The sequence below is a fragment of the Cupressus sempervirens genome, chromosome 4 (genome assembly GCF_028749045.1).
Source record: "Cupressus sempervirens isolate cs-2001-9-10 chromosome 4, ASM2874904v1, whole genome shotgun sequence".
NCBI classification, from domain to species: Eukaryota; Viridiplantae; Streptophyta; class Pinopsida; order Cupressales; family Cupressaceae; genus Cupressus; species Cupressus sempervirens.
In genome coordinates, this window is record NC_143121.1 from 794,604,165 (window position 1) to 794,748,343 (window position 144,179).

Consider the following 144,179-nt stretch of genomic DNA (forward strand, 5'->3'; position numbering starts at 1 on the left):
GAGAGAAAGTAGGGGATAGGAGAGGGGAGAGAGTATAGGATGGGAGAGAGAAAGTGAGAAGTAGGGGTAGCAAAGAGAGTATAGGATGAGAGAGAGAAAGAGAGAGAGAGAGAGAGAGAGTAGGGTTGGCAAAGAGAGGAAGTGTGAGAGAGAGTAGGGGTGGAAAAGAGAGAGTGTAGGATGGGGGAAAGAGATTTAAAGTAGGGGATGGGAGAGAGAGGAAGTGTGAGAGAGAGTAGGGGTGGAAAAGAGAGAGTGCGAGATGGGGGAAAGAGATTTAAAGTAGGGGATGGGAGAGAGAGGAAGTGTGAGAGAGAGTATAGGTTGGGAGAGAGAGATTAAGAGTAGGGGATGGGGGAGAGAGAGAGAGTAGGCGATGGGAGACAGAGTGGGAGAGGAAGAACTCGAGAGAGAGGAGGATGGGAGTGCATGTGTGTGAAAGAGAGAGAGTATGGAATGGGAGAGGGGGAAGACAAAGTATCTCAAGAGAAAGTAGGGGATGGAAGAGAGAGTAGGCGATGGGAGAGGGAGTAGGAGAGGGGGAGACAAGGGGAATAGAAATGTGTGTAAGAGAGAGAGAGAGAGAGAGAGAGAGAGAGAGAGAGAGAGAGAGGATATGAGAGAGTGTGAAAATTTAAGAGAGACTAGAGGGTAGCAGAGAGAGAGAGAGTGGAGAGGGAGAGAGTGAGAGTGAGAGTGAGAGAGAGTAGGCAGTGCGAGAGGGAGTGGGAGAGGGAGAGAAAGTGAGAGAAAAAGTAGGGGATGGAAGAGGAGAGAGGGGGGATTGGTGTGTGTGTGTGTGAAAGAGAGAGAGTCAAGAATGAGAGAGGGGAGAGAGAGATAGAGAGAGTAGGAAATGGTAGAGGGATGGGAGAGAGAGGGAGAGAGTGTGAGAGAGAGAGAGAGATAGTAGGTAGTGGGAGAGGGAGTGGGAGGGAGAGAGAGGTAGAATGGAAGCATTTAAGAGAGATAGAGTAGGGGATGGGAGAGAGTAGGTAGTGGGACAAGGATTGCGAGAGAGAGAGAGGGGGGGGGAATGGGAATGTGTATTTATTTATAAGAGAGATAGAGTAAAGGATGGGAGAGAGTGTGAGAGTTTGAGAGAAAGTAGTAGGGGATGGGAGAGAGGGTGAGAGTAAGGGATCAAAGAGAGAGAGAGAGAGAGAGAGAGAGAGAGAGAGAGAGAGAGAGAGAGAGAGTAGAGAGTAGAGAGGAAGAAAGAGAATTTGAGAGAGATAGAAAGTAGGCAGTAGGAGAGGGAGTGGGAGAGGGAGAGGGAGAGGGAGAGAAATAGGGGGGATGGGAGTGTGTGTGATAGATGTAGAGAGTAGGGGATGGGAGAGAAGAAGAAGAGTGGGGGGATAAGAGTGTGTGTATCTATGAAAGTGAGAGAGTAGGGGATGGGAGAGAGTGTGAAAGTGTGAAAGTAGGGGGTGCAAAGAGAGAGTACGATGATGGGGGAGAGAAAGTAGGTAGTGGGAGAGGAAAAGAGAGAGGGGGGATGGGAGTGTGTGTAAGAGATATAGAGAAGGGGATGGGAGAGAGTGTGAGAGTAGGGGGTGGATGAGAGAGAGAGTATGATGATGGGGGAGAGAAAGTAGGAGGTGGGAGAGGGAAAGAGAGAGGGGGGATGGGGGTGTATGTGTAAGAGAGATAGAGTAGGGGATGGGAGAGAGTGAGAGTGTGAGAGAGTAGGGGATGAGAGATGAGAGAGAGATTAGGGGATGGGGGAGAGTGTGAGAGTGTGAGAGAGTAGGGGATGGGAGATTAGAGAGAGAGCAAGGGATGGGGGAGAGAAAGTAGGTGGTGGGAGAGAGAGTGGGAGAGGCAGAGAGAGCTTGTACAAGATGGGGGAAAGAGAGAGTATTATGATGGGGGAGAGAAAGTAGGCACTGGGAGAGGGAGAGAGAGGGGGAATGGGAATGTGTGTAAGAGAGAAAAAGTAGGGGATGGAAGAGAAGAGAGAAAGTAGGGGATGGGGGAGAGAAATTAGGTGGTAGGAGAGGGAGAGAGATAGGGGGGATAAGAGTTTGTGTGAGAGATCTAAAGAGTTGAGGATGGGAGAGGAGAGGGGGTGAGAGAGGTAAAGAGAGTAGGTAGTTGGAGAGGGAGAGTGAGAGAGAGAGTAAAGGATGGGAGAGAGTAGGAAGAGAGAGAGAGAGGGAGGGGATGAGAGAGAGAGTAGGGAAGATAGAGAGTAGGGAGGATGGGGAGTGATGTGTTTTGAGAAAGTAGGGGGTGGCAGAGAGAGAGTACGATGATGGGGGAGAGAAAGTAGGCAGTGGGAGAGGAAAAGAGAGAGGGGGGATGGGAGTGTGTGTGTAAGAGAGACAGAGAAATGGATGGGATAGAGTGTGAGAGTGTGAGAGTAGGGGTGGCAGAGAGAGTACGATGATGGAGGAGAGAAAGTAGGTGGTGGGAGAGGGAAATAGAGAGGGGGGATGGGGGTGTATGTCTAAGAGAGATAGAGTAGGGGAAGGGAGAGAGTGAGAGTGTGAGAGAGTAGGGGATGGGAAAGGAGAGAGAGAGTAGGGGATGGGAGATGAGAGAGAGATTAGGGGATGGGGGAGAGAAAGTAGGCGATGGGAGAGAGAGTGGTAGAGGTAGAGAGCTTGTACAAGATGGGGGAGAGAGAGAACTTGAGAGAGAGAGATAGTAGGTAGTAGTAGTGTGAGTGTGAGAGAGAGTAGGGGGTGGTAGAGAGAGAGTACGATGATGGGGGAGAGAAAGTAGGTGGTGAAAGAGGGAGAGAGAGGGGGAATGGGAATGTGTGTAAGAGAGACAAAGTAGGGGATGGGAGAGAAGAGAGAGAGTAGGGGATGGGGGAGAGAAATTAGGCAGTAGGAGAGGGAGAGGGAGAGAGATAGGGGGGATAAGAGTGTGTGAGAGAGATCTAAAGAGCCGGGGATGGGAGAGGAGAGGGGGTGAGGGAGGTAGAAAGAGTAGGTGGTGGGAGAGGGAGAGTGAGAGAGAGTAAAGGATGGGAGAGAGTAGGAAGAGAGAGAGGGAGGGGATGGGAGAGAGAGTAGGGAGGATAGAGAGTAAGGAGGATGGGGACTGATGTGTTTTGAGATAGTGCCTACGCACTATCTCAAATCACCAAAAAATGGTCAAAAACCAACCTTGGGGCCCATTTCATCCATTTTTAACTTTTGGTCTGTTATGCTCTCTGTTATTTCGACAGAAAACATGGGTTTCAACATCTACCAAACACTATTTCAATACTTTTGGAAGCTAGAAAATACCAAATTCAATCATTGGGTACATGATTTGAAGAATTTTTCAATATTCCTTTAATAGAAAAGGTTAGTGCAATCCATTTTAAATATTATTTGTCAATATATAGATACAAATTTGATTATAATTTGATATGTTATGTAATATATAGTGAATTCATTAAAAATTGTATGTTTGAATGAAATGTTATTTTGAAATGGTTAGAAATTTGACAAGTCGTTTGATATATATTGTGTATTCATTCAAATAATTATAATTTTTATATGTAATTGAATAATTTGCAATTTACACATTTTAAGTAATTCGGATGTTTGAATAATTTGACATGTAGAAATCATCATCATGCCAAGGAAGAAACCAAAGATTCAAACAAATGTAGATAGGGAGAGAGATTTGATAATTAAAAGAGATAAAATGAAATTACTACGTGAACAAAGAAAATTGCAAAGCAATGATGAAGAATTAACTTTCCAAGAGGATCAAGAACCACTAGTACAAAGAAACAAGGAGGAAGAATTAGAAAGACAAAGAGAACGAATGAGATTGTTACACTCAAGAAGACAATTGAATTGTGAAGCTACACCATCCTCCAATGTTGGAGTCATATTTTCCACTACACCATCTTTGAATGTTGGAGTCATATCATCCACTATACCATCTTCCAATGTTGAAGTCATATCATCCTCTCATGTTAAAGAGACACTAATTTATAGATCCGATGATATACACACTCCATCATGTCATGTTGAAAGTACAACATCAACACATCAAGTAGGTGATATTCCATCTTTTACATCTTATTGCCAAGGCACATCATCTTTGGTTCAAGGTACACAATACACTCAACCTTATATTGATGTTCAAAATGTTGAGAAAATTGAAGAGATTAGAACACCTTCTAGAATTCATTTTAGAAAACCAAAATATTTGATCTTGATATTGATACTAACATTTTGAAATCAATGTCTGACAAGATTAGCAAGTGTACTTGTCAAAGAAAAGTTAATCATATGTGGAGATTATTTTTTGAAGAATTAAGTATTATAGGTCAATGTCATTTATTTTTTGAAATGATGAGGAATTTGAAATTTAGGCCTATCATGAAGATTCTTGGGCTAAGAACAATGGATGATTCAAATGAAAGAAATATTGTAAAGAATCTAATGAGTGCTTATGACAAAGTGGGTTCTAAATCATGCACCAAAGATAGTAATATCACAAGACGAGTACTCACATCGACAATACTAAGTAGCCAAATGAAGGAACCTTGAATCATGAGAAAGATAAGCAAAACATTAAAAATTGGTAGAGGTACCTTAAGGAGAGCCATGCTAAGGTGTGAGAGATTAGAAGATCCAACAAAAAATGAGTTATGGACATTTAGCAGTAGACTACCGCAAAAGGATAAATAAATTAGTGAAGCCATGAAATCATTGATCGAAGATTTTTGAAAAAAAACACACATGTTTCTCCTAATCAAAGAGATGTTGTAAGAAGGAGGATTGGTAGCCAAAATCGTGAGCCACATGTGAAACATTTTTTGGACTCAACTCAGACACAATTTTTTGCAAAATTTATTGGTATGTATCCTCAAATTTGAATAAGTCAAAGATTTTTTGAGATGGGTAAACCTTTTTATGTGAAAATAAATCACACATGCACAACTTGTTGTTGTAGGATACATATTGAATTTTCTAACCATTTTGATGTTTTTTAGGCACATATGCGTAGTTTTGCATTCTCAGTTTGTTTTGTAGGATTTTGACATAAAAGAGCCACCAAGATCTTCAAGTGAATTCATATCCAATATTTTATGTGAAATAGGGGATGGCCAACAATTTTATAAGACATCATGCTTGGATGGTACATGCTTATTTTGTGGTTCTTTGTAACTTTTATCAACTTGTCAACATATGGATAGTACACATGCAATTGGAAATGAAATAGTAGATTACAAAAAATTCAAGATAGTGACATATGCTCTAAAATATGGGAAACATGGTAAAAGATGTGATCTAGTTATTGAAAAGATTCTAGTGTATGAGTTCATGAAGATTTTTCGTGAAAATATTATGTACGAGTATGCAAGGCATACCCATAGAGCTCAATGGTTGGATTTGCAATTCAAGTTGTGCAAGGATACTTTTCCATTGGATACCATTGTTTCAGTTGTAGATTTTACAGAGAACTACACACTACAACCAAAAAATGAGGTGCAAGAAAAATATTATACATCTCAACAGGTTTCCATATTTTTTCACATAACATTCATGCATTCACCTACAAGTACAGAGAATGACAGGAAGATTTTGAGGGAGTACCATTTTTACATCAGCGATGATCAATGATAGGATCAAACTTTCTACTCCATTAACTCTAAGTGGTCGAGTAAACCCTATCCCCAACCTCATCTTGTCCCATTCAATGCTCAAACATTCTTAGGCACGCTGAATTGGAATGTCCCTAAGGGTCACTAAATTCCACAAGGCTGCAATCTTTGACGGGGTATATCTCGAAGCTCATGCAAGATATGGATGAGATTCTAGTTCTTACAAAACCATGTTTTCAAGACCTACAATAACCTCTCTCACTTTTTGGAGATCACATTCTATTTTCATTCTACAATGCCATCTCAGGTGATGTTGAACCTTGCAGTGTTGGCAAGTACAAAGTTGTCAACTGCCAAATCTCTCTCATCTTTCATCGTGGGATTAAAATATCTACTCCATTAGCTCTAGGTGGCTGGGTAAACCCTATCCCCAACCTCATCTTGTCCCCTTTAGTGCTCAAACATTCTCAGGCATGCTGAACCAGAATGTCCCTAAGGGTCACTAAATGCCACAGGGCTGCAATCTTTGACGGGGTATATCTCGAAGCTCGTGTGAGATATGGATGAGATTCTAATTCCTACAAGACCATGTTTTAGAGACCTACAATAACATCTCTCACTTTTTGGAGATCACATTTCATTTTCATTCTACAATGCCATCTTGGGTGATGCTGAAACTTGCAGTGTTGGCGAGTACAAAGTTGCCAACTGCCAAATCTCTCTCATCTTTCATCGTGGAATCAAACTATCTGATCCATTAGCTTTGAGTGGCTAGGTAAACCCTATCCCCAACCTTTTTTTTTCCCCTTTAGTGCTTGTACATTCTCAAGCACGCTGAACTAGAATGTCCCTAAGGGTCACTAAATGCCATAGGGCTGCAATCTTTGACGGGGCATATCTCGGAGCTCGTACAAGATATGGATGAGATTCTAGTTCCTACAGGACCATGTTTCAGAGACCTATAATAACCTTTCTCACTTTTTGGAGATCACATTCCATTTTCATTCTATAACACCATCTCAAGTGATGTTGAAACTTGCAATGTTGGCCAATACAAAGTTTCCAACTACCAAATCTCTCTCATCTTTCTTTGTGGGATCAAACTGTCTACTCCATAAGCTCTAGGTGGCCAGGTAAACCCTATCCCCAACCTCATCTTGTCCCCTTTAGTGCTCAAACATTCTCAGGAATGCTGAACCAAAATGTCCCTAAGGGTCACTAAATGCCACAGGGCTGCAATCTTTGATGGGGCATATCTCAGAGCTCGTGCGAGATATGGATGAGATTCTAGTTCCTATAGGACCAAGTTGCAGAGACCTACAATAAACTCTCTCTCTCTTTGGAGATCACATTCTGTTTTCATTCTACAACACCATCTCGGATGAAGCTGAAACTTACAATGTATGATGGAAGGATCTTAATTATATTGTTGGAAAGCATATCTAGCATGTCATTTTTGGAAAGAATAATCATGGAACTTGGTAAATGTTTCATACATTAATGAAATATATTACTACCAGATTATGTAAACTTAGGATTATATGATCTCCAAGAGTTTGGTTATGTTCTTTAGCGCACCTTGGACGCAAGGTAGTGTGTAGCTTCTACTCCCTCTTTGTGAGTAATGTTAGTCACTTTGCATATGTAAATTTGTTTTCAATTGGGTATGTTATTTTCAACCTTAATGGTGATGAAGGATTAGCTTGAATCAGCTTGTAACTATCTAGCCACCATATTTTTTGTGATTAAATCAAATGTGGGTTTTCTTCGTATTTATTTATTTATTTTTATTTGTTGTGCTCTTGACCTTTGAGGCTTTGAATTTAAACTTGTGCACTTTGGTTTTTGAAATTTTATGTTCTTGAGGTGGCTAGGAGGTATGTTCTATGTTGCTAGTTATGTGTTGTGATGTTCTCTATCAAGTTCATGGAACATTGAATGAATGTATAAGGGAGTAGATTGCAAAGAACATACTATTCTCCTTTTTGTAATACACTATTTATTATGTTTTAATTAAAATCACTTCTAAATCCTATCTTCCACTTGGACCCATTCCTCTTTTGGCAATCCCTGAGATTGCCAATTCTTATTAATTCAAGTAGAGACAAGATGAACCAGATTAATACAGTGACCTATAGATCAAAGGAGGATGGTTAAGAAATGGTCTACCAGATATCAACCAAGGATAAGGATAGCATAGTAAGAAAATGATTATTTATCTGGTGGATATAAGTCTTTTATATAACAAACCATTTATATTCATAGTAAAAGAACTGAATATAGATTTGAGACATATTGATCACCTACAGTCTAATCATCTTCACAAGTATGCACATTTTGTTTCATTGTTTCATGTGGGTTTATTGAGCTTTCTTTATGAGGTCATTTATAGATGGGATGTTCAAAGGTTGAGTTCCTATGGGCTATCAATACTTTGACTGTACTTTAAGTCAACGATTATCATTATGGGAAAAAATGGAACTTGTTGTATTTTGAAGTACTGAGAAGATGGCCTTGCCCTTCCGCAGGAGTTTTAGAAATGGGAGACATTAGGTAAGAGAGTGAAAATGTTACTATTGCTTCAACACATATGACAAAATTGGAAATGCAAATTTTGATAGTAATAATTTTGTGATAAGGGAGAGACTAGGGATGATCATTGTTACTATCTCTTTAGTAGTGGATTTTTGTTTTCTCTTGAATTTGGTGGTGGGGGATCAGTGGTAATTCTCCTTGGATATTCCTTCTTATGATGTTAGTGACAAGTGTTGCTCTTTGAAAACACTTTTGCAATCTTTTTTAAATTATTAGATAAAAACAAAGAATTGTAAGTATTAAACATGATTAGCCTTTAGTTCGTAGAAGATCTTTATTTCCCCATCAATGCATTTAGAAAGTTAAGTTTTAAGAAGATCATAAATAGAAAAAATTAGAGAAGTGATTTAAACATTTATATTGATTGGAAACATGTGAGTCTTGAGTTTCCTCTGCCTTTTAAAGAACATTCCTTAGCTAGCATACCTAATTCCATATTCCATAAGAGTTTCATTTCACTAAAGATTTAGGAAACCAACTACTCTAAGATAAAGCTTCCCGATCAATAATAATCTAGCCTATTGAGACACATAATACTTCTCAATTAAAATTGTGTTAATTCAGTATTAATTTTGTAATTAACTACAATTTCAGTATATGTGTATAGGGGGTGACTGAGAAAACTATTTGAGGTCCAATTTGAAAATATATTTGTAAGGATCTTGACCAAGGTTCACAATTTCAATGATTAATACATTCATTCAGGCTAGAACTTCACTACAAAAAAATAATATATAAAAAAGGTAGTGAATAACATCATGTCTAGACCCAAATCAACCAATGAAAGTCAAATCAGCATAATTTGGAACAACAATATATGCATTGAGTGGGTTGTCATAGAAAAGCTTCAGAATAAAATTCATGTCTAGAATTAAAAGACCTTAAAGAACATTTATGCTTGTAACACAAATGGCCATTCAAAATTGAATATGATTACAATATGTGAAATAGCATTACAAGAACTTGTAATGCTCTTGTGAACATCGTGTTAATTCTTGTTAGAATTCCTAAGATACTTGTTATACTCAAAATTTTGTTGAAATTGAATTAATTTTTATCCTGTCGGTTAATTGGCTTAGGGTGATATATGCTTCTTGGATGGAATAATGAGTTTGTGATTAACTCTGTATTAAGATTCATAGCATCTTCTAGTTATTTGCAAAGGAAATTTATAAATTAAGCTAATGTCATATGGCTTGGTTGAGAAAGATGTCTATGTTCTTATTGATGGGTACTAATGACTGTCCACATTTAGTTCTTCAGTATCCTATTTTACAAGCTTTCCATAGACATTTCTTTGCCATACTAAGTATTTTTGAAAACATATTTGAGTAGAAGCACTATAGTAGATACTACATGATGTTTTAACAAATAAAGTAATGGGTTAAAGACTATTATTTCCAAGGTATTATATCATAGTATTTTAATTGTAATGATCTTAGACTAATGATATTCTTGAAGGTAACTTTGACATGCAGCAAGAAAGACAACCTACAAAAAAGGCTATATTGTGCCTACAACCAAAGCCATAAATGCTCATAGCCAAAGCCACTAGTGCACATAGCCAAAGCCATGGATGCTTATAGCCAAAGTTATGAGTGTTTACAGCCAAAGCCACGAGTACATGAAGTCAATGATCATAATTGTTTACAACTATTCACCAAAAATAGCTTCTTTGTAGTTTTTGAGAAATACTAATAAAGCAAAAAAGAACATCTACTAGATGGTAGACATAATGGAAACTCTCTAGCAATTGAATTGAATTTCATACATGCACATATCTAATTTAATGTCATACACGAACATATCTAATTTAACGTCATACATGAACAAACATATAATATAAAATGATAACCAATAATGTCATATACATTAACAAACACATAATATATTATGATAACCAATAATGTCATATATGAACAAACATATCATATATTAACCAATAATGTCATACATCAAATAAATGTCATACATCAAATATAGAATGTCATATATACATCAAATGTATGTCGAATATGTCTCTCTGATGCCTATATATATACATGGGGAAGGAAACAAGTCTCTCTATATATATATATGTATCAAATATCTCAACTACATCTTTTCCTTCCCACGAGGGGAAGAAAACAATTCTCTTGATGTCCTCTGCCGTCGTGTGGAGGGAGACAGTGGAGATGATGGGGCCCTCCTGACACACTCACTTGAACTCTTGTTGAGGCTCTTCTCCAAGTCCAACTGATACAAAGAAAGTAGATATGAATCAATATTTATTATACGTTGAAATCAAATATATGTACACACACAATCAATTATTTTCTTACCACCAACAAATGGTCACTCTATAAGTCCACCTCAAATGCTTGTGGACAATCAGGCATGACAAAACCCTACAACAATTCAATAAATATAATAACTTATAAATAACATTAGAAATTTTGAGATTAACTATTATAAACAACAACTAAAAAGAAGAAAATTCTTTCATACCTCCATTAGTGGCTATGAGCTAGCCATAGCTGCAGCCACTCCACTATCAACAGACTATCGCAGATGAGGAGGTGTGTCTGATATCATGAGTTGCATGTCATACAATACATGTTATATCTAACATGAAACATGGAATAAATATAATCAAATGAATTAAATTAACATGAAACAATTGTACCCGTGTGAAGCTTGTATGATGTCTCTGCTCTGTGTCTATGGTAAAGGTTGAGGGTCCTGTGGAGAACTGATGCACATGCATAATTTTTTTGTCAATCCTTAATATGATTACATAATAAATATATGTATTAATTAAAATGATTAAATTGATACATACCTCAAGACTCGTCGAAGGGACAAAAAATGGGCTTGGAGGATCAGTGCTAGGCCCAGCAACACTTTGACCCTAAATTTTGAACAATGTTAATAAATGCTAATTAATTAATCATTCAATATACATATGAAATGTGATCAAATTAGTAATTTATCTGTGTGTCAATGCCAAATGTCTCATTCAAAAACTAATTGGTGACAAGCCCATCATTCGCACCGTCTCCGACATGAGTGCCAAATGTGCATAGGGATCTGCATCAAGTGCACATGTGACCACGATGCATAGAAGGCTCCCCCTCAACTAATGGGCTCATGAAATGGATGAGGGTTTGAGTCAAAGCATTAATGGTCCCTAGAGTGCTGGCCTCTACATGTTCCTTCACAATTGAAGGAATAATCACATGTTCATGTTGTGGATGGACCACAGGTGCCCTAACTACATTAGGGTCATGACGTGCTCCTAGCCTCTCAAATGATGACCCCCCACCTCTACCCTAGGAGTCTAACATATCAAAATAATTGGGAATCTCCCCAAGGACAAACTCACAATATAATTTCTTCAAAAAATACATGGGGACCTTGTGATTGTTGCAAGGAGGGGCATTAAAAACAATCCACCATCTATCCCAAAAATTATTTCTAATAGCATCGTATATACACCAATGGATGGGGAATCATTTAGTACCCTCTCTAATAGTATTTGGCTCACCGGATTTTCTAAATAATGCACATATACTACCTTTTGGTATTTCTTTTTTTTAACATCTTCATATGACAATTTATTTGTATAAAATATTTTTTGTTCATCCCTCTTAGCCCACCAAATATCTAACTGACCACTAACTGAGGCTATCTGAGTGTTAATGGATTCAAGGGATGATGCCAATTGAGCCCTCATTGGATTGGTTTGTCTGGATTCTTTCAACCGAGAAATGAGTCTTTCTAATTCAGTTTTGTCTCTCTTTATTTCATTTCTTATATTTTCTTGTGTGCCTGGCGAAAGTCTTGCAATTGGTTCGGGTTGTGGAATTTGTTGTTCTTCTTGAGGAGGGTTTTGATTTTGAGGTTCTTGAGGGTTTTGTGGATTTTCTGGTTGATTATGGACATTTCCTAATAAAAAATAAATTGAAATCCAACTAAATAAACAAATCTAAATGAAATTTGTAAAAACCTTACAAAAGAATATCAAAAACCAATAAAACAATATGGAAAACATATTAAACAATGTAAAGTTAAGTTTATATCACTTACCTTCTCATCGTGGGTGTGCTCATTGTCTTGGATTTCATCAGTGAGGAGGCATTTTGGCAAATGGTGGTGAAATTTCACTGTCAAACCTGCATACGCACTGTTGGAGAGCCAAAAAACAAGATGAAAATGATGGGCTACAGGTCTGCAGCCCATCATATAAATTTTTGGTCATCAGAATAGTGCATACGCACTATAGCACATATGCACTATGGCTTTACCCAAGCCATAGCACACGTACGTGCTATTGAAAATTAGAAAAAAAAAAAAAAAAAAAAACTTGTCATCTTTTTGGCACCAAACTTGGTGCATATGCCCCTCAATTGAATCATCACTCTTGGATAGCTTATGTCCAATCACCATAAGTGTATTGATAGGATTTGAATCTTCTAATCCAAAAGTTTTCAATATTTCCTTCATATACTTAGAATAAGTAATGTAAATGCCATATTGCATTTGATAAACTTGCAAGCCAACAAAGAATTTAAGTTCTCCAAACATGGAAATTTAAAATTCTTGTTTTATTTGATCAACAAATGGCTTTCAAAGTGCATTTTTTCCTCCAAATATGATATCATCAACAAAAATATCAGCTAGTAAAATACCTTTACTACCTTCAGTCTTCAAGTATAAATTGTTATTGTCATTAATTCTCTTAAAACCAATTTTCACTAGATAAATATGAAGTCTTTCATACAATGTTCTAGGTGTTTTCTTTAATCCATATAAAGCTTTGTGTAATCTACATATCATGTTCTTGTTGTTAGCATGAATAGATCCTTTAGGTTATTTAATATGCACTTCTTCTTCTAATATATAAATTAGAAATTCAAACTTTATATCCATTTGGTAAAACTTGAAACCTTTGTATGCAAAATAAGATAGCAAAGTTTTTACTCCTTCTAGTCTTGCAACACGGGAAAATGTTTCTCCATAATCTATTCCTTCTTCTTGAGAATACCCTTTTCAAACTAATCTTGGCTTGTTTCTTGTGACTTCACCATTTTCATCTAACTTATTTCTGAACACCCACTTTGTACCAATAACATTCTTATTTTTTAGTCTAGGCAGAAGTGACCAATTTTTGTTCTGCTCTATTTTCTCAATCTCTTCTTTCATGGATTTAATCTAATCACCATTCTCTAGTGCATCCCTAACTATCTTAGGTTCATTCATGCTCAACAGACATGTGTCATTTCTCAACCTATCTCTTGTCATTGGTCTAGCCTCTTTATCCCCAATAATCATGTAGTAGGATGTCTTTTTACATATTTTGACAATCTTGGTTCTTCTCTATTTTTCTCAATAGGTCTTTCAACTGTAGAATCACTATGTGTTTCACTATTATGTATTTTAGCATCTCTTTCACATGTATTGATCTCATTGTCAAAATGTAGCTCAAGTTCATTTTGCAACTCATCTCCTAATTATAAATTGGTTCCTAAATGCAACTTGACATTCATTGTTTATGACCCAACGGTCATTGAGACTTGTTGTTGTTGGTTTGCAACCTAGTTTATAGCAACATCCTCAATCATGTCATCATAGAAGTAAACAAAAGATTTGTAATATGTAGATCCTTTTATAGGTTCTACTTCTTGTACTTCTATGTATTCATCAAATTTTACATTTTCACTTTCCACAGCTTTGTTAGTGTTAAAATTTAAAAACTTATAAGCTTTTCTCCTTGTGGAATATCTAAGGAATATACCTTCTTCACTTTTAGCATCAAGTTTTCCATTCCTATTATCCTTAAGAATATAAAATTTACTTCCAAATACCTTAAAATATTCTACATTGGGTGAGCATCCATACCATAATTCAAAAGGTGTTGAATCGGTACCTTTATTGACTTGCACAAGGTTCAAGGTATAGACAACTATACTTATAGCCTCTCTCAAGTATTTCAAAGAAACATTTTTCTCCACCATCAAATTTCTAGCACAATCCATCATAGATCTATTTCTCCTTTCAACAAATCAATTTTGTGGAGGGGTTCTTGGTGCATAAGTCTTTGATTCCTCTATCATTACAAAAATTTTCAAACTCATCTAATGTAAATTCTTCACCTCTATCAAATCTTAGACATTTCAAGCTTTTGCCAAAAAAAATTCCACTCTAGCCAAGTACCACTTAAACATTTGAAATGCATCAGACTTGTGCTTCAAAAACATAATTGTCATCATCCTAGAATAATAATCAATAAATAGGATAATGCACTTATCACCTTTATAACTTTGCACATTGATTGTTCCAAATAAATTAGTATGAACTAACTCAAGTAAAAATTTTGATGTATAAGTTTTACTCTTAAAACTTGACTTAGTCATCTTACCTAACTGACATTGCTTACATATAGCATTTTCAAGTTTCTTCAATTTTGGAAAACATCTTTCTTTCTTCATCTTACTAATATTGACCAAATTATCAGAGTTAACATGACATAGTCTTTTATGAAATAGCCATGCATCATCAAACTTTACCACTAGAAAATTAGCATCATTCATATCAAGATAGATAAGATTACCTCTACTTTGATCACCATTGCCAGTTAGTTCTTCATTAGCATCATAAATCTTGGCTTTTATTTTTCCAAATTCAACCTTATAACCAATACTATTCAATTGTGAAACACTTAGCAAATTGTAATTCAATCCTTCCACATAATAATAATTATCACAAATGATCTTATCTATCACCTTATTAATCCTATTCCTTTGATAAGACATGGAGCATCATTCCACAATCTAACACTATTTCTATTATAATGCACAAGGGAATTGAATTTACTTTTATCTCCTGTCACGTGATTGTCACATCCACTATCAATGATCCATTTGTCACTCTTATTCACATAAGATATAAGTGCAATTGCTGCATCTTCATTAGCTTCATCTTTTATTGTTACATAAACAACTTCATTCTCATGATCATTAGATTCTTCTTTAGCAATGTAGTAGGACTTCTTTCCTTTGTCTTTATAATCTTTGGTTTTCTCATCTCTTTTGATTCTATAACTATCTTTAGTTTTTTTGTTCTTCGTCTCTGGACATCTGGCAGCAATATGACCAACTTCACTATAGTTAAAACATTTGATAGACATCTTACCTTTATATTTTCCTTTGCCTCTATAAGATTTCCTATCCAACAGTGCCTCAAGCTGGTCAAGATCTTCCTCCTCTATATCACTATCACTAAAAAAAACTTTTACCATTTTCTTCTTCTTTATACCAGATGCTTTCAGTGATACTTTAGCTTTGAAATCATATCCTACATTCTTACTTTTGAAATTATCAAAGTTAGAGAGTTCAAAAGTAGTAAGCCTACCTACCAAACCTTCAAGAGTTATATCATTACTAGGCACACATCTTAGTTCTTATATAGGAGAAAATCTAATAGCATAGATGGGTAGCAATGTCCTCAATACTTTACTCAATACAATATCATCATCAATCTTACTAGTATATCCTCTTATGGCATTCACAACTTATTTTGTTCTAAAACAATACTAAGCAATATTATCACCTTCCTCTATTCTCATATCATTGAACTTACCTCTAAGATGGTGTTAAGAGCATCCCAAATCTTCTTTGCAAAGTCACAACCTTTTTTGTCATCATACTCTAAGTAATTTAGGGTAGATTTAATTTACAACATTTTCTGATTGTGTTCATTCTTCTTTTTTAAATCTTCAGCTGTAAGGGCTCCAACAGGGTCAACATGTTCAACAAAAATGGTATTTTGTGCATGATCTCCAAGTCCTCCTAAGTGTAGCTTCATAAAAATTTTCCATGAAGGAAAGTTCTCTTTGTTAAGCTTGGGTACCTCTCTCTTAGGCATCTTGATCTTTGACTTATAGTACCTTGAAACTATCTCTCACAAGAAACCAATGCTCTAATACCAATTGTTGAAGTAGTTTAGAATAACTAAGAGTGGGGGTGAATCAATTATCCAAGGTCCAAAAAAACTCCCAATGAAACTTATCAATTCTTAACAACACTCATGCATATAACTTCTTCTTATAAACCTTTCATGCATCCATTAGATCATTCAAATTATAAAATTGTAGATTACCATCCTAGATCAAAACCATTTTGCAAAAATGTAAACATGAAGCACAAAATAATCATTCATGCATACGACACTAGGATTTTATGTGAAAACCCAATTTGGGAAAAACCACCAGTAACATGCTACTAATTCTCACTCTTCTGAAGTGATGCCCTATAAAAGGTTAACCCTATTAAAGGTTACAATACACACTATTAAATATGACCTCGTTAAAGGATTTCAATGACCCTATTAGGAGTGATCCTTGTTAGTGGACTTTAGGTGATTCCATTAGAATTCCACCTGGTTAAAGGATTTAGAAATGACTATTAGTTCAACCTTAATCCAAAGGATTTTACCTAAACTAATACAATTATTAGAGAGTAATAGTAAGGCTTGATCTAATAACAAAATACAACTCACTTTACAAATTATAGATCTCTAGTCAATCCTCCATTCTTCTTGGCTACATTCACTTCATCTCTAATAGCTTGTTCACCCTTCAAGCATTCATCCTCTTAAGTCTTTCTACTTTTCATACCAATTGTAGACTCTTTGCTTAGTCCACCATATGAAATATCACCCTAGACTCCATGTTTTCCTTGGGTTCTTGCATATGCCAACAATTTCATCTAGCCTTGCATTCCCTTGTAAAGAGAATTTAGATATTTTTCCACTAAAACACAATCATCCATTCTAGAGTTAGGTAGGATTCATTGAACCTAACCTTCTTTCTTTTTTAAGCTTCCTCTAGAAACTTCCTTCACAATCCTCCTTGAATTCAACTCAAAATAGTCTATGTGTAATTTTGTGCCACCAACTCATCATGCTTATCTTCCACATAGTTCACATAATCTAAGAAACCAAACTCGTTGGCTCATATTGATAAAATTCATGATCAAACTCATAATACTATCACTTGACATTAACTTTCTTTTAATGCTTGGCACAAATTACATTACTCAATATCCTCTATCAAATCACTTGGCATGAACTAAAGTTTATGGATGCTTGGCATCACCTAAACTTCACTCGATATCTAGTAAGATTCACTTATCTCAGTATAGCCTATAATTCTTTTGTCATACACTAAAAATCAACTTTACTCAGCTCCAACTAGTTTTCTACTTGGCTTAAACTAACATTATTCAGGACCTACTATGTAATTTGTTAATTTCAGCAACTCAACTCATTTCACTTGTTCTTTTGAACTTAATCAGTCTATCCATTCATTGAAACCTTAAGTACATGATTAATACATTATGTCATCACTTTCTCAACTAATCTTTATACTTATTTTTCATATCATAACTCATCCTTTCCTTTAGATGCTTTTGTTACCTTATTTGATAAAATCATCTTCATCAATCAAATAGATGATATTACTTAGATCAACTAAGAAATTATCTCTCTAGCTAGTAGTAGGTTTGGCATAAGTGACAAAACAATGACTAAAACACATTCTCATTCTTGTATCAATCTTTGATCAACAACGTCAATTTTCTTGAATGGAATACTAGAAGAAGAAGTCTACTTCGAGCAACTTGAAGCTTTCATATATCCTAACTAAAGGAATATGGTTTTCATATTAAACAAAGTTTTACATGGTCTCAAACAAACCACTAGATCCTAGTATGAAATATTTTATAGCTATTTGGTAAAAAATGATTTTCAAAGAATAAATGACAACAATAGTCTATACACCAAGGAAGGACTAGAAAAGAAGATATTGCTGGCAAAATTTTTTGTAGATGATGTATTATTCACTAGACATGATGACTTGTTCAAATATTGTTCTAAAGAAATGAGTAAAGAATTTTAAATGTCAATGTTAGGAGAGATTAAATTCTTTGTTGGCATGAAAATTCAACAAAAGAAGGATGACATGTACATTACTCAATCAAAGTATTTCAAGGAGATATTAAAGAAATTTGGAATGGAGGATCCTAGACTAGTTGGAACACCTATGTCTACTCCATATAAGCTTTCCAAAAATGATGATTCCAAAGAGGTAGATTAGAATATATATAGATCAATGATTGGAAAATCTCATTATGTAGTACACACAAGACTTGATATTGCATTAGCAGTTGGTATAGTGGCACAATTTTCTGCTAATACAAAGGGAAATCATATGATGGAAATAAAAATAATTATGAGATATCTAAAAGGTACTAATGATTATGGTTTGTGGTATAAGAAGAGAGTGTTGGAAGAATGAATGTTTTTGATATTATGGGGGAGTATTGTAGAAACATGATTAGATCATTATCATGATGATATGTTACATTCATGATTGTGTTTGTCATTAATGTAAACATAGCAATTTTCTATGGTATTTGACAAAAGAACAAGCGAAAAGATCAAGTTGGTATGGATAGATAGTTGAACATTATCACTAAGAAAGGTTAAAGGGAGATTATACTAAGTGTCTAATATATTTTTCTAACCTTGAAAGAATAAGATATTAAGTATGGAAGAAGTTATGCAAGTTTTGGTAAAAACTATTCTAAGATAGAGTTTACAAAGGCATGTTTTGGTAAAATTATTATATCTCTCAAAAAAAAAATTTATTCTAACAAGCTGAAGTTAAACATGTGAAAAGGACATGTTAGTGATGATGTAGCTAAGTTTTCTCATCATAATGTTATGTGTGTGGAAATATATTAAAGTTTTAAGGTAGAAGATTAATGTTATTGCTAAGTGTAGCATGTTCTTAAAGTGGTCCTATAATAATTAATTGAGAAGGTGTAGCAGCCAACTCAAAAAATTGTTTTATGGATTTGGTATAAAGGAAGGACATTTTCCTTTATCATACAGAGGAATATGTGAGATGTATGAATGATTGTAAGAAACTTACAAAGGAAAGAATGCAAAGTTGAGTAGAGAAGAGAGAAGGTGAAGGAATCTTCATTTCCAAGGTTTTATTGTGTGATCTAAAGTTGGATACTTGGCTTCAAGGTTTGTGACTTGGTCTACAAGGTTTGATAGTGATTGGTCTAGTTGATAGGACAGAGAAAAGAAGTTAAAGTACATTACATACAATTATTCTACAATGAATAGTTGAGAGATTAGTTGGATAGTGAGTCCAGTGATCTTGCCCCAGAAGCTATTTTGATAGTGGGTCCTTCTATCTTCTACAACTCCTAATAGGGTTAGCACAACTACTAATAGGGTTGGAATATTCTAACAAGGATTTAAAGTCTCCTAATAGGGACTCATATGTACTAAATATTTTAATAGACTCCTAATAGGTTCCATCCTTTAGCAAGGAATATTTATGTTAGTACATCATCTTGTGGGCATCATTCCTATTGGGGTTTTCACTTTGATCAAGAGTTTCCCTAGTTAACATATCTGGTGTAATTGTCTATGTGCATCTTATCATGGTTGTTTTTTACTTTGGTTTAATGGTTAATTTTATTTAAGGTGGATAAATATTTTAATTATTGCATAACTGATTCATCTTCCCTCCTTACTTATCTTGGTGGACTATTGTTTCTAACAATTGGTATCAGAGCATTAGGTCCTTGAAGATAAATTTTAACAACTTTGGGAGATCCATGGAAAACATATTTAAGAAAGATAGTTTTAACTTTGATGGAAAAAATTATGATAGTTGTAAGACAATGATGAAGATAATCGTTGTTGAGAAATATTTAGAAACTTGTACCAAGGAAGAAAGGAAACTCTTCATGTGCGACATGAGAGCTAGAGAAGCACTATTGTTTGCACTTCCTAAAATTGAGTACAACTAGGTAAAGTCACTTTTTACTCCTCATATGATTTGGAAAGATTTGAAAAATATTTTTGAAGGTTATGAAAATTCTAAGAAATTAAGGTTACAAAGTTGGATTTGTGCATTTCAAGATGCTAAGATGATGGAAGATGAATCTATAAGAACATTTATGCTAAGATGATGGAAGATGAGTCTATAAGAACATTTGTAGGCAGAATATCAAAAATCACTATAGGTATTAGATCTCAAGGAGAAACCAAAGAAGATGATGAGGTGATATGGAAGATCTTGAAGATCTCAATGCCACCATTTGAGCAAGCAGTTCAAATGATATAATTGTTGATCTATTGTACCAAAGATTTCACAAAGGATAAATTTCTTGGAAGACTTGAAGTAGTTGAGAATGAGCTTAGACAATCTAGAGAATTAACCAAAATAGAAACAACTTTCAATGTCTTTGATATTCAACCTAGTTTATCAAGGAGCACAAGTGCTAGAGGAGACTTTTCTAGTAGCAATAGAACTGATGAGGATAGAAAGATTGAAGAAGGAGTAGCCCTTTTGGTAAGAAGAGTAAAAGATGGTAAGAAAAAATTTAAATGTTGGACTTGTAATGAATATGGTCATTATGCATCTCAGTATCCTAAAAGAGAGAAAAAGTATAGAGGTAATTTCAAACCTAGAAGAGATAGAGAATGTTTGTATGCAAATGAAGAAGAAGATTTTGATGAACAAGTAGTAAGTGCTAGTGATGATGAAATTGGATTTGTATCTATTAAAGAAGAAAGTCCAAAGAAAATGGCTTTGGTATCATAGGTTGAAAAGAAATTTGATTGGATAATTGACAATGATTGTTCATATCATATGACTGGTGATATGAACAAATTTTTTAACTTCAAAAGTCATGATGGAGGCATTTTCAAAGTTGGAAATAATGCAACATGCCAAGTTAAAGGTGTTGAATCTATAAATCTTGAAGGTAAGACTAATATTGAGGATGTATATTTTGTTGATGGTTTGAAGAAAAATCTTTTGAGTGTTGAAAAACTAGTGGACAAAGTTTGTCAGTTGTAGTTCATAGAAAAGACATGCATGATCAGAGACAAAGATGGAAAGGCAATTAGAATAGGAACCAAATCTAGAGGTAATGTATTTTAGTTGAATCCTTCTAAAATGACATGTTTGGTTGCTAAGGTTGATGATAGTTGGTTATGGCATAAGAGATTTTTTCATATAAACTTTGACAACATTGTGAAGACTAGTAGTATATTTGTAGTTAGAGATTTGCCTCAAATTGTAAAACTTATTAACACAATTTGCAAGGAGTGTGTATTTGAAAAACATAACAGAACTTATTTCCCCAACAAGAAGTTTACTATTATAGCAAAATTGAAGAGTTTACACATAGATCTCAGTGGTCCTATGAAGACTAAAGGATTCTATGGTGAAAGGTATTTCATGATTTTAGTTGATGTTTTTCTAGAATGATGTGGGTTGCATTTCTTAAAGAAAAATTTGTGGCATTTGATAAGTTCAAGATATTCAAGAATAGAGTTGAGAATGAATCAAGCATGAAGATTAAATGTTTAAGATCAAATATAGGAGGAGAATTTACTTCAAATAAGTTTAACATCTTTTGTGAAGCTAATGGAATCAAAAGATAGTTATTAGCTCTAAGAACCCCTAAATAGAATGGTTTAGTAGAGAGAAGAAATAGATCAGTAAAAGAAGCAAAAAAAGATTTTTTAGCTAAGAGTGATGTATCCAAGATTTTTTGGAGAGAAGGTGTGAATACAATAGTCTACACAATGAATAGAGTGCAAGTCAGGAAAGACACAAATAAGACCCCTTATGAACTATGGTTTGGTCACTCACCTATAGTTAAGTATTCTAGATTTTTTGGCAATAAGTGTTACATAAAAAGAGATGATGATATTGGTAAGTTTGATGATAGAAGTGATGAAGTTATTTTTCTTGGTTATTCATTAAAAAGAAAGGCTTATAGATGTTATAGTCTAAGTACTAAGAAAATTATGGAAAGTGCAAATGTAAGAGTTGATGATAAATTTGGGATACAAGAAAGAATAGTTGATTAAAATTCAAATGATGAGAATGTTCTTACTAAACCAAGGAATGATGAAGTATTCTTTGAAACTAACAATGATATGCATAATGAAGGAGAGCCAAGGCAGGAACAAAGCTTAGAACCTTCAAGAGAGCTAAGAGTTGAGATAGAAACTCCTAATTCAAGTAAAAATATGATAAAGAATCATCCACCCGAGAAAATCATCAAAAGTAAAGATAAAGGTCTAATGAAAAGAAGCATAATCAATGGAGAAATATGTTTGATATCTCAAGTTGAACCTAAGAATATAGATGAAGCATCTAAGGATGACTATTGGAAACAAGTTATGAAAGAGAAATTGCATCAAATAGTAAAGAATGACACATGGGAATTAGTTCCCAAACTAGCAAACAAGAATATGATAGGAACTAAATGGATATTCAGAAACAAGAAGATCAAACAATGTAAAGTTGTAAGAAACAAAGTAAAACTGGTATGTAAAGTTTACTCATAGCAAGAAGGAATAGACTATGATGAGACCTATGATCCTATGGAAAGAATAGAAGTAGTAAGGTTATTTTTAGCATATATAGCATATAATAAATTCAAAGTATATTAGATGGCTATCAAGTCAACATTTTTGAATGGAGAATTTTAAAAAGAGGTATACATAGAATAACCTAAAGGTTGTCCTTTGAAAGATGACAAGGATATACAAGGATATAGTATGTAGACTAAAGAAATCATTGTATGGCTTGAAGAAAGCACTGAGGACCTGGTATGCAAGGTTTTACAAGTATTTGACAAAGCTTGGATATAAAAAAGGTATGATAGATAATAATCTCTATTGGAAAGAAATTGACGATGGATTGATGATCTTGATAATATTGGTTAATGATATCATATTTGGAGGAAATGATAATGAAAGTGACAATTTTGTAGAAGAAATGAAGAAAGAATTTGAAATGAGCATGATAGGAGAGATGAAATATTTTCTAGTATTACAAATTGTGCAAGACAAAGAAGGAATCTTTATTTCTCAGACTAAGTATTTGAAAGATTTATTGAAAAGGCTTGGATTGGAAACATGTAAACTCATTAGAACACCTATGGTAACTAGACACAAGCTATCTACAAAAGATGAGACACCTACTATTGAGAAGAAAAAGTACAAATCTATGATTCGAGGTTTGCAATATATGACTCATATAAGGCCAGATATAGCAAATGTAGTTGGAATTTTTGAAAGATTTTAAGCTAATCCTAGAGAAGTACATCATGCAAATATCAAAAGGATATTTAGATATCTAAAAGGAACACCAGAGTTTATATTGTGGTATGAAAAATCTAATGATTTCACTCAATATTATTATATTGATGTTGATTGGACAGGTAGTATGGATGATAGAAAGAGCACCAATGGTAGTGTAGTGCATCTTGCATTTGACTTTTTTAAGTCATATAGATGGATACAACCTTTTTGATATTTCATTATGATGGATTTTGATTGGGACCATGAGTGGTGTACACCCTTGAGGTGATTGGATTTATGTGATTGTATTAGTTGCTTTGATTATGCTTTGACAAATTTATGGTTCACTAAGGTTTGTGCTAGTGGTTACCAAGATTGATGTGGTATTATGAGTTTGTTCCATGATTACCCTAAGATGTGTGCAAAGATTGCACTATGTACTATTATCATGCTATATTAGACTAGGTTCCTGTAGTAGTGGTCAGTCATGTTTATGACTATGTTCACTTATGTGTTTTAAGTGCCTTTTTAATATTGTGTAAACAACCATTATTAAATGCTTAAGTAATTAGAAATGGATTTTCCATGTTGGATTCATTGGTTATGTGTTGTAGATATTTACCTTTTTATATTTTGATCCAAGAGATATCTTGTTACTCTTGTTATGTTTTACATTTGAGATGACCTGAGGGTCAGATATTATACTTTGATTTTAGTATCATAGATGTTAGAATACTATGTTGTTCAGTGGATCATATTTCATGATGATGCCATTTTGAGATGACAACGTGTTTTATGATGATATCTGTTATCCAGTATTTCAACATATGTGTGATTATGTTATGTGATGGATTTAATGCTATAGTTATTTACTTCATTATTGATTTATTATGCTATATGTGAATGTGAGTGATGTAAATGGACTATTTTGATATAATTAAATAAATGGTTAAATTAGTCATTTAATACATTTGTTGCTTTGGCTATGTTATTAAAATATGCAATTGCACTTGATCATGTTTTTTAGTGTGCAGGATTTATATCCCTGGTAGTGGCATATGGAGCCAATATCCTTATTTTAATTATTTAGTTAATCCTTTTGGAGATTATTAAATTCAAACTCATTTTCATTAAATGATTAGACCAGTGAGTGTGTCTGTGCATTTAGAGTTTCACATTGCCACAAAGTTGTTAAGGAAATTTCTATGTTTTTGGGTTTTTAATTTTATTAAATTTAATTTTTGGTAGCTTTTCCATAGAAAAATTCCTATTTCTAGGAATAGCCTATTTTCATTTGAGTTGATTCGGGGTTTAACTAGGTTGGTTGGTTGATTGCCCTAATCAATTATTCACTCAAAAAGTGAATAAGTATCCAAAAATGAATTTAATTCTTGACTTCTCCCTTTTGAATTAGAAAGTTTGAGAGTAAAACCAAAAAATCCTCTTCATGACGATTTATTGTTTTGTTCATTATGGGAACTATGAGTGTGGAATTTTCGTGAGATTGGGCTCATTGGATCCAGCTGTAGGAGACATCAGATTGCCATGATTTTTGGCAACTTCTATGGGGCTTTTATTTTATGGTTCAAATTTCCATTTTTCCCTTTTGGTTGTGACATAAAGCTCTCCTATTTTTATTATTTTGGCTTTCTTTATGCTTCTATTTTTTGTAGCCATCTGTTACGAGGCTAAGAACTAGTGTTCCTCTCCATTTATGTATGCTAGCTCTACCTAGTTGGGTGAGTATGAGCATTTACCTATTTGTTAGGTTGAGGGTTTTGAGTTTTACACCTTTATGCTAGTTGTTTTTTCATACGAACACCAAACCTAGATTTTATTTGATATTTGTGGCTTTTGTGCCCTAAGACCAAATGGGTTTTAATTTCAATTTTTTTGAGTTAAGAGGTTTTTCACCTCTGTTTTCATGCTATGCTTTCTTAGGTTTTCTTGGCATGATTTTGGTCATGGAACTCAATCATCTATTTGGATATCATTCAGACCATTGTTTCAATTTTATGTTTTCATTGGGATGTGTGTTGCATCTGTACTCTCGATGTTGTGCTCAATTGAGTGGCTTTATATTTGGTGTTTGGTTTCTTTTTGTTTTTTGGACATTAGGATTTTTGTAGAATCCATACTCTTAGATTGAGGCCAGTTGAGTGAGTTCATGATTTTTGGCCTTATTGCATCATTGAGATTCATGTAGAATACATACTCTCTAATTGATGTCGGTTGAGTGATTTCATGATGTATGGTTTTATTGTTCTTTGGGGATTCATGGAGAATTCATCCTACCAAGTTTTTTTTTTCTTGAGTGATATTTTTCTTGTGTTCTCATCCAATCCTTGTTTTATGATCTTCATTGTGGTGGTGCACCACACACGAGTACGTGCATGTACATTTGTCAAGTGACTTGTGTGGCTGAATCTTCTGTGGTACTTCTAGAAGTTATGATCATTAGGGTTGGGTTGGGAATTTGCATGCCTACAGGAACTCATCATTAGATGAGCATGGGTAGGCTAGGGTAACATATAGAGGGGGCTACTATCTCCAAAAATTGGTGTGTATTTCCTGAGGGTTGGTGTGCATAAGCTTTAATCAAGTGCTAACTAAATAAAAATGTGTGAGTGGTAATAAAACTTAAGATAATAAAATGTGTGAGCACCCGATTAAGTTTGAGGACACATGATCTGAGCTTGGACTTTTCAATGCCAAGTGACTCTCCATGATGTTAGCCCCTAATTAGTAGCCCATTGAGTTTCTAACTAGGACCTATAGTTTATGCATTATTCTTGGTTTCAGTCATCATATTATCTAGCATGAGTGTTAGCCATGTATGTTGTGCTTTTTGTGTGTTTATGGTTGGATCATTATCTCCATCAACATGACAAGAGTGGGCCTATAGGTTCTACATGGTTGGAGGCATAGCTATGCCATTTCTAGGGACCAGTGTACAAAGATGATCTTTTGTCTAAGTGCAATCATTTCTAGATGTTTTCACTTGATACTTCAAGTTCTACAGTATGCTTATTTGTGATTTTTGCTTTCAGTGGAATGCTTGGATATCATGTTTAAATGATGCTAGTTTATTTGATGCATTCCTATATTATTATGTTTAGCATATATGATGAGATGATGTGAATTGCTTCATTGTTGTATCTATTGCTTATTGGTTTAGCATGTTAGATTTCCTATTTGTATGATGGTTTGCATATGATAGATGATGTGGTTGATTTATTGGATTATCTAATATTTTACTTCTAGCATGTTAGATTTCCTTATTCTTATGTTGTAGCACATTTTAGTAGTGATGTCCTCATAAGATAACACCAATGACTGGGTCAGTATTTTGGGATGTTACATGAGGGGGATGGCTAGGACCCACGATGCTCTTATGGTGCTATTGATGGTTGGGAGGAACCACATACTTAGTTTGCTTGTTTAGTTATTGTGATGCTATTTATATACATTGTGATGTTGCTTTTGTACACTTCGATTTTGCTTTTAGTACATTCTTTTAATACTATGGTTTAGATGGATAGAAGTTCCTCCTTTTTGTTTCATGGCATCTTGTCGTTTATACACTCAAGTGTTTGCTCCTCAATTTATGTGGATCCAATACTCTATGGTGTGGAGGAAATTTATTTCCTATCTTTTTACCTTTATGTTTTCTACCTTATTGATTTGTATCCTCGTGAAAAATTGTACTTTCTCATGCAAGAATGTAAATGTTCACATGACATGCTAGGTTTCCTCATGTAGCTTAGGTGGATCCTCACCCAAAACCCCACACCACTTTGGGTGTTTTGGCTTGTAGTCTAAGCATGTCCTCACATGAGATGGTGTTCTCATATGAAGAGATGCTTCCTTGTGTGAGATTTTTAGTTGTTATTCTCTCATGCAAAAAATAGGGGGCCTCTCCACTATTCATCGAGGAATGCAACTTAGAATTTTGAAAACCCTTTAGGATTTCTTGTGGTTCCATGTTTTGACAAATCATAGATTTTGTATTCTGATGACAGTAGAAGAATAATAAATATGTCTAAGAATCTAGTGTTGCATTCTAAGACTAAGCACATTTCTATCAAGTATCACATGCTAAGAGAGAAGGTTGCAGAAAAGGATATTAGATTGGAGTATGTAAGCACTAAAGAGCATATTGAAGATATTTTAACTAAGCCTCTTCCTAAAGAGACTTTTTAGTATTTGTGAGGTATTCTAGGGGTTATGCCCCTTCCTACATCAAAGTAGATGATGCAATAAGTGCATCAGTCTAGTGTAATAGAGCACTATTATTTGTCTAGACTAAAAGTCGATGCTTCCTATATGGGGAGTATCTATGATGAATAGAGTCATCTAGGACTCTTGTTGGATGTTTTTTTTCTTTTTAATTGTATCTTTGGACACTTGAGCAATTTAGAAACAATTGTTGTAGATATTTTTGGTTGTTGAAACCTTTGAAATTGATGTCAATGGGGGAGAAGTTTAGCATGAAAGAAATGTCAGTGAAGTACAAAAAAATAGGTTTGAAATGTACATGGAAAAAAAAATTGATGTAAAGCACATTGAGGTATATCAATGGGGAGAATGATGTAGAGGATTTTAAAAGAAAGATTAAAAGTCTTTTGCAATTCGTATCATGGAACTAGATGTTTTTCATCTATATTGCCATCAATTCCAAAGGGGGAGATTGTTGGAAGCATGAATTCTAAAGATATTCCTATGGGGGAGTATTTTAGAAATATGATTAGATCATTATGATGATGATATGTTACATTCATGACTGTGTTTTTCATTGATGTCAAGATAGTAGCTTTCTGTAGTATTTGAGAGAACAACAAGTGGAAAGATCAAGGTGGTATAGATAGAAAGTTGAGCATTTTCACTAAGAAAGGTTAAAGGGAGATTATACTAAGTGTCTAGTATATACAACTAACCTTGAAAGTATAAGATATTAAGTCTGGAAGAAGTTATACAAGTGTTGGTGTAGACTATTCTAAGATAGAGTTTACAAAGGCATATTCTAATAAACTTGTTATATCTCTCAACACAATTATTTTCTTGGGAAGCTAAAGTTAAAGATGTGAAGAAGATATGTTGTTGATGACATGGCTAAGTTTTCTCATCATAATATTTCATGTATAGAAAAATATTCAAGTTGCAAGGTGGAAGATTAATGTTATCGCTAAGTGTAACATGTTCTTAATGTGGTCCAATAATAATTAGTTCACAAGGTGTAATAGGCAACTCATAGAATTATTTTGTGGATTTGGTATAAAGGAAGAACACTTTACTTTATCATATAGATGAATATGTGAGATGTACAAATGATTGTAAGCAATACAAAGAGAGGAATGTGAAGTTGAGTAGAGAAGAGTGAAGGTGAAGGAATATTCATTGTTAAGGTTTGACTATGTGATCCAAAGTTGGATACTTGGATCCAAGGTTCATGAACTAATCTACAAGGTCTGACAATGATTGGTCTAGTTGATAGGATAGAGGAAAGGAGTTAAAGTATAGTACATAAAATTATTCTATAAGGAATAATTGATAAATCAATTGGACAATGAATTTAGTGATCTTGCCCCAAAAGCTGTTTGGACAGTGGGTCCTCATGTCTTCTACAATACCTAATAGGGTTAGAATCTTCTAACAAAGATTCAAAGTCTCCTAAAATGGACTCATATGTACTAAATGTTGTAATAGACTCCTAATAGGGTCCATCTTCTAACAAGGAATATTTATATTAGTACATCATCTTTTGGGCATTGTTCCCACTAGGGTTTCCCTCTGATCAAGCATTTCCCTAGTTAATATTTCTGGTGTAATTATCTATGTGCATCTTATTATGGTTTTGGTTTACTTTGGTTGAATGGTTAAGTTTATTTAAGGTGGATAAATGTTTTAATCATTCATAACTGGTTCACCACCCCCCTTCCCCCCCTCTTAGTTATCTTGATGGACTATTGTGTCTAACAGAGAGACAATCTTGAATTAAAAGCTTTCACCAATGCTAATTGGGTAGGAAGTATTGATGACAAGAAAATTACTAGTGGTGGATCATTCTTTCTTGGAAAGAGGCTAGTGTCTTGGACAAGAAAGATACATAATTGCATCTCTCAATCTTAAATAGAAGAAAAATATGTTGTAGTAGCATTCAATTATTCCAACATCATTTGGTTCAAATAACTATTTTTAGGTATGAAGGAAGAAATCAAGGATTCAATAGCTATCTTATATAATAACCAATACAATTAACATTTCCAAGAATCTAGTGATGCATACTAAGACTAAGCATATTGCAATAAAATATCATTTTATGAGAGAATTTGTGCCATGAAAAGAGGTGAATTTAGAATATGTGAATACAAAAGAAAAAATTACAAACATACTCACTATTCCATTACCTAAGGATGCATTTTTCTATCTAAGAGGTATGTTAGGTGTCATCACTCTATTAAAAGCTCACTAAAGAAATTTTAGTGATACATCAACCAAGAATTTGAAGATTAGTCAAGTTGATGCACTATTCTTGGAATAGATTATATATGAATAAATATAGTAGGTACATGAAAAATCCATTGAAATTTGTTCTTTGGCATGAAATGTCAAAGAAGGAGAGTTTGTTGTTATATCAAAAATTTTGTATGAATCAAGTTAGAGGGAGAGTTTGTAGTTAGAAAAATTAAAAAGTCAAAGAAAATAATTCGAAAAGGAGAGATTGATGTCAGAGGGAGTTCTCATGGATGAGAATTAGAATGAAACTAAGGATTTTATCCTTACTTCTATTTTTCTCTAAGATTTTATTGTACTATGACATGTTGAGTTTCCATCAATGTCAAAGAGGGAGATTGTTGAAACCAATTATTCAATTGTATGTTGTCTTTGATGTTACAAAAAATGTGAAGCCTTAGTAAGTAGTCAGTGTTAGCCAAGCTCACTTCGGCATCAAAGGAAATTTCCTGTGTATGCCAAGAATTCCTTTGTATGCTATGTGTTCTAGTTATAAACAAGTTCAGGGATGGTATTGATCGAGCCCACTCAATCATCAAAGATAGATCTTGTGTTGATCAAGTTCACTTGATTACCAAAGAAAAGTCATCTCAAAATTAGTATTGACTTGTAATGTCTCACCTAGAGATACTTGGAAACAAGGATGAAATACAAGCCAAGAATTTTTTTTAACAAGTATGAATGCACAAGACAACATCATACAGGGATCACAACGATTGCAACGGAAGACTTCACCACAATCCCAATAACCAATAGATCTCCGAATGCCACAACCAAATAACACAAAAAGAAAACCCAACAACCACCACAACAAGATGAGGGCTCAAGGAATCACCACTCATCAACAATACACCAAGCTGGGGTATAATGCAAAATCCTAAAATTTGGCGAAGCCTGAAATCCTAAAGCCCTAAAAATTGGCTAAGTCTGGATTTCTAAAGCCCTAAAATTTTCTAGAATCCATAACTTATCTTTGAGAGGTTTGAAACCTATCTCAAAAGATTCATCACATATATTAAAATATATCTTAATTATAAAAATACTTAAACGATATATTTTAAACCCCAAGAGACTAAAACAAAACACAGAAACTAGATTTCAAGACAAACAAAAAAAATTCAAAATGCAACAACATAGGGTTGAAGAACACCCAAAAGGGTATCCAAAACAACTCTCAAAAAGTATGGATCAGGACAAAAATTTCTTGTTGTCCACCTGCATAGGTTTTTACAAAAAACTGTGTGACACTTCCTACTAAGGGAGGGCGACACTTTTCCTTAAGGCATGCGACACTCTTCCAATGTCATACAACATTTCTCAAGAAGGCGTGTGATACTTTATAGGATCATATGACACTTCTCAAGAAGGCATGCGACACTCTTCCAGTGTCGTACGACATTTCTCAAGAAGGTGTGCAATACTTTATAGTATTGTATGACACATTTTATATGAGCGTGCGATACATTTTTATGTTGCACAATGCTGACAAAATTTTGCCCATAGAAACATGAAAACACTCCCAAAAGCAAAAAGGACCAAAAATAGAGCAAAGAACCTCCACACTAGGGAGTACCAGATCCACAAAGGCTTGAAGAATGAACACTCGAGTGCAAGAACAACACAGAAAGAAGAACATCTATCCATCTAAACTACAGCAGCAAAGAACACACTGAAATAAATATTGCAGTGAACTGAACAACCAAACTAAGTATGAAAATCCTCCCATCTGTCAATAGCATCATAAGACCATCGTGGGTCCTAGCCATCCCCCACGCGTAACATCCCAAGCCACTGACTAGATCATCGATATTGTCGTAATAGGGATGTCACTGCTAAAACATGCAACACTATAAGCATAAGGAAATCTAACATGCTAGTAGAAAAGCATAAGATAATCCTATAGTAGATAACATCACCTATCACATGCAAAACAATAGTAAGCAACAGATATAATACTAAATCAAATAACATCATCTAATCATATGCTAAACATCATGATAAGAGAATGCATCAAATAAACTAACATCATATAAACATGATATACAAGCATCCCAATGAAAACACAAATCACAAGAAAGCATACTCTAAAACTTGAAGTATCAAGTGAAGACATCCAACAATGATCGCACTAGGACAAAGATCATCTCTATACATTGATCCCTAGTAGTGGTGAAGGTAGCTACACCTCCCAACCATGTGGCACCCATAGGTCCACACTCACCGTGCTGATGGAGATAATGATCCAACCAAAAACACATGAAAAAAACACAACATCCAAGGCTAACACTCACGCCAGATAGTATGATGGCTGGACCAAGAACCTAAGACAATGCAAGTAGTATAGGTCCTAGTCAGACACTCAAAAGGATACTAAGTAGGGGCTAACATCATGGAGAGTCACTTGGCATCGAAAAGCCCAAGCTCGGATCATGTGTCCTCAAACTTAAATGGGTGCTCACACATTGTGTCCTTGAACTTAATCGGGTGCTCACACATTTTACTTATCTTAAGTTTTATTAACAATCACACATTTTATTTAGTTATCACTTGCTTAAAACTTCTTATCCTCCGTCAACCTCTTGTGCTATGAACATCGAGCTACGAGATAGAAGCCCCCTCTAGATGCTACCCTACCCTACCCATGTTCATCCTACAATAAGTGCCCATGGGCATGCATACTCCCATCCCAACCCTAATGATCATAACTTTTGACAAATCCATGGAAGATCGGGCCTCTCAAGTCACCCAAAAAATGTATGCACACGTACTCGTGTGTCGCGCACCACCATCATGAAGATCATAACCCAAGGATAGGAATGAGAACACAATGAAAAATAATACACCCAACCGAAAGCAACTCAAGAGGATAGATTCTACACAAATCCCAAAGCCAATAAAACCATACATCATAAAATCACTCAATCGGCCTCAATCTGAGAGTATGGATTCTACATGAATCCCAATGATGTATAAAGACCAAACATCATGAACTTTCTCAACCGGCCTCAATCTGAGAGTATGGATTCTACATGAATCCTGGCATTCACAAAACAAAAGCAAAGGTCTAAAAAAAATAATAACACCAGGTAACAAATCACTCAATTGAACACAAAGTTGAGAGTACATATGTGACATGCATCCCAATGCAACAAAAGGTACAATAGTGGTTTGTCTGATATCCAAACGGATCATCCAAGTCCACGACCCACATTGTGCCAAGACAACTTGAGAAAATAGGGCGGCACACAAAATGAGGTAAAAATCCCATAATTTTTGAAAATTTCAAAATTAAAACCCATTTGACTTTTGGGTTCAAAAACCCCAAAAATCCAAAAATAAATGAAAATGGACACAGTATGCAAAAACAGCTAGCATAACGATGAAAAATCTCAAACCCTCATCCCAAAAAAAAGGGAAATGTTCATACCCACCCAACCGGGTAGAACTAGCATACAAAAATAGAGGGGAACACTAGTTCTCAGCCTCAAAACAAATGGCTACCAAAAATAGAGGCAGAAACAGAGCAAAAAAAATAAAATAGGAAAGCCCTACATCACAGCCAAAAGGGCAAAACAGGAATCTAAACCATAAAATAAATATCCCACAGAAGTAGCTAAAAATCACGGCAATCCAAGGTTTCCTCAAGCTGGATCCAATGAGCTCAACCTCGTGACGATCCCACACCCATAGCTCCCACAATGAACAAAACAGTAAATCCTCATGAAGAGGATTTTGGGTTTTACTCTCCAACTTTCCAATTTGAAAGTGAGAAGTGAGGAATTAAATTCCTCTTTGGATATTTATTCACTTTTCGAGTGAATAATCGATTAGAAAAAATAACCAGCCAACCTAATTAAACCCCTAATCAACCCAAACAAAAATGAGCTATTCCTATAAATAGGAATTCATCTATGGCAAAGCTGCCAGAAATTAAAATAAATCAATTAAAAAGCCTAAAAGCCCAAAAACATAGAAATCACCTTAACAACTTTTGCGACAATGCGAACCTCTAAATGCACAGACATGCTTACTGGTCTAATCACATAATGCAATGAGTTTGAATTTAATAATCATCGAAAGGTTTAATTTAAACACTTTAATTAAGGATACATCAGCCATACCAGGATGACATTGGTAAAATATGAATGGCTGAATCACTAACTCCATGTGCCACTGCTAGGGATATAAATCCTACACACTAAACAACACAATCAAGTGCAATTGCATATAATAACATAGCCGAAGCAATAAATGCATTAAATCACCTAATTTAACCATTTAATTAATTATATTAAAATAATCTATTTACATCACTCACGTTTGCATAAAGCATAACAACACAAGAATGAAGTAAATAACCATAGCATTAATTCCATCACATAACAAAATCAGAGGTATGTCCAAACACCAGATAACCAGATATCATCATAAAACACACTGTCATCTCAAAATGGCATCATCATGCACTATGATTAACTAAACAACATAGTAGTCTAATATCTATGATATTGAAATCCAAGAGTAACATCTGACCCTCAGGTCATCTCAAATGTAAACATAACATGAGTAACAAACATCTCTCTAATAAGAAATGTAACAAGCTAAATGTTCGTAGCACATAACCAAAGAATCTAACATGAACAATCCATTTTAATTACTTAAGAATTTAATAATGATTGTTTACTCTGTATTAAAAAGGCATTTAAAACACATAAGCAAACACAGTCATAAACATGACCAACCACTGCTATAGGAACCTAGTCTAGTGTAGCATGGTAAAAAGTACACAGTGCAATCTTTGCACACATCTCAGGGTAATCACGAAACAAACTCATGATACTACATCGATCTTGGTAACCACTGGCACAAACCTCAGTGAACCAAAATCACAACATAATCTCATAGATCAGAAAAAAGCATAAAAAAAAAGCAACTGATACAGAGACATAACTCCAAACACCTTGATGGTGTAGACCACTCAAGGTCACAATCATGATCCCATCACAACAAAAGATCAGCAAGGTTGCATCCATTAGGATGACTAACAAAAGTCAAATGGGAGAGGCACTACATGACTGAGTTGGATCAGTTAATAAAGGATTTCCTTGTGTTAACTAAATACTCAATTCTATATTAGCTAACTATGAACACATTGATTCTAATAGATTTATTGGTTAAAATAGGATGACTTAAGGGAAGAAAATTGTTTGATCAAAAGAGTATTCAATCTAACTTTACAAGGTGAATCACATAAATGATAGGTCAAGTTGAGGATTTAATTGTGCAAGAATGGAATTAAAGAAGATGATTTAAGAAAGAGAATTGGAAGTATATCTGCAAGAGGGTAGTGTATCCGAGTTGACTGAGCAGTAATGAACATTCCAATAAAGGAGGATCAAGTAATCAAGCAAGAACAAAAATTTGAATCAGCAAAGTCACTTGCATTAGCAATCAGGTCAAATCATTATTACTCTCTAACAATGGTAGCAGTGAATCAAATCTCCTAATAGAGTTAGCTTAAAAACTATTTGGTGAATCCTCTAACAAGGTGGCATTTCTATATTAAAGTGTTTGAAGACCTCTAATAAGGACACTCCTAATAGGGTGAATTAAATCCTCTAATAGGTTCACACATAATAGTGTGTTTTTTAACCTTTAATAGGGTTGGCTCCTAACAGGGCTCACTTTAGAAGAGTGAAAATTAGTAAGTAGTTGCAATTGATGGTTTTCCCAAATTGGGTTTCTATGTTAAAACTTAGTATTTGATGTGTTCATATTATTTTCTTTATGTTTCTACAACTAAAATAATTAAGGATAATTACATTAAACATCTTAAGATCTACATATATTCAGTATTAACTAACAATAATATATTTAGTGTTAACCAAGTGACAATAATATATTTAGTGTTAATTGAGTGACAATAATATATTCAATTGTTAACTAAGTCACAGTAATATATTTAGTGTTAATTGAGTTTCAGCAAGGTTTTATTTTAAAGTTTTGTTGACATCTTAAGGGATCTAGGATTTATTTTAGTGGTAATTGATTCATACCTCCCCTCTTAATTACTTCTTTGCATTTCCAATAGAAGCCTCTAAAATTGGATTCTATAGTTGTAATCTTGCACCTAAATCAATCAAAATCTAAGCGACTAATAGATTATGATCTTCTATAATAAGATCCTGCACTATTTTTAGTTCTCTCTACATTACCTCCAAATGAGGTATCAACATTTCTTAAATTGAGATCATCTTGGATTTCATGGTGTTGTCAGCTTGTTGAAGCTGAGTCATTGTACCTTGAGCATTCAGTAAAATATTGTAGTGATCTATGCTAGATCATGTTGACTCTGAGATAACACTACATGATGATTTCATCTTAGCCCAAGTCTTATCTACCTATTCCTAAATATAATATGTAAATCTTGGCTCATCTAACAAAATTATGTACATGTGTTGTACCCTCTATATAATATGCATTATTACCTATGTTTTTTCCTATAGTAGCACCTTCTTCTCTAATATAGTTATGAAACCCTTATTCATAACCTCGGTCTCAACTCTCCTTTCTGCCCAATCCATCAAATTTTGATTGGATTCAAAATTTTCTACACTAACTTGATTGATGATAAGTACAAGATGATCAATAATAGATGTCTCAGTTGAAAATAATTGAGTAATTGTATATCATCTTTGATGTTAGAAAAATTTCATACATTCACTAGTCAGTGTCTATTGAGCTCACATGGGAAATGAAGAAAATTATCAATGCTTTCCAAGCATTCCTGTGTATGCCAAGTTTAGAAGACAATGTCTACTGAGTTCACTTAGGAGACAAAAGAAAGTTGGAAGATAACGAGTGCTAATCAAGCTTGCTCAATTACCAAAGAGAATTAGAAGATGGTAGTGTGTACTGAGTCTATTTGGGAGACAAATAAAGTTGACATGAAAACCACTATTAACTAAGATCACTTGGTTAATGAAGGAAAATCTATTTTGGTTAGTGTCTACAGAGCACAGTCAGCTAACAAAGGATTTTCTTGTTTTGGAATATTGATTCTAATGAATTTTTTTGATGGTTTTAGCCAACTAAGGAGATGAATATTAATTATTCTTAATTGTATTCGAGCTGACTTAACAATGTATAAGATATAAATATAAGGTCAAGCTATGGAAATCAAAGAGAGAGAAAGTTTGAAGATAAAAAGATGCTTAGAGGAAGTGAATTGAAAGGATAAACAAAATATTCTTATGGAGCTACAAAGATGCATTGGATCAAGAATGATCAAGTATTAAAGATAGAATTGAGATCTATAATCAATAATTTAGTTGCATCAAAATTTAGGTCATCTCATTGTTACTCTCTAACCATTGTAGTAATGATCTAAATCTCTTAATAGAGTTGGCTTAACAACAATTTGTAAATCCTCTAACAAGGTGGAATTTCTACTTCTAGTGTCTTGAAGACCTATAACAAGGCCCTTTCTAATAGGGTGATTAAATCCTTTAATAGGGTTATCTCCTAATAAGGTTCACTTATAAGGAGTGAAAATCAGTAAGTAGTTGCAATTGGTCATTTTTTTTTGAATTGGGTTTCCACATTAAATCTTGGTGTCACTTGTGTTAATGCTATTTCTATTATGTGTATGAAACTAAGTTAAATTAAGTTCAATCATAGTTAACATCTTAAAGATTAGTATATTCAATTATTTCTGAGTTACAATAATTCTAGTGTAAACTGAGTGCCTGTTTGTTTGTTGAGTTACAATACAATACAGTTTAATAGAGTTTATCTTTTATTTTTGTTGACATATAAGATATCTGATATTTATTTTAGTGGTAATTGATTCACCCCTCCCCTCTTAGTTACTCTTCTTATATTTACAACAATTGGTATCAAGGCTTTTGGTGCTTGCAGAGAAAGATTCAAGACATAAGCTAAAGATCAGGATGACTTACAGAAGAGAGATTCCCAAGTTGAACAGAGATAACTTTGCAGCATGGTAGGAACTTATTAAACTACATTTGGATCCTATCAATGATTTGGGTTTAAAATATCTAAATACTCAATACAAGGCTCCCATTGGAAGATTATTAATTGATGAGATTGCTAAAAATAAAAATCATAACATCATGATGATTGATATTTCTTCTTCTCTTAACTATGTTGAATTTGATGAAATCAAAGACTGCACTATTTCTCATGAAATGTGGACCAAACTAAAGGATATCTATAGAGGTGATGACACTATAAGAAGATCCAAAGTAGAAAGTCCTAGAGGCCAATTTGATCAGATGAAAATGAGAGAGGATGAAAACATTGTAAAATATGTTGAGCAAATCAAAGCCTCTAGAGGAGATATTGATGATCAAACTATTATAAGGTACTCATAACCCTTCTTCCTATCTATGTAACTAGAGTATCTTCTATTTAAGAGATGAGGTGTGATCCAAAAAATAGGATAAATCTAGATGCTCTAGTGGGAAGATTGACTTCTTTTGAGTTGGATAACTATGATAACTATGCTCTAGTTCTAGAGGTATTGAGTTTGCATTTGAAGCCAAGCTTTCACTTAAGAAGAAAGGTCAAAAATCAAGATCCAAAAAATCATATAGTGAAGAAGAAGAATAGTTTGATAGTGATCTTGAAGTGATTGAAGCCCTACTTGCAAGGAAATATTGCAAAGGTAGAGGAAAGTACAAAGGTAAGATTCCTGTAATATGTTTATCATGTGAGGAAGTTGGTCACATTGGTGCAAGGTGTCCACACAAAGAAGACCAAGGTGAATATAAAAGCACTAAATTCAAAGGCAAGAATGAATTCAAAAGCTACAAGGACTAAAAGAACAAAGGTAAGAAATCTTGTTTTATGGCTAATGATTCTAATAGGATTGATAATGATGAAATGGCCTATATAGTTGTAAAAAATAAATCAGACAATGACTCAGGTAAAATGGAACTTATTTCTCATGTTAATAAGAATGATATATGGATTATTGATAGTGGTTGTTCTCACCATATGACTAGTGACAAATCAAAGTTTGAACATATGGAACACTATGATGGTGGAAGTGATAGAGTTGGAAACAATGAACCTTGTTGCATAAAAGGAAAAGGTTGTATTCCACTAACTAATGAAATTCAATGTAACAATGAGTATTAGGTTGAAGGATTGAACCATAATCTAATGAGTGTGGCATAATTGAATAACATTGGATTCAAGGTAGAATTCATGTATGGGAAGGCCAAGCTACTAGAAGGAAAAGGAAATCTAGTTGGATCTGGAAATCAAACAAAAGGTAAATGATTCTACCTAGATCTCCATGAAAGTTCACATTTCATTGCTCAAGTAGAAGAAAGATGGTTATGCCATAAAAGGCTACATCATGTGAACTTTGATAATCTAGTCAAAATAAGAAAAAATAAGAAAGTAAGAGGTATTTCTAGTTTTAGGAAACTTGATATGGGCCTACAAAAAAATTGTCAAAATGAAAAGATGGGTAAGACTAGTTTCAAAAGCAAGAACTATCATTTAGAAGAAGTCTTGGAGCTAGTTTATACAAACCTTTATGGACCTATCAACATAGAGATCTATATCAGACATAAGTATTTAATGTTATTTATTGATGAATATTCTATAATGATGACTGTAATGTATTTAAAAGAAAAATTAAAATATTTTTAGAAGTTTAAATGGCATCTGGCTAGAGTTGAGAAAGAGATATGAAAGAAGTTAAAGTGTCTAAGGTCAGATAGAGGAGGAGAATTCATCTCTAATGAATTCAATGAATTTTGCACTAAGAAATGAATCAAAAGACAAGTATAAGCCCCTAGTACACCTCAATAGAATGGTATAGTAGAAAGAAGGAACAAATCTATCATGGATTGTGAAAGAACCCTAATGATAGAAAAGAATGTTGTAATCAAATACTAGAAGGAAGCAATCAGTACAAAAATTCATACATAAAAAAGAGTTCAGCTAAAGAAAGACTCAAATTAGACACCTTATAAACTATGGTATGGCTATAAACTTAATGTAAGTTACTCAAAATTATTTGATAGCAAGTGTTATATCTTGAAGGAATCTAGGAAAGGTAAATTTGATGTCCAAAGTGATGAAGCCATATTCCTAGGATACTCCTGTAGAAGTAAATCCTATAAGTGTTTGAATCTAACTACTCATAAGATCATAGAAAGTGCACATGTGAAGATTGATGAATTTACATAATAGAGTGAAGAAAAGAGCAATAAAGAACCTGAGGATTGTAGAAGGTTCATGTACTATGAACCTAATACATTTCCTAATCTAACTCAAAGTTAGGAACCTTCACCTCCCGAGCCTCCAAAATATTTAGAAGTACCTGAGTTGCAGTCGATGCAACCCGAGTCTCAGTGTAAAGGACCCAAATCATAAGAAACAACCGAGTTGGAGCAAGTTGCTACCGAGTCATCAGAAGGACCTAAGTCAAAGACAGTGTGACCTGAGCATGAAGATCATGTTGAGGTATATGAAATAAATTATAAATCCAAAGTACCTATAGTAGCAAGATATGTCAAAAGGTGCCATGCACTTGAGCATATCATTGGAGACAAATTAGATGGTACAATGACAAGGAACAAATTGAAAGGTACATGTTTGCTTACTAAATTTGAACCTAGAAATATTAAAGATTCCTTGGATAAATAAAGTTGGATTCAAGCAATGAATGAAGAGATAGAGTAGATAGAAATGTATAAGACTTGGACTCTTCTTCCTAGACCCAAGGATAAGAATGTGATTGGCACAAAGTGGGTTTTGAGAAATAAGATGAAGTAAGGTGGAGAAGTTTCAAGAAACAAAACAAGGTTGGTTTGCATAGGTTATTCTCAAGAGGAAGGTATTGACAATGGTGAAACTTTTTCTCCTATTGCAAGATTAGAAGGTGTTAAAGCTTTACTTGCATATGCATCATATAGAGGATTTAAAGTTTTTCAAATGGATGTGAAATCTACATTATTAAATGGAACTTTTGAAGAGGAAGTTTACATAGAAGAACTATAAGGTTTTGTAGATCCAAGTAAAAGGGATATGGTTTGTAAACTACACAAGGAATTGTATGGACTCAAGAAAGATAGTAGAGATTGGTATGAAAGACTTCATAACTACTTGATAAAGATTGGTTTTCAAAGAACAAATGATAACAAAAACCTGTATATCAAAGAAGGACCAAACAAGAAGATTGTATTGGAAGAATTCTTTGTGGATGAAACATTGCTTACTGGAAATGATGACTTGTCCAAAGCTTTTCTTAGAAGAGATGAGTAAAGAATTTGAGATGTCATGTTTGGAGAGATAAAATTCTTTGTTGGCTTGCAAATTCAATAGAAGAAAGATGATATCTATATCACTCAATCTAAATATATCAAAGAGATACTAAATAAATTTTACATGGAGGACTCAAGCCTAGTTGGAGCACCTATGTCTACTAGACATAATATTTCAAAAAATGATGATTCCAAGAAGGTAGATCAAACCACATACAAATCAATCATTGGTAAATTGAAATATGTAGTGCGCACAAGGCTTGATATTGCATTAGCAATTGGTATGGTGGCAAGATTCTTAGCAAATCCAAAAAAAATCACATGATGGAAATCAAGAGAGTCATGATGCATCTAAAAGGTACTAAAGACTATGAATTATGGTATAATAAAGGAGACAATTTGGAAATGAAGGCCTTCACAAATGCTGATTGGGTAGGAAGTGTTGATGACAAGAAGAGCAGTAATGGATGAGCATTCTTTCTTGGTAAAAGACTAGTGTCTTGGATAAGCAAGAAACAAAACTACATTTCTCAATCCATAGTAGAGGTAGAGTATGTGGAAAATAAGTTAATTTCTCAAATATTGTTTAGTTCAAGAAACTATTGGTAGGTATGAAGGTAGAAATCAAGGATCCAATAGTTATCTTTGTGATAACACCATTGCAATCAACATATCAAAGAATCCTGTAATGCATACCAAGACTAGGAAAATTGCAATAAAATATCATTTCTTGAGAGAGTTAGTGCAAGACAAGGAAGTAAGGTTGGAATATGTGAATACTAAATAACAAATTGTAGACATATTCACCAAACCATCACCTAAGGATGCATTTGTTTTAATCTACTAGGTAAGTTAGGGGTCATTCCCCTATCTGAAGCTCACTAAACAATATTTAGTCATGCAATAACCAAAACCTATTGAAGATCAGTCTAGCTGATGCAACAATGGAAGGGAAGATTGGATATGAATTAGTGCTCAAGGTACATTGAAATATACACTATACATGGTCTTTGGCATTAGATTTCAAAGAGAGAGGCTTGATGTCATAATTCTATGAAGAGCTTGACAAAAAAATGTTTAAATAATTTGATCACAAATTTTTAGTGCTGATATCAAAGACAAAGATTTTTCTATCAAAATATGTTAGAAATAGATAATATTGAGAGGGCGGGGCGGGGGGGGGTGTGAATCAATGTATTACAAACTTTTCCTTGGGTAAACGTATAAATTTGTGTCACCTTTCAGGTTGACTTATGATCAGAATGACAATTTTAGTATTTATATCTAAAATTAATTTTTTTTAAACATATGATCTAGATAAATTCATTCTAGCTAAGTTATATATGGTCTATAACACTTTTCCATTATTAAATGTATGTTTTATACTAGTTTGTATCCAATTACTAAGTAAATCAAATTATTTTAAAAATGTGGCATTTCAATAACTTTTACTATTTTTTATGATAGTTTTTTAATAACATATAAATATCATTTTATAGAGCTCAAAATCAAGAATATTCTCATGTAGAGTTTATAGTGTTTTGATTAGATATAGTAGACTAAAATTAAAAATTTCCACAACCACGTTTTTTAACACTTGAAAAGATGTTGGTTTTGAGAAAGAAAAAAATATGAAATCATATTAAAAAAAATTGAAATTACATGAAATTCTACAGGAGATAATCCTCTTCTAGAATGTATAATTTTTCTCCTAGTTAGAATAGATTTGTTATGAAAAATGTGGTGGGAGATGAAAATTATCAATTTTAGGTGAGCTGAAATTTTAATCTTTATAAAAGAGAAAATATAGTTCAAAAGTTGATTTTTATTTTTTATTGGTCTAGATATATATGTTAGCTATAACATGGTTTGAGATCAAAGGTAAACAAGTTTATTTACATATAGTTTTGTGGTGGGAACTAGACCCCTAATTTTCAACATTTTTTAGTACCTAAAAAATTATCTATAAAAATTAGGAAAATATATTAATTCTTATTTCAAATAATTATTAAAACTTATAATCCTAAAATTCATACATTTCTACACATTTCATTAGTTTACTTCATTTCCAAATTCAAAATAATAATACCAATTTTATGTCATTAAAGGTGAACAATTGTACTTTTGCTAGCCTTTTCCTTTACAAAAGGGTGACATAGGTTTGTGCTTTTACACCCCCCCCCCCCCCCCCACCTTGATTACTTTATAACTTGAATATGAAAGTAAACCAAAAATTTTCAATAGTAAATATACTCATGCACATAGAGGACTCATAACACCATTATTTGTTAACTAGGGAAACCTTGGCTAAGGGAAAACCCTAGTGGGGATGATACCCACTAGATGATTCACTAAACAAAAGGATCCTACTAAGGATATTTAACTTGTTAGGAGTCTATGAAGTACATATAGTATCTTGAGTCCTTGTTAGAAGCCTCAACCCTATTAGGAGTTTCTACAACCCTATTAGGATTTGGTAGATCAATTACACTATATGCAAGAAGAGCCCACTACCCTAACATGCAATTATATAATGTAGTTCCTTCACAAGATAAGTATACATAAAATAATTTTCTTTGCTATTGTAACTCACACTTTCTCTTATCTTCCATCAGATTTTACATCACATAAGGCTCATATATAGTTCTCACAATAGTTCACATGTTACATCTAACCACGAAACTTCTCCATTATTTGTGCAAGATAAGATATTTTATACCTTGTACATTCTGAAAACTCTACCCTATTGGCCTTCATGTCTTCACACGCTTGAAAAAATGTAAATAAATTATGGAATAATATCCATATAGTCAACTCAACATAACTTAGTAATTATTTTGTAACCAAAATAATTCCTAAAGTTGTACAACTCTATCTACTCTTATACTGTATTGAGCACTATTCAATACATGCATTGTTAAACATGGTATAACTTGCATCATACTATCTATAAACACATGCACACTAGTACACATCATCATCATGATGTCATAGAAATTTTCTCAATTATGCATAAGTTAGCTATTTTTGCAACGTCCATACCATTAAAATTTATACTTTGTATTGCTCCAAACTGTCTAACACTTAAACAATTTTTTTGTCTTTGAATGAATAAATGAAATACTAAGTATATGTTGTCATAAATGACAACCAACTCTTTTTCCTTAATCTACAAGTCTGGATTTGCAATAGTTGTGGAAACTATCTTCTGTATGTGCTCCAAGACTTTAGCAAGAGTCTTCTCTAAAGACTTAACATTCTTTTTTCTTCTTGAATAACTTGCTCAAAGTGCCCGTTAGTTCTTTCTAATTTTCATCATTAGCTGATATAGATTTTTTTGCTGATGTTCCTACTACTAGTACTACTAAAAGTATAGTAGCCTTTATCTCTTGTTCCTCTGCACTCTTTTTATCCTCAACATCTTTCTTTGCATTTTCTTCTTTTCTTTTCCTTTCTTCTTCTTTTTTCTTATTTTCCACTTCTTCTTTCTTGTCCTCCTCCTCCTCTTCTTCTTTCTCCTACTTCTCATCTTATTCTTTCTTCATCTTCTCCTCTTCTTCTTTCTTTTTCTTTTCTTCTTTCTCTCTCTTTTTTTTTCTTCTTCCTTTCTCTTTTTCTTTTATTTTCTTCTTCTTCATATTCCCTCTTTTCCTATTCTTCCTTCTTCCTTTTCCTTTCTTCTTATTCTTCTCTCTTTTTCTCTTCTTCCTCATCATCAGAATTGGAATAATCAGTGATATTACTGATATTGCCAATAATGTTTATTATATACCCTACCAATGGGTTCTCCTTGATGTCTACAGTTGTGCACATACTAGCCACTTGCATGGATTTAGTATCCATAATAATATGAGGTGGGGGATAATTCTTGTTGTGTCTCCTCTAATTCTTCATCTGCCCTAGAAGGTGTATGAATTCAACATACACCTGAATCTCATCTTTTGATTGTGCACTTTCCTTAGGCATCGAGGACATATATTTTACTATTTCCTCTTTTGTTTCTTGCCTAACCTCTTCATAATTGCCTCCCATAAGAAGAATTTCTCTTCTTTTGTTCCTTATCAAAGGCTCAATACCCTTCAAAATATTGTTAGATTCTTCTTTAGATCCAACATCACATAACTTGTTTATGGATGTGATCCTAATATTCAAATCATCTTCCATTACTCTTCTCTTCCTATTAACTATCCTATTATACAAGTCTTTACGAACTTTATTCTGAAAGATTTCCAATCTCTTATTTATCAAAATCATATTTCTTATTATGGCATTTTCTAATTTCCTTATCCATTCCATAGAATCTTGCTATGTGTCCAAAGTTATTGCATAACTGACATACAGGTGCATTATTCCTCTAATTACTTCCATTCTAACTTATAGGTGCTCTATAATTTCTTGCAATGTGTCCAGGGTTGTTATATTTGTAATAAAAAAACTACTTTCTTTCATCATTATGTTTCTCTCCATCATTAGATCTTCTCTGAGATCTACTTCTTCTATTACCTACAAGGTTAGTATTCCTAAACATTCTACTATTATCAAAAAACTTAGGTTTCTTACATTCTATTGCCTTATGTCACTAGCCATGACAATTATAACAATAGAAATTAGTAATAGATTTGAAATGTTTACCTATGCAATCTCTCATCATGTGTGCAACTTCATTACATATATAAAATCTACCTCTAAATTCATGTCTTACTTCTTTTGACAAATCATCTTGCTTAAATTCTTCAACTTTCTCTATTATTCTAGGTTCAACAAATTTCTCTATTAGTTCAATTCTCTCAACTTCATTAGACCATTTAAACTTTTCTTTAGGAATTTATTCTATAAGATCTGGTTCTGTCCTACTCTCATCTTTCTTTGTTGACTTCTCTCCTAAATGATATCCAAGGCTTGTCTTATCATAAGGTCTTTGATGAAATATTTGTTCATCAATTTTCTCAGAACTTGTATAAAGTTTCTCTAACTGTTATTTTTCTTGTGTTAGTTCTCCTTTCACAATGATGTATTTTTCCAACTCAGCATGCTCTATCTTAATAGAATCTAATTCAGATGTCACTTGAATCAACTTGTGTTCATTCTATTTCTTTTATGAGTATGCAACTAAGTTAAATTAAGGTTAATCATAGTTAAAATCTTAAAGATTAGTATGTTCAGTTATTGCTAAGTTACAACATTTTCTAGTATAAACTAAGTGCCTATTTGTTTTCCAAGTGACAATAGAATACAATTTAACAAAGTTTATCTTTTATTTTTGTTGACATCTAAGGGATATGGGATTTAATTTTGTCATAACTGATTCACCCAGGATAAAAGTACAAAGTTGTGTCACCTTTTAGGCCGACTTATTAGAATGACTAAATTTGAGTATTTGTATCTAAAAATCAATTTTGTTAAAACATATGATCTAGATAAATTTATTCTTGCTAAGTTATATATGGTCTCACACTTTTTCAATTGTAAATGGCTATTAAATGCATGTTTTATACTAGTTTGTGTCCAATTACTAAAGAAATAAAATTATTTTAGAAACGTGGTGTTTCAATAACTCTTACTATTTTTTATGAATTTTTTTTAATAACATATAAACACAATTTTATAGAGCTCAGAGTCAAGAATATTCTCATATAGATTTTATAGTGTTTTAATTAGATATAGTATATTGTAATTAAAAAATCCTACAAGCATGTATTTTGACACTCGAAAAGATGTCAGTTTGGAGAAAGAAAAAATATTAAACTATACCAAAAAATCCTAAAAATTATATGACGTTCTAGAGGAGAGAGTCCTCTTCTAGAATGTATAATTTTTCTCTTGGTTATAGTAGATTTGTTTTGAAAAATGTGATGGGAGATGAAAACTATCTATTTCATGTGAGTTGAAATTTGAATCGTTATAAAAGAGAAAATATAGGTCCAAAGCTGATTTTTATTTTTTTTCATTCTAGATACATATTTTCTCTATAACATAGTCTAAGATTAAAGGGAAATAAATTTATTTCCCTATAGTTTTGTGGTGGCAAACTAGACCCCCAAGTTTTATTGATTTTCAACAACTAAAAAGTTGTCTTTAAAAATTAGGAAAATATATCAATTCTTTTTCCAAATAATTATTAAAAATTATAATCCTAAACTTAATCAATTTCTACACATTTCATTATTTTACTTCACTTTAAAATTTAAAATAATAATACCAATTTTATGTCATTGAAGGTGAATAGTTATACTTTTGTTAGCCTTTTCCTTTACAATAGGGTGACATAGTTCTTTTACCCTTACAAGGTATAAATAATACTACTTTCTTTCATATTCTTGAGAGATTTCAAGGTTGATAACTATGAAAAATAATATTGTGATGAGCTTTACAATTTAACCCACACTGGCATATCTATTCACTTGAGATCCTTATGTTTGTTCTTTCACCCCCTCCCCTCTCAATTACTCCTCTTATACTTCCAATATTCTCTTCATCTACATTATATATGTCAAAAGCTTCAACAAAAATATGGTTTACATCTTGTAATGTTTGTTTCTTCTTTAGATCTTTCCTTAGCTCTTCTTATCTCTATTTCTTTTTCAAAAATTCTTGTAGAAAAAAGTTTTGTTGCTAAGTGAGATTTTCCAGATCAAATTTTGGCATCTCAATATGTTCATCTAGACTAACTTCAATATATGGTGACATGTCCTTTATTTCTCTTCTCTTCCTTTTCAATGGAGTGTTTCTACTCTATAATGCCTTAGGAGTTGATGAAGCAGTATCACCACTAGGTCTTTCTTGTGCATGTATGCTTGAGACAACAACATTAGTACTTGGTTCAGCCTTATTTAATTGTATGTTTACCTTAATTTGAGGTGCTAAAATAGTATTATCATTTTTATCAACTTCTTTATCTTCACCATCTTCTTCTACATTTGTGAACCTTGACTACTTGGCTTCTAGAGTGTCAAGGGTGTTGGCATGTATAGGAGACATTCTATCCTGTGGAATTGGTACACCTAATATTTCTCCACTACTATGTTCATCGTCAATATTCACAGTTTCTAACTCCTTTGTTGTAAGCTCAAAAATGCTTTTCCACAAAAGTTCACTCTTCTATTGTATAAATTCCTCTTTATTTTGTAAAATAAAGAACATTCTATATTTAGGAACAAATCTGCTCCTATGTTGTTTCATAAGTTTATCCCTTTTTTCTTGAGATAGATGAGGCATAACTCTAACTAGTGTGTCAATTCTTATCTGATTTTCTATTACTTCAGCCTGATGCCATTTCCTCTGTAATCTATTAAATATATTGTTGTGTATCTTGTCCTATATTGCACTAGGAGTTAGCCTTTGATTTTCAATCACATCTACCATAGCTTCCTCTACTATAATTTTATCATATTGTCTAATGTATCATATTTCACTTGTTTGAAAATAGTTAAACCAGTAGATCATCTTACATTGCTAGATACCTCTTCAATAGTTTTGATATGTCTAACAGGTTGTCCTCTTACCAATCTCCTTCTCTTGGTTTCAGGTTCACTTGACTTAGTAGCCTTTTCTAATTTCATCTTTATAAACTACTTCACAATATAAAATGTTATGTTCCTTGTCTTAGTTGGTGGTGGAGGTGTTTTTTCCTTCTTCTTCTTCTTTGACCTTTGAGCTTGCTTTCTTAGTGACATAACAACAACTAGTGCTTTACACTTGTCTACTTCTTCCTCTTTTTCTTCTCCTTCCTCTTCACCACTATCATGTTCCTCATCTTTGCCAAGGCCATGAGTAAATTGCAATAGTTCTTTACCCTTTCCTAGGGTACCTAATCTAGCTTCTAAGTCTTCAATCATCTTCCTTTTCTTTTCTTTGGAAGCTATCTTAATGCTTATTGTAATCCTTTCCTTTTCTTCTTCATATCTTCCAAATAGTTATGCATTAGCATCTATTTCTTCCTTTAATAATGCATCAATGTCTTCAATCACATCATCATTATCTATTTCATATCCAAAACATTGTATCCATACCTTCCTCAGCTTTACTGCTTGCACAAATGTGTTATCCATATTAATAAGAAAACAAATGTCACTATAACATTTTGTGATCAATTCCTCTAGAATTCTCATTCTCCTTTTCATTCTCAACTTGAATTCATCAAAATTTTCTCCGAATTGAGTAATAAACTAATTAATTTTCTTTTTTATTGGTTAGTCTTGTTCCCATACAACATTTCCTATTCCAAGAAAATACTTATGAATATAAAAGAATGTGTAGACAATTAAGGAACTGAACTTACACATTGTATTCTTTTCCTTTCTTATTGATGATAGGTTTTCTACTAATTGTGTCCATAGCCATACTTGGAACACCATTCCATGCTTGGTCCATAGCCATACTTGGAACACTATTTAATCTACTAGATTGATAGAATTTGTGAATAATGTGTTAGAATATATAGTTTATTAATATAACTAAGAGGGTGGGGTGGAGAGGTGTGATTCAGTTATCCAACTATTATCAGAATCATTAACTTTAAAAAAACTTAACCATGTGAGTAATATAAACTAAAACCACAACAAGATACTCATATATAATTAACACCAGATATGTTAGCTAGGGAAACACTTGATCAAAGGGAAAATCCCAGTAGGGATGGTACACACAAGATGATGTACTAATATAAATATTCCTTGTTAGAGGATAGACCCTATTAGGAGTCTATTACAACATTTAGTATGTATGGGTCCCTATTAGGAGACTTTGAATTCCTGTTAGGAGATTCCAACCCTATTAGGAGTTGTGGAAGATAGTTGAACCCACTACCCAAATAGCTTCAAGGTTAAGATCAATGAACCCACTATCTAAATGATCTTTATATTATTCCTTGTAGAATAAGAGAACTAAATTGTACTTCTTCCTCTATCTCTTTCCTATCAACTAGACTTCTTCTCGTTCAGATCATGTAACCTGATCTCATTCTATGCATATAATGATCCCTTGGATTTCTTATACACATTCAGTAAGCATTCTACTCCTTCTTGCCCTATGCACTAACACTTTGCATCCCACTTGGTCCTCTAATCCAAGTTCACATTAAAAATAAGGAAAACAATTCTTTTATACTATATCTTCATAATAATTCTTGGAGTAGGCCTTGAGGCTTTCCCAATTAAATAAAATAAGATAATTAATTAATTCACAATTACAATAGCATTGTTGGCTCACATTCTATATAAAACTCCACATGTGTGATACCACATCTTGCACACATGTTGATGTCACAATACAAATTTCCTCTATCATTTTGTGTCTATTCATCTCTTCATTACATCTCAGATGAAAGATAGGATAGATCATATGAACTCTATTTTCTAATGTTCTATTTTTGCACTGCTTCTAGTAAATTAAGTGTAACTTTTGTACTGTTGGATACAATTATATAATTGTGTTTTCTTTGACGTTACACAAATTCCATATCAAATGATAGTCAATGCATGCCAAACTCACTTGGTCAGCAAAGATAGTTTTCCTTGTCTACCGAGCATTCCTAAGTTTACTCTGTGCAAAGACAATGTCTACCAAGCTCACTTAGGTGTCGAAGGAATTATGTGGAAAAGAGTGTTAACCGAGTTCACTTGGTTAACAAAGGAAAATTGAACAAAGTTAGTGCTAACTGAGTTTACTTGGTCGCCAAAGGATTTTTTCAAGTTCTCATTGTTAACTAAGCCTCTATTGGTTAACACAAGAAATTTTTTTAGAGTTAGTTTTTACCGAGCTAGGTCAGATACCAAAAGATTTTCTTATTTTTGCATGTGAAGCTTGATTGTTTTACCTATTGATTCTAGCTAACTAAGGTAATGAATATTGGTCATTCTAATTTGTATTTGAGCCAACTTGACAATCTAGATTATATAAATATAAGATCAAGTTGTGATTTCAAAGTGTGCAAGTGTGTTGGTTGAATTAAAAGAGAAAATAGAGGAAGCAAACATGAAGGATAATCAGGTATCCTTATGGAGTAGAAAACTAGCATTCAATCAGGAAGGATCAAGTATAAGTAGAACAAAGATATGGATTTAGTAATTTAGTTGCATAATAATCAGATTATTTCATTGTTACTCTCTAACCATTGTAGTAGTGATCTAAAATCTCTTAATAGAATTGGTTTAACAGCTAGTTCTAAATCCTCTAGCAAGGTGGTAATTCCATTGAATTATTTTAAGACCTCGTACAAGGCCACCACTAATAGGGTGATTAAATCCTCTAATAGGGTCACACCTAACAGTGTGCTTTGTAACCTTAAACTAGGTTGGCTCCTAACAAGGCTTACTTCAAAAGAGTGAAAAATAGTAATTAGTTACATTGATGGTTTTTCCCATATTGGGTTTTCACATTAAATTTTGGTGTCTTATGTGTTCATTTCTTTTCTCTCATGCATGCAAATTATGGTTAAGTAATTATTGATACATCTAAATGATAATTGATTATTGAGTTTCAACAATTTATGTTTTTTATTGAGCATCAATAGTAATCAGTTTTATTGGTTTGAATTTTAAGTTGACATCTAAGGGATTTGGAAAATATTTTAGTGGTAACTGATTCACCACCCCCCCCCCCCCCCACCCCTAGTTGCTCATCTTATATTTCCAACACTATAAACCATCAGATCATACTTAGTCATCTTAACCATATCACTAGGACAACCTTAGGAACATATCCTCCACTGTGCATCATCTAAATCTTTCTTAGCTTCTGCACATTATAAGATTACTAACTACTATTCCTCTAGTCTCTACATAATTACTACTATGTTGACATCAATGGAAAATATAGTCATGAATGTAATATATCAATACTCTTAAATACTTAGGATACTCCCCCAATGTAGTATAATCAACATTCATGCTAACAATCTCCCCCTTTGGCATTGATGGAAACATAGATGAGAAAACATCTAAGTTCTAAGAATACCAAACTATACTCTACTATTGTTGTTGTCATCTTCTAAAATCCTCTTCATCTATTTGAAATCTTCTAGCTATTGGCATGAGCTATTGATGGTGAACAACTTAAAACATTTTCATGTTGTATATCTTCCCCAAAGAGATATCTACGCACAAATATTTCCTTTTCCACCCTAATATATTCTTTTGTGCACTTACATATTCTACTACACACTCATATATTCTTCTGTGCACTTATAAAAATCTTTCTAAATCTCCCTAAAGAGATAAGACTCCCCCATTGACAACTCAATAGGTACTTCTCTCACATTTTCTCTCCCCATTTCCCAGGGGATGCTTTTCATGCACATATTCTCTCCCTCATTGACATCAATGTCAAAGGTGTCAATACAAGTACAAAATACCAATTGTTATCATATACTTCTTCCAACTCTTCTTATTAGCTCAAGTGTCCAAAGACATTGTTCAATACAAAATACCAAATACCAAGAGTCCTCAATGACTCAGTACATTCTAGATACTTCCCCATTTAGGAAGCATCAACATTCAATCCATTCTAACAATAGTGATTTGTACCACTGGATTGATGCACTCCCTACATCATCTATTCTTAAGTAGGTAGGAGCATAATCCCAAGCATACCTCTTAGTTACTCAAAATCATCTTTAGGCAAAGGCTTCATAAAGATATCGACAATATGATCTTTAGTACTTACATACTCCAACCTTATCTTCTTCTATGTTACCTTCTCTCTAAAAACATAATACTTAATGGATATGTGCTTTGTCTTAGAATGCATTACTAGATACTTAGACATAATCACTATACTTGTGTTATCATAGTAAATAATAACAGGTTCTATAAACTTAATCCCAATATCCTTCAACATTTGTTTCATCCACATAACTTGATTACAATTATTTCCTACTACAACATATTCTGCCTCAGTTGTACTCTAAGAGGTACTATCTTGTCTCTTGCTCAACCAAGAAACCAATCTTCCTCCAAGAAAAAATGCTCCACCACTGGTGCTCTTTCTATCATCCATATTGGTTACCCAATTTGCATCAGTATATGCAAAAAAAGTAAAATCACTTGATCTATCATACCAAATTTCATAATTAGATTTTCCCTTCAAATATTTGAATATCCTCTTTACTGTTGCATAATGATACTCTTTTGGATCACCTTGGAATATTACTACAATTGCAACTACATTTTCTATATCTAGTCTAGTGTGAGTCAAATATTGTAGTCCTCCAATCATACATCTATACTTCTTCTCAACTATAGGCATCTCAACTTTACTGGATATCTTATGACCAGTTATTATGGGTGTACCAATAGGTTTGCAACTTTCTAAACCAAATATTTTCAAAAATTCTTCTATATACTTGGCTTGTGAAATAAATATCACATCGTTACTCTATGCAATCTACAATCATAGGAAAAACTTAATTTCCCCTATCATGCTCATTTCAAATTAATTTTTCATCTCTTTAGAAAACTTATCACTTTCTTATAATTACCTCCTAATATTATATCATCCACAAGTATTACAATGATGAACAAACCATCATAAATTTTCCTTAAATATAGATTACCATCTATTGTACCTTCAATAAATCCAAGCTTAGACAAATACCTATCCAACATTGCATACCAAGTTCTAAGTGCTTGCTTGAGACCATATAGTTCTTTCTTTAGTTTGCATACAAACTCTTTTTCATCTATCAAAGGGAATCCATCAGGTTTCTCAATGTAGACTTCTTCTTCAAGTTCTCCATTTAGAAATGCTAACTTCCATGCATCTGATAAGGCTTGAAATTCTTGCTTGTTGCATAAGCCAAGAACATCCTTACTTCTTCCATTCTTGCCACAGGTGCATATGTCCCTTCATAATCTATGCCCTTTTGATGTGAGTAACCTTTGCAAACAAGTTTGGCTTTGTTTCTCACAACTTCTCCTTTCTTATTCATCTTATTTCTAAATACCCACTTGGTTCCTATTTCATTTTTGTCCTTAGGTTTAGGAGCTAATTCCCATGTTTCATTCTTCACAATCTAATCTAATTCTTCTTTCATTGCTTGCATCCACTGATCATCCTTACATGCCTCATCTTCACTTTTAGCTTCCAATTGAGAAACTAGATACAATTCCTCATTCATTTTGTTCCTTATCATCACACCTTTATCCTAGCTCCCAATTATCTACTTTGGAGGGTGATTCTTTGTTATGTTTTTGCTAGAGGTAGGAGTTGACATCTCAACTCTTATCTCTTCTCTAGGTTTAGATTTTTGTTTTTCTCTATGGTCAACAAATACATCATTTTGCAAGTCATTGTTAGTCTCAAAAAAAACTTCAACATTTTATCTAACAATTCAAGAATTATCCTCTTCTACATCATAATTATAATCTACCATCTTCTCTTTAGTACCAAACTTTTCATCAATCCTTACATTCTCACACTCAAGTATCATCTTAGTTCTATAGTTGAAAGATCTATATGCTTTAATTTTCAATGAGTTACCAAGAAACATACCTTCATCACTTCTAGGATCAAACTTACCAATATCATCATCTCTCTTTATGTAACACTTACTTCCAAATATTATAAAATACTTGAATGATGGTGAATGACCAAACCATAACTCATAGGGTGTCTTTCTCATACCTTTCTTGGTCTATACTCTATTTAGAGTATATACTGTAGTGTTAATTTCTTCTCTACTGAATGTTTTTGAGACATCATTCTCAAATAACATTTATCTTGTTGCTTCTATTACTAAGTTTTTCCTTCTTTCAACAATCCCATTCTATTCAGGTGTTCTAGGTGAAGTTAATTATCTTTTGATTCCATTCTCTTTATAGAACATGTTGAACTCTTAACATAATCAGATTTCCACAATCCATTAGAATGTGAGCAATGTTTCTGGATTAGATTGTGTGAGTTTTTTTAGCATCAACATTTCGGATCATACTACATGATCCATCATCAGGACAAGAGGATAGGATCATTGTGTTGAACTCTCTAGAGGTGAACTCTCCTCCTCTATTTGATCTTAAATATTTATCTTGACACCAAATTCATTTTCAACTCTATTCTTAAATATCTTAAATTTCTCAAAAGCTTTAGCCTTCTCTTTAAGAAATTCTACCCATATCATCCTAGTTAAATCATCAACAAAAATCATAAAGTACCTTTCATCATAGAATCCTTTAGTTCTTGTAGGACCACTCAGATTAGTTTGAACAATCTCCAATTTCTCTATAGTAGAGAACTTTTTGCTAGAAAAGACACTTTCCTTTGCTTAGCCAAAATGCATTCCTTGTAGATAACATTAGTAGGCTTAATAGTCTTAGGTAGATCTCTTACTGCAAATGCACTACTAACCTTCACAATATTATAAAAGTTTATATGAAAAAACCTTCTATGCCATAAACAAATGTTATCAACCTTTGAAACCAAACATTTTATTTCAATAGGATTCAACTAAAATACATTACCTCTAGATCTAGTTCCAATACCAATCAACTTACCATCTTTGTCTCTTATAATGCAAGTCTTCTTTGTGAACTGCAACATATATCCCTTGTCTACCAATTGTCCAACACTTCACAAATTATGTTTCAAACCATCAACAAAGTAAACATCATCAGTGTTGGTTTTACCATCAAGATTAATATATCCAATTCTTATAATATGGAAGGTTGCATTGTTACCAACTCTAACAATACCTCCATCATGATTTTTGAAATTAACAAATTTGTTCATATCACTAGTCATGTGATGTAAACATCCACTATCAATTATGCAATTTGATTTCTTCTCAACTTGGGTAACTAGAGCTCTTTCCTCTCTAATTTATCTATCATGATCATCTCCCTTGATAATCATAATTCCTAATTTATCATCACTTTCATTCTAACCTATTTCATCAGATTCTTCATCATCAATGCCATATAAACAATTTCTATCCTTATCTCTTCTAGGCTTAAATTTTCCTCTAAAAATTTTCTCTCTTTTAGGAAATTTAGATGCATAATGACCATATTCATCACAATCCAACATTTAACTATTTTCTTACCATCTTTATCTTTCCTTACCAGAAGGGCTATTCCTTATTCATTCTTCTTATCTTCTTCAAATGTTCTACTACTGGAAAAGTCTACTCTTGCATTTGCACTTATTGACATATTAGGTTGAATGTTCAACACATTGAAAGTTGTCTCAACTCTGGCTAATTCTCCAAAATATCTCATTTCTGATTCTATAAAGTATAATATTCCAAGAAATGTTTCTTTTGTGAAATATTTGGTGCAGGGCATTACTAACTGAATAATCTAAGCTGCCTGCTTGAATGGTGGTGTCAAACTTTTTAGAATATTCCATATAACCTCACCATCTTCTTTAGTTCTGCCAAGAGATTAGATTCTTACAACAATTTTTGATATTCTTCCTACATAACTTCTCATAGATTCATCTTCCATCATCTTAGAATCTTGAAATGCACAAATCCAATTTTCCAATCTCATTCTTTTTGCATGATCATCACTTATAAAAGTAGTTTCTAATGCTTTCCAAATTTCATAAGAAGTTTGAAATGTCTTTACCTAATTGTATTCATTCTCTAGAAGAGCTGATAGTAGGGATTCTCTGGCTCTCATGTTACACATGAACAAATCTCTTTTTCCCTCAATGCATTCCTCAAACCTTTGTTCTTCAATAATTGTCTTCTTAGCTTACGTCAAAAGCCAATATCCTGGACCCATACATAACATATGAGTCTTCATCTTTTCCTTCCCACTATCATAGTTGACCCTATCAAATCTTGGACTATCCTTCTTGAACATATTTGCCATCAATCTCCCGAACATGTTAAGCCTTATCTTTAAGGACCTAATGCTATGATACCAGTGTGATGGGATATATAGTCCACTGATATAACTGGTGGGGGGTGGGGGGGTTTGTAAATTAGTTATCCAACTATTATCACAATCGTTAACTTTAAATAAACTTAACCATGTGAGTAATATAAAATGAAACCACAACAAGATACTCATACACAAATAAAACTAGATATGTTAACCTTGGTGGGGATGGTACCCACAAGAAGATTTAATAATATAAATATTCTTTGTTAGAGGATAGACCTTGTTAGGATTATTTTGCAACATTTAGTACATATGAGTCCATGTTAGAAGACTTTGAATCCTTTTTAGGAGATTCCAACCCTGTTAGGAATTGTGGAAGATAGCTCAACCCACTATCCTAACAACTTCAAGGTTAAGATCAATGAAACCACTATCCAAATGATCTATGTATGATTCCTTGTAGAATAATAGAATTGAATTATACTTCTTCCTCTATCTTTTTCCTATCAATAAGACTTTTTCTCCTTTAGATCTTGTAACTAGATCTCATTCTACACATACAATAATGCCTTGGATCACTTACATGTATTCAGTAAGCATTATGCTCCTTCTCACTCTATGCACTAGTACTTCACATCCCACTTGGTCCTCTAATCCAAGTTCAAATTACAAATAAGGAAATCAATTTTCCTTTATACCATATCTTCATAATATTTCCTTGATTTGGCCTTGAGGCTTTCCCAATTAATTAAAATAACACAATTAATTAATTCACAATTACAATTGCATTTTTGGCTCACAGTCTATACAAAAATTCACATGTGTAATAACATGTCTTGTGCACACACTAGCATCACTACATGAATTTCCTCTATTGTTGTGTGTCTATGCATCTCTTCATTACATCTCAAATGAAAGATAGCAATAGATCATCTAAACTTTGTCCTCTAATGCTCTATTTCTACACTACTTCATGTAAACCAAGTGTAACTTCCATACACCATTGAATTAGACTTAGTCCACATAACCATGCCATGGAAAACTTTAGGAACATGTCCTCTATTGCACATCATCTAAAAAATCCTTAGCTTTTTTGCATCATATATTACTAACTACTATTGTTCCAATCTTTATGGAATTACTACTACATTGACATCAATGACAAATATAGTCATGAATGCAATATATAAATATTCTTTAATGCTTAGGATACTCCCCCAATTTAGTATCATCAACACTCATGATAGCACAATGAATCTTACTAAAAATTCTATAAGTGGATCAAAAATTCTTATAATAGACAAACCATGTCTATTCCACTCAGCTCCTATATTAGCCTCAACTTCTCCTCAGCTCAAGTATCACATGGCTTTCTTCCTATCTAGGGTTGGATAGCAAATAATCCCATGCATCATCATCTTCTTGATTTTTATTGGTCCGTCCCACAGTCAATGCTTCATATCATGAATTCTTCTCAAGATGACTTTGATCCATTCTATTCTAAAATTTATTGGAAATTATAGGGCTCAAGTTAACCCTTTCCTTTTCACAATTTTGAACTCATCCTTAAGGGTTTCTTCATCATACAACTTCTCATAAGTTTCTATAATTTCATAGTCTCCAACTTCTCTGACTTTAAACATGTAGAAATTTTTGACATAGCGAATCATGATGAGTTTAGGTGGTATCAAGGATAATGCAGCCATTGAGTCTCCTTCAATAGAATTTTCTAGAATAGCATGAAATTTAGGCAGAGGAAAAGCATCACTCATCACCACTTAAATTTTAATTTAACCTTTTGGCTCATTCTAGTAGTTGATGAAGTTTCCATGATCATAACTAGGGTTTGATGAATTTCCTTCTCTGGATTCTTGACACTAAATCACACTCCTGTTCATCCTTTTTGATCAATTTACTTCTTGAGATATCTAATAGTTGCTTGAATTTTCATTATTGCTTGATCAGTTAATCACTCTAAGCTATTTGAAAATCTACATGCAAGGTATAAAATAATGTATTTGAAATTTTTTATATACCTTTCCTTTTGATCTATTAGGTTTTCCATAAATTCTTATGTACTTCATTGAGTGGAAGCTAGCTAACATAACAACTCGGTCTCTTCCATAGCCTTTGGCCATAGTTATAATGCTTAGTCTATGTTGTGACACTTGGTCAACATAGACAAAATATTGATACTCAGCAACCTTTAAAAAAAATTGTTCTCTTGCATATTATATATGTAGATATGAACTTTTGGCACACATTTATGTAACAAACTAATGTATGATGTAACATTTAGGTATTTAGTTCCATAAATACCACTTTTACTTAGTCAAAAATGATATGTTCACCTTCTCCATTGGATTGGGTGACCTCAACTCAATTAACTTCATTATTTCCATCTTCTAGTTTCTTTTTTTCTTTCTATTTTATTTCATTCCTTACTTTCTCAATATCTACTTTTCCTTTTCCTTTATCCATTGTCTAATTGCACTTAAGTTCTATGATTATTTCTTTAATGTCCCAAACTTGTGATATTTGGAAGATGCATTGTTAGGTGCATAATTCTTCATTCTCTAATTTTTCTAGAAGGGTTGATTCTTTGATCTACATTCAAATTCTCTATGACCATATCTCTGATAGTTTTAGCAATGCCCTTCAAATCTAGGTGTAGTAGGTGCATTCCATGATCTTGAACTATACTCATATATTTGATGTCCTTGTTTCTTGTAGTAAAAATAGTAAAAAATAAAATTAGGTTTAGATTTTGTATACCATGTTTACTTTGACACATATTTGTAATATGACCAATTTTTCCATAGTGATAGCAAGTTGGTTTGCCTTATGGTTTTGTATTTCTCATTTCTCCATTCTTGGATGATTCTTCCTTTTTAGTACATGAGTGTCTTGACTCATTGGAATAACTTGATTACTTTATAAGTTATTCAAAATATTTTATTTATTTCTTTGGTTTGTTGAATTTCTCTATAGATTCCTTCTCACTCTTTAGTTTATTCTTCAATATTTGATTATGAGATTTTAGGTTGGCAATATCCATATCTTTGTGATTCAATATCTAATTTACAATCATTAATTGATTCATTAGACCCATTTGGTATTTGTGAGATTTTGCACATTTGATAACCTTTCGTCTAGTCTAGTGGCCATTACTTTCTTGTCATCTTTTGACATTGTTCTATCTGGTTCAACTTTCTTTCTTTGTTCAAACATTTTACATAGCCTTCTCTATAGATTCCTTCTCACTCTTTTAGTTTATTCTTCAATATTTGATTATGAGATTTTAGGTTGGCAATATCCATATCTTTGTGATTCAATATCTAATTTACAATCATTAATTGATTCATTAGACCCATTTGGTATTTGTGAGATTTTGCACATTTGATAACCTTTCGTCTAGTCTAGTGGCCATTACTTTCTTGTCATCTTTTGACATTGTTCTATCTTGTTCAACTTTCTTTCTTTGTTCAAACATTTTACATAGCCTAACTGATTAGATTTCATGTTCTCTCTTTAGTGCTCATTTCTCCATTGAGGAGTTTATTCTTTTCTAATAGGTTAGAATATGATTTCTTGATGCAAGAGCATCTTGCGTTTTCTCATTTACTACTTTGGAGTTCATCAGAGGAGGCTCAGTAGTTTCTTTGGAGGGTGCTTGGACTAGTGCTCAGCATGTTCTAGGAGCTTGACATGGTTTATGGAGCTCAACATGGTTTGGGAGCTTGACATAGTCTATGGAGCTCGACATGGTCTTAGAGCTTGGAATGGTCTATGGAGCTCAACATAGTCTTGGAGATTGGCATGGTATTTGGTTGCTCAACATGGTATGGGGACTCAACATGGCCTTGGAGCTCAGCATAGTCTAGGAGCTTGGCATGGTCTTGGAACTCGGCATGGTCTTTGAGTTGACAATGGTCTATGGAGCTCAATATGTACTTGGAGCTCAACATGGTCTATGGAGCTTGACATGGTTTGGGAGCTTGACATTTCCTATGGTTTTGCTGATATTTGGCTTAGTTTCTCAAGCACTCGGCTTGGTCTTGGTTCCTATTGGTGCCAAGTTATCTATGAGCTAACCTTGGCATTTAATTTGTGCATAGGTTATTTAATTTATGTTGTAGCTAACTTGTGGGTTAACTTATATTTAATGTAAGGGGGTTTATTTAATTTTTAATTTCTAGGTCAACTTGTTGCTTATTTGGGTATAAGCAGGGGGTCTTGTGGAGTCTTTTAGGCATTCATTCATGGAGTGATTCATTAATGGAATGATTCATGGAGAGTAGCTAAAGGGAAAGTTTTTCCTGAGTCTATAAATAGAGTGCCGAATGTGAGGTACTTTATAGTAGGATTATGATCAAATTGTGAATGTGTGGACCTTGGATGAGATTGGACTAGAGCTAGGGTTGTGGCTTGAAAACAAGGAGAATGCTTGGTGGGCTTGCAAGCACAAGTTGAGATTTCTTTGGTGGTTTCTTCTACATTGTTGTTATGTTACAAATTTGGACTAGCTAGGATTAGTCTTTGAGTTGGATCTTGAGAGATCTTATGAAACTAATGTTGTAATTACTTTCTTTGTATTTGGTCCTAACCTAGAAGGCCTTAAAATTTGGCATATTGCATGTAATTAGTTATAATTTATGAACAAATTATTGTGAGTTGGTATTAGATTTTGCATTATTGTTTCTTACTGTTGTGTTCCCACTATCTGGTTATATTGTTGAGGGCTAAGAAATCTACTTTGGGGATTCTCCCTACCTTTCCTTGCACTACATTAGATGGTATCAGAGAACATTTTTTCTTGAGTGTGTAGACAGATCTTCAAAGCTAAGGCTGTTTGCACCAGGACTTGGGTTGGAGAAGTAGATCTAAGTTGATCTTAATCTGTTGATGGATTTTTTTTTCGAGTCCTAAATCTCCTGGTTGTAAGGTGGAAGATCATGGTTCTAACTTGCAATTACAAAGGGCTTTTAGATGGATCAATGGATGCAAATATGGAAGGTTGATCTTGTTGAGGCATGATCGTAGACAGTTTCAGGATTGTAGATTCATGGTCCTAGACTTGTGATGTGGTTCCTGATTGTTCATGTGATGTAGCAGGTTGTGATTTGACTTGTAAAGAATTTGGATTTGTTACAAGGAGTGTGGGAAGGATTTTTTGCAGAGGGTTTATGAAGATCTTGGAAGATGGCTCTATTGGGACTCAAAATTGAAGCCCTAATTTTGAGTACCATTGAAAATTAAAGCACTATAAGTTCTTTTTAATGCTTGTGTACCTGGCTATCCTTGTGTGGCCCAAGAGGTGTTTGATGTTTCTAAAAACTTCCATTTAGTATGTCCATTCATCCCATGAAGATAAATTTCCATTTCAAGCTATTTCGTGAAGCCCTCTTTTGAGCAAATTCTAAATCTACATTTTTGCTTGTGTCAAACGGTGATAGGAGGCTATGTTTGCATCTAAGTATCTTGCACCTAGTAATGTTTCATGACTCACTACTTTTGGAGTCTCTAGTGTCCATACTAGAGAGACTATGCTTCAGATTTTGAGTCATTTTAAATCCATTTGACTAGGTTTTGAATCTCTCAAAGTTGGTTGTTTATTGATGTCATGCTGAGATAAATTGTTCTAAATTTTGGGAAGCCCTGTTTGAGTTGTTATAACATTGACCCAATTGAACAAAATGAAAAACTCCCTTTTGCATTGCATTCTTGAGGTCATAAAATTGCTATGTTTCAATTTTGAGCTTACAATGAATATGTTTGATCAAGTTTCAAATGTGATTCCAAATGCAATTTGTAACTTTTACTAGTCATAAAGTGCAGATTGGTCAATACCCCTATTCATGATGTCATATCTCCAAATTTGTGATAGGTGAAATTGAATGGATTGTACCACTATGCTTTACTTTGAAAATTCTTTAAGTGTGTTAGTTTGAGAGTTTTGACAAATCTGTCTACACACTTTGTAAGGTCCATTCCATTTGCAAAAACTACTTTTCTGCCATTGCTTCTAGTTTGCAAATTCTAGTAGCCCACTTTGAATGCTCACCATTTTCGTCCAATTGTTTTTCATGAGCCCTAATTTAAAATTCATATTGTCCTTATGAAAGTGAACCAATGTGCCAGTTTTTGTCTCCCCAAGTTTCAGTTTACCTAGTTTTCGGAGTCAAATCCAAACATGATTTATAGTCTTTTCACATGTTTTCTTGTAGGTAGTTCTAAGAGGGTAATTTTGACATCAATATCTTTTGACTGAGAATCTTTCATGAGACAAGATTTGATAGAGTAAGAGTATGTGGAACAAAGATTTAGTGTGTTAGATTTCAAAGCTCATTAGGTGTTTTCGTTAGTTCTTAGAGCCAGTCAAAGGACCTCTTGGCACAAAGTTGACAATTTGTAAGAAAGTGATAAAATAAGTTTTAAATGATAGTTAAATGATCGAGTTTGATTTTGATTTGTATCAGACAATTAATGGATCACTTTGGTAGATCAGGTGCTTGAAAATGAATTTTTTTTTAGCCAGGCCCGCTTTGTAGCCTGACCAAATGCACAAGTTGATCGGATGAGCAATGAAAATAAAGGAAGAGCCCACTCATTGGCTCATGATGATTTTTTGTTCCTTTTATTGAGTTGTAAGAGGTCTTGAGTATATAAATGTATACATCCACATGGGTAAAGATTGGTGAAAGTTGGTAGCTTTTGATAGAGCCCTTTTGCAAACTAGGGCCACCATTTGAGAAATAATGTTGCAGATTCATGATGGAAAAATTGCCATTCATGTCAAAGAAAAGAAAGAAATATTATTGATGACATTATGATGATGATCCAAAAATTTCTTCATCCATTCATATTAAAAATTGTGCATTTGTAAATGAAAAGAAACATTAGATATGTCAGCAATTTTATAGATGAATTAGGGGAATATTACTAAAGGAAGTATAATGAAAATAGCATAAACAATTGAATATTGTTTTAGAAATGATACCATACAATGATTCCATGAATGTTAAATATATGTTTGCACAAAAGCTTCATTAAACAAGATATAATACAAGACAAAAAATAACATACTCTCAATATGGCACCAATCAAGTTATACAAAAATGATGAAAAACAATAATGCATAACCCGAAGATCAAAGGAGACATGCTATGACTAGATGTGGAAAACTAGTATGAAGCAATGCATATGTATTTTAAATGGCTGAAACTTATCTTTCAAAGGCTATGTTGTTCTAGCAATAGAAAAGTCAACATCAACACCAAGGAAAAAGAAAGTTTTGAATGATGTAACAAAAAATGTTTAAAAAGGAGAAGAAGAAGAATTTACATGTAAGATTTTTGGGGAGTTTGGCCACTTTAGTTAGGGGTTCCCAAACACACTTGGAGCCAATTGAACAAGGGATTTTGTTGAAAAAATATCCATAAAAGACAAGTACCTAAAGCCTCACATTATTGAATTAGGTGGTTTAGTTATTCAGAAGATTCAAAGAGACATAGGATGCTAGATCATGATTGAAGATGATCACATGGCTGAGAATGTTGCATTTTTTGTTTGCATTATTGGACATGATAGATTGTGCCTGATAAAGGGATAGATGCTGTGAAGAAACTAGTTAATGAAGAAAAAGATGGTGGAAAAGGTCTAGGGTTGTTGCATGGTTCACACAAGAGGGCTCAATGATGAAAATACATTTAGTGCAGTTCCCAAATAGCAATTTTCCTCACAAGGCATCATTCCAGGTCTAGAAGCCCTTCCTACATGGGTTCTTGGCATCGAAATTCTTAGGAAGAAAAGCTTATCTCTGATAACTGATTTTCTCAACTTGAAGGTTGGTAGAAATTTGAGGAAAGTTCTACTCACATCAAGAACATCCCTAATATTAGACTTACATATTCAAATAAGTCTAATAGAAGCTCGTATCAGCATTATGGATAGGCAATAGAAAGAGATGTGCATGAGGGGGAAAAGTGGCCTGCTAATATACGAGGTAAAGAACTTGGAGCTAGGTTAAGGAGTGAACATCACACTTCTCCTAAGTCCTTAGAGGAACTTGAGCAAGACTTTTTAAAGGAAGCACCATTCACAAGATGAAAGAAAGGAAGAAGGTTGAAGTTTGAGATCACAACAAGGACACATTATATATATTGACATTTCAAATTATAAAGGTGGAAATGGCAGAGAAACCAGAGTCTCCTTCCATGGGTAAAGGCAGAGTGAGAGTAGGATATTTGTCTCCTATGGATTCCCAAGAGAAGAGGCCCAATTTGGAGGCTAAGAGGAAGATGAAGCTTTGTTTTGATTGGCATGGGATTTGCTGAAGGACCTACAAGTTGAAACTAACCCAAAGTGAAGAAGTCTGAAGGCAATATCTAGAAGAAAAAAGGAGATGCCATTAGTATGAGGAAGTCATGCAATGGAAGAAAAGAAAAAAGAGAAGAGAAAACCATGAAAATTTTTTGTCCCACATTGAGTGGTGTCATGTCCCCTTTTCAAATAATTTAAAATAATAACTTTTGCTAAGGCAGGCAGGCTCAAAAAGTGAAGTTTCAAAAAAAGGGGCTAATATTTGGAAACCAATGGATTAATAAATGAAAATTATTATTAAAATAAGTCTTATTTACCCCTCTTGGTTGTGAGTTAGGGTTATGCCCTCTTTTAAAGGGGTTTGGAGGCATTTCAGGCTCATTCTAGAACTTGATTTTTGCTTAGGCTACCAAACTTGTGGAGAAGAAGACCCAAGGAAAAGATTTTGTAGATTTATAAGAAGGCTAAATATGGTATTTTGAGTCCATTATATTTTCAAGCTCATGAAAAGTTTTCCCTTGTGCTAAATAGTGTGTATTTGTGAGTTTTCGGTGTGTTTCTTGTAAGAGTTTGGTGTTTCCGATTGAGTATTTCATATCAGTTTTGTTTTCTTCTATATATCAGAAATTTAGATGTTAAAATAGAGCTAAATAAAATTAGTTTGGTTGTGGTTATACTTTTGTGATAGATTATTAGTGTTTTGTGGTGTTTCCAGGCTATTTTGTTTTGATTTTGGGAGCCTGATTAGCATTTTTTTTGTCCTTTGTTTGGGGAGCTTTTGTGTAAACTCTATAAAAATTTGGAAATGTCATTTTGTGGCATTTTATTCTGGTTAAATTTATGTAAAAATTTATGCTTTCATATTTATTAATAAAATGTGAAGCTGTGAAGTTTTTGGCACTATTTTGGGCATACCCGATTTGGGTTTTATTAAGAAATTGGTTGATCTTTTGAAATATTGGTTGTTTGATTTTAAAATATGATTAGAGACTTTAAATATCATATAAAATTAGAAAGGGTACATTACAATGGTATCAAAGCCATGATCTTGCCAGCCTGAGGGTTTGTAGAAGTTTATATGCAACTAAGTGAAGGAGAAAAGAGATATTCCCAGCAAGAAAAGAATAAAAAAAATTTGATCAAACCTCCAGTTAAAATTAAAAGTACAAAATCCAAGGAAGGAAAAAGTATTTCTGACCTAGATGAGATGGCAATGAAATTTGTCCAAGACATCCAGAATACTCAAAAGCAAATAGTGAATAGTTTGGCAGAAACTAGAGAGGCTTTGTTGATATTGACAAAAAGACTGCAAGGAGTTGCATCTACTAATGAGAAAGGGAGCACTTTAGAGGAGCCAAGAAATCTGAAACCCACACTCTCTAAATAAAAAAAAACTATTTTCTTTCTTGGAGATGAGCCACCAGTACCAAATCTAGCCCTTAGTCCTATGGAAGAGGTTATATGTAACTTGATTGTATTAAGAGCTACTTGTAATGGCTTAGATGATGACTTTCAGAGTTTGGTTCTTTTTAGAGAATATGTGGATATGATGAACACTTTGATTCCCAAGAACGAGTATAGGAGGGAGCATGACATAAGTGGATGAGAGCTCAAAAATAAAATAAGCAAGTTTATAGCACCTAATTTTGCTGGAACAAATAAAATTTCAGCAAGAGCATGGCTACAAAAATTACAGACCTTCTTCACACTTAACCCCATGAAGGAGAGTGATGTCATTCAATTCACAAGTCTACACTTGGAAGATGCAGCCTCTAATTGGTGGTATCATGGAATGACTACTCAAGGTCATGATCAAGTAACTACATTTGATGATTTCAGTCGAAGAGTGATAGATAGATTTGACCTCAAGGATGATGAATAGTATTTTAATGAATTTTCAAAGTTGAAGCAAACCAAATTAGTTAATGAGTATATAGAAGAGTTTCAAAAATTGGCTATTATGGTACCTAATATGAGTGACAAGAGGATTTTTTTATCTTTTTCTTGATGGTTTGGAAGATTTTGTTAAGGGTCTAGTTAAGGCTTTCTCACCCTCAACCTTACAAGAAACTATCAAAAGAAGCCTGCAACTTGAAACTTGTGTGCCTATGAAACTAGTCGCTAATCAAAAACCCCCAAATCTTTGGCAAGATAAGGGGAATTTTTAGAAAAAGATTTTTCAAGAAATACCACCAAAGAATGTGATAAATGTAGCAACAAAGAAGGTAGATGAAGAGACTAGGAGTGAATTACAAAGGAAAAACCTTTGTTTCACTTGTAGAGAACCATGGGTTCCAGGACACAAATGTTTGGAGAAAGGTCAAGTGCACTAAATTGAAGTTGCTTTAGAATCTTATTTGGATGAGCATGAGGAATTTCATGATACTAAGGAGGAGCATGAAGAAGAGAAGGAAAAAGAAATCAGCAAGGATGGCACTTTATCAACATTATCAGGAGTCCCAAGATATCATCCCTTTCGAATTTGAATGGTACTAGTAGGAAAAAGGTTGATAGTTCTTCTTGATAGTGGGGCAACTCAAAATTCTATTGATGAAGTATTTGTCATGAAAAGATGGCTTAAACCAGAAGATTTTGAGGGATTCAATGTTATAGTAGCTAATGAATTCACTATGCCTTGCATACGGGTGGTGGAACAACTCAAGATGACCTTAGGAGATTATGAGTTATGTGATGACATCTATGTTGTTGGCATTGGAGAGATAGATCTTGTATTGGGTGTACAATGGTTGCACTCTATTGGAGGCTATTACATGAACCATCAAACTATGGAGTTTAAATTTCATTCCAATGGGAAAAAATTCTTATTGAGAGGCTTATCAAATAGAGCACCTAAGGTCATCACTACAAAGAGGATGGAGAGGATTTTTTGAAGAGGACAAGTAGCATGGGTAGTAGGAGTCATAATCCATCCAACAAGCTCTCCAAAGAATCAAGGTAATTTCCATTTTGAAATTCAAAATATTCTTGATAAGCATAGTATAGTTTTCAATGATTTGCCTTCAGGATTACCACCAAATAGATGTTTTGAGCATGTTATAGAGTTAGAATGGGGTGCCAAACTAGTTATAACAACTCCATACCACCATCCAAGAGGTTCTAAGGAAGAAATAGAAAAAACTATTAAGGAACTCATAGACATGGGATTCATAAGGCCTAGCTCTAGTCCATTTGCATCATCTATGGTACTTGTCAAGAAAAAAGATGGTACAATGAGAACGTGTATAGACTACAAGGCTCTAAACAAGAAGACCATAAAAAAATAGGTATCCCATACCATGCATAGATGAACTCATTGATGAGTTACATGGTGTTGTATACTTCTCAAAAATTAACTTAAGATCAGGTTACCATCAAATCTCAATGAGGAGGGAAGATGTGGAAAGAACTTCTTTCAAATGTCACTATGGGCATTTTGAATTTCTTGTTATGCCATTTGGCCTCACTAATGCACCAGCAACATTCCAATCTTGTATGAATAAGGTTTTCAGCAAGCATCTTTGAAAATTTTTTTTGGTATTTTTTGATGATATCTTGATTTATAGTAAAACATGGAAAGAACATCTAAAGCACATAGACACTATTTTGGGAATCTTGGAGCAGCAATCCTTCTATGATAAGCTATCTAAATGTGAGTTTGGTTTGAAAAAGATCCTATATTTGGGACACATTATAACTTCTAAAGGAGGATAGATTGATCAACAAAAAATCCAAGCAATTTTGGATTGGCCTCCACCCACTAATCTTGCACAGTTGAGAGGTTTCTTCAAGTTGTGTAGCTACTATAGGAGATTTGTGAAGGGATTTTCTCAAATTTATACCCCCTTGAATGACTTGAAAAATAAAGGAGCTTTTTTTTGGATAGAAGAGGCACAAAAAACATTTGATAAGCTTAAGGAGGTAATGAGTTCATGCCCTATGCTTGCAATTCTAGATTTCTCTTTACCTTTTGTTGTTGAATGTGATGCTTCTGGAGAAGGTATAGGGGCTTTCCTAACTCAAAGGAGACATCCAATAGCATTTGAGATTAGAAAATTAAAACAATTAGATAAAGGTTACTCCATCTATGATAAGGAAATTCTATCAATCATGCATGCACTTCATGAGTTTAGACAATATTTGGTATGTGGGAAGTTCATTATAAAGATAGACCATAATAGCCTCAAGTTCTTCTTGAACCAAATTGCTAAGAAAATTGAAAGATTATGATTTTGATATTGAATACATAAAAGGAAAGAATAATGTGGTTGTTGATGCTCTCTCAAGAAAGCCCACTTTGTGTTCCTTAACATCTATCTCTGTTGATTGGAAAGTCTCCATAATTTTAGAGTATGCTAAAGATTCCTTTTCCACCAAGATTTTAGATAAGTTAGTTGATGATAATAGGTACAAGGTTGTTGATGAATTGATTTATTACAAGAACATGATCTTCTTAGTGCCAGGATCAAAAATTAAGGAGAGGATATTGAGGGCCTTTCATGACACACCTTTGGCTGGTCATCAAGGATACTTCAAGACATACATGCAACATTAGAAGGAGCACATTTTCTTGAGCATCCCAACCTTCGTTTATTGATGACAAGAAATATTTGGGAGGGGAGGACATGTCATGTCCTCTTTTCAAATAATTAAAAATAATAACTTTTGCTAAGGCAAATAGGCTCAAAAAGTGAAGTTTTTACAAAAGGGGCTAATCTTTGGAAACCAATGGATTAATAAATAAAAATTCTTATTAAAATATGTATTATTGACCCCTCTTTTTCATGAGTTAGGGTTATGCCCTCTTTTCAAGGGATTTGGAGGCATTTTGGGCTCATTCTAGAACTTGATTGTTTCTCATTGCTTTGTTGTTCTTCAAAGGCTTCCAAACCTATGGAGAAGGAGACCCAAGGATAGGATTTTTCAGGTTTTCAAGAAGGCTAAAGATGGGATTTTGAGGTTATTCTATATGCAAGCTCATGAAAACTTTTCCCTTGTGCTAAATAGTGCAAATTTATGAGTTTTCAGATATGTTTCTTGTAAGAGTTTGGTGTTTCCAGTTGAGTATTTCATATCAGTTTGGTTTGCTGATATATTGTAGACATTTAGATATTAAAATAAATCTTAATACATTTATTTGGTTCATGGTTATACTTATATGTTAGGTTATTAGTGTTTTGTGGTGTTTTCGAGCTATTTTGTGTTGATTTTGGGAGCCTGATGAGCATTGTTTTTGTCCTCCTTTTGGGGAGCTATTGTGTAAACTCTATATAGATCTAGAAATTTCATTTTGTGGGCTGTTATTCTGGTGATATTTATATAAAAATTTATACTTTCAAATTTATTAATAATATGTGAATCTGTGAAGTTTTTGGCACTATTTTAGGCATACCCAGTTTGGGTTTTATTAAGAAATTGGTTGATCTTTTGAAATATTGGTTGTTTGATTTTAAAATTTGATTAGAGGCTTTAAATATCATATAACATCAGAAAGGGGATATTACAAGTGGGTGGAAGTTTTTTCTATACTTTAAATACCATTCAAATCAATAAGCATAATGTCTTTAAGACATTCAACTTTTAAAGCCGTCAGGTAAAAATGCTCACAAGGGATCCACTCAGCCAGATAGAAATTTTGAGTGAACACATCATCCAAAAATATGATGTTAGGAGAACATATGACAAAGGAATATTGAACAAGGAGATGGCGAGATTTGCTTCAATATAACATGGGTTCTGTACATGTTGATGTGACACAAGGGACACGTGTCATAAAGGCACATCCCTGCATCCATAGTCAACACCCTACTGACTATAATGCGAGAAAGTGCCTTGCTGACACATTTTAATAGGACTAGTCATAGTTGATGTGGCAGGTTTGGATAGATGCATTAAATTTTTCCATGTGGCAAGATCCAACAGATGACATTTCTCCACTTTACAGAAGTGCTCGAAAGATAAGGAAAGTAGTAAAGCGCCTGGATGCCATGTGGTAGTGGACCCAGGTTAGATGCCATGTCATAGTCTAGTTAGCATGTTCAGATGGTGATGATGTGGATGGTGATTGTGTAGGTGGGCCACTCAAGTGCTACCACATGGCAGCCCGGTCAAGGGGGTTTAACCTGAAATTGCTTGACCAGAGCCATAGCAGGGAGGCATATTTTTTAAAATGACTTTCTGGGAGTTTCTGGTAGGCTAGTATAGGCATATTATATCACCGAAATCAGGAGAAGATGAATTTTTTGATTCTCGAGTTTTTATTTGTATAGAAAGCTGTCTATTTAGGTTATTCAAGGTTTTCTTTCAGATTCTCAACTCACAACCACATTCAAGTATCAAAGTTCAAAACTATTTTCTAGTAGGGTAATGACCTAAATGTGGGTAAAAGGTAGTAAAAATGTAGTTAGGGTCAAGTTTGGTTACCTCCAAGATAGTTAAATATAGATTTCACTAGCATTTCATGAGGCTTTTAGATATTTTGGCAAATAGAATGGTTTTCATCATTGAACAAGAGATATTTCAAGTTTGTTACAAAATAATGATGAGAACTAGATCAGATTTGATGGGTAGAAAGAGGAAAGAGGTTTTACAACTATAAAGGATAGAATTTCAAGTGTATACATGTCATCTTCAAATTAGATTTAGGAGTTCATCCTCTTCTATATCTTTTTTTCTATCATCCATTGTAGGGGTTCTAGTTTTGGGAAAAGAATTACTCACTCCTGTGATACCATGTGTATTCCAATCTTGAGTTTTCTTAGATTTGTGAAACTAGGGTTTCAGTTCTTGATAGGTTTTCATGACCATGGTACTATTTTCTTCAATAATTCTCTTGTAATCAACAACAAAAAATGAGAATACACTTAGTTATGATCGATTAGGTAGTTTTTGCATTTCAATTTCATACATCTTATTGTATTTGTTTCAAAGAAATAAATGAAAAGGCAACAACAAGTTAGTATTCATTCTAATATCTTGTCTCCCATTCATGTTGTTTGTGATCTTTTGCGTTTTGAAAACAAAGAGTATGAAATTGAGTTGTAAATTGTTGGTTTAATATGTTTATTTATTTTTCTTATGGCTCAAAGAGTTATGTAAATGCTTGATTCATCATCATAGGATTGCAAATCTCATGAAGGGATAGGTCAAGTATGAAATTCAGAAAGATGCAGATGTTTAATTCACAAAGTGGATAGATAGATCAAGAAGTCCTAATGTATGGCATATGCCAATGACTTTCAAGGATGTGTGTTAGGGGTTTGTGTGACTACCCAATAGATAAGGCACTTATAGTTTTAAAGGATCATAGGGTTATGTTGTCCATGTCATGTTTTGTTAAACTCAACATCATTAATCAAATGTTTTTCCCTTTAATATTGAAGAACTAAAATGTGTTTCCCTTAATTAGCTTAGCAATCTATTATCTCATGTTATTAGCTATTCCATGTCTGAGATTGGTGCATAAGTGCTAGAAGATTAAGGGTTTTTATCTACTTTTTTAGATTCAAGAATATGTTTTAGTACTAGTACCATATACATTGAATCTGAGGTATACCCACCTAGGTTTTGCAGAGCCTAAAGTATAAGAAGGGTCTAACCTTATAGTTGGCCTATTGTCTGAAAGGATGTATTAAAGACAAGAGTTAGCTAACTCTAGATGTATCTTTTTCTTATCAAGGTAATTTGGAACTTTTTTGTTTCTAAACACCCAAAAAATGGAGACTCTGCTAAGGACTGTATTGAATTTGAATGGTAGACAAACCTTGAGAATTTAAAAAGAAGTGATTCAATAAAATAGAAGAAGTGCATAAATTTTTTAGAGTAGTAAGTTCTTTGATGTTATTTCCAGTTTCTTACTCAAAATCATGCACCCCAATGGAGTTTTATCCATTTACAATAGTAGCTTTGAGGTTCAATGTAAATTGTACTATTGAGAGTGTTCATCTTCAATCAATTTAGCCATATTTTTGTTTTAAAAGTACTATTGTAAAATTAGAGTCAAGAATAAACATAAGTTTGTTTACCCTTTTCCAAGTTTGTAAATCTACAAGAGTGGTTTGATGGTCTACATATCTCCTACATATGAAGGTATGGTTTAGATTTGTTAAGTGAAAAATTATGTTTTATTTCTCGCAAAGTGTGAATGGAGACTCTCAATCTCTATACTAGTTTATTCCTAGTTGATTTCATTGCAATATTTTGAAGGACTTTTAGTTGAATGGGCAGATTTGAAACTTTTGAAGTGTTGTTGCAATATTCTATTATAAGAAATACAAGTATAAAAAAGTGAATCACAACAGTGATTTATTTGTCCCTCTTGTAAAGAGGTAGTGGCTCTATGAAGTTTTGATCAATGGTGTGAAGGAATTTTAGTCTTGCACCTATGCCAAATTAGCAAATCGAAGTCCAGCATCAACACTTAAGGTATTTTTCTTTTCATATTTATTTTTATGGAAGTCAAATGTTAAAAACATGATCACCTCTATTCAGTGATTTTCAGCACTAAAAGAAAGAGGTATAAATTTTATATTGAGTTAGATCTTAGATCTAAGATTAGTTTACCAAGTTCTAAAAGTTTAGAGACTATAGATAACAATATTTTTATGTTAAATAAGTTGATCTAAAAAAGTATTTTCAATGTTATAAGAATTGAAGTAGGAAGTACTCAAGGTCTAAATCCCAAACAATGTTATCAAGTCAGTAATCAGCAAGATGTCTTTTCATTCTAGACCTGATGAATCTTCCCTACCTAATATTTTCCTTAACATTTTAGTACCTAATTTAGTTAATTTGCTAGCACCTATAAGATTACAAAGGTTTTTTCAAATTAAAAGATTCATTGAGGAGATGGAGAGTGATAATTATAGAGTTCATGTTATATCTTGTAATGATAATGAGTGTGTTGAAAGTCAAAGTAGTAATGAATATAATGAACCTATAGAGAAAGATTATTTGTCTTCAGAATGTGAAGAAGTGGATTCAAATGTTAATGTATCAAGTAATTACAATCAGCATGAGCAAGATGGCTATGAAAGTGAAAAAAAAACTTTGTTATAATAAATATAAAGTTGAAGAAATTTATAATAGCAGTAGAGGTAGTGATTTCCATGATGAGAATGAATGTCATAATAATGCTGATTTTCTAGATTGTTATACTAATTCTTTTGTTGTTGTGAGTTCTTCATGTTATTTGGATGATAATCATAGCCAAGAGAAGATTTGTGAGGTAGTCTTCTTGAGCCCTGATGAAATTTCAGCTTTGTTGGCTCATGATTTTGAAAAGCATGTAAGTGTTTCTAAGGATGCTCATATTTTCTATTATAATATTTCTTCATTTAGTCAAGTTATTTCCCCAAAGTTTGATGTGGAAAGATATATAGAATCCAAACAATCTTTGTCAAACTTTGTAGGTGTATATGATAGTACCTCAAATGTCTTTGCACATGTCAACTTATTAGAAGCAGGGTATGTTAGTGAAGGGAAGTTTGATGCTATTTTAGATTTTTCTCATGTTGATTTTTTTGCAATATGTTTTGATGATTCATGTGATGAAGAGGAAAATAGTAAAAGTTGTCAATCCGAATATGGATTTTCTTTATATGCTGATAATTCTTGCAAAGATAAGTTCAAGGTTCATTCTAACATTTTGTTAGATGAAAAAATGATTGTGATCAACATAGTTTAGATCAGTACTTTCAGGATGAGTTCTCATATTTGGTGACTAATTAGTTATTTAAGTGTGAAGAGGTTTTAGCAAAAGATAAATATAATTTAATGAGTAATCTTATTGCAAGTAGGTAGCGATCAGACTTTATAAACTATTCACATCTGGTTATACAAGGTGAGTTACAAAGTTTTGACATATGTAACTTGTTGAATGAAGTAGAACACCGAACCTTTGTGTTTCTAGTTGAAAGCATGCACCAATCATATGTTCATGATAGTTTTCAGTTTGATTTGTACATTCAAGAGCATGCTGATATACATTTTCATAGTGAGCAAGATGAAGAAAGTATGTCTAGTCTTTATATGCACCGTGAAAGTGATGATGACAATTTTGTTTTGCTTAATAAATGATTGAAACTATTGATGTGTTGGGTGAAACAAAGGAGAATGAAAATTTCAGTATACCTCAAGAAGATGTAAACAAAAATTAGGTACTTTACAGAGGTAAAAGTTTTTGTTGAAGTTTAGTGGCTCGGGGCCATCATTTGTACATAGTAGGAGTAGATTTCCTTGCTTTCAATAAAGCTATTCAAGAGAAGTTTTTGTTGTCAAGAATGTGGTATGGTTATCTTAGAGATTTGAATCCTTTCCATACCCACAAGGGACATGAATCCCCAGATAGAGCCACTATTGGGGCTCAAAATTGAAGCCCCAATTTTGAGTACCATTGAAAACTAATGCCCTATAAGCACTTTTTAATGCATGTGTACCTGGCTATCCTTGTGTGGCCTAAGAGGTGTTTGATGTTTCTAAAACCTTCCATTCATTATATCCACTCATCCCATGAAGATAAATTTTCATTTCAAGCCATTTCATGAAGTCTCATTTTGAACAATTTTCAAATCTGCATTTCTGCTTAAGTGTCAAATGACAAGAGCTTGTGTTTGCATATGAATATCTCACACCCAGTAATGTTTCATGACTTGCCACTTTAGGAGTGTCTATTTTCCATACCAAAGAGCATATGTTTTATATTTCAAGTCTTTTTGAATCTGTTTGTCTAGGTTTTGAATCCCTCAAAGTTGGTTGTTTATCGATGTCATGCTTATATAAATTGTTATAAATTTTGGAAAGCCCTGTTTGACTTGTTATAACTTTGACCTGGTTGACCAAAATGAAAAAATTCCTTTTTTATTTCATTTTTGAGGTTAGAAACTTACTATGTTTCAATTTTGAGCTTATAATGAATCTGTTTGATCAGTTTTCAAATGTGATTCCAAATGCAATTTGTAACTTTTACTAGTGTCATAAAGTCTAGACTGGTTGGTACCCCTATTCATTATGTCATATCTCCAAATCCATGATTGGTGAAATTGAATGGATTGCACCACTATTTTCTACTCTAGAAATTCTTTAAGTGTGTTAGTTTGTAAGTTTTGATGAATCCGTCTGGACACTTTCCCAGGTCCATTCCGTTTGCAAAAACTACTTTTCTGCCATTGCTTCTAGTTTGCAAATTTGAGTAGCCCAATTTGATTGCTCACCATTTTAATCTAGTTATTTTTAATGAGCCCTAATTGCATATTTATATTATCCTCATGAAATTCAACCAATGCCCTAGCTTTTGTCTCCCTAAGTGTCTGTTTACCCAATTTTTTGAGCCAAATCCAAACGTGATTTATAGTCTTCTGACATGTTTTCGTGTAGGCAGTTTTGAAAGGGTAATTTTTACAGTCAATATCTTTTGACTAAGAATTTTTCATGAGACGAGATTCAATAAGGTAAGAGTATGTGGAACAGAGAATTGATGTGTCATATTTTAGAGCCTAGTCAGGTGTTTTGTTCAGTTTTTAGAGCCAGTCAAAGGACTTCTTGGCACAAAGTCAACAATTTGCAAGAAAGTGATAAATTGAGTTTCAAATGATAGTTCAATGATCAAGTTTGATGTTTAATTGTATCAGATGATTAATGGATCACTTTGGCAATTTAGGTGTTTAAAAATGATTTTTTTTTAGCCAAACTCGCTTTGGGGCCTAACTAATTGCATAAGTTGATTAGATGAGCAGTGAAAATAAAGGATGAGCCCACTCATTGACTCATGATGATGTTTTTGTCTTTTTGTTGAGTTGTAAGAGGTCTTGAGTATATACATGTATACATTCACATGGGTAAAGATTGGTGAAAGTTGGTAGCTTGTGATAGAGCCCTTTTGCAAACTACGACCTCCATTTGAGAAATAACATTGGAGATTCATGATGGAAAAATTGCCATTGATGTCAAAGAAAAGAAAGAAATATTATTGAAGATATTATGATGGTGATGCAACAATTTCTTCATCTATTCATATTAAAGATTGTGCATTTGTAAATGAAAAGAAACATCAGATATGTGAGTAGTTTAATAGATGAGATAGGGAAATATTGTTGAAGGAAGTATAATGAAGATAGCATAAACAATTGAATACTATTTTAGAAATGATACCATATAGTGATTCCATGAATGTTAAATATAGGTTTGCACAATCTTTTTTATTAAACAAAATATAATACAAGACAAAAAAAATAACATACTCTCAGTATGACATCAATCAAGTTATACAAAGCTAATGAAAAATAATGATGCAAAACTCAAAGATCAAAGGAGACATGATATGAATAGATGTGGAAAAACTAGTGTGAAGCAGAGCATATATATTGTAAATAGCTGACATGTATCTTTCAAAGGCTCTATTGTTCTATCAATAGAAGAGCCAACATAACCACCAAGGAAAAAGAAAGTTTCGAAGCATGTAATAAAAAACATAAGATAAGGAGAAGAAGAAGAGTTTACATGTAAGATTTGTGGGGAGCTTGGCCTATTAGTTAAGGGTGCCCAAACACACTTGAAGCCAATCAAAAAAGGGAGTTTGTTGAAAAAAAATCATAAAATACAAGCGTCTAAAGCCTCACATTATTGAATTAGGTGGTGTAGTCCTTCAGAAGATTGAAAGAGACACAAGATTTCAAATCATGATTGAAGATGATCACATGAATGAGAATGTGGCATTTGTTGTTCACCATTTTTGACATGATATATTGTGCCTTATTAAAGGGATAGATGCAATGAAGAAACTAGTTAATGAAGTAGAAGATGGTGGAAAGGGTCCAAGGTTATTTTAGGGTTCACACAAGAGGGCTCAATGATGAAAATACATTTAGTGCAGCTCCAAAATACAAGTTTTCCTCACAAAGGCATCATTCCAAGTTTGGAAGCCCTTCTCACATGGGTTCTTGGAATCAAAATTCTAAGGAAGAAAAGCTTATCTTTGATAACCAAATTCCTAAACTTGAAGGAAGAAGGGGGGGGGGGGGGGGGGGGGGTGGTGGTGAATTTGAGGGAAGTTCTACTCACATCAAGAACAACCCTAATATTGGACTTCCATATTCAAATAAGTCTGACAGAAGCTCGTATCAACATTATGGACAGGTAGTAGAAAGAGGTGTGCATGAGGGAGAAAAGTGTCCTATTGATATGTGAGGTAAAGAACTTGGAGTTGGGTTAAGGAGTGAACATCACACTTCTCCGAAGTCCTTAGAGAAACTTGAGCAAGACTTTTTAAAGGAAGCACCATTCACAAGATGAAATAAAGCAAGAAGATTGAAGTTTGAGATCACAACAAGGAACACATTATATATATTGACATTTCAAATTATAAAGGTGGAAATGGTGGAGAAACTAGAGTCTCCTTCCATGGGTAAAGGCAGAGCTAGAGCAAGATATTTGTCTCCTATAGATTCCCAAGAGAAGATGCCTAATTTGATGGCTAAGAGGAAGATGACATTTTGTTTTGATTGGCATGGGATTTTTTGAAGGACCCACAAGTTGAAACTAATGCAAAGTGAAGAAGTCTGAAGGCAATGTCTGGAAGAAAAAAGGAGATCCCATCAGTATGAGGAAGCTGCACCATGGAAGAAAAGCAAAAAGAGAAGGGAAAACCATGAAAATGTTTTGTCCCACAATGAATGGGTAGAGGTTTCTTCTAGACTTTATACACCATTCAACTCAATAAGCATAACGTCTTTAAGACATTCATCTTGTAAAGAAATAAGGCAAAAATGCTCACGAGGGGTCCACTTGGTCGAATAGAAATTTTGAGCGAACACATCATCTAAAAATGATGACATTAGCTAGACACATGGCAAAGGAACAATGAACCAAGATATGGTGAGATGTACTTCAATGTGACATGAGTTCCATACATGCTGACATGACATGGGGGACATGTGCTGCAAAGGTACATCCCCACATGAACAGTTAGCACCTTGCTGACTGTAATGCAAGAAAGTGCCTAGCTAACATGTTTTAGTGGAACTAATCATAGTTGATGTGGTAGGTTTGGATGGATCCATTATATTTCACCACATGGTGAGATCTGATGGCTGGCACTTCCTCACTTTACAAAAGTGCTTGAAAGATAAGGAAAGCGGTAAAGCACCTGGGCACCACGTGGCAATGTGCCCAGGTCAAATTCCATGTGGTGGTCTGGTTAGCATGTTCAAATGGTAATGATGTGGATTGTGACTGTAAAAGTGGGCCAATTAGGTGCTACCATGTGGTAGCCTGATCAAAGGGGGTTTGACTTGAAATTGCTTGACCAGAGCCATAGTAGGGAGGTATATTTTTTAAAATGACTTTTTGGGAGCTTTTAATAGGCTAGTATAGGCATATTATATATCACCAAAATTAGGAGAAGGTGAACTTTCTAATTTTGGAGCTTTGATTTTTACATAGGAAGTGGTCTATTCAGGTTATTCAAGGTTTTCTTCTAGATTGTCAACTCGCAACCTCATTCAAGTATCAAAGTTCAAAATTATTTTCTAGTACGGCAATGAGTTTAATATGGGTAAAGGGTAGTAAAAATGTAGTTAGGGTCAAGTTTGGTTACCTCCAAGATAATTAAATATAAATTTCATCATCATTTCATGAGGCTTTCAAATATTTTGGCAAACATAATCATTTTCATCATTGAACAAGAGATATTTCACGTTTGTTACAAAATAATGATGATAACTAGATTAGATTTGATGGCTAGAAAGAGGAAAGAGGTTTTACAACTGCAAAGGATAGAATTTCAAGTGGACACATGTTGTCTTTAGATTAGATCCAAGAATATTTCATCCTCTTCTATATCTTTCTTTCTCTCATCCATTGTAGAGGTTCCAGTTTTGGAGAAAAAATTACTCACTACTCTGATACCATGTGTTTTCCAATCTTAAATTTTCTCAAATTTGTGAAACCAAGGTTCCAGTTCTTGATAGGTTTTCATGACTATGATACCATTTTCTTCAACAATTTATCTTGTAATGAATAGCAAAAAATGAGAATATAGATAGTTTTGATCTGTTAGGTAGTTTTTTCATTTCAATTTTATACATCTTATTGTATTTGTTTCAAAGAAATAAATGAAAAGGTAGCAGCAAGGTAGTCTTCATTTTGATATCATGTCTCCCATTCATGTTGTTTGTGATCTTTTGTGTTTTGTAAACAAAGAGTATGAAACTCAGTTGTAATCTCTTGGTTGTATATATTGATTTATTTTGCTTATGATTGAAAGAGTTATGTAAATGCTTGATTCATCATCATAGGATTTTAAATCTCATGAAGGGATAGGTCGAGTATGAGATTCAGAAAGATGCAGATGTTTAATTTAGATAGATAGATCAAGAAGTCCTAATGTATGGCATATGTCAACGACTTTCAAGGATGTGTGTTAAAGGTTTGTGTGACTACCCAATAGATAAGGCACTGGTCATTTTGAAGGATCATAGGGTTATGTTGTGCATGTCATGTTTTGCTGAACTCAACATCATTAATCAAATATTTTTCCCTTTAATATTGAAGAACTAAAATGTGTTGCCTTCACTTAGCTTAGCAATTTATTATGTCATGTTATTATTTATTCCATGTTTGAGATCAGTGCATAAGTGCCAAAAGATTAAGGGTTTTTATCTTCTTTGTTAGATTCAGGAATATATTTTAGCACTGGTACCATATACATTGAATCTAAGGTACACCCACCTAGGTTTTGCAAAGCCTAAAGTAGAAGAAGGGTCTAGCCTTATAGTTGGCCTAATGTCTAAAAGGATGTATTAAATATGGGAGTTAGCTACCCCTAGATGTATCTTTTTCTCATCAAAGTAATTGGGAACTTTGTTGTTTCAAAACACCAACAAGGTCCAAGAGGATTGGACCCTGAGAAGATTGTGAATCTTCATGATGTACTAGAGAGGAGGTTTTTTGAGATCTCTACTTAGGTTGAAGCTAGTTTGTCATGTGTTGATGGAGTTTGCTACTACCGGTGTGGATTCACTAGTTGCTAATATGGATGAGGGTTTACTATTGAAGCATTATGTTTAGTTTGTTCTTGAGAATGAGCATGCTGATTGGATGGTTGAAATTCTAGTGTTTGATAGAATGTTACAAATGTGGATGATTTATAGATTAGTTTTCTAGTTTTTGTTGGAGTGGAAGCCTTTGGTGAAGATGAAGATAGTTGTTGACCTTTCTTTGGGCATCAAATTATGGAAGATACTTTTTTATTTACTCGGGGAGTCTAATGTAGGAGCATCATGGATTTTCTCAGTGACTAGTTTGGAGTTCATGAGAGGAGGCTCAGTAGTTTCTTTGGAGGGTGCTTGGACTAGTTCTTGGCATGCTCTAGGAGCTCGGCATGGTCTATGGAGCTTGACGTGGTCTAGGAGCTTGACATGGTCTATGGAGCTTGGCATGGTCTTGGAGCTTGGCATGGTCTTGGAGCTCAACATGGTCTTTGGTTTCTCAACATGGTCTAGGGATTTAGCATGGTCTTGGTGTTTGGCATGGTCTTGGAGCTTGGCACAGTCTTTGGTTTCTCAGCATGGTCTAGGGATTCGACATGGTCATGGAGCTTGGCATGGTCTAGGAGCTCGGCATGGTCTTAGAGCTCAACATGGTCTTGGAGCTTGGCATTGTCTATGGAGCTTGGCATGGTTTGGGAGCTCGGTGTTGCCTATGGTTTTACTAATGCTCGGCTTAATTTCTTTGGCACTCAGCTTGGCCTTGGTTCCTATTGGTGCCAAGTTGTCTATGAGCCAACCTTGGCATTTAATTTTTTTTTTAGTCAACTTGTGGCTTAACATATATTTAATGTAAGGGGGTTTATTTAATTTGCACTTGCTAGGTTGACTTGTGGCTTATTTGGGTACAAGTAGGGGGTCTTGTGGAGTATTTTAGGCATTCATTCATGGAGTGATTCATTCATAGAATGACTCGTGGAGAGTAGCTGAAGGGAAAGTTTTTCTTGAGTCTATGGATAGAGTTTCAAATGTGAGGTAGTTTATAGTAGGATTGTGATAAACTTGTGAATGTGTGGATCTTGGATGAGGTTGGAGAAGAGCTAGTACTACGGATGGAAATAAGGAGATTGCTTGATGGGCTTGCAAGCACAAGTTGAGATTTTCTTGTTGGTTTCTTCCATATTGTTGTTATGTTATAGGTGAAGACTAGCTAGGATTAGTGTTTGAGCTAGATCTTGAGAGATCTTGCAGAACATATGTTGTAATTACTTGGTTTGTATTTGGCCCTAACCTGAAAGCCCTTATAGTTGGACATATTGCATATAATTAGTTATATTTATGAACAAATCATTGTGAATTGATATCAAATTTTTCATTGTTGTTTCTTTCTATTGTGTTTCTACTGCATGGTTATATTTTTGGGAGCTAGGACATCTCCTTTGGGGATTCTCCCTACCTTGACTCACACTACATCATTTCTCGTTGAGATTGATTGGGTCAAATAATCATTTAGTTTCAACTTCTTCATAACAAAATTGCTTTATTTGTTGGAATTATTTAGAATAACTAAAAGGGAGGGTGAATTTTTTATTCAAGGTACAAATGTATAAATAAAAAATTTTCCTTAGCTTAGTGAACCCATTCATACTCATGTATGCATCCATAGGATAATGTAGTTACAAAAAAAATTCTAGGTTACTGTCAAATCAACTTGCAAAAATGTAAAGCATGAAACATAACAAATTCATCAACACACTTCACATAATGATTTATGTGGAAACCCAATTTGGGAAAAAACATGAGTAACATGATACTCTTTTCACTCTTTTGAAGTGATGTCCTATGAAAGGCCAACCCTGTTAAAGGTTACAATACACATTGTTAAATGTGACCCAGTTAAAAGGATTTCAATCACCTTGTTAGGAGTGAGCCTTGTAAGAGGACTTTAGGCCATTCACTAGGGATTCCACCTAGTTAAAGGATTTACAAATGAGTATTAGGTCAACCTTAGTCCAAAGGATTTACCCTAGACTAATACAATTGTCAGAGAGTAACACTAGAGCTTTGATCTAATACAACTTACAACTTCCTTTAAAAATTATAGATCATTGTTCAGTACTCAATTCTATTTGGTCTTCATACATTGTAGTTCTGATAGCTTGTTCACCCTTGAAGCATTCATCTTCTTAAGCCTTCTTGGTTAGCACACCAATGCAGTCACCTTTTAGGTGACTTGATTAAGCAGAGTCTTTGACTTCCTATCTTCCTTTTAATTCTTGCATCCAACTTTATTACTTCATGACTAGCTATTCTTATAAATAGGAAATTAACATAATTTTCCACTTATTTCTCATTATCCATTTTAGGGTTCAAAAAGATTAGGTAGGATACAATGTATCTACCCCATATTCCATCTTTCTTTTAGATACTTCTTCTCAAATCCTCTTTGAATTTTCCTAAATATGGTTTACCTTGAATTTTGTGCCACAACTCATCATCCTTGTCTTCCACCTAGTTCACAAATTCCAAGAAAACAAACTTTTTAGCTTAGATTCAGTGAATCTTCTATCTTTTGAATAATGCAATAGCTTGACATTATCAACCTTCTAATGCTTGACACATATTGCATTGTTTGACATCAACTGTAATATCACTCTGCATCAACTAAAGTTTATTGGTGCTTAGCATCAACTAAGCTTTACTTGGCATCAACTATTTTTCTTGGCATACACTAGAATGAACTTTTACTTAGCTCGAATTGGCTTTCTACTCTGCTTGCACTAACTTTACCTGGCACCTACTATCCACTCAGTCAAACTTGGTAGACAAACTTTTGTGTAACTTGTTCTTGTAAAATTTCTAAGTATAACCAGCCTTTGTAACCTTAAGTAGATTATCAATACATCATGTCATCACTATCTTAACTAATGATTGTACTCTATTACATAATCATAACTCAACCTTCCCTCTAGGTGCTATTGTTACATCTTATTGATCAAATCCTCTTCATCAATCAACCAAGTGATAGTACTTGAATCTTATAAGCAATTTTCTTACCAACAAATAGTAGGTTTGACATTAGTGACAAAACAATGATTGAAACACATAGTTTTCTTCAAAAATATCCCTTTTTCAATAACCTATGTCAGTAATGATCTTTTCAACTAGATCTCAACATTATCTATATGGAAATTTCCTTTCTCCTTTTTAGGGAATCCTTCAGATCTTGTCTTTCATATTTTATCTTCTATAGTGTTAGTGGGATGTGTTAGCATGAATGCTCATGATACTATATTTGGAGAATATCCTAAGCATTGGAGAGTATTGGAATATTTCATTCATGGTTGTATTTGTCATTGATGTTAACATAATATTAAGTCTATGAATATTGACTGAGTCGCAGACCAAGATCTTAGTTGTACAAATAATGGTTCAATTTTCTGGTGATGTATGACTAAGGAAATGTTCTAGATTGTGTCTTGATGATGAGGTTAAGTGCATAGAGTATAAGTCAAATATGTATAGAAGTTGTACCTAATTTACTGAGAGAATTATAGAAAAAGAGTGCTTGAGAACAACATTCTGATGTTTGTTTGATATCTTTCATCTGAGATGTAATGAGAAGATAATATCAACCACAGTCATATAGTAATGTTAGCAAGTGTACAAGCCCTAGTATCACACATGTGAGAAGTTGTATATACTATGAGATGATAGTGCTATTGTAATTGTAATTTAATTAATTATCTTATTATAATTAATTGGAAAAGCCTCAAGGCTAACTTAAGGAATTATTTTGAAGATATGGTATAAAGAAAAAGATCTTTCCTTGTTTGTAATGTATGTTGTATGTAAAGTAATTAACCAAGTGCAAAAAAGAGTAGATTGTTTACTAAATTCAAGTATGCAATCCAAGGGATTATTGAATGTGAGTTTTGTGATATGGTTACAAGATATGAAGGATGAGAAGTCTGGTTGATAGGATAGAGGTAAATTAAGGAAGGATATTTCATTTCTATTATTCTATAACGAATAATATGAAGATCATTTGAATAGTGGGTTCATTGATGTTAACCTTGAAGCTATTTGGGCAGTGGGTTGAGTCATCTTCCACAACTCCTTACAAGGTTGGAATCTCTTAACATGGATTCAAAGTCTCCTAACAGTGACCAATATGTATTGAATGTTTTTATAGAATCCTAATAGGGTACATCTTCTAATAAGGAATATTTATATTAGTACATCATCTTGTGGGTATCATGCCCACTAGGGTTTGCCCTCTAATCAAGGGTTTGCCTAGTTAACATATTTGGTGTTATTGTGTATGAGTATCTTTTTATGGTTTTTGATTGTATTGCTAATATGGTTAAAGTATAATAACATTGATCTAATTGTGATATTAGTTAGATAACTAATTCAGACCCCCTCTTAGTTATATTGATAGATTATATATTCTAACAATTGATATCAGAGCAAACCTTGAAGGAAAATCTTAATAGGTAAAAGCACAAACCCGTGTCACCCTTTTGTAAAGGAAAAGGCTAACAAAAGTATAATTGTTTAATTTCAATGATATAAAACTACTATTATTATTTAGAATTTGATAATGAATTAAACCATTGAAATGTGTAGAAATGGATGAAGTTTAGGATAATAATTTTTAAAGATTATTTGGAATAAGAATTGATATATTTTTCTATTTTTTATAGATAATTTTTTAGTTGCTGAAAATTAGGGGTTTATTTCCCACCATAAAACTATATGGAAAACACCTTATTTTCATTTGAACTCATACTATGTTTTAGATTATGGTAAAAATAGGTTTTGAAGGGACCTGAAACCATTTAACAAAACAAAACTAAAGATAGACAATTAAGCACATCCAAGTTTTACAAGGCCCTGAAACCTACAGAATGAAAGTAGCAAATCTAGGTTTTATAGGGACTTGAAACCGCAAAAAAGAACCAAAAAACAAAAACCAAGTTTTACAAGGACCTAGAACCTAGAGTTCCAACAAATGGTTTAAAAAACCAACTAAAAGACCAAAAATAGAGACTAGAAACCAAAACCACCACCAACAGCTATTGCAATTCCTTGATCATTTTCACCACCTCCTTGTTGGCCTCCACAGTATTTTGAACCATGTTAGTAGAAGAAATCCTAGTACCCACTATAGCCTTAGCCACCTTCTTCCTTGATCTTTGTCTTGTTCTTTTTCTTGGCCCACCAGGAGATAAGATTTCCTCATTATTTCTCTTTCCTAACCTGACAACAACTACACAAAGGCTAGAGGTGACCTGTTCCATCTTGTTGCCACTCCCTTTGATTAAGAAACAAAGTTCATGTTCATATTCTTTTAACTATTTTGGGATACTGCCAATCAAAACTTCCATCTGGAGGATCTCAGCCCTGTCAGTATCCTGGTTCTACTACATCTTTCCAATTCTTTTTTTTAGAGTCATTAACTCATTGTACATCTAAGAATCACCTTAGAAAGAGGAATCTGCCTTAAGCATAGTAGCATGAAGGAAAGAAAGCATGATACCCATGCTAGTGGGTTATCCTTCTCCTTTTACATATCTACCTCCATATCTTTTCCTCTCTAGCTTCTTGGGGTTATTTAGTCAAGTTTTTTTCATCTTCTCCAGCTATATCTAACTCAATATTTTTTTCATGACTTTCCTCTACGTCAGCCCTTTTAGATTTTCCTTTGCTTCTAGAATAAGCATTTAGGTTAGAACTAAATTCCCCCACATCAGTATTCTCCTCATTCTCAATATTCATTTCCTCATTTTTCTCTGAGTTTTTAGATTCTGTAATTTCCTCAGCATACTTTTGAGGAATGTCCTATTTCTAACCCTTCTTTTTCACGCTTACCCCTTCCTCTCCCTTACTCTTCCTTGAATAGGTCTCACTGACAGACCCTCTCTTTTTCCTAGAGGTCAGGGAAGAGATGATAGCTTTACTCTTATAGTAATTTTCAATTAAAAGAATTAACCCTTCATGTAAAAATGGATAAGAATCTTTTTTCCTATGGGCTTGAAGGATTTAGAGTAAAGAAAATCTTAGATAGAACAAGAAATAAATCCTATCCTTATATTAGAAATGATTCAGGAAAACAAAATGAAATTTATGAACTCTTTTTGCTCTACCATCAAGGATAAAGTACTCACAAATGCATGAGAGGACATCCCCCCAAATGAATTTTATCTGGTTCAGCTCATAGAAGTCTCCATTTTTCTCCAATTTTTTCTCCTCCTCTTCAATCTTTGGGAACTTCTTGATAGCTACATTTGAAATACTAGTCTCCTTTATAAACTTAATTCCATCTTTAGGAAGCCCTATAACTTCAGCAATGAAGTCTTTAGTCAGATGCACCATAACACCATGCAATGTTACCCTTTCATCAATCTAGTTTTTAACAAAAGCCTCCATGATATTAAGTTTAAAACCATGAAGGAATCTAGGTAAGGAGTAACATTTCTCTTCTCTACAATCTGTCAAACATGGGCTTTAGCCTTCCATGCTTTGCAATTCTTAGGTTCCTATTTTCTCGATTCCCCACCCATATCAAGGAATTGTTTTTCACTACGAAAAGCCAAAGTATTGTGGACTAGAAGAAATGAAGAAATGAGAAAAGATGAGATAGTCATAAAATTGGCAAAAGTTCTCATTAAATCACTTAGATGCCAAACACAAGTGATACTTATTTTTTAGTACTTCCTTGGGAATATAACACTATCCTTCATACTCCTACTTTCATTTATCATTAAATTTCCAATCTTAGGCAATCTTTCCTTCCATCATGTGAGTTCTATAATAATTAATAAGAGCTTTTAAATCCATGCTCTTGATGAGGTCATCATGCCACCTTAGCTTACTTTTCCATAGGGCAGCCTATTGGCAATCTAGTTAGCCACAACATTTCCTTCATGGTAGACATGAGAAAAAGTAACTTTTTCAAATTTACCCATTAGGGTTTTAATTTCCATTAAACTAGCATCAATAGACCATGTGGTCAGGGTTTTACCATTAAGCATGTTCATGATGTTCAAATAGTCTCCTTCCAGCCAAAGGTACCAATAACTAGTTTCCACTACCATCCTCATCGTGTAAAGAGCTGCAGTAGCCTCAACTTTATGACTAGTTGAAATACCAATAGGAATAGCAATAGAATCTATTATATTACAAGAATGATTTCTCAAAACCCCTCCACATCCCACTCTACCAAGATTTCCTTAGGCAACACCATCAAAATTCCCTTTGATCCATCCTACAGGAGGTGCCTTCCATCTAATATTCAATCTTAGATTTTCTTTATTAGTTTTAGAAACTATAGAATGGATCGGATTGTCAATTTGGAAATCTTCATTGCACTTTCTCTAGGAATTGAAAATTTCCTTTATAGCTCTGATAATGTTTTGGCCAAGCACCCACTTAGGCATTTCTTTGTTTCTAAGGATTCTATTATTTCTTTCTTTCCAAATTCCCCACCATAAATGGGGAAGAGTTATCTTCCATACAAAATCAACATTACTGTCCTTAGAAGGGCATGTCTAGCTCTGAAAAAAAATATATATATTCTTATGATGGACCCAAGCAGTACTCCAGAAATTGAGAATAGTGCTCCAAAATTTTTGACTATAGGTGTAGTTTAAGAATAAGTGGTCTCTATCCTCATAACCTTCTTTACAAAGTATGCATCGATTAACCACATTGATACCTCTCTTTTGCAAATTGTCTTGAGTTAGAATTTTATTCTAAAGTAATTTCTAGTAAAAGATTTTAATTTTTGGAGAAATACCTTTTATCCATGCTCTAGTCCACAAAGGATGAACCACTTTCTCATTAGGTTTAAATAGAAAGGATATTTTGAATCCACCACTTGCATCAGCACTCCATATCATTTTATCTTCCTTGTGGGGATACAAACAAAAGGCATTTAGCATAATCTGGATATTATGAAAGTCCTTGTTAATATTAGTAAGGCTAACCCAGCTATTGTTAAACTAGTAATGTGCCACCAGGTTACCATACAATTGCTTACATTTATTAATCTGTGTCCAATCCTCATAATCCTTAATCCGAGGATGGTCTAGCATCCAAGCATCATCCTAGAATCTAACCTTCAGCCCATTTCCAATTTTCTAGGAACACCCTTTACTTAAGATGTTCTTAGCTCCTTGCACAGCTCCCCAAATAGCAAAAGGAGAGAGAACATTAAGATAAGAAAGAAAGTTAGATAATGAAGGATCATTAAAAAGGTATTTATGTTTCAATATAGTACTCCACTCCTTATCATCATGATACAATCTCCAACCCTACTTAACAAGAAGAGAATTATTCATACTTTTGACTGACCTGATTCCTAGACCACCATACTTGATAGGCTTGCAAACTTGATCACATGCTATCAAAGTTATTCTCTTCTTTTCTTCAGTACTAGACCAAAGAAAATTCCTTTGAATTTTTTCAATAGTTTCAACAATTTTACTGGAATTTTTAAAAGACTCAAAGCATAAGTAGGGATACTTTATAGATAAGCTCTAAGGAGAATTATTTTGCTAGCATGGCTCAAAAGGTTACCCTTCTAGCCAGCAAGTTTCTTGTTAAACTTCTTAATGAGACCTTTCCAAAAGGAATCAGGAGCATTAGTCCCCAAAGGGAGACCTAGATAAATAGAAGGAAAAGAACCTATAGAACACCCAAGAATTTTAGTAATTTTCTTCTGTCTAATAATTGGGGTATTAACAAAAAACAAAGAACTATTATTCCAATTAATCAGTTGGATAGAGGTAGAAGAATAGAGGTTGAGGGATTTTTAAATATTTCTAGCTTTCGTAACTTCATCTTTCCCCATGAAAGTAGTATCATCGAAAAACTTACCATGGGAATAGATGAGAAGTTAAGACGAAGGCTAAAGACCTTTAATTTTCCCTTGCAAAATCAATTTCACAATATAGCTCCCCAAAAATTTAGCCATAATGGTGAAGAGAATAGGGGATAAAGGGTCTCCCTAGCTAAATCCCCTAGAGGGGCTAAAGAATTAAGAGGAACAACCATTCACCAACATAGCTATCAAAGTACTACAGATCAACTATAGAATAACCTTCACTATACCTTTACTAAATCCAAAAGCCTATAAAATATTTCCAAGAAAAGACCATTCCACTTTGTCATAAGATTTAGCAATATCAATTTTCATAATAAACTCCTAATTTTTTGAATTAGTTAAAGAATGAATATTCTCATGTACCAGAATAACAGAGTTAAGAATTTTTCTACCTAGGACAAAACCATTTTGTTGATCAGCAATAAGAGGGAGTAGCACCATTGGAAGTGGGGACTTTTGAAATGATCTTATAATAGGAATTACACAAACTTATAGGCTTGAAGTGGTCTAGAGAGTCAGCTCCAATCTTTTTAAGAATAAAGCATAGGAAGGTAGAATTGATCTCCTTCAACATACATTTAGCCCCAAAAAATACTTTAATAGCATTGCATACATCTTTCCCCACCAAATTCCATTCCTTTTGAAAAAAGAACATTGGAAAACCATCCGGTCTTGGAGATTTATCCCCTCCTAAAGAGAAAATAGCCTTAAAAATTTCCTCTAACTTGGGAATAGCAGCCAACATTTTATTTTTTTCTGTAGTAATCAGAGAAGGAGTAACATTTAAAAGTTTAGCTAGAAGATTAGGATCAATATTAGAATCAGCAGTCATTAGTGAGGAAAAAAAGAGACCATTTCTTCTGAGATTTCCTTTTCCTTAGAAATATTTATGTTACATTTCTTAAAATTTGAGATACAAGTTTTAGCTCTATGTTTTAGAGTAGAGAGGTGAAAAAATCAAGTTTTCTTATCTCCTTCATTCAACCACACCAATCTAGATCTTTGCCTCCAAAACATTTCCTCTTTAGTAACAATGCCATCATACTCCACCAATTTTTCATTTTCTTCTTTAACAAGATCAAGAGTGTAACCTTCCTTCTATATCCTTTCTTGAATTTTTTGCAATTCATCCTTGATTATAGTTTTGTTCTCAAAAACATTACCAAAACATCTTTTGTTCCATATTTTAACCTTTTTTTTTACATTATTCAATTTAGAAGCTACCCTAAAAAGAGTAGTTCCATCAATTTCAATATTCCACCATTCAGACAATTTGCTCTCAAAATGTGGGTGTTGTATCAACATTTTTTCAAACCTAAAAGGATAGTTATTTTTGATATTAGGCTTATTAGCAAAAAAGATCAGGGGAAAATAATCCAACACAATGTTTTGAAATTCCTCTAACTTGCAAATTCAATCCTTAGTCTAGTAAGGAGAAATAAGAACTCTATCTAAATGGGCCTAGATATAATTTGTTGGCATTATATTGTATTTTTCATTAGTGACAACACTTACTTGATTCTGAATAATTATCGAGTTCATCAGTCAGTCTACAGTATATACTGAGCATTCAATGGTTACCTTTCATCGCTTAAGTAGTTCATACTGAGCATTCCTGAAGCTACTGAGTGAGTGTACAGTCAAGTAGTTCATACCAAGCATTCATGAAGCTACTAAGTGGGTGTGCAGCCCAGCAATATCTATTGAGCATACAATGTTCACTGAGCTTCATAGTGTTTACCCAGTAATGGAAGTCCAGTGTTTACCAAGTGAAAGCAAGGTAAATGAAGGATTTCATTTTTACCAAGTGATACTATATCTATCGAGTCTCCAATGGTTATAGAGTTCCAAGCTACATTGTGTGATTAGTATGGACCAAGCTTCTACTTCTACCAAGTGCATGATAATGCCAAGTATTGTAGTGGATGCTGAGTACTAGAAGGTTACCAAGTCAGCTTGAAGAACTTGAGTTTTCTATTGTTTGGCTGACTCAGTAATATTTTCTTCACTTGTGTTTTGGTCGACCTTGCAATTGTAATTATTGTAATGGTATATATGTAATGTATTATATCATTTACAATCAATGAACGAGTGTCAAGAAAGACATGTAATGCTTTGATAAGAATAAAAGTGAATTAGCAACAAAGCAGAGTATTTAGCAAGGTCTACAAGGATCAGTAAAGAGTCATCAGTCACAAGAGGTGATCTATACTTCAAGGATCTAATTAGCAATCAAGTTTCAAGTAGATCCACTATTTCATCCTAACAGGTGAATTAGTTTTGTAAATCCTTTAACAGGGTAAACTTAATAGTCTTTGTATAAATCTCCTAACAGAGTGCATACTTTATTGTATGTTTGTAAATCCTCTAACAAGGTGGACCTAGCAATCTTTTGTGCTCCTAATAGGGTAGATCACTAGAAGTGGTCAATGTAAGCCTTACTAGGCTAACTTCATACTGCAGTAACAAAGTTTTGTGGGTATCATCACCACCCCAGTTTTACTTTCTATTTGGAAGGTTTTTGCATTACCAAATCACTATGTACATGTGTTATAAATGTTTGATCTCTCATATATGCAATAGATTAGATGAATGAATGGTGAATAAGTATATATGGTTAAAGTGCTAAATTATTTAAAATTTTTGAGGTTATTGATTCACCTCTCCCCTCTTAGTAACCTATCATATCTTGAATATTTCCAACAATAATCTTTACATGTGCTCTTATTACTCCAAGTGAACTATATACCATGAAGATTCAGGTCCATTAAACCCTCTTTATTAATAAAATCCATAAAATCTAGTCTCCCATTCATATGACACACATTTCTCCCTTTTTTTCATGGTCATAAAGGGGAACATTAAAATCCCCCAAGATGATCCATCTACCAAAGTAATCTTTACTCTTAATAATAGATAAAGAATCCCAAACTTTCTTCCTAGAATTCTTGAGATTAGGTGCATACATATTAACAATATACCAAACTTTATTCAAATCAATGCTAGTAATTTTTGCCACCATGAAATGTTTACTAGCATTCAAAATAGTTCCTAAAAAATAAGAATTTTTCCATAACAGCATAGTACCTCATGAAGCTCCTTTTAAACTACTTGCCTTTATACAATAATCATTAAAAGACTTAATATTTTCAGCTCTTTTGTTCTCCATTTTAGTTTCTTCAAGTGATTTTCAAGCAGAGAATTTGTTCAAAATTTTCTTACACCTATCGACTAGCAATGGAATTTAGGAGTAGTAGCAGCACCAAGGCAAAAAGAGGTTCAAAAATGCTAGTTAAAGGTGTTGAGTGGAAGGCACCAAATTTCAAGCTAGTTCTAGCAATTGCAGAATCACTCAACCCCAATGGAGCTCAATCGCAAACTCTACCAAAGGTACTTCTCATAGAAAAACATTTGTACACATTTCAAATATTCTATTCAAGAGATTGGAAACCTACAGATGGATAATTCCCTAGGAGAAATGAGTGTTGATGGCTCTTTGAAACCCAAGCATAAGCATCTGGAGACCAAAGGGTTAACCCATATCTTGCATATGCCAAGAAGCTTCCAAATTAAGTGGATTGCGTACTTACTTAGTCATGTTCACAATGGGCAACTATGGTTAGAGAAGCCAATGTTAATCACCAAGAAGATGATTCATGAGATTACTAGTCTCCCCATGCTAAGTAAAGTGAAAACTACCAAAACCCTAGATCATGAGGAGTTACAAAAAAAACCCCTATCTAAATGGGATGATAGAGGTTTGAAGGTCAAAACTGTATCTGATGTTGAATTAAGGTTTGGAATTCACATCATTGCCCACAAAATTTATAACTCTAGTCATTTGAAGAGTGTGTTGTATGAGGCTGTTGATTTGGCATTCAAAATTGTGAAGAAAAATCTTGAATTTGACCTATCAGAATTGTTGTTGAAAAAATTGAATAAGAATATGGATAGAATAAGGACTTCAAAGAATAATCCCTACAAATTTGGTTCCCTGTTAATTTGTTTATTTTTCTATATTCAAAAATTCTTTCCATTAAAGGGTTCAGTTGTATGGAGAAAAGATATTCCAATTTTATATCAGATTAATGAGTTTATTGTTGACATGGGTGAAAACTTTGAGAAGGTTATGGATAAATATTTTGAAGATTTCAAGGAAAGAAAGAATAATAGGTTCCGAATTCTACCAAAACTGGTTGAAGATTACAAAGATGATGTATGCTTCATGGTTGACTGTGATAGAGTATACATTCAAGCAGTAAGACCCTCAGTTGCATGGGTGAAACATCTTCCTTATGAGGTAAATATTGATGAAGCTAGGGACATTATTGAAGCACTGGTAAATGAGCCTATAGATCATAAGCTTCCTACCTTTGGTACTTATGATGAAGCCAGGACTAGAATTGAGCTTGAAATCAAGCTACCCTAGGCTATAAGCAAAGGCAAGAGAAAGATAGCAAAGTTGAAAACTATAACTGGCCCTCTTATTCTTACTGAAGGAAATGGTGAGGATGAAGAAGAAGAAGGTGAAGAACTTGAATCTAAAAAAGAAGAAGAACCACCAAAGAAGAAATGGAAGGTGATTATCACCAAACTTAAGAAGTAGCTTACTACAGTATTCTCTAGAAGAACCAGACAAGGCAAGCAGGAAACTATACTTGTCAGGCCTCCACTCACATTTGAGGAAAGGCTAAAAAAATTAGAAGAGGGAGCTGGCATCACAAATTTAAAAGCATTGAAATTTGAAACAAGAACTAATGTAGAGAAAATGTAGATTGAGGAACTGGTACTCAATAATATGGGAAAATTGAAATACTCCCTAGACCAACTTGCCCCTCAAATCTCCAAAGAGCTATTGGAGAGATTGCAACCAAGATGGGAGTCAACCACCCAAATGGCAAAGGACATATATGAGCAATCCCTAAAGAATCTTCTATCGAGTCTTACTGAAGTAGAAATAAAGGTAGCAATGAATAATAATGAAAGTAAAATGATGATTAGATTTCACACATGTTTGATTTTAATTAAGGACATTGAACATGTTGTAAGAGATGCAAAAAACATGTGGAAGAACATCTATCATCTGCAAAATCCCAGTGATGATCTTGTTGAAATCAAGGATGATGATAGAATTGACAATGATGATTTTGATAGCACTCCATCCATCATAGTTACTACAAGAGAGTTGCATGCACTAATGGAAGAAAAAAAGGAAGAAGACAAGGAGGAAGAAGCACTTGAGGAAGAAAAAGATGAAGAAGATCCAGTAAAAATTATAGTAGAAGTTATTGCATCCCTTACTCACTCTCCACCAAAGACAGTTAAATCTACTATGGAGATAGCTTTTGCAAGTGAAATTTTGAGCACAACAGTCACTACTACAACACAATCTTCACCAGCCACCTCCCAGCTCTAGGTTTCTAAAACAGATGTGCCAAGCACTTCATCTACTAAGCTATCTATCACTTCTTCAGCTACCAAGTTAGCCTCCTTAGCTCCTTCACCATTAGTGAGTGTAACAATAAGTTCTACAATTTGGTCTCCATCAATTCTAGTAAGTTCTATAGTTTTTTTCTTTTTGTCACTTAGGTTTGCACCCTTGTCCAGGGCCTATGCGTGAGGACAACCTAGTGAAACATGGAAACAACCTCCAAGCTGTGGGACTTGAACTGTGAGGTTGAGTCTTCAGAGAAGGCCGGCTTCCTCTCACTATCAGGGTGCACCTAACTACTCTCGAAAGGAAAAGGAGAAGAAGGAGATGAAAGAAAAAAAGTCTACCCTACCTAAACTACGAAGGTGATGCACCAAAATAGAGTGTTCAGACCCATTTCTGCCCATATATGCACTATTGAACCAGAGTGAAACTAAGGATATATACGTACAAGCTTGTTTTGATCTAATAACCTCATGCAGATCAAGAAACCAAATAGAATAACACAAGGAAAGAGGAATCTCACTTATATATTATCTAGTAGACAAAAATAGATACAGTATGCAAGTTATAGATCTCGACAATACACCAATGAGAGGCAAAAAGGGATGCAGACACACATTAATGGCTGAAGGAGATAAAACCGAGAATCATTCAGTTCAAAGGCACAGGGAATGTTACACTGAGAGTTGCAGAGCAATATCAAAGAAATCAGAAAGAGTCGACCCCCTGGAAAAGATTACAAAATTGCCTTTATAGTTCAGGCATAACTGAGGAAAATGATTATGCATTAACTGCTCAACTATTGCCATTGAACCCCAAAATATCTGATCAAAGATCACACTTGAGCATGGTTTTGAAGTACACAATAAGATATTCGACTGAAGGAACACCTTGAGTAGACAAAAGCAGCGCCAATGAATGATCCTGACATAGTAGATGGATTGACTGAGACGGTGGAGTGTTTCCTTATGCCTTGCATTCATTTCTGGTAGGTCGAAATTGATCACAAAGATCATATCGCAAGATAACCTTGATCATCTTTGCCTCCTAGTTCATGAATCAAAAGGGTTGAAGCAAGTCAAATAGGCTATACAAGCTAGCTGGCTCATGCGGGCCAATCACCTTTCTTTGTTCTACCACCTGGGGAAGTCCTTCGTGGTTGACCTTTTGTCATCGAACTAACCACACCACCCTTGTAGATCTTAATATTAACTGTGACGATTACATTAACCGCCAGCCACCGATCATCCTTCTTGACTAGGCCAGTGAGACACGTGTCAACAAGGCACTGTGTCACCAACATAAACCTCAAGTGTCTTACCCATAGCGAGGTAGTGATGACCATCGATCGGCCAAGATTTGACGATCGTGAAGACTCGTCATACTCCATGCTGTCCTTACCTCGGGCCCATCATTTTTGGCACCACCTCTGCAACTGCTGTCGTATCCAACCGACACTTGGCAACACCTCAGCGATTGCACCCTAGTGAGACCTGGCCCCACTGACACGTGGTGAAAGGGTGCCATGTTGCTATGGTAAAGATTGCACATCTTCACCATGGCGACATGGTGACAGTCATTGATCTTCTCAAATCTAACGGTCACAAAGACCCACCTTCTTGCGACCTTCCCCCTCATAATTTGCTAGGCCTGAGGTACATGTGGCACTTTCCTATTGGTTCATCGATCGTTTAATCCCTACTACATTGGCGGCATGAAATACAGACCCACCAGGACACGTGGCACCTTGTCGCTACATTGCTGATGTTATCTCTCGAGCAGTTTCTAATGGCGAGATAGCGCTAGATCTTTGCAGATCTGATGATCGTGAAGACTCATCTCTATGCTGGCTAAACTAAAGATCTGGTGCACGTGGCTCCCTCTGATTTGCCGCCGTGACACTGGACTCTTCCAACTAGGCAGATGAAGTACCTGACGTGGCCCAGCCTCCTGCCTGAAACCTCGCCATTTATCTTCTCCGGCCCGCCAAACTTTGCTGCTGAACATGTTGACTCACTATCATCGGCACAGCTTTCTGTTGGGCGCTATGTCACCATGGGAATTTTTGGGCCAATGCATGATAGCGACATAGCGCCTCGGGCACCGTAGAACATTTCCAACCCGCGATAAATCTTTTCTAACTTGCGCCATCCTCTGCCCTGCAAGCTAGACCCACCGGACATGAGTCAACCAGATGCTATGTCGCCATCATAACCTTCACACAATTTCATCATAGCGAGATGGCGACGACCATTGATTGGCCTTGATCTGACGGTGGAGAACTTGGGAGGTGCAAAAATATCATAAGGTTCAAAACTTAGGTAATTTTGATATCTTCGTGGGTATTAAAATATTAGTAATCAGGGAGGTGACCGTTGGGTGAGGTAACATTCAAATTTTGAAATTTGGCAGGGCAAACAAAATGTGGTAATATTCTGGCAACTCACAGGGGGCATGAGCCTGCTGTATGCATGACCAGTGCATGTAAACAATCCATTAGGCTATGGAGTCAAAAAATGGGTCTGAATGGTACAAATTTGAGAACTGCAAAACCCTAACCCTTCTGCAAGGAAATCAAAACATTAAAACCCTAGGTCTACCTCTATAACTAAAACAAAACAAAACTTCCTTTGCAACTCGAGACGTCGCAAAATCTGTTACCTCATAGGGAGATGGTTGTGCCTGTGCACTTCGTGAAAAGCACGAAACAATAGAAAGAACTAAACTACTAATGTACATGGATCCACAATCTTCATCAGAAGCAAGCTTTAAGATAAATCCCATTGACTGGGATGGGCAGAACTTCATCGTTGGGTCTGCTCAGTTGGAATGCATTAGCCTATTTGCAACTAGAAATTAGGTAAGGGCCACTCCACAATGCATCAAACTTAGAATGTCTTCCTAGTTTCACTCTGTCTGAGTCCCACTTGAGGACTAAATCTCCTTCTCTAAAGGTTCTAGCCCTTGCCTTCTTATCAAAACTCCTTTTCATCTGCTGTTGATGCATCTCCAGGGCTTGCATGGCCTTGTTTCTCTTTTCTTCTAGTTCAATCAGCTCTGTCATTCTTACTGACATGGCATTATCTTCAATCAGTTCCAGCTGATGAGCCAACTCCAAGGAAGGGAATTCCAGTGAAATTAGGAGTCTAGCCTCCCTACCATATACCAGCACAAAAAGGTGAATTCCCAATAGATCTCTTGGGTGTTATCCTATCAGCCCATAGAGCAGTTCTTAATTTCTTATGCTAGACCCTCTGATTGTCTTCTATTGTCCTCTTCATGATTTTGATCAGATTCTTGTTGGAAGACTCAACCAAACCATTGCCCTAAGGATAATAATTTGATGATGTGCTTAGGTAGATATTATGATTCATTTCCCATGCACAAATCTGGGTTCCAACAAAAGATTTAGCATTATCTAAGATGATATTAGAAGGAGCACCAAACCTAGACACAATCCCATCAAGGAATTCAACAACTGACGGTTCTGTGGCATCCCTCAAGGCAACTGCTTCTGTCCACCTAGTGAAATAATTAGTAGCAGCCAAAATCCATTTATGACCTACACTAGATGGAGGATTAATAGGGCCTATAAAATCCAACCCCCACTGAGTAAAGGGCTGATCCACCTGAATAGGATGAAGGGGGAGAGCTGCAAGCCTTTGTTTGCCTGAAAAGAAAGCACATTTCTCACATTTTCTCACATACCTATAACAATCATGGAACAGAGATGGCCAATAATAACCAGCCCTCATGATCTTCATGGTAGTTGTTCTTGCAGAGAAATGGCCGCCATCAGGGCCATCATGAAGTTCTTTAATCATCCTTTCAGCCTGGTCCTCTTCAATGCATCTCAACAAAGTCCCATTAAAATCCCTCCTAAATAGGATACCATCAAATACAACATAGGGAATAGACTACAATCTATATTGTCTTCTTTTAGCTTTGTCCAATCCCTGAGGGTATCCATCCCCTGATAAGAAGCTCTTCATATTATTTATCCAACTCTTTGGGCCGTTAACATTTCCTTCCTCTTGCTGCTCTGTTAATACCATGGCAGCCTCTTCATCAGAATCCTGACCTGATAACATTTGTTTGCACAATCCTCTCCCTCTTACCAGCTTGGTAATCTGAATATCAACATCATATTCCATTACCCTAGTGATTCATCCAACTCTCTTTTCACTGATGTCCTTGCTTAACAGAAAATCTTTTACACTGGCATGGGGCACCAACAAATGGATCCTATTGTGGGATAAGAGGTGCTTGAATTTTTTCAAGGCTCTGATGACTGCAAGGGCTTGCTTCTCAAAAAATTTATACTTATCTTCATATTCTTTGAGCCCTTCACTAAAGAAAGCTATGGGCTACTCCTCATCCTTGCCATTTGTCTGAGTCAAGACAGTAGAGATACTTGACTCACCACCTAAAGTGTAGAGGATGAAATCTTTCTCAAAATTTGGGTTCATGAGAGTAGGGGCTGAGGCTATGGCTGTCTTTATCTCTTCAAAACTCTCCTTCCCCTCCTTGGTCCATGAGAAGACCATGTCTTTCTTAAGCATTGATGTAAGAGGTTTCACCATGGTAGCAAGATTAGGGATAAACCTTCTCACAAAGTTTATTCTACCAAGGAAACTTTGCAGCCCCTTCTTGTGTTTAGGAAGAGGAAGGGCAAGTATTGCTTTTATTCTTTCTAGATCAATGGTCAGACCATCCTCAGATACAATGTGTCCCAATAATTTTCCTTGGCTTGTAGCAAAGACACACTTGGCTGGGTTGAGGGAAACCCCAAACTCTCTACATCTTAGAAATACCTGCCTTAGATGATCAAAATGATTTTCTACATCTTTTGAATACACAGTTATATCATCAAGGTATACTAAGACAAACTTATCAATTAATTTTTTGAAGACCATCTCCATTGCCTTCTGAAATGTGGCACCTACACTTGTTAGTCCAAATGGCATCTTGTAGTAAGCATAGGTGCCCCATTTAGTAGTAAATGTTGTTTTATGTCTATCAGATTCTTTAACTAGCACTTGGTCACAACCAGAGAATCCATCAAGAAAAGAGAATCTCCTTGACCCACTAACCTTGGATAGAATTTGCTCCATGGAAGGGAGAGGATGGTGATCTTTAAGAGAAGCCTGATTAAGATCCCTAAAGTCCACACACAATCTGATTTCCCCATTCTTCTTCCTTACAGGGACAAGGTTAGCTACCCATGATGAGTGTTTGACAGGAAATATTATATTGGCCTCTATCAACTTGGATAATTCTTTCTTATTAGGGGCTCAATCTTAGGATTCACTAGTCTCTATTTTTGCCTTACTGGTTTGGCCTTATCAACTAGATCTATGGTATGCTGAAACAAACTAGGGTCAAACCCTTTTAAGTCATCATATGTCCAAGCAAATACGTCATTAAATTTTTGACATAGATGAATGAAGTTTTCTTGCTCAGTTTCAGAACATAACTTCCCCATATTCAGAGATTTTCCATCAGCAATTATAACTGGGGCATAATCATCCTTTTCTATAGCTAGATTCATTCCTTTGCCTCTTGTTTGATCATCAAGATTAAAAACACTCTCCAAAGTAATAAGACCCCTGGGCAACTTGTTAGAACTAAGGTGAATGATCTAATCAACATACTGATCTTGCAGCCTTGACTAGTTTCTATCTAAGAATTCTGCCTCATTCTGCAAGAAACTCACAATTTTCTCATCAAAGTCAAACACTTACCAATGAGTGTTTTTGTCAGGGATGGCAGGCCTCACTACCACCCTAATTTGTTTCTTCTTCTCATCCTCAAGATTCCCTGGTACATTATAGGCTGCACCCAATGCTGCAAGTCTATCAACATGTTTATTTTCTTTCTTAGGAGTGCTCTGAATATTAAATGCATTGAAACCCTCAAGCAAATCCCAAACCCTGTGTTTGTAAGACTTGAGCAGGCCATTTTTGGTGATATTCTGGCCTCTCACTTGATTGACTACCAACTCACTATCTCTATATACTTTCAAGGCTTGAATTCCTCTCTTTTGGGCAAGTAGGAGACCTTGAATCAAGGATTCATACTCGGCTACATTATTGGTGCAACTGAATTGGAGCCTAAAGGAGGAGTAGTATCTTATTTGTGTAGAAGAGACCAACATAACATCGGCCCCTGATCCATTTCTATTCCTTGAGCCATCAAAGTACATACTCCATATTCCATTTATATCATCATTAGTCCCAACAAGATCAGGAACTTGAGCCTCTTTCTCTATTATGCAATATGTACTAAGGCCTGTCTTAAGAGTTTCTAACATAGGCTCAAACTGATATGCATTTGCCCACTCATCCAAGAAGAAATCAGGAATCTCTTCTATGGAAGTGACAGGCTCATTTACTATGTCATTTTCATCCATCTCTAGAATAGGGAAATTCATATTGATGAAGTTGGGGGTGTAAGATTTAGTGTGATGAAGGGCTTGAGGTTCTGCTCTAATTGAGGCATTGGCTCCATATCTGGTCTTAAATGACATATATGACCAATCAGCAGATATGAATCCACCAATCTAAGTAGTGAAGTCTCTTGAAAGATAGATGGCAAAATAGGGCTTGACTTTAGCAATAGAAATATCTTGAATCACAATGCAACTAGGGCATGCATGTAGGGCCATCTCCACATTCCTAAGGATACCTATGGTTTTGACGGTACTACCATCTAGTTGTAACATATCCCTAACAATGGGCTCATATTTCATTCCTAAAGTATCAGCAACACACCTAGGCATTACTGAGCTACTAACCCCTTAATCTATCATGCAATTATGGACTAATTTTCCTCCTATAATCAGGGAAACATAGAATGGAGGAGGTCTAACCCTTTTATTTGTCTCCACATCCCTTGCTGGTTGTACTAGACTTGTAGCATTCTCCATGATAGATGGTTGATCCTTGAGTTCAATCTTCTCTAATTCTTGTTGTAGCATCCTCTTCTGCATTCGTATGGTAGCAACAACATCCCACATAGAGATATTCACATTGGTTTTCTTCATTTTCTCTACCACACTGAAAGGTGCATTAGGAATTTTGGTAGAAACTTTGGGAGTTGCACTTATAAGAGGTTGAGGTGGGGCAACATAAGGATCACCTGCATCTTTCTTTCTTAGATCTTTCTTTTGCTGTTGTGAAGTACTCGTTTGTTCATTTTTTGCTTGTATATGAGGTGTAGCACTTGAAGTTGAGGCCTGCTTAGGAGAAGGAGGGGCAATATGTTCCATAGCTCTCTTCCTGCTTTGGAGGATGGGACATATTCATCATGGAGCACTCAAATTTCTTCATGAGATAGTGATAGGTTTTCTAGAGGTGAGAACAAAGCATGATGATGTATGTAAGGGATGCATGTTGGGGAAGTTTGTGAGAACATCTTTTCCAAGGAGTGACATGAGGTCTCAAGGTGCTCTTGATCTAGTACATTCAGATGTATGTGGACCTATGTCAATAAAGTCTATCAGAGGATATGAGTATTATGTTACTTTTATCAATGATTTCTCCTAGAAGACCTGGATATACTTCTTGAAGACCAAGGATGAGGTTTTTAGTCAGTTCCAAGAGTTCAAGGCTCTAGTGGAGAACTTGATAGGAAAGAAGATAAAGGTTCTTTAGTTAGACAATGGAGGCGAGTACAAAGGAAAAAAATTCCACGAGATGTGTATCGAGGAAGGAATCAAGAGACAATGAATTGTTCCTTACAATCCACAATAGAATAGAGTTTCTAAGAGGAAGAACCATTCTATATTAGAGGTGATAATAACCATGCTACATGACCAGGATATGCCTTGATACTTATGAGTGAAAGTGTGTAGTATGAAAATATACATTCAGAATAGGGTTCCACACAAGGTACTAGGGAGGAAGACACTAGAGGAACCTTTCATAGGTAAGAAACCTAATGTTAGCCATTTCAAAATATTTAGGAGTTTGGCATATTTTCATATTCCAGGTGAGACAAGCACCAAGTTAGATTAGACTACAGAGAGGGTGTACTTTGTTGGGTATAATGAAACCCCAAGGGCATATAGGATTTTAATCCTCGGAACTAGAAGAATTATTGTGAGACATGATATCAAGTTCATGGAGGACAAGGCATTTAGAAGGTCCAAAGATTTTCCAACAGATGATTAGAGTGAGCAGCTAACAAAAGCTCCAAGGCCTAGTCAAGGGTAGCAGAGCACAAGTACGATTACCAGTACAAGTGTAGGCTTAGGTGGTGAAGGTAAATGCACAAACTTGTGTAACCCTTTTGTAAAGGAAAAAGGCTAACAAAAGTATAGCTATCCATATTCAATGACATAAAATTGGCATTATTATTTTGGATTTAAAAATGAAGTAAACTAATGAAATGTGTAGAAATGGATGAAGTTTATGGTTATAATTTTTAATAATTATTTTGAATAAGAATTGATATAGCTTCCAATTTTTTATAGATAATTTTTTAGCTGCTGAAAAACTCTAAAAATTAGGGGTCTAGTTCCCACTAGAAAACTATATGAAAATAAACTTATTTCCCTTTGAACTATGTTATAGATAACATATATAACTAAAACAATTTTTTTAAAAATCAACTTTAGAGCTATATTTTCTCTTTTATAATGATTCAAATTTCAACTCACTTGAAATCGATAGTTTTCATCTCCCACCACATTTTTCAAAACAAATCTATTCTAATAAGGAGAAGAATTATACATTCTAGAAGAGGACTCTCTCCTCTAGAACTTCAATCATTTTAAATGTTTTTGATATGATTTAATATTTTTTTCCTTTCTCAAAACTAACATCTTTTTGAGTGTTATAATATGTGCTTGTAAATTTTTTTAATAATTATATACTATATCTATTTAAAATAATATAAAATCTATATTAGAATATTCTTGACTCTAAGCTATATACAATAGTGTTTATATGTTATTAAATAAAATCATAAAAAATAATAAAAGTTATTGAAACACCACTTTTTTGAAATAGTTTTATTTCTTTAGTAATTGGGTACAAACTAGTATAAAAAATGCATTTAAGAGACATTTATAATTGGAAAAGTGTGAAATGATATTTAACTTAACTAGAATGAATTTTTCTAGATCATATGTTTGAAAAAAATTTACTTTTACATAGAAATACTCAAATTTAGTCATTCTAATAAGTTAGCCTAAAAGGTGACACAGTTTTGTACTTTTACCCTAAAGCAATAAGTGCAAAAAGAAATGCATCTAGAAGAATTAGAGGTTGATATATCATACTCTAAAATTGGCAACAAGAACCATAAAGTTTAAGAGACACTAAGGGACACTTAGGAGCTTGTGGGAGCTCCTAGGAAGAGTACTAGACAACAAAGACAACCAACCAAGTTCAGTGATTACGTGGCATTAGTTAGTTAGTTGGTAGATAGTGAACCTTCTAGCTATCAATAGGCTACAGAGCATTAGTTATGGTGAGATGCTATGGTTGAGGAGTATAACTCAATTATGCAGAATGATGTGTGGGAGGTAGTTCCTATAAAAACATATAGAGTAGTAGTTGGATTATACTAGATCTATAAGATAAGGCATGGTGCAAATGGTAGCATTGAGAAATACAAGGCAAGGTTTGTGGCCAAGGGATTCTCTTAGAAGGAGGGAATAGACTACAAGGAGACATTTTCTCCAGTGGCTAGGTATACTTCTACATACAACATAGATGAGATCGCAGATCCATCAAATGGATGTCAAGACAACATTCCTTAATGGTGAGTTAAAGGAGGAGGTATACATAGAACAACTAGAAGGATTTGTAGCACACAACAAAAAGACCCATGTATGTAGATTGATTAGATATATTTGAGGTGAAGGTATCAAGTTGATGGGCTATACTGATGTAGATTGGGTAGGAAGTACAATTGACAAAAGGAGCACTTCAGGTGTTGTTTTAGTTTGGGATTAGGAGTTGTATCTTGGTTCAATAGGAAGCAAAAGTCTATTGCTCTGAGTTTAGTAGAAGCATAATACATAGTAGCTAGCATGGTAACATGTGAAGCTCTATAGCTTCAGAAGTTGTTAGTAGCCTTGTTTAGTCAGAAGGTTGAGACTATTATGGTACACTGTGATAATTAGAGTTGCATCAAGTTGTCTGATAATCTCGTGTTTCATGATAGGTCTAAACATATAGACATTAGATATCACTTCATCAAATTTTGTGTACAATAGGGGGTTGTTCAACTACAATACATACCTATAGAGGAGCAGGTAATGGACATTCTCACAAAGGCATTAGGGAAGGAAAAATTCACCTTCTTCAAAGATAAGTTGGGTGTCATGTAGAACAACTTCCTTGGTAAGAGGGAGTGTTAGTTTTAGGTAGCTTGGATAGGTGTTCGTCCATATGTGATTAATTGGCAAATAATTGATAGAGTTACAAAAAATAATTATTTGTTAATTAATTGACTCATACAATTGTTTCAAATTTCAGTTAAATTCTGCTAAAAACTGGATCTTTTCTAAGAGTGGAAAATCATAGCATACATGGTTTAAACTCTTCTATCACATTCATGGAATAAGTTCTTTTTATTCAAATATTAATTAGATCCCAATTTACATTCAAATTATTTTTACAATTATATTTCCTTTGTTTGAGAGCCCATAGAGAATATTCTTTTTTAAGGTTTTCTTTGGAGGTGTCCTCTGGAAAAGCATTTTATGTGCCTTGCAATGAAAAATGTATGACAATTTATCATCACCTTGTTTTTTTTCTTTAAACTATATTGATATCTTTTTCATGAGAACATTGAATGGATAAGAGCAACAAGATGGTGTAGGAAAATCGCTCAATGGATTTTTTTCCTATTCATAATAATTTCAATTTTGTAAAAATATGAAATTAAACCAATGATTAGCCTTTATATATATATATATATATATGTAATAATAATAATAATAATAATTTAAACTAGTTCAAGAGCTCAACTGGGAAAGAACTAGAAAATAAAACCCAACATTGTCGCAATATGTACAAGTGACTAACATCAATATTTACAATCTTATTATATCAATTAACAAAAATAATACTATCAAAATTCAAAATTTGTTGAATTTTACATTTTCATGCATATCAAACAGCAAGCATGGAGAACTCAAATTCAACCAAGATTATCAACATTTTACAAAACATGCCTAAAGTTGAGAAAAAAATAAACCTAAAAAAATAGAGGGAAGCCTTTGTACTATCTTTCTTCCATATCCTTGTAGGAGGCACCCTCAGTAGAAGTGGATGCCAAACTAGGATGTATAGAGAAGCCCCATCCAGAATCTAAACATGGTAGGGGAGCAACCTCCCATCTCGAGCTCGAGCCTTCAGTTACAACATATGAAGTGCTAGTGGAAGAAGGTGCACCCCACATTGTTGCTTTGGGGTAATCCAAGTGAAGTGGTCAAGTAGTTTCTTGCGAGATAGGGTGGACAAAGCTAGGAGCACTGAGAACCAGAGCCGACCAAGCACTTGGTTCACAAACTAACTGAGTTGGGGGAGCCAAAGATGTCTTCATGTGGGCTGATTTTTCTCATGCTTCAAAAATTGGTAGACCCAAGATGTCAAGCAATGCAAATCCTATTTTCTTCACCTCCTTAATCAACTGATAACCTAGAGCTCACGTTGTGACTTGTAAGGTCTTAGTCAAGAACCATGGATTGTGCTTTTCAAAGGACTTTTGTAGCACCTCAAATGTCATCATAGCCTCATGATTCTTCATGAGTATGGTTCTTGGAAATAGTTTGCCTACCAGGGCATATTTGCACCACAGATCATAACTCTGCATTTCCCATTTCAACTTATTTTTAGCCTAGAATTTCAGTTGGACCACCTTGATAGAAATAATTTCCAACCTTGACATTGAATATAGAAGGTCCATGGCATTAGATAGGAATATGGAAACCAAATTTGAAGGAAATAATGCATGTCTTAAGGATATAGAAAAGAAGTCCTTCCCAATGATGGTTTGAATCACACAGTGAGTGCTGTAGGAATGCGTAATGAGCATAATATCCAAGACTACATCATCTAAGGCATGAAAGAGTACATCTTCATCCAATGCTGGTTGGAGCTTGATTGTGAAGTTTTTGGGGACGATACTTTGATGAAACTAGTGACAAGAATCACATTTCACACATGTATCATATGGGAGTGACATCTAGGAAGCAGTTGAGATGGCAAGCATAGACAATTGAGACGATGAAGTCATGAAAAGAGATCCATTCTTTGTATATAAATAAATCCCCCATCATATGCTCAAAGGATATAGAGAACCTATGCTCATGTGAGTAATAAATAAAATGCCATTAAATCAGATACCAATTGCAACTGTAAAGGACAAAGTACAAAATTGATGCCCCAAAAATTGATGAAGGAACAAATGTTCCACTGCTATATGTACTGGAGTGTTGAAATTTTTTATTGACATCTATTAATGCTAGCCTTGATCAATGCTTGAGATTTTATATTTTTATTAATAATCAATTTTAGCTTAAATATTGATTTGATCTTGCCATGTGCAAAGAAGCACACATCGAAAATGAAGCAAAAATCATACTCAAGTGAGGTTAGCAAACATGATACTGAGCTATGAGGAAAGATTTAGCATGATTTTACCATAATATTGCACATGGGAGCCTAATTTATAAAGGCAATAATTAATGTTTGATACTAAATTCTAGCCCATACTAAAATTGCCAATTTGATTATAGCTCAGTGACCATTAATCATTCGAGAAACCTTGCCCCCTCGATCATCAACACAACTCAATGCCATCAAAAACTTGGTCACCATACCACCACTTGGTACCCTACTGACACTTATTTTTAATTGACCTAAATCACTCTGCAAGATTAGGCAACTCAGTCAGTAGTAGGCCTGAGAACACTCAGTAAGTGCTATGACCTAGTAGCTTGGCATAAGCATCACCCTACTTTAATCAACAAACACTTGACTAGAGCTTGGTCAACAAACCACCACTTGATGCTCAGTAGTCACTAAACCAAGTTACTCGATGAGGCTTGAGGAACTCGCTCAACACTAAACTTGAGGTTGCATGGTATACACTATGCCCATGTAACTCGGCAAATGCTTTACCCTGCCTAGCTTGACAATTACTGAATCTCGGCATGTATTGGATCTCAACAATAATTAAAACTTAGTAGTAAATAATAGAGCTCAAAAATGATAAGGCATTCACCACTCAAAAAAATGTGAGAAGTGACCAATTACTACTGGCAATCCACAAACTCATTAGAGATCAATTTCTGCAAGTATTTGTAATGCTCCATGAATGCTGAAGTTTGTAATGTAAAAGTTATAATCCCATTACAACCTAAGTTAGAGAGATAATTGGAAATTCTATTTCCTTCTTTGTATGTGTGTGATAAAGTAACCTTCTAAAATTGATCAATTATATTCCAAATTTTCAGAAGCACATAATTGAGTTTCCAAGATGACGATTGTCTCTTGACACAAGCTAAGATTATAACTTGAGAGTCTCTTGCAATCTGCACATGATGAAAATTCCCTTTCTTGACAAGAATTAATCCTAAAAGCAATGACTAAGCCTCAGCCATATTGTTAGTTCCTATAGGTAAGGGTGTCATTGTAATTGCCAACACTTTACCAATGTAATCTCTAATACATGCTCCCAAACTTGATTATGCTAGATTACCTCTAGATGCTCCATCAAAGTTGAGCTTGAAAAATCCAGGCATAGGGGGTTGCCATTTAATTTTAGATCTATTTATAGGTATTTTTAATTTTGAAGATGTGCCAGATCTTAATGCTATGAATATAGATTTCCATTATTTAATGATACTTCCATCCCAAGAAGTGATATTGGATTAGATTTACATCCATTCACACTTGCATTGGAAACTTTTGAGATTGATTTTTCAATAGTTTGGAACAATCTCTCTATAGATGAGACTTCTTTCCTAAAAATCCTCTTATTTCTTTCCCACCAAATTGCCCAAATTATTAATGCAATTGCACATTTCTAGGTTCCTACAAAAAGGGCATTAGGGTAAAGAACTAGCCATTCCTGAAAGATGTCCCAGATGTTATTTTGTAGTGGAGTAGAGTAGTTTAATTTGTTTAAGATAAATGTCCAGTATTGGTATGAAAAATGGAAGCTTACAAAAAGATGGTCAACTATCTCAAAATCTTCTTCACATAAAACACATTTTAAAGGAGTAGCAATACTTAGCCTAACCAACCAATCACTTGTTAGAATTTTGTGCTTAATTACTAGCCATGCAAAGCACCTAGCCTTTGGTAACATTACCTTGTTCTAGTAGAACATGAAGGCTAGAGAAGGGGATTTTTTTGACTCAACTTGCTTGAGAAATTTGTATCCTTCCTTAATTGAATAATTTTCATTCTTAGCTAGAATCCACAGTAATCAATCCTTAACCTTTGACACAAAAGCTTTTCTTTCTAAGAAGATAGATTAAAGCTATTTTTTACATTGAGGATCTAGAGGGAGTTGGTTTGGATCTTTCCATATTACTTTGCTAGAAAAAATGCATATTGCATCCATAAAGTGAATAACAAGCTTACTCCACTTAGCTTCTATGATTGATACAATTTTTTGTATATTTGGCATTACAATTAGGGGAGGTTGTCCATTCCAAGGGTCACCCCAAAAGTTGATCTTATCTCTACAATTTAATTCCCAAGAGATGTACTTAAGAAAAATGTCTCTAGATGCAATCATGAAGTCCCAAATAACAGATCCCTTAGGAGGGTCCAACATAGAGAATATTCTGTGTGGATCGTTATTATCTAGGTATTTTTGTTGCATGATTTGACACCATACTGACTATGATTTAGTATACATGTGCCAAGCTAGCTTACCACCAAATGCTTTATTCCTTGTTGTCAAATCATAAATTCTAGTTCCACCTAAAGTAGGAATATGTGCTATGTCTTGGAGAGAAATAAGTGGAAGTTTCTTTTCATTTGTTAGATTTCCAAACCATAGAAAGCCCCTAATAAGTCTTTGAATTTGTGAAATGATAGAGGATGGTGCTTGCATGAAAGCCATATAGTAGTTTGGTATTGCAAAAAGAATCGACTTCATAAGCAATATTCTACCTAATAATGATAGCCATCTAACTTTCCAAAAGGTAATTTTGCTCTTAATTCTTTGGTAGATGCCAAACCAAAGTTTTTTCTTGTTGGATCCCATTAAAAAAGGAATCCCAAGGTAGGTGGAGGGTAAAAAATCCTTAGTAAACCCCAAAATATGAACTATCTTATCTAATATATCTTTGTTTGTGTTAAATAAGATTTTTTTTGACTTTTGAGGATTTATTTTCTACCTTGAGACTTTTGAATATTGTGTTAAAATTTTCTTTATCTACTTAGCCTCTAAAACTAGTGAAGTACCAAACAGTAATGTGTCACCAAAAAATAGAGAATGCATGATTGAGATTGATGTACCCTCAATTTTTGCTCCTTTCCACTTGTCAGATAAATGACGGTGCTTGATAGTCCTGCTAAGGGTTTCAACCATGATGATAAATAAAGCTGGTGAAAGAGGATCACCTTGTCAGAGACCTTGCATGGAAGGGAAGAAGCCTAACACTGATCCATTAATAATAACTGAGAACCAGGCCCCTGAAATGCATGCTTTAATCCACTTACACCAATGTTTATCAAAACTCATTTTTTGAAGAACTTGAAACAAAAATTGCCAAGAGACTCTATCATATGCCTTTTGCATGTCTAACTTGATAACAAAGTTGGAGAACTGATTACTATTGATAGAGTGTAGAACTTCATGAGCTACCATTTCACCCTCGATTGTTTCTCTACTAGGAACAAAGCCACCTTGTTCAGGAGAAATTATGAATGGTATATTTTTTTTTGAAAATGCAAATAAATAGCTTTAGTAATGATTTTGTATGTCAAGTTGCAAAATGAGATTGAGCAAAAGTTTGCAAAAGTTTTAGGCTCCTTGGTTTTTGGGACGATAGCAATATTTGTAGAATTGAAGTACTTTAGCATAGATTTGAACTTTTTGGATTGCTTAATGGCTACTATAAGATCCCAACCAATAAAATCCCAACAACTTAGAAAGAATAGTGCCATGAAGCCATTTGGGTCTGGAGCTTTGTTTGGGGGGAATGTGAAGGCTACTTCTCAAATTTCTTGAATGGTGAATAGGGCCAAGAGGTTAGTATTCTCCATAGGGGAAATAATTGTAGGGATATGTTGAATGAATTCCTCAATTTTTGAGGGCAAAGGAAATGGGTGATCTACTAGTGCAAGAAGATTCTGAAAGAACTTGACACCTTCATCTCTAATTTGTTGAGCATTAGTTAAAATATTGCCCGATTTTGACTCCATAATTTGAAAAATTGATTTATCTGTCCATTTTTCCTGGGAAAAAGCATGATTTTTTTGTTTTTTTTTTGTCTCCTTGTTGTAACCAACCTTTCCTAGACTTTTTTCTCCAATATTCTTCCTCCCTATTACACAATTCCTCCCATTCATGCTAGAGCTCTTTTTTCTTAACGTAAGTGTCATTATCCATCCCATTCTATATAATGGAGCAATGAATTTCCTCCAATTACAACTTAACAACCTCTTTCTATTTGAGAACATTCTTAAAAATTTGTTGGTTCCAAATTTTGATCTTCTCTTTAACATGCTTTAATTTGCTAGAAAATTGATGCATTTTAGATCCCAAAACAAAAGGAGCACTGATCCACCATTGTTTTAAAAGTGGAAGAAAATGTGGATGGCACAACCACATACTTTCAAATTTAAATGATGACTTATGTTGATTGTGATCTAAAGATGCAGATTGATCAATACTTATGGAAATTGGAAAGTGGTCAGAATCTGGTGAAGAAAATATCTCTGAGTGAAACAAAAATTATATAATTTCCATCCATGAGAAAGAAGGAATCTGTCCAATTTGACTGCAATTTGCACAAAACTAGATCTCATGTTTGTCCATGTAAACTTTCCATTAGAAGGTCGAATATCCATTAAATCATTGTTCTCAACAAGTTGAGAAAAATCCTAAATGGTTTTAATGCATGGGAAAATACCACCAATTTTCTTATTTTGATTCAAGATCGCATTAAAATCACCCCCAAGAATAACTTGGTGAGAGTTTTGAAATTGAATTAACATTGCTAATTGGTCCCAAGTTTTCAACTTGTCTTGAGTAGAGGTAGGACCATAAACATTAATCAAGGTAAAAGAAACATCAAAATCTAACACCTGCAACATTTTCCAATTTTCTTGTTGTTGAATAAGGTGTCCCTGAATTGTTAATGGATTCCATAGGATAGCAAGACCACCAGAAGCACCAAAACTAGGGTAATGAACTCAAGACCACCTTGGCCATTTGGCTATAGTTTTATGAAATGTATCTTGTGATAATTTAGTCTCTTGTAGCACCACAATATCGGCTTTTGTGGATTGTAAAAACTAGTGAATCCTAGCTCTCTTGTTAGAGGCATTTATGCCTTTGACATTCCTAGCCTTAATATTATTGTAACATATCTCAAATTTTAACACATAAACCTACAATTTAGAACCATATACAAAATCTATCTAAATATGTTCTAGAACAAATTTTAGTCAAACACAACCATGTAACAATGTGATTAATAGAGCTTTATAAAAAGAAATATTGGCAAGAAAACAAAGGAACCTAGTGATTATGATCATTGTTAGTTTTCTTCTCTAGTTTTTTCCTCAAAACTTTCCACCTCTCCATGTAAATCTATACATTGCCTTCCCAAGATTCTATAATGTCATTTTAACTTCATCATATTATCCAAATATAATAGTTTATTTCATTCACAATTAATTTTTTTAAAATAAAAAAATTTACCTAAAAATTGTATTTAATTTTTTAAAAAAATAAAAAATTACATTGAAAATTGTTTGCATGATTTGAGGGATCTCTTATGTGACTAAAGAGCCTCTGGCTAATGATAAAATGCCTTATGAAGGTTATCATAGAAATATGTTGAAAAGTATACTTGTATTAACCATAAAGTATCTTTATTTTATATAAACAAATAAATTCAAATTATTATAAATTAAATATTTCATAAATACTTAGAATTAATATACATTAAATAAAAATATCAATGTTTAAATTAGAAATATCATAAATCAATTGAAAAATAAATCTAATATTGAAAAGTTAAAAATAATTAAATCATTAGAGATCAACATATTGTCCAAATTATTGATGTAAAGGTACATCAATTTATTATCTGGGAGATGTTTTTATTTTAATTTAAGTTTAAAGTTAATTCATGATTTTGTGTGAATGGATTACATTCATATTATTTTCCCTTATCTATATTGTATAAAGAAATATATACAATATAGTAGATAACAATAGTTTTTCCAATTATTCATTACATAATCTAAATTCATCCACATTTAAATTAAAAAAAATTCATTATAAACTTCTTAAGAATTTGTCATTATTGTCAATATCATACCATACTATTTTATTCATTTCATAATGCCTTTATTACTTTATCTAAAATGTTAAAGATGTATATAGCAATAATGTTAAAACATTATCTAAAATAAATATTTTGGAAAAATTTTCTTAATTAAAATTTGTATTGAAGAAATATTTTTTGTTTTTGATTGGTAAGAGGCCAAAGTCAACATTGATTATTATGTATTTTAATTAATTATTATTGTTTATTAAATATTACTCAATAAAGACAATATATTTAATAAAGACAATTAAATTTTGAAGAAAATAATTTTTTTTAAATTTAAAAAGTATACTCCAATTAAGAAGTTATTCGTAATAGGCCACTCTAATTAATTTGCATTGTCTAGGCCACTCTAGTTAATTTGCATTGTCTCTAGAATAAACTAAAAAATTAGAAATATGTAAGATTAACATTTGTTTAAAGCCACGTCACAAGGCTGAAGAAACTTCAATTTCCAAGTTCTTTAAGTCATAGTATTCAAAAGCAACCTCTCACAATGCATCAACTTTCTTTTTAGGTGAGTCAAAATGCTTTACTATTACTATTTTGTCAGCCTTCAACAATACACAATCAAGAAATTATATGTGGTTATTTGTTTAACAATAGCTACAAAATGAAAAGAGTTAGGAAAATCTGCTAATGCTTCCACCATCCTAATGAAAAGAACCACTCTTTAAGGTTTTACAAGCTAGTTAGTCCACTATAAGAAATGAAGACCAACAATGAATATGATTGACACATTCTCTTAAGTGAGAAGGCATTATCAAATTTAAATAGATCAAAATTTCACTTGTGAGCAAATAAAGAAGACAGAGTAAAGAATGTTGTTAAACCCATTTTTAAAAGAATATTGGAGCTTTGAGAAACAACTTGGTAGGAAATATACTCTTCATTAAGCAACTAGTTTCTCCTTGAAATGGAGCTTTGAAAAATTGTTGAATGGCCAACACCTATACAAGATCGATTATTGGATTGTTATGATCCTGGCCAAGACATGGAATGATTATTGCATGCAAACTAGGTGTTTTCTCTTATGGCTAAACTATCACAGAGGCAGGTGAAATAACATGCAAGATGCCACACATTGCATTCCAACCCACCTACCAACAAAAGCTAAATTTTTAGGATTTTAAGATTTCATTTGTCTTTGTCATAAAAAAACAAAAAAGATTTCATTTTTCTTGCTTTTATAAATAATAAATATCTATACTATTATACAATGTATTGTCATGCTTTGTAAGCTACATGTCTGCAAGCTTGTTGGATGATGCTGAGTGTTGTGTAATTTTCCAATGGTACTTAGCTTGGATCTTTGACACGCATGCCCCTTCACATGCCTGGGACATATCTATGACAGATATTTAAAATTAAAATTGTGTAGAGACTAATATAGCTTGTAATGTTTGAATTGACATAAAGTTTCTCTAATCATAAATAGATCCATCTCTATGTATATCTTTCCAATCGCACATGCATAGACAAGAGCCCTTGATCACTATTTCCAAAGAACTTTTTTTTTTCTTTAATCTAGGTCTATTTAAACCATTTCACAACTCCTATTTTGATATAAGCGGAGAGGATACTTGGCCAGGAATACAGAATCTAGTTTTACATGTTGATTGCACGTGCATGAAATTTTCTAAAGCCTTTTCAACAAATCAATTTGTGCATGTTTGATAGTTAACTCATTTATTTTGTGTATTCCATTAAATAAATCATGTGCTTCATTTATGAATGCACATCTTCTATGTCCATCAAATCATCCCAAAACTTAAGCCTTGATAAAAATAAAAATAAATATCTTTTTGGAGGTGGTTTCAGAGTTGAATGTAATTGTTGGCATAGCCACTATATTTCCAATGGGATTCCTCTCTACCACCAATACACGCTTTTGGTGTGATGGAAAAATCTACACGGTATGAGAGTTCATGGAAGCTAGAAAGGAGAATATTTTTATTGTTATAGGTACTATAGAAATTGAGAGCTTTTAAGTAACTGAATTCTCAACCTTTACTAGTTGATCCCATATTGCTATTTTAAATGGAAGCCAAAGATTCTCCTTCATCTCATATGTAGAGACTTTCATCGAATAGTAATGACAACATAAGCTGAACTAAATTATGTTTTCATCACTAACATGCCAAGATCATGCTCTTTTTGCATGGGTCTTGCCTTCATCTTCTTCTTAGTGACACACCATTTTAGTGAACTTGTCATGCCTTTCATTCCATCATTTTGGAGGGGTTTTCTACTATTGTGTTGATGATTCCTTAGTTCCACAATTGATCTATTTTTTAGGCAATTGGCACTTGTATTTTCAACAAGAAATTTGTTCTTACATGATTGAGTAGTGTCATTAGGGTCACTCGTACAGATTCAAGTTTCATCTACATCCTTGATTGATAGATATTTTGCCTTTGTTTTCCATCTATTCATTCTTCGGGGGCTTCTATGAAAATTATTGTCTTTTGTATCTTTGATTGACATGTATATATTTTTCCTTGTTTTCCATCTGCTCATCGTTTGAGTAGTGTTGTTGGGGACACTCATGTAGATTATTGATTTTCATCTTGGTTTCAAAACAAGTTTTTTATTAAGCACTATGATAGTTACATTCAATGGTCAACAACAATTTTCTTGTTTCTCATAAGATGGTTTTATAATAAAAATTTTGAGGGGGTAGGTTGGGGTGGAGGGGGGGGGGGGGGTGGGGGTTGGTTTATTCCTACTAGATTTTCTCTCTTTCCTCTTTTTCTTCTTTATGTTTGTATCTCCTTAGTTATGCTTACGGGGGTGGGGTGTTAGTGCAATAAAACTAGAAATTTTTTTTTCTTATTTGAAACCTTCAAGGATAGTTGCTTTTTACAATTTTTTTTAATCCTTGATTTATGGATAAACTTTTAGTTTCTTAGTATATAAGATAACTAAGAAATATTTCTATTTTTCCAGTTTTATTCCATTTTCCCTCCACTTTTTTCTTTGAGGAAGTCTATATATTGTAATTCTATTCATACATAAATCAATAAGAAAGAGTTTATTATTCTTATTCTTGTTCTAATTTTTCCTTTTTTCCCTTCATCTTTGTTCTTTCCTTTCTAGCTAGATCTAATGTTTGAAAGTTAGTTAAAATTCTATATGCTAATAGAGCACAGAATTTTACATGGTATTAGAGAAAAACACCATGTAGATTTTTCCATCACACCAAAACTACATACTGATGGTGGTGAGGGATGTCATTGGGGATAAAGTTGCTATTCCAACACCCCCCACCCAATGGAGTAGGTTACGACCATTTATCATGTGGGACTTGTGCCCACTACATACCATTTTAATAATCCAAGCCTACATGGATGAAGGGTTAAATGGCTTGAGGGACTAAACTCTAACACCAAATATATTTTTCCTCACACCCAAAGCATGTACTAATGGTGGAGAGAAATCTCATTAGGGATATAGTCCTATGCCAATAATAATTGTATGCAATTTAATGATGCTACCTATTACTACATTCTTGATTTTGGTTTGATTACTTTTCAATTCTTTTTATTGATTCAGGGTTCTTTCAACCAATGTTGAACTCAATATCTTAGATATTTCCATGTGAAGAAGAGTATGATGGAGAGTGGAGTAGGAATATGTGGGAAGTTTGAATTGAGGTTCAAGTGGGAACAATTCTAAAGTGGAACATGGATTCTAGTCTAGAGGAATCGAGAAGGACAAGGATGATAGAAAGGGCAAGGCTGTAGATGATGGGGACCCATGTGCTTTGCAGCCACACCCATGAGATTTTCTTGCTCATGTTCTAGCATATCAGTCATCGGGAGGAGGGGCCCCTAGAGCTTTGTGGAGATGGAATAACCTTTTTGGTGTTAAACCCACAAGTAAGTCATCTTTTCCTAAGATCATTGATAAATCTGACAAGGAAAAGGGGGGTTTTTCCTTAGAGGTTCCCTCTGAAATCATTGACCATAACATATTGGGTATGGTGGCTAACTTAGTGGGAAAATTTGTTGGCCCTTGACCTAATATAGATCTAGTTAGGATCTTTGCTAGAAAAAAATGGGAGTTAAAAGGGCATGTTGAAGTAACGACTGTGGCAAAATGATTCATGTCTTTTGAGTTCACCTGTCTAGACGATTACTCTAGGATTCTCTATGCAGGGAACTAGACAATGGGTAAATCTACTTTTTTCCTTCAAAAGTGGACTTCCAACCTTGATCTGAATAATGATTTTCTTACCCAAGCCTCGATATGGATTAGGCTTCCATAACTTCCCTTAGAATACTAGCATGAAGATGTTCTAGTTGGCATTGCCAACTCTTTTGGGTAATTGTTTTCCATTGATCCTATCACTATAGTCGAGAAGAGACTCACATATGCTAGAATATGCATGGGTGTGGTTGAAGGATATGATATGCCTCAGGTGATTGATTTTTAGTCTCTTCTGGGTAAACAAGTGTAGTAGATTGACTATGAGAATGTTCCTTTTGCCTTCTTCCATTGCAAAATGACTAGACATAAAGAGAAGGCTTGCCCAATTATCAAAGACAAGGAAAAGCCTGCCCAAAAAGCCAAACTAAAATAGGGGAAACATTATGAAAACCACAAGATCATAAGAGACGCACCCAAAAAGGTGTAAAAGGAAAAGACTTCATAGGTAAAGGTCCAGGGGGGAGAGGACAAGGTGCCTCCCCCTGGGGAACATAACACATTGGCTGGAAATGAAAAGGCAAGAAATACTAAATCTACAAAGATATTACAGCATAATGCCCCTTTGGTGGAAAATAAAAAGGTTTTGATAGACCTTGAGCCAATTCCTAATAGCATTGTGGATGAAAATGAAGGAAATGAGATTACTAACAATGTGCCAATCCCAAAATTATTTGGGGAAGGAAAAGGAGGAAAGGATGTGGCTAGTATTACAGAAGATTAGATTTCTATGGAATCCACAGTGGTGGAGACCGATCCATCCTATGATCTTGACTCTTAGGATGGGATTCTTTTGGAGGGGTTGAAGCAACCCTCTTAGAAAACCAACAAAGGGATCTCCCCCTCGATGGTCAATAGATTCATTGATAAGGTCTCAACCACTTCTCCTGAGTACTTATCTCATTTGGAAGCCCTCTTTGAAAACTGTAAGGACTCTAACGAGAACCCTTGGTCTCAAGTTACCAATAAGAAAAATAAAAACAACAAGGATCCTTCACTGGTCTCACCTATAGCAATGAGGATCAATGCCAAAGTTGATACTAGAGGTACATTTAGCACCCGAGGCAGGAAGAGCATGAAGAAAATAAAAAAGGAAGAAGCAAGGAGGAATATTCTAGATGGCACTCAAAAGACCATCTAGGAAGCATGCCACAAAATTAAAATATGAAGATCATTTCCTAGAACATCCATGGACTCAATGGAATCCACAAATAGGAAATTATTAGTAATATGATTAGGGATCATAGGACAAATCTTTTTTTAATTCAGGAAACTAAAATGAATAAGGAAAAAGTTGAAAAGATTTCCTTTGGTAAAGGTTTGAGGAACTCGGCCACTAACTCGGATGGGGCTTTTGGTGGTTTGCTAACAATAGGGAAGGATTCCTTAGATGCCAATATAATCTTTGATGAAGATAATATATTACTAATGAACTTTTTTGACCCTAAGACTTTAGATAGATGGTTTCTTCTAAAAATTTATGCCCCCAATACTAAGAGCAAAAGATGATTTTTTTGGAATAAAATTTTGGATTTAGTTTCTCAGATTGGGAAACCTAAGGGAATTATTATGGGATATTTCAATATCCCCCTCTTGGCTATTGAGAAGTTAGGAGGTCTGCTGCCTAATGTGGATAGCAGACAACATTTGGCTGACTTGATTAGGGATTTAGCCCTAGTGATTGTGGAACTTGGTGGATGCAATTTCACCTAGTCTAACAAGAGAATTGGTCCAAATTGTATTTAGGTAAGGCTTGATAGAGCCCTTTTAACTATGGATTGGATGTGTCAATTTCAGTACAAGCTCTCGTCTCTAGTTCATCTCAATTCAAACCACTCCCCTATCTCTCTTACTATTGATAGAGTTAGTAGAAAGAAGGCTTTCCCTTTTAGATTTGAGAAGATGTGGTTAGCGCACCTTGGCCTCTTTGAAAAAATCAAGGGGCGGTGGAGGATAGAGGTTGTTGGCATAGCTATGTACAAGGTTGCTAAAAAACTTAGATTCATTAAGTCTAAAATTAGAAAATGGAAGAAAAGGGACTTTGGTAATATTTTCCATACCAAAGAAAGGATAGTGGAAAATCTTGCAGAGGTATAGGAAGAGATCCAAACATGGGGTTATGATGAAATTAAGATCAACACTGAGAAGGAAATCCTTGTTGACCTTCACAATATTGTTGGAAAGGAGGAAATTTTTTGGAGACAACGGTCTAGGTCGATGTAGCTCAAGGAAGGGGATAAATACTTGAGATACTTCCACCTTTCCACTATGAAACATAGGGCAGCCAACAAAATTAGTGAGATTAAAAAGGGAGATGACATGATCAGGGAAGATAATGCAATTTTTGAGGACGCCATCAAGTATTTTTCCTCAATCCTTACTAAATATCTTAACTTGGTTGAAGAGGACCAAAATATTATCATTGACACCATCCCTTCTGTTATCAATGAGGCTCAAAATAGGGCTTTATTGGTTATTCCCAAGCTAGAAGAAATTAAAGAGGCAGTTTTTAATTTACCAGCTAAAAAGGCACCTAGCCCTAATGGGTTCCCTACTATTTTCTTCCAAATGTACTGGGAAATTATAATTTGACCTGGTCAAAGCTATTCAGGAATTCTTTGGTGCTAGAAATTTTCTAAAAGAAATTAATGCAACTTTTTTGGTATTGATCTCTAAAGTCACTGGGGCTGATTCTTTTGACTCTTTAAGGCCTATTAGCCTCTGCAACTCTTTCTATAAGATTTTTGCAAAATTTTTAACCAACAGAGTTATTAAATTACTTCTAGAGATTATTGTGCCTCAATAATCAGGATTTGTGTTAGGCAGGCAAATTCTAGACTCCATCATTGAGGTTCATGAAGTTATTCACTCCCTTGAAGTTGGTAAAAAAGAGGGCTTTTTGTTTAAACTTGATCTGTCTAAGGCTTATGATAGGGTGGATTAGGGGTTTTTGGACAGGGTGCTTGAAGATTTTAGGTTCAATTCCAAATTGAGAATGATACAATTTGTGGATGATACAATTTTGGGGGATGAGGCCTCAGTTAGAGAAGCTAGGAGCATCAAATGCATTCTCAATACCTATACTAAGGCCTTTGGACAACTCATCAACTGGGATATTAGTTTGGTGTTCTTCTTCAACACCCCTTCAGATAGACAAAGGAAAATTGCTCACATTTTGGGATGCAATATTGGGACTCTTGCCTCCACTTACTTAGGCCTCCCTTTGGGGACTAAATTGCCTATTTGGTTTTGGGACAATCTTATTGACAAGTTTAATAGAAAATTAGCAGGCTAGAAAGGTGTTACTCTTAGCCAGATTGGCAAAGTGTTGTTGATCAAGTCCACCTTTCAAAACCTTCCTACTTATGCTCTTAGCCTCTTCTCTATCCCTTCCAAGGTGGCTGAGCATTTGGAAGCTATTTAGAGGAATTTCATGTGGTTAGGAACCGATGAGAATAAAAAGTATGCTCTATTGGCTCAAGAGAACATCTATAGATCCAAGACTAAAGGGAGTCTAGGGATTAGACAGCTGAAATAGGTTAATTTTCCTCTCCAAGAGAAAAAAATCTGGAGAATTTTCAAAACCAAGGGGAAATGGAGAGATATTCTAGAGCTGAATTATATGGCAAACCACAATCTCAAATAGTTTATAAACAAAGACCCTAACCCTAGAGGCTCTTTTACTTGGAATGGCATGCTAAGGATGAAGAGCTTAGCTTTTGACAAAGCTAAATGGAAACTAGGCAATGTACAAGATGTTAACTTCTAGTAGGATGACTAGCTAAGTGTTGGCCCTCTTTGGGACATTGAACCTTTTAAAAAATGGGCTAATGCTTGTATTGATAGATTTGGGAACAAAGTGAGTGACTATAGGGACCAAAATGAGTGGATTGACTTGGCTGAGATGTCCCAAGATCTCAAGTCACTTATGGATCTGATTAGACATATCCCCTTATCTCTCAACAAAGACTCCATAATCTAGTGGAAGACTAACAACAGCATTTATACTGTGGCCTCTAGCTTATGAGAATATGAAATTTTTTGGCCCTAGCCCTATGTGGGCCAAAGCCTAGTTCTTGGGGCTCATCCTGAAAGTTAATATTTTCTTTTGAATTATTCTCCAAAGCTACACCCTAATAGTGGATAACCTTACTAAGAGGGGAAATATGATGCCAAATAGATGCATTTTATGTAAAAATAAATTCAAGAGTGTTGATCACCTTTTTATCCACTGCCCTTTCATTAACAATATCTGGTCTCTTTTCCTATCTTTTTTCAAGTATGTCTTGGTGTTTTCCTTCCAACATTTTGGATTTCTTTGAGTAGTGGAACCAAGGAAGGCTTGGGAGTGACAACAGGGTTTTGTGGAATTGGACCTTACCCCATGTCTGCTAGGGGGTTTGGAAAGAGCGAAATAATAGAATATTCAGGGATAAGGAAACTAAGGCTGAGGTTGTTTTCCATAAATGTTTTAATGCTTTCTTAGAAAACTAATCTAATATCAAAGGTCCTATCCCCTCTTTTAGCACTAATGAAAGAGATAAAAGCAAGAGGGATGGGTGTAGATGGTCAATGCCACTTGAGGGTTGGTATTAGGCTAATTTTGACAAGGTGGCCAAAGGTAACCTAGGAAAGGCTAATGTAGGAGGAATTATTAGAAATAATTTTGGCAGAGGTATGGATGTGGTTGCTGCTCCCCTTGGAACACAAACCAATCACTATGCATAGGCTATAGTAGCTCACTATACCATAAAGCTAGCTAAAGATGTGGGTGTGAGAGAACTTTGGCTGGAAGGTGATTTTAAAAATATTATTGACTACCTAAATGAGAAGAAAAAACCTACCTAGACTAAAGAGAATATTATAGAGGAATGTATTCTTCTTCTCATGACTTTCAAAGAAATCTATGTGGTACATGAGTACTGGGAGGCCAACCAAGTGGCACATAGCTTGGAAAATTGGGCTGTCAAGTATAATGAAATGGCTAAGTGGACAGAAGGTAATAACTTCCCCTCAGATATTAATGATATGATTGAACAAGAAAGGATCTTGAGAAGATTGGGTATAATTAAAAATTCATTATGATTGCTAAAACAATACGGGGAGTGGTAAAAAATGTGATGTGTAAATTTATTATGATAGTGCTTTATGGGGAATGTGTAGAAATGTGATGTGGAAGTATAATTTCAATCATACTTCTCACATCAAATATATCTATCTTCTTAATTCTATGATAGATTTCAGACAGTTTGTTCATAAGGCAAAAAATTGGCTTAAGAAAATGAGAAGAGCCTCTTTTCCTTTGGAATTGAAGGGATTTGAAACTAGTTTTCTAGCTTGCATTGAGGAAAACATGGTTGGGGAAAGGCACAGGCAGGAACTAGATGAAAAAGCCCAGAAATGGAGTAGGCAGTCCAAGGTTTGGGAGATACTAAAAAATGGGAAATTATAGCCTTCATTGATAAGCTCCATGGCTGGAAACAATCGATTACCAAGGCTACAGTTAAAAGATGGAATGAGAGCATTGTAAAAATTGATGGGGTGGAGTTCATGGTTACTAAGGATGTCATCTCCATAGTCATTGGCATTCCCATCCTGGGAAATAAATTCTATAGAGACTAGAGAATCTTGGGGCAAGAGGTGGTGGAATTCACTAAGGATCAAGAGAAGAAAAAAGTGCTTGTAAAGAAAGGAACCCATTGTCTCCCGAGCTCCATTAAGCCACTATGGAGATTTTTTTTATGGGTTATCATCAAATACATTACCCTGGACACTAGATTTGATCAGTTATGCACCTACCATTTCATGATACTCAATCATATTCCCTTGTATCTTTACTCTAATATGAATGAAAATATCAATGAATATTAGGAGAAGCATACTAGGAATCTGATGCTCCACGAGGGGTTGTTACTTTTAATTTATGAGTTCTTTAAAGCTAGGACAATGGGGAAATAAGCTAAGTTAAAGCAGGAGGGAAAGAAAGGTAGAGTGGACTATTGAGATTTAGAAGAGAAATATTTGCCTTTAGATACCGAAGATAGCCTTGATATGCACACTAATTTGGAGAAGGATGATTCTCCACAAAATGGCTCTAGGAAACAAACCATCAAACTGGAAAATAAAAGGAAAACTATCCCTCATCTCAAGCACACCATTGATTCCTCCTCTAATAGGGACAATAATGAAAGGGCCTAAAAGGCATGGAAATGAGGGAGGATAGTCCGAAAGGTGAGGAGGAGTTTAGGTAAGGGGAGGGTTTGGAGAGAAAAATGGGGAAGAAAACCATCACCATCAAAATTCTGAAAAGCAAAGAGGACTCTATCAATATATCCAGGGGCCAAAAAAGGAAACATCTTGAGGCTAAGAAGGAGAAACAGGGAGTTGAGGTGGAAGGGGAGGAAGGTGATCTCAAAGAAGGCAAGAGGGATGACCATGACCAAGGCTTTGAGGAATTTAGAACCAGTCGATACAGATGCTCGATCATGGGTAGAGACAGAAATGTGGTGTGGAGAAACTTTGACACAACCTCTACCAAGATGGGGATTGATAGAGAAGTAACAAGAACACAAGTCAAAGAGCATGATGAAGGTAAAATAAAAATGGAGGAATTAATTGACCCAAACTTGGTCATTTTAAGTGATTCAGCTAAGGAGCACCTGAATATGGACATATCAACAATGGTAAGAATAATGTCGTCGACAGCTTCTGCACGACCAAATGGATTTTCCATGAAATCCAAGACCTCAAGTACAGGATGTGTAGCCTTGAAAGAGAGAACTACAACTTGAAGAATAAGATATCAAAGGAAGAAAAGAGAAAGGATGATAGAGTGGAGGAGGTCAAAAATAGGGTTCAAATAATGGAGAGCTCCAAGAAGATCATTGTAGAACAAAGCTACAATATTCTAAAAGAAGCCAATGAGAATACCAAGATTATCATCAATAAAATGGAGGAGCAAAGAACTAGTAAGGAAGAGGACCTGAACCCCAAAAGTGCCATGGAAAAGACCCCTCATGACAGCTCAAGGAAGTACATAATATCCAACATGAGGAAGAAGGAAACCCTAGATCTTGACCAGGAGCACTCAAACATGAAGGAGGTGGCGAGTAGGCTGTCGAAGCTCGAAATCAATGCAACAGAGATGCTAAGAGAGATCTCCTAAGTGCCCTAGCTTTTCTTGGATGACCTAGATTTTTGTCTTCTCTCCCTAACTTTTTACTAGTTCTTGTCTTTTTATGTGGGGAGATGTTTCTTTTGTTTCCTTTCAGTTTTTGTAGCAACTATAAGCATACTCTTTATGTCTAAATTTTAAATTGTATGGGTTTCAGGGCCCTATTAAATCCTATATTCCTTAATAAAAAACCAATGTTGAACTCATCCTTAGTGGATCAAGTGATTGAAATGCCTTCATATGGGAGATTCAATTTCATTTTGGAGTCAAAAGGGGTGCAAGATTCTTTGATTTCTTCTAGTTTTATAATATTTCTTGATATTTAATCTAAGATTTCAGGCTGAGAAGTGGCCAAAAGCATCTCCTGTCAAACACAAGTGTTGTAGCAACTAAAATTTGATAGGGGAACCTATAGGACAATCATACATTGAATAGTTATCATTTTTTCAACATCCAAACAAAAAAAATATTTATTAAAACTAAGAAATGAGAGCAATAGTGATGTAGCCCAAGCCCCTTTCAAAATAATAATTAGAAAATAATAACACAACATAGATTTTTAAAACACTAGATTCATCATTCAACTTCTCCAACTCTATTCTACCTTACAATGAAAGAAAATGCCTACTTATTACAATTTTGAAAATTCCCATATTTGGGAGATTTTTAGAAAAAAAAAAAAATTCATTTTTGGTAATTTCCAAATTCCATCCAATGAATCTCGATTTTTCCCAAGAAAAGCCACTAATGAAGGCAAGATGAATTTCTGACTAATCTATAAAATCAAGCGTATGATTTCAGATTTATTGAAAAATTAACTTATTAAAAAATTGGGAAAAACACAAAAACTCAATTTTGGAGGTCAAGACAAAATTTTAGGCTCCCAGAAAAATGTCAAAATGGCCACCTATCAAGCTGAGCTCACTGTCAATCCAAATAACTCATCCTCACGCGGCTGCCTATCAAGTTTCAGCCAAAACCCATATCCAAGTCAAAAGTTATGAAGTTCCTGGAAGCTGATGCATCAAAAAGAAGTCTTAGAGTAAATTCAAAAAGTTTTCTACTCATTTGATGCTCACATCTATTAAGAATAAAAGCCATATAAAGGTATTTTCTCTATGGACTACTCCACAATGCCTTTCTGATGTTGAAGAAAGTCCTCGAAAAAATAGTTCATCATATAACATTTAAAGTTCCCACTTCGTTAGAAATTTGTTAAGACTCATTAGATTCAAACCCATTGTTGTGTGTGCTCCCTTGCAAAGCACCTCTTTCAAAAACTCACAAGTACTTTCCATGATCTTGGCATTCATAATAATCCACCAATGCTTATCTTTTCTGAAGAGAGAAACTAAATGGGAAAATGATGAAATGTATCCAAATCATTGTCTTCTTTGCACGTGGACTCCATCTTAATGCAAAAGCATATTGAAAAAGAGTTGTAGGGAAGCCAAGTTCCTACCAAGGATTGGAAAACTCTTTTGGTTTTGTGCCATTTTAGTTTTTCTTGTTTTGTTTTGCTTGATTTGTTCTTTGGAAAAAGAAAGGAAAGATAATGAATTGATTGTGTGTACCCAAATTTGTTGATAAGTGGAAGATTTTTCTGGTCCTTAGTGATTTTGGAATGACAATTTTAGGGGATGCCTTGGTAGTGTGTATTAAACTGAATCTTTTTGTTCATATTAAACTCCAATTCATTACCAACAGTTTCTGGACTAAAATCCCCCCAACATGCATGTGAAGTCCTAATGAAATGAAAAGAGTAACAAGGAGGAATGATACCAATTGAGACATGCAATCCACACATGGTTTGAAAATTGATGCAAGACTTGAGGTACATACACCATAGCTCTCATATGCAGGCATCCACACTATTTTCAATTATAATTTAAAAAAGATTTAAAAAATTCCATTTATAAATCAATTTGACATTAATGTCATCCAATATAAGTTGAATTGATAGTACACCATTTTCCTTTGAATTTTATAACAAGATGAAGAATACAAAGAGAGAAATACAAAACTATAAATACTATGCATAGTGTAACATCAAAAGTTAAATCAAGAATTGACCAACATCATCACCAATTTCTCTTTAACATCTTAATCAATAGATTCAGCTGCCAACACCATATACATTAAAATTATGATTACTAATTTCTACGAAAAGAAATAATTTTTGATGTCAACATAATTTTTTACTTAAAACCACAAGCTCCAAAAAGAGTCTAAACTAGTTACCAAGAACAATAAAACTGCTTTGAAATTTATTGTTACTAGAATCCATCAAAGCTAGTTTGAAAGTTAATGTGACAACAACTCTAGTTGAAAAATGATAGGAAAAATTTGTACCAACAACACCAATAGGAGCAATTATAAATTGCTTATAGATCTATAAGTATTCCAGCCACAAAAAGACTCAAACCCAACTGAATGAAGCCCTTAAGCTCAAAGCAATAGATCAATAATGCAAGGTGTTGAAAAGGTCTAAAGTTGAAAGCAATCTCTTTCACTCTAAATGTTTTCAATATTAGACAAAAATCATTTTGTTCAGTAGAAACAATGAACAAAATTGCAAAATTGTATCCTGTTAGGATAAACCACAGACAGAAATAAAAACTACATGCAAATATAACCAATAACAGAAAATAATAAAACACATAGAAAATGAACACAAGGCACCAAGATTTAACGTGGTTCACCCAATCCCTGGGCTATGTCCATCAAACAGTAAATTCAATCTTATTACAATCCAGTAATTACAACCTGATTACAATTCGTAATCCCTTACAGCTCAATACTACTGCAAGAACCAATTTCGTATCACAACATTATGAAAAAATACCCAACCCTAAGCCCTTCTATACAAGTATTAAACCACTTTAGGGTTATAACATGTCGGCCATATGTTGGCCATAATATGTCGGCTACCATGTCGGCTACTGCCCAAAAATTTTATGAAGTATGTACAGTTCTTTCCTGATCAGTCACCACAATCTAACAATCTCCCACTTGGGGACTAATTAGGCTCCACACTAAACAAAAATCTCCCACTTGGAGATTGATCCTGTAGCAATACCACTACCACATGGGGCTCCTACTAGATCAAACCATCCTGGACTCTATTGTTCTTTTATTCATGTTCAGTCTAAAAGACCAACCGAAGCTGAAGAGGAGTTCAGCTTCTCCCTTGTTACAACCTTTGTCAACATATCTGCTGGATTGTCATTGGTATGTATCTTCTCCAGCTTTAACTGTCCATCCTCCAAAATTGACCAAATGAAATGGTACCGCAACTATATGTGTTTGGTCTTAGAATGCAGAGCTGAATTCTTAGCAAGATGAATGACACTCTGACTATCTGTGAACAAATAATTATCCTTTTGAGGATGTCCCAATTCTTCCAAGAAGAACTGAAGCCATATCATCTCTTTGGCTACCTCAGTAGCAGCAACATACTCTGCCTCTATAGTGGAGAGAGCATTAATCTTCTGTAACGTAGAAACCTAGCTCACGGCTACCCCACCAACAATAAAGACATAACCTGTAGTACTCCGCCTGGTATCAATATCCCCAGCCAAATCTAAGTCAACATAGCCCTGTAAATTAGTAGTAGAGCCCCCAAAGTGTAAACACTTATTGGATGTTCCTCTCAAATATCTGAAAATCCACTTGACAGCATTCCAATGCTCAAATCCTGGATGACTCATATACCTGCTAATGACTCCCACTGCATGTGCAATATCTGGCCTAGTGCATACCATAGCATACATCAAACTTCCTACAGCTGAAGCATAGGGTACCTTGGACATCTTATCCTCCTCTTCCTGTGTCTTGAGACACATCTCCTTAGTCAATTTCAAATGACCAGGTAAAGGTGTGCTGACAGCTTTAGCATTCTCCATAGAGAAATGTTGCAACACCTTCTCAACATAATTAGCTTGAGATAGCGTCAATGTTCTGGTCTTCCTATCTCTAAAAATCTTCATACCAAGGATTTGTTTTGCTACCCCCAAATCCTTCATAGCAAATGCATGTGCTAATTGGCGTTTCAGCCCCTTAATATGATCCATGTTAGACCCAGCTACAAGCATATCATCAACATATAAACATAAAATAATGTAGCTATCATCATCCAACCTCTTAAAATAAATCCAATAATATGAATGACACCTATTATATCCATGCTCATGCATAAAACTGTCAAATTTCAGATACCATTGCCGAGGTGCTTGCTTCAAGCCATATAAACTTTTATTCAATTTGCACACTAAGTTCTCCTTACCTTTGACCTCAAAACCCTATGGCTGAGCCATATATATTTCTTCATCCAAATCACCATGAAGAAAGGTTGTTTTAACATCCATCTGCTCTAAATGCAAATCTTCAGTAGCCACAAGACTTAAAACAGTACGAATAGAAGTCATTTTAACAACAGGAGAAAATATCTCATCAAAATCAATTCTCTTTTTCTGTGAAAATCCTTTTACAACTAACCTGGCCTTAAATCTTTTCTTACCTCCTTCCTCTTCTTTCAACCTGTAAACCCATTTATTCTGTAAAGCCTTTTTACCTACAGGCAACTTGCACAAATCCCATGTCTTATTTTTCAGCAAAGAATCCATTTCATCTTTCATTGCAGACTCCCATTGAATCTTAGTATCCACCTGCACAACTTCATCATAACTTTCAGGTTCACCAACATCAGTAAGTAAAATAGAATACAAAGAGGGAGAAAACCTTTGTGGAGGTCTAATTTGCCTTGTTGATCATCTAACATTCATTGGTGTGTGTGGTATTTGTTGTTGCAGTTGTTGAACATCATGAGGAATGGCTAGAACATCAGCTTTTGGAGTATCATCCAGCACTACATAATCATCTTCTTTCTTCTCATGTTGCTGCAACAGATCTTTGTACAACACTTTCTCATTGAATATGACATCCCGACTTCTAATAATTTTAAGATTTTCAAAATCCCAAAGCCTATAACCAAATTCATTAATGCCATATCCAACAAAGACACATTTCTTTGATTTAGCTTCTAGCTTGGTTCTATTTTCAGAGTCTATATGAGCAAAAGCTTCACAACTGAAGGTCTTGAGAAAAGAATAACTCACCTTCTTACCAGTCCATGCTTCCTCTGGAATACCACAGCCCAAAGGAGTAGAGGGACCTCTATTAATCAAATATATTGCAGTATTGATAGCCTCCACCCACATGTGTAAGGGCAACCCAGCATGCAACCTCATGCTTCTTGCGCACTCCATTATAGTCCTGTTCATGCGTTCAGCCACTCCATTTTCCTGTGGAGTCCTTGGAACAGTTTTTTGTCTAAAAATACCATTAGTGGAGCAATAATCTTCAAATTCATGACTGCAATACTCACCACCATTATCAGATCTGAGACATTTTAATTTCTTACTAGTCTCATTTTCAACTAAGCATTTCCATTTCTTAAAAGTTTGAAATACATCAGATTTCTATCTAAGGAAATAAACCCATACTTTTCTAGTTGCGTCATCAATAAATGTAACATAATAATGAGAGCCACCAAGGGAAGATACCTGGGCTGGTCCCCATACATCTGTATGCACAAGCTCTAATTTCTCCTTTTTGTTTTCCTTCCCTGTCTTTACAAAACTCACTCTCTTTTGTTTTCCATACACACAACTTTCACAGAAATCTATATTCACACATTTTAGACTTGGTAAAACTTTCCTTGAATGAAGTACTTTCATACCTTTCTCACTCATGTGCCCAAGTCTATTGTGCCACAACGATGTATCAGAATCTACATCAGCTATTTGTTCTCCCTGCTCAACTGCAGTAATTGTTCCTGAATATTCATTTTTCTCTGAAACAATCAAAGTAGAAGGAACAATATGACCTGTACAAAGATATAAGGTGCCTACTTTCACACCTTTTGCTACTACAAGGGAACCTTTTGAAACCTTCCAATTTTTATCATTAAAAGTAACTACACAACCCTCATCACCGAGTTGCCCTGCTGAAATTAAATTTCTACTTAGTTTTGGAACATGTCTTACCTCATGTAGTAGCCAATGATTCCCATTCTGCAACTTAATCTTAATTTTTCCCTTTCCAACAATCTGACAGGGTTCATTATCCCCCAAATAAACAAGCCCAAAATCCCCTTGGACATAATCAATGAAATAACCTCTATGAGGTGTAGCATGAAATGAAGCACCAGAATCTAAAACCCATGAATCATCAACACTCTCTAAAGACAGAAGCAAAGCATCCTCTTCGGATTTGTTACTTACCACATTTGCCTCCTTGTCTCCATCTGATTTATCTCTTTCATTTTTCTTTCGATTCCAACAATCTTTCTTTTTGTGCCCTGGTTTCCCATAGTACCAACAATCATTTGGTCCTCTCGATTGAGACCTCCTCCCCTTTGACTTTCCTCTTGATTTGCCATGATTTCCAGAGTTACTTCCTCTTTCAGTCGTTCTGGCCCTGCTTTGTGCATTTAAAGCACTTCCTGATGTAGATCCACCTGAGGATTTTCTACAAGTTTCCTCACTTAAAATAATACCGATCACATCATCATATTTTAGGGTACTAGATCCAAGAACAGAATTACTCACCGCCATTACCAAGCCATTCCAGCTTTTAGGTAAAGAACACAAAATCAAGAGAGCCCTAATTTCTTCATCAAAATTGATACCCACAGAAGATAATTGACTAGTAATAGTATTAAACTCATTTAAATGATCTGCAATAGATCCACCTTCTTCCATTTTCATATTAAATAAACGCTTCATGAGAAATACCTTATTTGAAGCGGAGGGCTTTTCATACAGTGTCGCTAGGGTTTTCATCAAATATTCTGTTGTCTTTGCTTTTGTAATATTAAATGCCACCGATGGTGCCAAGCATAATCGAATGCTTCCGAGTGCCTTTCTGTCCAAAAGATCCCATTCAGCCTCTGACATAGTTCCCTGATTCTTGGCTTTTCCTTCCAACAACTTCCATAAATCCTTCTGATATAAATAGTCTTCCATTTGCATCTTCCATAACTGGAAGTTCTGCCCATTAAACCTGTCAACCCTCAACTTACCCTCATCTGCCATCGCTCTCACTCAACTGTGAGACTCCCACTTAACCGTGAGACTTTCCTGCAGAGGATAACTGAAAGACAACTAGGCTCTGATACCACTTATTAGGATAAACCACGGACAGAAATAAAAACTACATGCAAATATAACCAATAACAGAAAATAATAGTACAAAAAATGAACACAAGGCACCAAGATTTAACGTGGTTCACCCAATCCTTGGGCTACGTCCACCAAATAGCAAGTCCGATCTTATTACAATCCAGTGATTACAACCTGATTACAATCTGTAATCCCTTACAGCTCAATACCGCTGCAAGAACCAATTTCGTATCACAACATTATGAAAAAATACCCAACCCTAAGCCCTTTTATACAAGTATTAAACTGCTTTAGGGTTATAACATGTCGGCCATATGTCGGCCATAATATGTCGGCTACTGCCCAAAATTTTTATGAAGTATGTACAGTTCTTTCCTGATCAGCCACCACAATCTAACATATCCATGTGTTGAACAAAAAATGGGGACATGCACAACAACATAGACTATACAATAAACATAGTTACTATAAGTTGCATTCATATATTGAACAAAAAAATGGGACATGCGCAACAATATAAAGACCATATAACAAGTAGAGTTGTGAGCCATAGAATAATTTAAAATAATTATCATAATACAATGCTAGAATCTATGTTTTCAAACTGGAAAGAGACCAAGATACTCAACAAGGAACATAAACAATAAATATTGAATGTAAATCCCTTGATCCATAGTTGGAAGAGAAAAATAAAAAAATTTATTTATGAATGAGAACATCAATTACATGGTTTGTCTATATACAAAGGAGACATAAAGAAAGTAAATGCATTGAAAAGACTCAACATTTGGTTTGTGTGGTGTAGTTGGAAACTCACAAAGAATGCATCCGATTGGCTAGGCCTTACCAAGTGTTGGAATGTGGAATGTGTCCAACAAGAACTTTGAAGTCATTGAACCAAAATAAAAATCTGCAAGACTAGAAAATTAAATCATTATAATGATCAATGAGCAAGATCATGTGCTGAACATCAAAATCGTTGCAACAATCAGAAAGTAATTTGCATTTTTACTATAGCAAACAAACATAGAATGCCTAAATTTATTATTCAAAAATCATAAACTTGGGTCAGGTTCAATGTGGCTATTTATTTAAGAGTTAAAATTTACCAAAAAATTTATATAAGAAAACAACCAAAAATTTACTCTTAAATAACTCAAAGCTATTTATTGTTTTCACAATTATATGAAAAGATTAGATTTGGCAAAAGATTGTTTCTACCATTTATATGAACACACTTTATCTTTCTTGCTAGTATGAATAATGAAGGCTATAAGAAAAGAATATTTTAATTGTTAACTAATTAGAACTAATTCATAAATACAATTTATTCTAAGTTGACATCATAAATTCTCATCAATCCTTTCAACCAAAAATAAAAGTGAAATTCAAGATTCTCTTTCAAATCTATACCACCTAACATAAATAAATAATCCAAATGTAATTGAGAAAATAAAATAATAATATTAAGAAATACTTAAAGAATTTGAAAAGATAACATGCTTCTTGGAAATAAGTTACTGGAAGAAATAGTCAGATTTCTTACCCAATCTGAAACTATAAGGTTTACTAAAGATGCTCTTTGATATAAGGATAAATTTATAAGTTTACACAACACATATTCTTACCCCAAATCAATGTTCTATAAATTGAAGTCCTTTCCTTAGGTTTTGACAATACACAGTCATAGCTGACAGATAGAGAAGGGAGCAATAGATGTATTAAATCAAAAACTGGTTAGCAACTGTAGGATATGTAATATGATAGCATATAAGTGTTGTGAATTGGCCCTTCTTTAGTACTAGCCATGATGGTGCAAAGGCTTGTAGCGTAATTTTGTAGACAATATTTTTTGACTTTATGGTATCTTTTCAAGCAATGGAAGTGGAACACTCCCTCACCTTTCATTGACAGTGCAGGTAGAGTGTGGAAGAATGTAAAATAAATTGTAATCCAACATGATTGAGCATGTTGTTGAAAATGTGAAAAATAAAATCACAATCTTAAAATTTCTCTCGGCACATGAAGATGTCGAGTACTAGTTTTGCTCAGCACCAATGGATGTTGAGTGAGCTCAACACAAGAGGAAGCCAAGTGAACTCGACACTCAAAGGGTAACTTGGCACAAATAAATGCCAAGTGAGCTCGGGCAGCAAGTAATGCCGAGTGATCTTGGTAGCACTACAAAGTGGTGCTCGACAGAAGTGGATGTCAAGTGAGCTTGGTTTAAATTGCCAGGTTATAACCCAGACAAAGACTATACCGAGTGACCAAACTTACAATGTGAATTTTTCCACCATTAGAACCAAAGAGGGAAAGTATGAAGCTTTCAACAATAAACTTCTCAAATGCAATAAATAGAGGAAGAACAATGGATTTTAGTACGCCTGCTTCCTTACTTGCTTTCTATTCAAAATATGATAAAACTATTACAAAATCTAGGAGCATTCAGCTTGAACTAGAATACCCTAAAATATTCAAATTGGTAAAACCTAAAACTTTAAATTGTTAACTTACAGCTCTACTGGCTACATACAACAATGCCTGAAGCAATCACTGCTTCTTAGGAAAAATTCAATAAACAATAAACTTACAGAATGACAAGACAAGAAAGCCGTACAACTGCAGACACGAAATAAACTTCCTTTTTTCTATGCACTTAAACTTGATCTGCTAATCGACTTCTTTTTCTTCTTCCTTCTCTGCTATGCTCTACAACTGCTCTCTAACTCCACTCACTAGTCGAATGAATTAGATCATTCCTTTTGTCTTCTTTTCAAAAAATATTTTCCCCCTCTTTTCCAGATTTGAAAAACTCACCTACCCACGTTCATTGTTTCTGACTATTGTAGGCCGTCAGGGTGGTAGGTGGACATTTGGCTCTAGGGGTAAACCTATCGTATTTAACATTTCAACAGAAAAAGCTCACCAATTTGTGCTGAGGAGCGTAAGTGGAAGAAAGTTTGGAAAGTGTTAATGAATGTCTGGCAGGAGGTAGCAAATTTGTCATATAGCATTCAAAGCTTACAGGGAGCAGTAGGGATGACTATGAAGAGTGTTTAATAGTTTCCTTGCTGAAACCATGGAAAGAAGAAGAAGAGTAAAGGAATATTTGATATTACATTGTTCATAACACAATAAAATTTGAAATTCCAAACCAAATAAATGAATCTCATCTTTCGTTGAAGAAGTTTGTAGTTAAATTCTAGAAAACTATAAGCTGATCTTGAGGATTGAAAGCGCAAATATGTTGTTGTTGACTGCCTTAACCTTTATCAGTATTGGAAGTTCATGCTTGGAATCTTATTGTTTCAAGATTAGTTCTACTATGAGTGCTAACATTTAATGTCTCACAAGAAGTTATTATTTTTATTGCTTTTCTATTAACACATTATACAATAGAAGGGGTGTAGATGGACAAGTTTTTGAAGGCTTATGAGACAAAAACCCCTCTATTCTTTAGATAGAAGATGAACAATCTATTGGAGAGCTCGTGAAGTTTGATTACTATGATGATAGTGTTGTAGTTGTATCATACTAGACCTTATGGAATATTGTGATGCACTCATTTTATAATCCCACTGAGTTTATAAGCATAGCACTGGATCCGTGGGAAGAGGCTTAGAGTACGAGAAATTGAGAGAGACAGAACAACAAATAGAATCAATCTCCTTAATAGTATGTCAAGTCACATGTGCATAAGACATGCAATAGATGGAAAAGAAAAACACAACTTGCATCTGTTTCTTTTTGAATCTTAACATATCTCTATTGTGATCAACAACAACAAAAATAATTGATCGGCATTCTGAGATTATCATGATCATCTCCAATTCTAAACTCTGAGACCAACTACTGAGAAGATTGTATATGACATTTTAGGGCAGGTTCTTGTGATTGTTAATTTTTTAAAATAATTCTTTTTTTCCTTTAAAATGGAGTGTCAGATGTCATTAGATGAAATTTGTAGAATAGAGAAGAAAGCAGTTAGAGATGTCCAGTTTTGCATCCAGCCTTTACCAAAGGAATCCAATTATTCTATTAAAACCACGATTATAGAGAATTCAAATATAATGGAAGAGATATCATAATTGAATCCTTGAGTTAAAACCACCATTACATCATGGATTTTTTTAAAGGTGACCAAAATGAAGCCCAAAAGTGCATAAAAAACAATCACACTAAATTTGAAATAATCGCCCGAAATGAAATTTAATACATCTAATACAATATGTAGATAAAGATGTTTCTGGTACAAAGGAAGCAACCATGTTTTCCTATAGAAATGCCTTAGCCAAGCTTCCCACCATTGAAAGATTCTATAAAAAGTCCACACCTGCAATCATAAAATGAGAAGCAAATTTATATGGGAGTGCAGTTGGATTTTGCTTAACCCGTGCTCTTTGTCGATGATTTGAATAACAGTTTCCTCTACTCATTTTGTGATGATTGAGAGAAGGCTCCTTATGCTCATAGTAGTTTTTACATTTTACTAATTTCTTTGCAAAACAGAACAAAAAACCCTTAAGCATAACCTTTCACCAGCATCTCAATCTCTAACAATAGTAGATAGAAATGTTGGATAATGTGAAAGCACTAAAGTGCCCCTCCTATCGACGTCTCTCGATCATCTTTTCCAGTTCTAAAAGATAAATGATTAGAAATGGACAAATAACAAAGGGAAAAATGCATTAAGATTGGCTGTGAAATGAAAGTTTAATAACCTGGGAACCCTCGACTATAGTTTCTTGCACGGCAACAACTAATAATAATAATAAGTTATATATATAGAGAGAGAGAGTGTTTAGATTTTACTTCTTATATAAAGGATACTATCTTAATATCTTTTTGTCAATTATTCAAAAAAACACAATCATCCTTCTTATATGATTTTTATAGTTCTAAGAAAATGTTAATACTAAATATGAAAGCTCTACTATAAGAAGAATGATACTTTTATATTTTATAGATTAAATTTCATGATATTCCAATTTTACTTTCTTAAAAGCTTCATAAAATATTTCTAATAAAATTTATTATTTTCATATTAAATTTATGACATTGCATTTTTTAAATAGTCATAAAATTATTGTAGTTAACATCATTAATTTTTATGAATTATTTTTATATGAATATTATTTTAATTTATTTTTGATGAATAGAACTTTTCTATTAACTATAATTTAAAGATACGCATTCACTAGAAAAGGGGCCTGGGGATACAAGATCACCCCATTAGTTCAAGCAATACAAGGCCAGATTAACAACTATTTATCAAAAAACCATATATAAACCAAAATTAGAAAGTCCTCAGGCTGCAAGAGCAGTGCCAGCTAAGGGTGGGTCTTTATCATTAGAACCCCATAAGTCCTTGGGGTTGGTGGTTGGATCAAGGGGAGCCCAACCATCATCAGTAGCAATATTAACATCTTTATCTCCCTCATATTTGGTTGGAGAAATGCCTAAGTTCAACCGATGGAAAACTCATTTGGGGTCATGTTGCACAGATGACCAACCCGCATCAGGGGCAATAGGAGGAGCCACTAGGGATCAACTCAAGCCCAACCTTTATGGAGGCAAGGCTGAGTGGTGATGGCCACCAAAACCTTTGGGAGAGCGGTGATGAGGCTAAGACTGGGGAGTATGCGAGCAACATGTAGATCTGCTCTGGCCTCAACAATGACCATGAGGAGGAGTGCAGTCACTGGATAAAGCATTTGGAGGCACACGAGGAACCTTACAAGGTGCATTTCCCCAATGAGATAATAGCTCCTATAGGTGAGCCACCTCCAACGTGACTTTGTCAGTTTGTACTTGAATTTGCATTGTGGCATTATTACAAATACGTGCTTTAGAGTACATAGCAACATGAATTTCAAGAAAGCTATGAGAGAATAAAACAACATTGTGGTCCTTCCAAATAGTAAACAAAATCTCCATTCTAAAAGCATGCCAAATCTAGGCATATCTAAAAGGAAGCCTAGGTGGATCTCCCAACACAACCATATGCCAGCACTAGTAAATTTAGACCCAATTTTCAATGAGGATTCATTGCAATTTTGACACCACCATGTCGATAAATCGAGAAACATTGTCATCAAACATTTTTCATCGAGCTTACAACACCCAAAATGTTTTTCAAAATTTAGATGTTTCTGTTGTAGATATATCGACGGAACTATTTTTTTGGATATCTACCTCAGCCCACAAGCATTGAAAGCATCCTCATCGGAATGCTATGCTCTGTGTCATCAAAATTGTGATGAATAGTTGTTGAAACTCTTGTCAAATTGATAGCATCTTTGTCAAAATGCTATGCTCCATCTCATCAAAATGACAACGAATAGTCGTTGAAACTTATGTTGTAGCTATACCATCCTAGTGGAAATGTTGTCATCCCGTTCATCAAAATTATGAAGTTCGGTTCCATTTTCTTTTAAATATTATATTATCAATTAAAATATGAAATGCCTTTCAAATCAAAATACATATCAACTATATTGACAGGGTGCAGGGATATGATAGGAAATCCTGCTGGCATAGGCAAGAAGGACAACCTCCTTATTATTGCATATGAATATTGTAGAGTCCTTCAAGCTTTGCAATGGCGGCCTCCATAGGAATGTATAGATTTTTTGCGATTACAATGGCATCGTTCATGGGCAAGTCCATAGTGTTTTCCATTTTTTTCAACACTACTAGATTTTTTGAAAAAAAACCCCTCAATAGGGAAGATCTCTCTAGTTTTTTAGTTGCAGAACTTGCAATCTATAGAGATAAGGGAGGTAATGGCACAGATGATGGGAATCAGTTGTAAGTTCCTATAGGAAGTGGAGCTAAGGGAATCATCGAGAGGGAAGTAGTAGTGCATCTTCAACAAAGCCAATTAAAGGGAGAAGGCGACCATGATTACACTTTTGGGGGTGGATTATTGGTCTAGCCATCATGCTCATGATGGAAAACTTATTTACAACCTTTTCCTACCCATCATTCAAGTTATAGGCCACCCAACACTAGTCAACTGTATGGTCAGAAGAATGCTTGCAGATGAACTCTTTGACCAAGTGACTATGACCTTAGACTTGATGGATGCCAATCTCTTGGGTGGGCTGCTAAAGGAATTATTTGCTCCTGAAGAAAAAGAAAAGAAAAGATTATGAAAAAAGATTGGAATATCTTCAAGAATTGTGTTGCTGAAGTTAATAATATGGAAAAGTTTTTGTTATTCTGTCAAGTTAATGACAACCCTTTTTTAGAGGTTGTTGTAGCTAGGTTGGCCTCAATTGGCAAGGGTATTGGATACCTTTATCATTGAGGATGTATTGAAGGATCTTCTTCATAACATATGCATCTATTTTTTGGTGATCAATATAATGGGTACTGCCCCCTAGGTAGAGCTTTCTTAAACAAATAAAATCCATGTCACTAAAAAAGCATACAACATTGCTCATTGTAACTAATTTGAAAGGGATAAGCATCATTCAAAACCTCTACTTGAAATAAGGTATCCCCATGAGTGCTCAAATTTTCATTTAGCCATGTTTCCAAATTCAAATACTCCCTTCTAGATGCAAAAGTCGCAAGTTCAATTGCAAAAGAAAAGGGTGTCATGTCCAACACAAGAGACAATGCTTGAAAATTGCAAGTTATGTATTTAATAATGATAATAACCTAAATATTAGACCAAAAGAAACTCTAAGATAATAAAACATAAATTACAAGGGCCCTCTCTAGTTATTTCTTTGAAATTTAGTGGAGGGTAAGGAAAACATGGGGTTCCCCAACTATCCCTAGTACTATCTGTTGGTCTGAATTTTTGCATGATAAAATTCCTTTGTCTAGGAATAGAAAATTTAGATTGTATCCATTAATGGTCATTAGGGTTTCTAGCTAAGTCATCCTTTTGTTAGCCTTTGAATTTTTGTGTGAAAACCCTACGTTTCATTCCATTCATAAATTTTTAGGCACAAAATATTTGAAAATTCAATTTGAGAGAATATTCTGTTTCCTTTTTATTTTTTGTGCCCTTGAGTTATCTTTTCTCTTAGGTTCCTCACCGTCTGATCTTAATAAATCTACCATTGTCATTTCCTCACTATAAGAACTTGAGCACTTTTTATGTATAGCGAGGTAGTGAGTGCCATAAAGTTTATAAAATGGGACTAAAAAATGAAGATACGACAATCAGAGATTTGTTTTCTGGCCGACTTTTCAGTCACATACACCTTGCAAGTATTGTAAAAATAGGAAAAGGGACCCAGTAGAAGTAGTCAGAAGTCATTGCCGGAATGAAGGTCTTTTCGATGCCTCACTAACTCACTATCAGAAAAAAAAAACATCTTGTCATTAGTGAAGTAGCGAGGTGCCGTAAAATCAAAGACACGGTGGCCTCAAAAATTCTTGATAACCATAGTTTGTCCAGGTGGCATGACAAGCAATAACTACTATTGTCAGAAGCAGTTAGTAAGAGCAATGGTGATTTGATGGACCATTATATTTCACAAGGCCGAGTTTTATTAAAGTTGTCAGAGCTTGCTACCTCACTATCAAAAAAATTTGACATCTCATCGTTAGTGAAGTAGCAAGGCGCCACAAAATCAATAGCCAGTGGGACCTCAAGTAATGTGGATGGTGACTACGACTAAAGTAAGGTCTTATTGGGTGCTAGTAGTGCAAAATTTCCTACATCATCAATAGCTCAGACCCACACCCCATTTATAAAGTGTACAAGAGATCTTGATCGTCAAATCAAACTAGAATCAATAGTCCTCACTACCTCGCTATGGAAAGTTGCAAGTTGTTTAATCCATGTGACATAATGAGTATGCGACTGACCACTCTTTAGGGTACTTGGTGCAGTTTCTCCACCTTTGACTTAATCTCAGATCAACGACCATTGTTGTCTCACCATGAAGAGTTGCTTAGATGATACGTATAGCAAGGTAGCGAATGAGGGCCCACCACTGTCTGTCTAAGTAGTATAGTAACATATCATCCACAGGATCAAGATTAAATTGATGGTTGTTGTTGCTTCGCTATGGCAAGGTGCTCATTCTTTATGTATAGAAAAGTAGTGACTTATTGAAATGTGTCCTCAGTCGCCAATGGGTCTAGACAGAAGTGCCATCAAGGAAGGAGCTATGTATGTGGGCAGTTTTCATTGGATCAACTGGCCAACTTGTCAAGTACGACACCAAGTTGTTTTTCTCCATATCCCATGATCGTAGGATTTTTAAAGATCGACGATGTAGATTTAAATGTAGAACATGGTGCCACTCTATGTATTAATTAGACATGAAAGCTTCACATGTGAGGAAAAATAGAGTATAATATAGAAGATTTTATCAGTTTCACCTTACATGAACAAGGATTTTGAGCTATTCCTAAGTAGAAGCAATTATTGAAGAAAATCATGCTAGAGTTTGGCAAGTTTGTGAAGCAGTTTGTTCATGAAAAAATTTGCAAGAATATAGAGGAAAATGAGGATGGAATTCAAGTAATCTTGTTGTAATCTCTGTAGGTGTTTTAGTTCTGTAAAGCATAATCAAAGATGCCTCTGAAGAAGGGATTTTTAGGTCAAGTAAATTACTTGGGTAGAAATGTACATGATGACTTGCTTGAGTTGCTACCTGAGTCTACTATAGAGATAGTGCAAGTTAAAAAGTTGACCTCATTAAACCCTAGGTTGAGGATAGATGATGGATTATATGATAAGGGTAATTGGGTCCAAGATGCTTAAACCTTGCAAACCGGTTTAAATTTGCTCAAGAAATGGTTTACAGAAAGAAAATTGTATGCCCCACATGCCAATATATGGAATTTTGACCTAGGAAAGCTAGTTGTTCCCAGTGTGTTTATGGATTATGACCTCCTTGACACTATGGCAAAAAGTTATGATCAAGCTACTAGGGTAGTGAGAAGAGTAGATGGTGAAATTCTAATCACCATCAATCCAGAAGAGATTAGGGAAGTTTTCCGTTTGGGACCTCTCACTAGGTATCATGTGCCCATTGATTTGATAGATTTTTAAAAAGAATATATGTCAAAGAAGGATGTAGTTAGACAAGGTGCACTGAAGGGCCACATTGGCAGAATTGGAAACCTACCAACAATACCATCATCCTCTAAAGAACCTTTCAAGAAAGCATGCTTCAATGCGAGGGTAGTAGAGATATACAAGACCTTGTGTAGATTTTTTTGAGAGGGTGAAGAAGATTTTATCCCTATGAGCTTCATGTATATGATCACTCAAATCTCCTCATTTGGTGTGGAAATAATTTTTAATTTTTCTTCTTACCTGGCTGATGAGATTCACAGTGGATTGGTGGGGATTGCTAAGGGCAAGGTGGAGAAGGTTTGGGGCCAATACTCCCTGTTGATGCACATGTTTTTGTTTAAGGGGGCTACATAGTTTGGTAAAAAAATGGTGTTGAGCAGAGAACAAGAGGAGGAAGCACTGCCAGTTCAATTATGGAGTGCAGATATGACTGGGGAAGTAGAAAATGTTAGTATTGTTAGATTTGACAGGCACTTTGCCTCCAAACTAAGATGCCTCATGTTGAGTGAAAATCCTAGAATTCCTAAGGCACTAATGCACCTCATTAGGCTTATGGAAAAACCCCATAATCTGAAAGTTTCACATAATTGGGGAGATATTATCCCATATTCAATTTCAACTATTATTAGAATTTATGGATTCAAGGGAACACCCCATGTACTAACTTACCAAGTGCCCTTAAAGGTAGGAGTAGCTGAATTTTTGTGGTAGTTGGGAGGAGTAGAAGAAGCCTTTTTGCACAAAAGGGGAATATGATCAATTTTTCCCACTTGCATAGTAGCCCACCAGTTTGTAATAACCAAGGAAGGGTGGGTCTTCCTCTACAAATTTTTGGAGTAGTATAAAATGGTAGTATCTCACTCTCATTTTTGTGATGCAGAAGGTTTCTTTAATTTAGCCCTTAGGCATAGGATCAAGCTTCGTCCAGTTGAGCATGAATTCTATTTTCCTAAAGATGTAATAAGGAATGAGTACTCTCTGCAAGAGCAAGAAGCAAAGAAAGAAAAATGGAGAGTTTATTCAAAAGTTTTGGATTTTATTAATTGTTTTAACAAATATTACAACCCTCTTAGTAATTCTGTAACTATTGTGGATAGAATAAATAAGCTTATGAGTACAGTCCCCAAAATAATGGAAGTAATGAATGAGAAGAAGCAACATTCCATTGATTCTTTTCTAGATAAAGCTAGGGAAACAATGAGGAGATTGGGTTTCACTCCCAATATAGGGGCAGGCCCACTAGTTGTGCAAAGGAGGTCAGGATATACTGTTATTCACGATCAAAGGCCCATTCTGAATAAAGGAAAGCAGATAGTTGAATCTACTAGTGCTACTTGTGAAGAAAGGCCACTTGAACCTTCTCCTAAGAGAAGAAAGATAATAAGGGAAGAGGAATCACATGATGAAATTTAC